This window comes from Oncorhynchus nerka, linkage group LG18, assembly GCF_034236695.1.
Source record: "Oncorhynchus nerka isolate Pitt River linkage group LG18, Oner_Uvic_2.0, whole genome shotgun sequence".
NCBI lineage: Eukaryota > Metazoa > Chordata > Actinopteri > Salmoniformes > Salmonidae > Oncorhynchus > Oncorhynchus nerka.
This window is the reverse complement of record NC_088413.1, coordinates 47,316,146-47,460,324: the sequence shown is the minus strand read 5'-3', so window position 1 is coordinate 47,460,324 and position 144,179 is coordinate 47,316,146. Positions and strand designations below refer to the sequence as shown.

At 43.4% G+C, this 144,179-nt stretch overlaps 6 protein-coding genes, 1 long non-coding RNA gene and 1 other non-coding gene across 11 annotated transcripts in view; 3 read left to right on the top strand and 5 right to left on the bottom strand.

Annotated features, from left to right (window-relative positions):
• Positions 1-12, top strand: part of LOC115145985 (uncharacterized) — a 10,982-nt gene extending 10,970 nt beyond the window's left edge. The window contains exon 2 of the long non-coding RNA XR_010459743.1: positions 1-12. This exon is cut by the window's left edge and continues 2,985 nt beyond it. This is a non-coding gene — a long non-coding RNA (uncharacterized LOC115145985).
• LOC115145983 (tyrosine-protein kinase receptor TYRO3-like) overlaps positions 1-24,746 on the bottom strand; it is a 32,653-nt gene extending 7,907 nt beyond the window's left edge. Inside the window, exons 1-14 of the mRNA XM_029687713.2 lie at positions 24,362-24,746; positions 19,277-19,460; positions 12,134-12,234; positions 10,858-11,028; positions 8,000-8,086; positions 7,676-7,791; positions 6,957-7,137; positions 3,067-3,209; positions 2,186-2,324; positions 1,920-2,046; positions 1,591-1,685; positions 1,370-1,465; positions 995-1,075; positions 39-131 (exon numbers count right to left, since the gene is read on the bottom strand). Coding sequence (XP_029543573.2) covers positions 39-131; positions 995-1,075; positions 1,370-1,465; positions 1,591-1,685; positions 1,920-2,046; positions 2,186-2,324; positions 3,067-3,209; positions 6,957-7,137; positions 7,676-7,791; positions 8,000-8,086; positions 10,858-11,028; positions 12,134-12,234; positions 19,277-19,460; positions 24,362-24,413 — 1,666 coding nt within the window. The 5' untranslated portion in view covers positions 24,414-24,746. The remainder of the gene's footprint in view (positions 1-38; positions 132-994; positions 1,076-1,369; positions 1,466-1,590; positions 1,686-1,919; positions 2,047-2,185; positions 2,325-3,066; positions 3,210-6,956; positions 7,138-7,675; positions 7,792-7,999; positions 8,087-10,857; positions 11,029-12,133; positions 12,235-19,276; positions 19,461-24,361) is intronic.
• Positions 24,747-25,006: 260 nt separating this feature from the next.
• On the bottom strand, positions 25,007-36,080 carry LOC115146601 (leucine-rich repeat-containing protein 57-like). Its single transcript, XM_029688674.2, has 6 exons — positions 35,802-36,080; positions 35,244-35,468; positions 34,936-35,071; positions 34,468-34,736; positions 28,673-28,858; positions 25,007-28,147 (listed from the first exon to the last, which is right to left on the bottom strand). Exons 2-6 carry the CDS (start codon positions 35,325-35,327, stop codon positions 28,106-28,108), a joined length of 717 nt encoding a protein of 238 aa, XP_029544534.1. The 5' UTR covers positions 35,328-35,468; positions 35,802-36,080; the 3' UTR covers positions 25,007-28,105.
• Positions 36,081-42,977: 6,897 nt separating this feature from the next.
• On the top strand, positions 42,978-49,053 carry haus2 (HAUS augmin like complex subunit 2). Of its 3 annotated transcripts, none has more exons than XM_029688671.2 (7): positions 42,978-43,084; positions 43,373-43,497; positions 46,535-46,630; positions 46,852-46,921; positions 47,087-47,219; positions 47,389-47,497; positions 47,810-49,053. In XM_029688671.2, the coding sequence occupies exons 2-7, from the start codon at positions 43,411-43,413 to the stop codon at positions 47,924-47,926; spliced, it is 612 nt and encodes a 203-aa protein (XP_029544531.1). In that variant the 5' UTR covers positions 42,978-43,084; positions 43,373-43,410; the 3' UTR covers positions 47,927-49,053. The 3 variants fall into 3 exon arrangements, with proteins under 3 accessions (XP_029544531.1, XP_029544532.1, XP_029544533.1); XM_029688672.2 differs by having other exon boundaries at positions 42,992-43,084; positions 43,389-43,497; XM_029688673.2 differs by lacking the exon at positions 43,373-43,497 and having other exon boundaries at positions 43,004-43,084.
• A 2,023-nt stretch (positions 49,054-51,076) lies between these two features.
• On the bottom strand, positions 51,077-51,148 carry trnat-ugu (transfer RNA threonine (anticodon UGU)). The gene has a single exon. It is a non-coding gene; the product is annotated as a tRNA-Thr (tRNA).
• Positions 51,149-56,296: 5,148 nt separating this feature from the next.
• Positions 56,297-64,354, bottom strand: hhipl1 (HHIP-like 1). Its single transcript, XM_029687710.2, has 11 exons — positions 63,739-64,354; positions 62,935-63,321; positions 62,426-62,685; positions 62,033-62,176; positions 61,690-61,836; positions 61,312-61,493; positions 60,771-60,897; positions 58,854-58,999; positions 58,563-58,644; positions 57,629-57,711; positions 56,297-57,268 (listed from the first exon to the last, which is right to left on the bottom strand). The coding sequence occupies exons 1-11, from the start codon at positions 64,027-64,029 to the stop codon at positions 56,649-56,651; spliced, it is 2,469 nt and encodes an 822-aa protein (XP_029543570.1). The 5' UTR covers positions 64,030-64,354; the 3' UTR covers positions 56,297-56,648.
• A 6,442-nt stretch (positions 64,355-70,796) lies between these two features.
• On the top strand, positions 70,797-132,231 carry ccdc85ca (coiled-coil domain containing 85C, a). 2 transcript variants are annotated; one of them, XM_065004152.1, is made up of 5 exons: positions 70,797-72,250; positions 110,227-110,306; positions 112,280-112,384; positions 125,282-125,473; positions 126,885-132,231. In XM_065004152.1, exons 1-5 carry the CDS (start codon positions 71,539-71,541, stop codon positions 126,972-126,974), a joined length of 1,179 nt encoding a protein of 392 aa, XP_064860224.1. In that variant the 5' UTR covers positions 70,797-71,538; the 3' UTR covers positions 126,975-132,231. The 2 variants fall into 2 exon arrangements, with proteins under 2 accessions (XP_064860224.1, XP_029543569.1); XM_029687709.2 differs by having other exon boundaries at positions 70,798-72,250; positions 112,277-112,384.
• A 5,171-nt stretch (positions 132,232-137,402) lies between these two features.
• Positions 137,403-144,179, bottom strand: part of LOC115145979 (cyclin-K) — a 6,998-nt gene continuing 221 nt past the window's right edge. Inside the window, 13 exon segments of the mRNA XM_029687708.2 lie at positions 137,403-138,932; positions 138,935-138,979; positions 138,982-139,102; positions 139,104-139,252; positions 140,401-140,472; positions 140,607-140,640; positions 140,742-140,959; positions 141,752-141,921; positions 142,161-142,218; positions 142,642-142,747; positions 143,004-143,135; positions 143,395-143,476; positions 143,734-144,179. The exon segment at positions 143,734-144,179 is cut by the window's right edge and continues 221 nt beyond it. Of these exon segments, the coding sequence (XP_029543568.2) occupies positions 138,652-138,932; positions 138,935-138,979; positions 138,982-139,102; positions 139,104-139,252; positions 140,401-140,472; positions 140,607-140,640; positions 140,742-140,959; positions 141,752-141,921; positions 142,161-142,218; positions 142,642-142,747; positions 143,004-143,135; positions 143,395-143,476; positions 143,734-143,930 (1,665 nt within the window). The 5' untranslated portion in view covers positions 143,931-144,179 and the 3' untranslated portion in view covers positions 137,403-138,651.

Sequence of the window (144,179 nt, the reverse complement as noted above, 5' to 3'; positions counted from 1 at the left end):
GTTGGCCTAAGTCATGGGTTTCTTTCTTCACTACTAACCAATGAGCTGGATGACATTAGGATGATCGAAGTCCTTCATATGAGAAGCCTCCTTCAGGCACTGTTCAATATCACATGACGAGTTGATATCCGCTGATGGGAGAAAAAACTAAGTTATCACGACTTGCAAGGACGTATTAGTTCACATCAGGGGTGAAAGTAAGCCAGTATGGAGTTCTGGCAAAATAAATAGTGGGGGCACGCCATAGGCCTACCGGTAAAACATGAGTCTTATCACAATAATAATAATAATAATTAAAAAGATGCCAAGAAGAACTGTAGGTTATTACACCATTATGTATCATTACCCGACCACATGTGAGACTGGACGTGTGGAAATATGCTCCAAAATGTGGTATGGTTGGACAATATAGTGACATTTTGCCACGGCAGAGATGAGTGGCCGAGACAGAGACGCACGCAAACAGCAGTGGATGCATCAATTCAGGTTACACAAGTTTAAGTATTTTTGACAAATCGCCAAATCGAAATCATTCATTCCACTTTCTGGTGTTTTGTAACAGCTGTCTCTATCCATTCATCAAATGGCGTTTGCACAGTGCACTGTAATGATGCTGGAATATATATATTTTTAGAGTGGACAAACGTGCGCAGGTAGCCAGGCTTATTATAGGAGCCGTTTGACGTGATTGTTTGACAATCAGATGAAAACATCATGACTGGTTGTGTTTATGCCACATTAAAACATTTTTTTAAAGATAATACATTTTAAAAGTGAAACAAAATGTTACTATTAGACCTACAGCTTACCTCTGAAATGAATAGGGATTCTGTAATTATATGATTAGGCCCAAGCGTGTGCACACAAAGGAAGTTCCAGAATGGGAAGAAATCTACTTTCACGCCTACTTTCAACTGTTTCAATGTAATATCCACCGACTGTACACATTCATATAAAAAGGCAGTGAAAATGTAGTCTATAGTCGCTCACTCACTTTTGAGCACCTTCACTGCAACTTTCTGTACAGTACTGTCCTCCATCTTTAGGAAGGCCTCACGCACTGAGCCAAACTCACCTACTCAAACACAGAAAATTGAAAATCACTGGCACATTCATCCTGGGACAATAAACACTTTGGTTACAATTCAACATATTCCAAAACATCACAACACAGACATGAGGTCTGCCTTGTTATTTAGCCATACACGGTCAATGATTATAGGCCATGCCAGACGTTAGTAAATGTTTTCCTTTGCAGTCGCCAGCATCTACCACATTTTTTTTTCTCAAAAGGTCTACTTTCAGTCAACACTTTTAAGGGTGTGAGCTAGTTTGTATAGAAACGGTACACAAGGAAGCCCTCACCAACCTTTTCCCAACATGTGTCCGAGGGTCAGTAGTCTTTCTGGGATCAGGACGTCTTGCAGTTTGGCCTTTAGATCGTTATTGATACCCAAACTGTCCACTGGTGGGAGACACCGATTTAATTCATTACTCACCACCAAGGTCCAATGACTACAAGCACAGAGTGTCAACAGAGGGCGGCACCTTTGTGGAGGCCGCAAGCCAAACACGATTGACTTTACTTACAGCTGGATTCTGGGAGCTCGGGGCAGGTCCTGTTGAATGACCTGGCTGCAGTGAAGGACACCAAGCGCTCATTCCCTGGGGGATTGAAGACAGACCTGCAATGACAAGCAGAGTCCTGCATTCACATACTGTATGGGCGCCGGCAGGCCGACTGTCTGCAGTATCTACCAGAATCAGAGGCCTGGTTTGAATACTTTGGCAGCTGTTTACAGTAGGTCAGTCAATTCATTAAAATACTGCTTTCAGCCCATGCAAATTAATTTAAACAGAAAATAATGTTTATTTGAAAGGCTTTGGCCTGGTTTAGTAAGAGAGCAATGGTAGTATACCCAAACTGTGTCTCCTTCCCTCTGCGGTGCACTAGGACTGTCAAGAGAAGCCCCACCATGGTGGCCACCAGCAGGCCCAACAGAAGACCCACCCACATATGACCTCTCTGCATCTGGGCTGCCAATGCTGTGTGGAACACACACACACATTACAAACTGGCTTTACATTACAGCACAACACCCTGTCACCTTCAAATTTGGAACATAGGTTTTAAAACAACTAGAGTGACAGGGCTTATAATGGAGAGTGAGAGGGGCTCACTGACCTGAGGCGGGCATGACCAGTACAGGCTGGCTCCAGGGCCCACAACCAGCCACTGTACACGCTGACACGTGGAAGGTGGCGTTGAAGAAACGACCTCCACCGGACAGGTGGGCCACATTCTCTTTAAAGAACAGAGCCTCCTGGAACACAACAACCAAAGTGTGTCAGTGTGTATGGTCTACATAAGACATGCTTTGAGTTGAAGAAACCTTTTTTAAAAGCTTCCACCGCAAGGGAGTGCTAGGCTTTTTACATTTTTTTACACAACACACATTATGCTTTGGAACTGCTGAATACTGAGAAGGCCCTGCAATTGGGTCTCGGACCACCTGACAGGCCGCCCCCAAGTGGTGAAGGTAAGAAACAAAATCTATATGCTGATCCTTAACACGGTGGCCCCACAAGGGTGTGTGCTCAGCCCCCTCCTGTACTCCCTGTTCACCCATGACTGCGTGGCCATGCACGCCTCCAACTCGATCATCAAGTTAGCAGACGACACAAGTAGTAGTAGGCTTGATTACCAACAACGACGAGACAGCCTACAGGTAGGAGGTGAGGGCCCTGGGAAAGTGGTGCCAAGAAAATAACCTCTCACTCAACAACAACAAAACAAAGGAGATGATCGTGGACTATCTATCTACATCGCTGGGACAGTACTGGAGAAAGTGGACATTTTTAAGTTCCTCTGCGTACATATCACTGACAAACAGAAACGGTCCACCCACACAGACAGTGTGGTGAAGAAGACAACAGCGCCTCTTCAACCTCAGGAGGCTGAAGACATTTGGCTTTTCTGGTCTGTGGTAGATTTCTCCAGCGTGTACAGGTGTATGAGACTGTCTCTCCAGTGTGTACATACACTTGTATGAGGCTGTATCCTACCTGTCCTTCTCCTCCCATGTTCCACTGGACTTTGTAGGCCATCAGTTTCCCCTGCAGCTCATCGTCCTCCAAAGTCGCCCAGTTCATGGACAGCTGCTGCTCCGTTAGGTCAAATGTCAGGTTCTGGGGGGCAGCAGAGGGCACTGGGGAAGAATAACACACAGGGATGCAGTGTCAATGAAAACCTCTACATTTAACACCTTACATTTGATCATAAAGAACATTATAAAAAAGGTAGATTTGGTATACAGTACCAGTCAAAAGTTTGGACACACCTACTCATTCAAGTTTTTTTTTTTTTTTTACATTGTAGAATAATAGTGAAGACATCAAAACTGTGAAATAACACATATGGAATCATGTAGTAAGCAAAACAAGTGTTAAACAAATCAAAATATATTTTAGATTTGAGATTCTTCAAAGTAGCCACCCTTTGCCTTCATGACAGCTTTGCACACTCTTGGCATTCTCTCAACCAGCTTCATGAGTTGTGTTAACAACCCTGTGTTAACAACCCTCCAGGCGAGCTTCAATGCCAAACAACTCTCCTTCTGTGGCCTCCAATTGCTCTTAAATACAAGTAAAACTAAATGCATGCTCTTCAACCGATCGCTGCCTGCACTTGCCCGCCTGTCCAACATCACTACTCTGGACGGTTCTGACTTAGAATATGTGGACAACTACAAATACCTAGGTGTCTGGTTAGACTGTCAACTCTCCTTCCAGACTCACATCAAACATCTCCAATCCAAAGTTAAATCTAGAATTGGCTTCCTATTTCGCAAAAAAAGCATCCTTCACTCATGCTGCCAAACATACCCTTGTAAAACTGACCATCCTACCAATCCTCGACTTCGGCGATGTCATTTACAAAATAGCCTCCAATACCCTAATCAATAAATTGGATGCAGTCTATCACAGTGCCGTCCGTTTTGTCACCAAAGCCTCATATACTACCCACCACTGCGACCTGTACGCTCTCGTTGGCTGGCCCTCGCTTCATACTCGTCACCAAACCCACTGGCTCCAGGTCATCTACAAGACCCTGCTAGGTAAAGTCCCCCCTTATCTCAGCTCGCTGATCACCATAGCAGCACCCACCTGTAGCAGGCGCTCCAGCAGGTATATCTCTCTAGTCACCCCCAAAACCAATTCTTCCTTTGGCCGCCTCTCCTTCCAGTTCTCTGCTGCCAATGACTGGAACGAACTACAAAAATCTCTGAAACTGGAAACACTTACCTCCCTCACTAGCTTTAAGCACCAGCTGTCAGAGCAGCTCACAGATTACTGCACCTGTACATAGCCCATCTATAATTTAGCCCAAACTACGACCTCTTTCCCTACTTTATTTATTTATTTTGCTCCTTTGCACCCCATTATTTCTGTCTACTTTGCACATTCTTCCACTGCAAATCAACCATTCCAGTGTTTTACTTGCTATATTGTATTTACTTTGCCACCATGGCTTTTTTTGCCTTTACCTCCCTTATCTCACCTCACTTGCTCACATTGTATATAGACTTGTTTTTCTACTGTATTATTGACCGTATGTTTGTTTTACTCCATGTGTAACTCTGTGTTGTTGTGTAACTCTGTGTCGTTGTGTGTCGAACTGCTTTGCTTTATCTTGGCCAGGTCGCAGTTGTAAATAAGAACTTGTTCTCAACTTGCCTACCTGGTTAAATAAAGGTGAAAAAAAGAAGAGGAAGTCACCTGGAATGCATTTAAATTAACAGGTGTGCCTTGTTAAAAGTTCATCTGTGAAATCTTTCCTTCTTAATGCGTTTGAGCCAATCAGTTGTGTTGTGACAAGGTATGGGTGGTATACAGAATATAGCCTATTTGGTAAAAAACCAAGTCCATATTATGGCAAGAACAGCTCAAATAAGCAAAGAGAAACAACAGTCCATCATTACTTTAAAACATGAAAGTCAGTCAATGTGTAAAATTAAGAACTTTGAAAGTTTCTTCAAGCGCATCGCAAAAACCATCAAGCGCTATGATGTAACTGGCTCTCTTGAGGACCGCCACAGGAAAGGAAGACCCCGAGTTACCTCTGCTGCAGAGTATAAGTTCATTAGTTAACTACTTCAGATTGCAGCTCAAATAAACACTTCAGTTCATGAAACAGACACATCTCAGCATTAACTGTTCAGAGGAGACCGTGAATCTGGCCTTCATGGTTGAATTGCTGCAAAGAAACCACTACTCAAGGACACCAATATGAAGAAGAGACTTACTTGGGCCAAGAAACACGAGCAATGGACAATAGACTGGTGGAAATCTGTCCTTTGGTCTGATGAGTCCAAATGTGAGATTTTTGGTCTCAACTGCTGTGTCTTTGTGAGACGCATAGTTGGTGAACAGATGATCTTGCATGTGTGGTTCCCGCCATGAAGCATGGAGGAGGTGGTGTGATGGTGCTTTGCTGGTGACATGGTCTGTGATTTATTTAGAATTTAAGGCACACTTAACCAGCATGTCTACAACAGCATTCTGCAGTGATATGCCATCCCACCTGATTTGCACTTAGTGGGACTATCATTTGTTTTTCAACAGGACAATGACCCAACACACCTCCAGGCTGTGTAAGGTGCTATTTGACCAAGAAGGAGAGTGGAGTGCTGCATCAGATGATCTGGCCTCCACAATCACCCGACCTCAACCCAAATGAGATGGTTTGGGATGAGTTGGACCGCAGAGTGAAGGAAAAACAGCCAACAAGTGCTTTGCATATGTGGGAAATCCTTCAAGACTGTTGTAAAAGCATTCCAGGTGAAGCTGGTTGAGAGAATGCCAAGAGTGTGCAAAGCTGTCATCAAGGCAAAGTGTGGCTACTTTGAAGAACCTAAAATATATTTTGATTTGTTTAACACTTTTTTGCTTACTAGATGATTCCATAGATATTATTTCATAGTTTTTATTTCTTCACTATTATTCTACAACCTGGAAAATTGTATAAATAAAGAAAAACCCTTGAATGAGTATGCGTGTCCAAACTTTTGACTGGTACTGTATGTCAATGCGGTCACTGTAAACTTGTGCTACTGCCATCAAGCAGTTCATTATTTAAAACACCATCTGCTCCAAAACTCAGGAGAGATTTGCAAGGAGAGGGAAATCACTAATCAATCAGTATCTTTGACCTAACAGCACTCACTAAAAATTGGTTGATCTCTAAGAGTGAGAGCCCATAGTCTCCCTGTAGTGGTATTCCTGACCAGCGTGTGGGGACACTGAGGCAACAGGCCTTAGTTCAGCACTGCAACACATTGATTTGTATTGAGGGCATGCACAATGGTTCATTGTACCAACAGTACTGGAATCAACTGGCCTGTGTCCAGCACTGCCAGTTTACCATCAAGGTCACCCCCAGAAACCCCAACTGCACTGCTCCCCTCATCAGACTCCCTCCCATGACCACATCCTAAACTTTGCTGCATGTATGTACCCCTTATCTCAACAACAAACCATATTTAAAACCTATCAAATTAGACTGCACCCTATATAAAAGTTAAAGGATTTAGTTCATGTTCTAGTACTTTGACAGTGTAACAACTTTGAAAAGTCAGCTGTGAGGCACAGAGGGCCAACAAACATGAAGCATTACGTTATATTCCCATTGTGATAAGGTTGCCACTTGCCATATTGTTGCATGAATCATCATGTGCTTTTGATGTCCAGCTGGTGAAGTGGTTGGTTGACCATGTGTGTATACTAAATTGCACCCTATTCCCTAAGTGGTGCACTACTTTTGACCGGGGGCCCATAAATAGTGCAATGGGGAATAGGGAATAGGGTGACATTTGGGGCGTACCCAATGACAAAAAAACAGTTGATGAACAAAAGAGCTGATATGTAATTATGTATTCTATTGGCTGGATGCCCACCTGCTTCTGGTGTCTGAAAGTCCAGCCAGCCAGAGAATAGGGAGGTCCCAACCTCATTGTCACAGCACACTCGAACACTGTAGTTGGAGTAGCAGCTCAGCCCACTGAGGATCTGTTGGAATGGTGGAACCTTTACACGCTGGTCCAGAAGTTCCACCTTCCTCCCAGAGTTCTTAGACATCTGCAAGAGGAAGGAAGGAAGGAAAACATTCCATAAGGGTGAAAGTTCAAGGACAAATGTCAGAGCGTGTGGGAAAAAAATGCATGATATGTCATCCATCTTTTGAGGTGAAATTCTCGTGTTTTCGTCAGCAAATTCTTTCATTCAAAGAACGAAAAATAATAATACTCAAGGCGCTGCCCCCCCCAAAATAAAGAATTACTTTCATTTTCTCAATCTTGACTAAGCATTGATCCAAGGCATGAATCTCAATTTTGATGGTTGTCACTCCCATCCTAAATTGCACTGACAGACGACTTTCAACAAACACATCTCTTAAAAATGTGTAAATATATTTAACTGCTGACTGAGTGTGTCAGTTTGCTGTCATATTCCATGACTGCTTTATTGAACATCCACATATAAGAATTCAGTCACAGGGTTATTTGATTAAGGAATTTAGCCAAATCCACAGCACTGGCCAGCCATCTCAGTTGTGCCGGTTTAGTTCCTTTTTATCTGTGGGACTGGAGTATTAGAATATAATACAATTCTTTACCTGGATGGTGCAGGCCGACAGGTCAGAGTGTCCAGTGAAGCCTGGGCTCCAGGCCAGCGTGACATTGTTCTCCACCATGTGGACCACCTGCACACCTTTAGGGGCTGCTGGGAGGACTGCAGTCAAAGAAAAAGACGGGGATTTAGATTTACTAACATCCAACTCTGCACAGGAGCTGGACGAGGAGCAGACAAAAAGAGCTAAGTAACAGCAGCGTACTGCGATGTGCATTGACTAGCCGGTCTTCATCAGGCAGCATATTCAATTTGAAAAGCAAATGCCTTGGTCACACATGACAGCACTGAATATTCATGAATTAGTCACCTTTAATGTGCACAGTGCCTGTTCGCGATACTGAGATACCTCTGGCATTCTTGGCTTCGCAGTAGAACTTGATGCTGTTATTCACACCTACAGGGAAAGGGAACAGAGGTGGGAGACATGTTAAGTGAGGTACGCAAACCAGAGCCCTTTAAAAAGGGGAGGGTTCAGTCGATGCCAAAAGAGTGAATTAAACCAGTCCCCTGCTACTATGCCTGACCAACAGTTTGTTTCTCCCATGTAAATGAGTCATTTTCACACTGGGAACAGTATGAAATGCATACCACAGTGGGTTACTAATATATATATATATATATAGGAATGTATCATCTGGATTTCCACAACCTCAGCGGCAACTGGTGGTGAAATTGCCACATCTCCAGACTTCCTAGAAATCTTGTGCACTGAAAAAACCTGTATTTTATTCACGCCTAACTTGGATAAGGATCTAAGGGTTTTCGAAACCACCAATTTGCACAAACCAGCTACTGAAACTACAGCACGGAAACACAAAGAGTGCACAAGGAATAACTCCTAACCTAGACCGACATTGTTAAGCCTGGTATCACTTTCCTAATCCTTCATGACAAACACAGTTACAGGAAGGCTTGTGTTGTGTGTGTGTGCGCGCGCACGCATTTTACTATCCTTGCAGGGACCAGAAGTCCTCACAAGGATAGTAAAACAAGGACAATTTGGATAAGTGGGGACATTTCACCGGTCCCCACAAGGAAAATGTTATTTTAGGCTTAGGGGTTAGGTTTAGGGTTACAAGTCGGGTAAAGGTGAGGTTAAGGGTAAGGGAAATAGAATTTTGAATGAGAATCAATTGTTAGTAAAAAACAAACGTGTGTGTGTGTACACTGTACAGTACAGTGAACAATATCAGGCAATAAGGGCCACTACCTGGTTAGTCATCCACTGACTGACAGAAAAACATGCCAGGGTCATAACAGGGAACCATCAGCTGGACTGAAACACATCTGGTTACTCTCACATTCCAAGGAAACATCAGTCTCTGGTAGCCAGATAGGAAAAAATCAGCACCTGTTAAGTGGAGTATCTGGCTACTTCATTCCTGACTCAGAGTTAGAACTCAGCAGCAAAGTCTTTGTATCCATCCCAAATGGCACCCTCTTCCCTATTTAGTGCACTACTTTTGACCAGAGCCCTGGGGCCAGTTAAATAGGACAGAGGAACTAAACCAGCTAAACATAAGCAGGAAATGAAGGAGGAGAGCCACTAAGGCGAAAGGCTTACATATCACGAGAAGGGAATGAATCAGACTTCCAATGAACAATCCACTGGCTGGTGTCTACACGTATCAAACATTTACACTTGTACGCGTTCTCAACCAATTACAGCGCATTTCCACTCTCAAGTCATAACATTTGTTCTTTCTGATAAGGGGAATCATTACAGGTTTCCCTATCTATAGCCAACAAGAAAACACGTCATACAGTGCTGTGCCCATAGACAAAAAAACACTGTGTATTTACTCGTAGACATCAGCATAGCATAGACATAACATCAGAGTGTAAACCCTCAGAGGAAAGCGCAAGAAAGCCCTTCATTAGCATTCCACCCACTGAGAATAACCTTTGGCTTCGTTCTACCATTAAAACAGTTCTATTTCCAACTCACGCACAAATCTCTAAGAGCAGCTTGAAAGCCATAAAACCATGATCCCTTGCTTGCAAAGTATGACTAATGTCTGAGTTGCTCTTACATAAGACGGATGGCGGTCCACCTTTTTGAACTAACAGCACTAACAGTCTGATCAGACATATGATTCATATGCCATTTTCTGGCTTGTTAAATCAATAGAGGATATTTCTCAATCGTCTTTCATCAGTTCCTGAAATCTGGAACAGCAGTGGAGAAGGTGGAATGTTTTATGTTCCTCGTTGTACACATCACCGACAAAACTGAAATGGTCCACGCACACAGACAGTGTTGTGAAGAAGGCGCAATAGCACCTCTTGAACCTCCGGAGGCTGAAGAAATGTGGCTTGTCACCAAAAACCCTCACTAACTTCTACAGGTGCACAATTGAGAGCATCCTGTCGGGCTGTATCACCGCCTGGTACGGCAACTTCACCGCCCACAACCACAGGTCTCTCCAGAGGGTGGTGCGGTCTGCACAATGCATCACCGGGGGCAAAATAGCTGCCCTCCAGGACACCTACAAACCCCGATGTCACAGGAAGGCAAACAAAAAAAATCAAGGACAATAACCAGCCGAGCCACTACCGGTTCACCCCGCTTCCATCCAGACGGCGAGGTCTGTACAGGTGCAAAGCTGGGAACGTGAGACTGAAAAATACAGCTTCTATCTCAAGGCCAGACTGTTAAACAGCCAATCACTAGCACAGAGAGGCTGCTGCCTACGTACAGACTTGAAATCATTGGCCACTTTAATAAATGGAACACTAGTCACTTTAATAATGGCACTTTAATGTTCCCATATCTTGCATTACTCATCTCAAATGTATATGCACTGTATCCTTCACTATCTACCCTTTACTATCTATTGTATCTAAGCTGCGCTGTCACTGCTCATCCATGTATTTTATATATTCTCATCCCATTCCTTTACTAGATTGTGTGCATTAGGTTTTGTTGTGGAATTGTTAAATATTACCTGTTAGATAGTGCTGCACTGTCGGCTCTAGAGGCACAAGCATTTCGCTGCACTCGCAATAACATCTGCTAATCATGTGTATGTGACCAATAAAATTGAGTGTCTGAGGTGAGGCATCTCAGATCTTCTCCTCCAATGTGTTTTGAGAAGAAGGCGAGGAGACAGGATGCACGGATTTGAGGAAAGACTAAAGAGAAACAGCCCGGTAGAGACTTACCGTTAACACGGAGTACAGATGGCGAGGAGGTGGCATCACCCTTCTGTACTCCCCCCAGCCACCAGAGCACCTCCACAGGGTCCGGGGGGCCCACAGCAGCACACGTCAGGTTAAAGGGCACCCTAGGGAACGTGGCTACATCTTGGGGCTCAAGTATAAAGTTGGGGACACCTGGAGATGGATGGGGAGAGAGCGAGAGCGAGGTAAATCCATTTGAATTCAATTACTTTTTGACAGCATCCCTTTTGACTTGAATGAAACCTTCCATACATATTTGCCCATTGTGGAATTGCTCAGAAAGTGACTTTTTGGACCGGAATGCCAAAACATTCAAGAGATAGAAGGTGCTTAAAAATGGTCAATTGTCAACAACCAAAAATCATTTAAAAGTGCATTTGCATATGTTGTAGGTTAGACTGACCCTAATTGACATAATCTGAGGTGTTTGGGTTGTGCCCGCCATTGGTCCAATACAGGGTTGTTGTCATGTTTTGGCTGATAAATTCTATTCCCATTTTAGTACATTTAAATGTCAACTTTCAAAATGGTACCACAAAGACGGTTGGAGGTCCGCACATCAGAGAATGTTGACTTGAATGGGAATATCTGTTGTTTTAAATTATGTCAACCCTCCATAGGAAACCCAGCAAAAACCATAGAAATATAGATCGAATACACATGACCATTTAAGTTGACAGACGGTGGGTGGACCAGCGGCCATCTTTGAGGTAGTAAAAAATTCAATGGTGTACCAGATACATTGCAGGGATAGGTCCATTCTATTAATTATATTTCTAGGACTAAAATGGTCACCCACCCTGTATTCAAGAGCTTGTTGTGTCTCAACCGATGGCGGGCACAACAAACACCTCAGATGTAAAGTAGGGTGTAAGCTACAACATCTGCAAATATGAAGGGAAAAAAAAAATCTGAATTTTTACTAATAACCGTTAAAAGGTAAAACAAAGGAAAATAGTTTCACAGCCCTGTTTGAAGCTTTTACATGATATCAAATTCAACCGTTTATGTTTTCCAGTGATGAAAACTTGGAAGTCTCATGGTATGAAAAACGGATCAACTTTGAGCACCTTTATCTCCTGAATTGTTCGGCGTTCAGGTGCAAAGAGTCACTTTCTGACCACTTCTTCCATAGGCAAAAATGTATGGAATGTTTGGTTTAAATCAAAAGGGATGTTGTCAAAAATGTATCGAATTCAAATGGATTTACCAAGACACAGGCATACAGACAGAGGGCTAAAAGTATTGATTGATTTACCCTCGACTGTTATCCAGGCGGGCTCAGAGGAGATGGTCAAGCCATGGAACTCTACCTCACACCAGTACTTCCCTGCATCCTGTTGCTGGACAGACTTCACACTGAAACCACCCGGACAGACAGACACTCAGTGATCCCCCTAGTACTTTACATGAGATGCTAAATAATGCACATTTCAAAATGATAGAGGAGGCGAGACCCATTAGGCCACATTTAGGTAAAAGCCCATCACATAATTGGGTAGGAGACAAAAAGGACAATAAAACAAAGATAATAACCCCTTGAGGATATGTTGAGAGATGGAGTAGGACCCTAACTAATTGGATCAATGAACTAGCTTGGGGCAGGAGTACACTGTGCATTTGTGTTAGGAGTCACTCAGGAAATCACTGTGAGCATTGACAGGTCATATTCACTCATAGGTTTGGTACATTACTTTCTAAACGTAATTCAGTACAGTTACCTGTCCAATTGTAATCTGATTACATTCAATTACTTTCCCCTTAAGAGGCATCCTGCAATACATGTCGTTCAATTTTTAAAAGTTTACATAGCTGGCCATATATGGATATTCAATTTTATTTATTTATTTATTTATTTTATTTATGGGTTGGTTATGTAGGCTTCTTCTAACCCATCGCTTTCTACTACATATAATACAATTAAATGATATATTTACATTAAAAACCAAGGTCTATTAGAATTCCAGTCATTCCAATAAATGTTATACCCTTTGATCTTCAAGAATAGGACTTGGAAATATGGAAGTATAGATTAGCCAAATTGCTTTATCTGAGCTTAACCCCAAAACTAAGGACTTATTAGCCTGCCCTACTCTGTTGTTGATGACCAGGTGGCGAATCGCATCTCTGCATGTCTGGCAGACATATCAGTGTGGATGACGGATCACCACCTCAAGCTGAACCTCGGCAAGACGGAGCTGCTCTTCCTCCCGGGGAAGGACTGCCCGTTCCATGATCTCGCCATCACGGTTGACAACTCCATTGTGTCCTCCTCCCAGAGCGCTAAGAACCTTGGCGTGATCCTGGACAACACCCTGTCGTTCTCAACTAACATCAAGGCGGTGGCCCGTTCCTGTAGGTTCATGCTCTACAACATCCGCAGAGTACGACCCTGCCTCACACAGGAAGCGGCGCAGGTCCTAATCCAGGCACTTGTCATCTCCCGTCTGGATTACTGCAACTCGCTGTTGGCTGGGCTCCCTGCCTGTGCCATTAAAACCCCTACAACTCATCCAGAACGCCGCAGCCCGTCTGGTGTTCAACCTTCCCAAGTTCTCTCACGTCACCCCGCTCCTCCGCTCTCTCCACTGGCTTCCAGTTGAAGCTCGCATCCGCTACAAGACCATGGTGCTTGCCTACGGAGCTGTGAGGGGAACGCACCTCAGTACCTCCAGGCTCTGATCAGGCCCTACACCCAAACAAGGGCACTGCGTTCATCCACCTCTGGCCTGCTCGCCTCCCTACCACTGAGGAAGTACAGTTCCCGCTCAGCCCAGTCAAAACTGTTCGCTGCTCTGGCCCCCCAATGGTGGAACAAACTCCCTCACGACGCCAGGACAGCGGAGTCAATCACCACCTTCCGGAGACACCTGAAACCCCACCTCTTTAAGGAATACCTAGGATAGGATAAAGTAATCCTTCTCACCCCCCCCTTAAAAGATTTAGATGCACTATTGTAAAGTGGCTGTTCCACTGGATGTCATAAGGTGAACGCACCAATTTGTAAGTCGCTCTGGATAAGAGCGTCTGCTAAATGACTTAAATGTAAATGTTGTTTATGATTTTGTTGTCATGGAGGACTGATTGGGCTTAAAAAACAAATGCTACCTGAAATGGCATGCTTTGAGCACTACTGAAAAGTGCTATTTGCATTTGCTATAGGCCTATTGTTTACCTTTTTGTTGGTGACACTATAATATCTTGATAATATGCAGATGTTTAAGGGCAAATCCACAGAGGAAACCATAACAAAACGGACACCCGCCTCTGTTTTGGTAAAAAGCTGAGGGTTGGGCCTGGAGAAATGTAACCCCTCTCAGATTAAGACACCGCTATGGATGCAAGGACTGTTTTAACCATGTTATGAGGCTATACAGTGTTTGTTTACATTTACAGTGTTTACAAACGTTGGAGTAAAACAAGCTTATATTTTGGGTTCTCATGCAGTGTGACAGTTGAACTAAGCTCATGAGGCATTTATAAGTTATATTCTTCAAGAATCAAAAATATATATAATTTATAAATCCAAAAATGAATGTTGCAACAACAGATTGCCCATTTAAGTCTATCAAAAGTGTGCGAGTGTGAGCATGTGTCCATTAGGCCTATGCATTTTAAAAATAATAATAATAATCAGCATGAATTTGTTGAGCATTAAAAAATACCCATTTTTATTCCATAGGCTGTGATCTGCACTATGCAGCTGTTGCATGAGCGCATGTCACTGACTGTCCACTGGATTAAAAAAATAATGATTGGTAGGCAGTTTAAACTTCTTGAATTCAACCATTATTGGGTTCAAATACACATTTAGATGTGTGAACAGCCATCCACAAACAACCACAATCCGTAAGGCGCAAATAGCTAAATGAGAGAGCAGCAGTGTGATTCACATCAATGAGCTATGTAGACATCATAATAAGTTAAATCCGTATCGCCTTAGACTACACCCCTGCTGTCATCCTTACCCCCAAGTGTTTATTCAAGTTGGATGATCTTTGGATGCCGACAGCAGTCGCACCATTTGAAGACATAGCTTGGCCTGTAGCCTACAAAAGCCTATTCCTGCTCTTTTCCCGCGATCCATCGAACACATTTGGTGTGTCATCAGAGTGGTCTCTGACTTGTGGTCAGACTCTCTCAGGTGGAACAAACTTAAATTTGCGCCTTTTTTCAATGCTGATTTGAATGTCATTGAGAAAACAGAAGCGTCAAATATTTTTTCCCACAAACATCCTTTCTGAATTTAAAAGTAATCATCTAGTTTTTCAAAAGTATCTTTAATTGGATTACAATATTTTTGATGGTAATGTAACGGATTACAGTTACCGTTTTTTTGTAATCTGTTACTCCCCAACCCTGCCCACTTCTGACACCAATCATCACCAAACTCACCACTCCAACCATTGAAGGACAAGTCACTAGACCATAGAAATATGATAGATATAAATGTAGAATGATTTCTATCACATCATTCTAGTTCTTTAGACTAGACACAGCATACGGTGAATGTCCCTGGTATCTAGGACATTCGTGTCTGTGTGATGAGCAGGAAACAGGGAAAATGTTTCAGACTTTAGAGAGATCCAACTGAAAGACCTTCGAGCTTCAGTGCATGAGATGAACAGAAACGGCTACCAATGGCGATGAAAGTTCACTTTACCAGCAGGTCCAGCAGTCTGCCTCCAGCTTTACGTAACTCACAGACAGATGCAGCTGACTGCATTACAATCCCCTCTTCGGGGTCTGGTTTACGGTAAGGGTAGACCCCTTGCTGTCTCCACTCCAGCCATGTTATTTACAGTTTTTTTTTCTCTTTCTGACAGGGATAAAGACTCCCCAAGCCGATTATTAAACCTCCCCCCAACACCACCCAAAACCTGCTGAAAACCTGTAAGTTCTACTCTGCCATATTTAGCAGACCTGCGTTAAAAAACGATCTGAAATAATTAGCTTGATTAAGCTTACCCATTGCAATTTGACCGAATAGAAATTCCCAGAAGTGAAAAACCCACCTATATGGCATTTCAGGCAGGCCAAAGCAAACACTAAGTATTTTGAAAGATTTAAAATAGTATTTAAACCTAGGTCTGATGTTGAGCCTCTTGGTGGTAAGAGTAGGTAACAACACAACCTCCACGCTGATCCTCAACACAGGTGCCCCTCAGGGATGCGTGCTCAGTCCCCTCCTGTAGTCCCTGTTCACTCATGACGGCACGGCCAGGCACGACTCCAACACCATCATTAAGTTTGCCGATGACACAACAGTGGTAGGCCTGATCACCGACAACGATGAGACAACCTATAGGGAGGAGGTCAGAGACCTGGCCGTGTGGTGCCAGAATAACAACCTATCCCTCAACGTAACCAAGACAAAGCAGATGATTGTGGACTACAGGAAAAAGAGGACCGAGCACGCCCCCATTCTCATCGACGGGGCTGCAGTGGAGCAGGTTGAGAGCTTCAAGTTCCTTGGCGTCCACATCACCAACAAACTAACCTGGTCCAAGCACACTAAGAGTCGTGAAGAGGGCACGGCAAAACCTATTCCCCCTCAGGAGACAGAAAAGATTTGGCATGGGTCTGAAGGGTTAAAGTTGATTTTGGGGGTCTTCTAAAGACCCCCACCATTGATTATGTTGTTATTAATTTGCTTACGTGCTATTATACTTATGCTCACTGTATAGCTGAATATTGAGGCCTCTGTCTGTGTCTAGCTCTCTGCCAAAACCCGCAGCCCCGCGTCTGTGAGAAAAGGTGAGATAAGGGACGGAGGGTGATAGCGAGAGAGAACGACAGCGTCTGTTTTTCTCTGCAACAAGGGCAGATTTGCATACTGCTGAGACAGGTTCTCAGAAACCTTGTGTTGAGAATAACTTGTTCTTTTAGCTGCACATGCAGGTTTTGACATAGGAGACATTTTGAGTGTTCCTTATTTGTTAAGTAAACAACAGAACCCAGAAAAGTGGAACCAACAGGTCCCAGGTCCTCAAAAGGTTCTACTGCTGCACCATTGAGAGCGTACTGGTTGCATCACTGCCTGGTACGGCAACTGGCCCAGTACATCACTGGGGCAAAGCTTCCTGCCATCCAGGACCTCTATACCAGGTGGTGTCAGAGGAAGGCGCAAAAAATATGTCAAAAGCTCCAGCCACCCTAGTCATAGACTGTTTCTGCTGCTGCATGGCAAAAGTTTACCAGAGCGCCAAGTCTAGGTCCAAAACACTTCTAAACAGCTTCTACCCCCAAGCCATAAGACTCCTGAACACCTAATCAAATGGCTACCCATTTGACTATTTGCATCCCCCCCCCCCCTTTAACATCACTGCTACTCTCTGTTGTTATCATCTATGCAGTCACCTTAATAACTCTACCTACATGTACATATTACCTCAATTAACCGGTGCCCCTGCACATTGACTCTGTACCGGTAGCCCCTGTATATAGCCTCCACATCGACTCTGTACCGGTAGCCCCTGTATATAGCCTCCACATTGACTCTGTACCGGTAGCCCCTGTATATAGCCTCCACATCGACTCTGTACCGGTACCCCCTGTATATAGCCTCCACATCGACTCTGTACCGGTAGCCCCTGTATATAGCCTCCACATTGACTCTGTACCGGTAGCCCCTGTATATAGCCTCCACATTGACTCTGTACCGGTAGCCCCTGTATATAGCCTCCACATTGACTCTGTACCGGTAGCCCCTGTATATAGCCTCCACATTGACTCTGTACCGGTACCCCCTGTATATAGCCTCCACATTGACTCTGTACCGGTAGCCCCTGTATATAGCCTCCACATCGACTCTGTACCGGTACCCCCTGTATATAGCCTCCACATTGACTCTGTACCGGTAGCCCCTGTATATAGCCTCCACATTGACTCTGTACCGGTAGCCCCTGTATATAGCCTCCACATTGACTCTGTACCGGTAGCCCCTGTATATAGCCTCCACATTTGACTCTGTACCGGTACCCCCTGTATATAGCCTCCACATTGACTCTGTACCGGTAGCCCCTGTATATAACCTCCACATCGACTCTGTACCGGTAGCCCCTGTATATAGCCTCCACATTGACTCTGTACCGGTAGCCCCTGTATATAGCCTCCACATTGACTCTGTACCGGTAGCCCCTGTATATAGCCTCCACATTGACTCTGTACCGGTAGCCCCTGTATATAGCCTCCACATTGACTCTGTACCGGTAGCCCTGTATATAGCCTCCACATTGACTCTGTACCGGTAGCCCCTGTATAGCCTCCACATTGACTCTGTACAGTAGCCCCTGTATATAGCCTCCACATTGACTCTGTACCGGTAGCCCCTGTATATAACCTCCACATCGACTCTGTACCGGTAGCCCCTGTATATAACCTCCACATTGACTCTGTACCCCCCTGTATATAGCCTCCACATTGACTCTGTACCCCCTGTATATAACCTCCACATTGACTCTGTACCGGTAGCCCCTGTATATAGCCTCCACATTGACTCTGTACCGGTAGCCCCTGTATATAGCCTCCACATTGACTCTGTACCGGTAGCCCCTGTATATAACCTCCACATTGACTCTGTACCGGTAGCCCCTGTATATAACCTCCACATCGACTCTGTACCGGTAGCCCCTGTATATAGCCTCCACATTGACTCTGTACCGGTAGCCCCTGTATATAGCCTCACTTGTTATTTTACTGCTGCCCCTTAATTTTTTGTTACTTTTATTTCTTATCCGTATTTTTTTTTAAATGCATTGTTGATTAGGGGCTTTGTAAGTAAGCATTTCACTGTTGTATTCGGCGCATGTGACTAATACAATTTGATTTGAGTCAGATAAAGTCTGCTCGTGTAAATTCAGTAACGTTGTCAGTCTGCCTTAAATCCAGTATTTAAGGCAGTCTGAGAACGTTATTGAATTCACACAAGAGCAAAGACTTTGAAAGATAAAAAAAGACAATGCTTTAAGCTACAATTAATGTTATTTGACCAGCTTTATGATTAAACTTAGAAGCACTTTCTCTGACTTTTCAACTAACTGGATATCTACTAGTCTCCTGTGAAGCTGATCTGGTGAGCTCAGTGCTTTGCAACACTCCAAGGAAAGGTTTGTTTCCTTGCGATAATGATGACGCTTTGCAAAAACAGCCTCCAAATGATTTCTGGTGAAATGCACTGATTACAGCAGTGTGAAATCCAATCTCTCTCTGTGCTTAGGTACTCTACTCCATCTGGTAGAACTATCTATACCCATTTGCCTAAACAATTATTAGAAATCTAAACTGAAGCATCACTCACCAATCCTTGCTCTTCCCACAAGAGCCAGAGTGACAGATAACAAGATAAAAGTTCAACATTATGTTCTCACAATAAAGTAGGAGACTGAACCAAAACGCTGACCTGTGGAAGGTCTCCCAGTGGTGTTGCTCGATGGGGATGTACATCTGGTCTGTGCTGTACAGCTTCTCCCCATCCTTCATCCACACAATCTCCGGCTCACTCAGGCCCTCGACGCAACAACCCAGGCGAGCCGTGTTGCCCTGGGTTACTGTGAGGTTGGTAGGGTTCTTGGTGAACAGGAGTCCTAGAAGTCAAAGGTCAGGACACACCAGAGTTCAATGAGTCACTGATTATTAGCCTAAGCTCATTGTGGTTGTTTCTTCTTCACTAGGGTTCCTTCACTACTTTAAAATGGCGTGGAAGAAAAGATCATGGATGGGATCTAAGGCTACGTCAGATTCCAACACACAAGCAGTAGTGAGCGTTACAGGAAAGCTAACTGGATACCCCTGAAAAAGGTAGCCGACAAAATGGTAAAGGGCAATTACATGGTAAGAATTGCCGCGGCTGTCTTTTCACTTAAAATGTATGCCAAACAAAAACCATTGATTTCAAAGTTTAAGAAACTAAACAACTGAACATGTCACAAAACCACATTCACTGGAAGAACTGTGCAGATGTAAAAGTTGTCACAGAATTTCTGTAAAATCTATTTTCTTTATGTAACCACATTTTCCAAAAACTCTTAAATATCTGCTCTGACTTACAACTCAAAGATGTCTGCAAAAATAATGGAGAGTCAGGTATGGCATGAAAGCTTGAGTTATAAAAATATATTTTGGTTATTGAACTACAGTAAGTGATGCGGATTTACACCCGGTAACCGAATTGCCGTAATATAATTTCATCATGTGTCCCTGATCTTTACTACAAAGAGATACATAATTATGGATATGAATTTCATTTTCTTCATGGTGATGTATCATAAATACGTACACAAAAAGGTAGAAATATGCAGTATCCTCTTTTGCATATTTGGGAATTATTCTATACACTGGATATTATTTTAATGAGCTCCGCCATCAAACAAGACCAAATTTGGTTGGTCCGGACCAAATCTGAACCAATCATAGGATGTTAATGTTTCACATGTACAGCACAGTAGAGTTCAGTACAGTACACTATAGTATACCGTAGTGTGCTCTACTGTGTACTGTACAACCACTCTATTCTTCTCTACTGTACAGGACTATAATCTACTTTATTTACTCTACTGAACTATATTAAAGTTTTTTGTACTGTACTGTCCAAACTTGTGAAACATAGACGTCATATTAAGAAACGCTATAGATAGAATGAAAGTAGTGTAGAGACCTACCACTACCAAAAAACTATTGGGCAACAACAAATCCAATCCCTTTTAGACAACTTCCTGGACAAAAAGTTTTACTGCAATAGCGAACATGTAAACTTGTTAGTAGAAAGTCTAAACTATATATTTGACCTTTCAGCTTCCCTATCAAATCTAAAAATGTCAAGCAGACAACCTAAGAAAATTAACAACGACAAATGGTTTGATGAAGAATGAAAAACCCTAAGAAACAAATTGAGAAACAGATCCAACCAAAAACACAGAAAACCTGGGCCTACGGCTTCACTTTGGTGAAACACTAAAACAATAAAGAAATACACTGAGAAAAAACAGTGGTGTAAAGTATTTAAGTAAAAATACTTGAAAGTACTACTTAAGTCGTATTTTGGGGTATCTGTATTATTTTGACTACTTTTACTTCACTACATTCCTAAAGAAAATAATGTACTTTTTACTCCATACATTTTCCCCTGACACCCAAAAGTACTTGTTACATTTTGAATTTTTTGTAACCTTTATTTAACTAGGCAAGTCAGTTAAAAGAACAAATTCTTATTTACAATGACGGCCTACTGGGGATTGTCTAATTCACACACTTGTCAAGAGAACAACCCTGGTCATCCCTACTGCCTCTGATCTGGCGGACTCACTAAACACATGCTTTGTTTGTAAATTATGTCTGAGTGTTGGAGAGTGCCCCTGGCTATCCACAGATAACATAATTAAATGGTCCAGTTTGCTTAATAAGGAATTTGAAATTATTTATACTTTTAATACTTAATTACAGCAATTCACTTTTGATACTTAAGTATATTTAAAACCAAATACTTTGGCTTATACTCAAGTAGTATTTTATTGGGTGACTCACTTTTACTTGAGTAATTTTCTATTAAAAGGCATCTTTACTTTTACTTAAGTATGACAACTGGCTACTTTTTCCACTGAGAAAAAATCTAAATAAATAAATCAGCTAAGTGTAATTGAAGAATCGAACCACTTCTGGGAAAATTGGCACACACTGAACAACACAAAAGCTACCCATCCAAAATGGAGATAAACCAAGACTCAAATCTTTTCAGTTCTATAACAAAAGAACAAACAACAAAAACATGTACACCACCGTTCAAAAGTTTTGGGTCACTTATAAATGTCCTGGTTTTTGAAAGAGAATCACATGTTTTGTCCATTAAAATAACACCAAATTGATCAGAAATACAGCGTAGACATTGATCATGTTTTTAATGACTATTGTAGCTGGAAACGGCTGATTTTTTATGGAATATCTACATAGGCGTACAGAGGCCCATACAGAGCAACCATCACTCCTGTGTTCCAATGGCACGTTGTGTTAGCTATCCAAGTTTAGAGGTGAAAGAAACACACACCTATTTAGACGAGGTGCTGGCTAGAAGAGTGGAACACTTAAAAAATAAAAAGGAGAGCACAACAAGTGTATCATTTTAAAAGGCTAATTGATCATTAGAAAAAGCTTTTGCACTTATGTTAGTACAGCTGAAAACTGTTGTTCTAATTAAAGAAGCAATAAAACTGTCCTTCATTAGGGCTAGTTGAGTATCTGGAGCATCAGCATTTGTGGGTTTGATTACAGGCTCAAAATGGCTAGAAACAAATACCTTGCTTCTGAAACTCGTCAGTCTTTCTTGTTCTGAGGAATGAAGGCTATTCCATGTGAGAAATTGCCAAGAAACTGAAGATCTCGTACAACGTTGTGTACTACTCCCTTCACAGAACAGCGCAAACTGGCTCTAACCAGAATAGAAAGAGGAGTGGGAGGCCCCGGTGCACAACTGAGCAAGAGGACAAGTACATTAGAGTGTCTAGTTTGAGAAACTGACGCCTCACAAGTCCTCAACTGGCAGCTTCATTAAATAGTACCCGCAAAACACCAGTCTCAACGTCAACAGTGAAGAGGCGACTCCGGGATGCTGGCCTTCTGTGTTATTTTGCCCATCTTAATCTTTTCTTTTTATTGGCCAGTCTGAGATATGGCTTTTTCTATGCAACTCTGCCTAGAAGGCCAGTATCCCGCAATCGCCTCTTCACTGTTGGTATATCTAACTTTACTTGTTACTTCTGTGAACTTTCATTATCCACCCTCCTCCTCAGTGAGAGAAATGATAAAATATCTTAGATATGTGGGTTTTTGGTAAAGGAATTACAAGACAGAGCACAATGTTTCTAAAATGTACAGAAGCCAGATATGTTATCCTAAAGTAAATACAGGCCCAAGTGTAGATAGTAGTTGGCAGCGGTCTTTTACCTCAACATTAATGTGTTTTGATGTATTTCTAATGCATTTTAAGACTTTATCTGGTAGATGTTTTCTAAACCCCTTTTCCATCTGCTTGACAAAAAAAAATAGAAGCCTTTGCTTTAAAAGTCCCCCACAAAATAAAAGTCCCCACAAGTTATTAAATTTGTGTCCACAAATGGCACACGTGCAGGACTTTTATTTTGACATGAGGTAAGCAGAGAGGAAGTTGGTCTACATCAGACCCATGTTTGGAAAGTCTGTTGAATAATATGATATTTTAGATATTTTGTCTCAAATTCCCCCCATTATAATGACCAAGCGTCCTGCCCATCTCCACAGTGAGTTGAAATGGAATTGTATTCCATTTCTGGCTTCCCACTGACTGTTTTTGTGCAACCCTATACAATTTGGAGCAATACATTTGTGTCGCTAAAAGCAGGTAAATGAAGCACTACCTTAAATTCTACAAGCAGAGTGAACGTTATCATTATATTGAATTTCCAGACCACTGATTTCACTACCATATTCATTTAAAAGTGGAGTGGGGGTGGGGAAAGACTTGGGTCAAATAGCCTAGACAGGCCTATGGAAAATACTTGGGTCAAATAGCCTAGACAGGCCTATGGAAAATACTTGGGTCAAATAGCCTAGACAGGCATATGGAAAATACTTGGGTCAAATAGCCTAGACAGGCCTATGGAAAATACTTGGGTCAAATGCATACTGTAGGCCAGGGCTCCCTAACTGGCAGCCGGCATTTGGCCCCCAGGTGGATTAATTTACCCCCCCATATTAAAACAATATATATACACACATTTTTTTTAACAATTCGGGGGGGGGGGACTGTAAAAACACCAGGAAATCAGCTCCAAGTGATTTTAATTTAAGTAATCTGTTACCAAGTATTCCCACTCATAATAGATAGACACGTGATCTTATACAAATGTAAGCAAGGTTTGAAATGATTATGTTTTAGTCAAACATATCTGTTTGGTCTTTTTGCAGTCTACAAAATATTTGTAATTATGTCGACCACCCACTCCAGAAAACAAATCGACACCGCGACTGAATCTAGTTGATGATCCCTGCTATGTAAAAAGAGTCACCTTTTAAATATTTGGAGCCAATATAATAGTCCCAAAACAGCAAAGCCGAAACAAAAAATAAACATCTCAAATACTTGAGTATTTGTCCGAATGTTTTGGACCCAGGTCTGGATGGGGAATAAGCAAATTACCTAATTTTAGGAAGAAATATGTGCCGATTCCTGGCTATGATCAGACTCTTCCCTTGTTATTGTGCCCTATTTACAAAACGTTGTTACAAGTCATACTGCAACATTTGGAGAGAGAAACCCCTACACTAGCACTCAATTGTGTGCAGAAAACCTAAGCGGTGGACTTGGTCCCTTGTTTTGGACTATCGGCCACTGAAATAACATCGATCGTTGTTGACAAACAAACGCGAAACGGAGTTCAATAAACTAATCAAAAGTATAACCTAATTTGAAATTTCTGAGAAGTAGTCGTGCAGTCAAGTGATAATTACTCAAACTTACCATGGATTGCTCTACGTTGTGCCAAGAGTATGATCCAAAGATAAATGGTCATCTTTTCAACATCTGGTTCACAGTTTGAGCCTCTTATTCACAAATCTACGAATTCCGAAGTTTTGAACAGTCGAAGCCCTGAGCTACATGTCCCTTCGGGCAGTGACTCCAAAGTAGGTTTCCGCACTAGAAAGTCACTACTTTGAGATTTATAGGGAACAATTCACCAAGACCGAAATACCAGTAAATTCCTGTCCGGGATGATAAACAAAGTATATGTTGTTTTCTTTCCCCTCATTAAGTAACCGACCACACTGCTTCAGATAAGTTGACGTGGACTCCGTTTATGGTGATTTACACGTTGTTTTTCTAGCCTCCTACTACATCAGGGGTGTATTCATTACGTCGGTTGAATTGCAACATAAATCCTTTACTCCAAACGGAAACGTATAACGAAAACGAGTTTCCATTGGACAAATTGAGTTAAGTCCCCAGTTTGCTTCCGTTTGAAAAACGTTTTGCAACAGAATTATCGTAGCGAATAAGCCTCTGGACAAAACGGTCAGTGTCCTGAGGAATGTCAATGTGCATGACCGCCGCCTAGTGAGAAATCTGTTCGTGTAACACCTATTGAACCTACAGAGACAAAGGCAATTGTAAAAGCAATTGTATTTTTATTTAATGGGAGAATTTGTAATGAGTTGCAGGGTATATTAGGTTACTGCAAGTAGTACACAAAAATAAGGTTGTGACAATCTGATGTGAAGTGGTATTTTTACTGTACACTCGCACAAAGCTAGGATGGCAACAAAATCGAATCCGATTTAAGGAAACAAACTCAATTGAAATATTAAATAGAAACATTAATAAATGCAGTAAAATGAAACATTAAAGTTAGGTAAATCTGTTAGTACAGTATATTGGCATAACTCATGGAGAGTATTCTGTTACAGTTCACTTCCTTACATACACCTGATGTTAAGTTCTATTTCTTGTTAATGACAGCTTCCTGGAGCTCCTCCTTCATAGAAAGGACCTCTGTGAGGTTGTCGTCAATCTAGTAATACAGGTTGAGCTGCAGAGGCCCTTGTCAGACGAAATAATGTGAAGAGGATCCATTAACACGTGTTTGCGGGTCAAAATGGTGGAGGTGGTCATATTTTGTGTTTATCTGATATGATCACACTTTCAAAAAACAATGACAAATTATTTAGAGTTAAATTAGAAAAATTGTGAGGATGTGTTCAACAGATAAACTGAAGATAATAAATAATACAAATCAAGTCCAAATAATATGACTAGCAATAATTGAATAATAAAATAAAAGAGTATGCTTGCTAAGAGTCAAATGGATTGGTTTACATTAAACGCTGTGCTTTTCTTAATTCTTTCCCAGCATAAAAAAAATAACACGCGGGACCAGAGCTTATGTGTGCGGCTTGCCGATGCGGAACCTTCCTCAACTGAAAATAAATTACCAGGACCCTAGCACCAGAAAACTTGGGCCGCCCATTCCAGATCCACAGAATAAGCAAGCCTCTGTGCATAAATGAGTTCTCTCATTCTGGGTCTATGTAGTTCACTGCTTTGACATTCTGTACTACAGCTTTCATTCACTTGCTGCCCACCGGCACCATCTCTTATAGGCAAAAAAGTAACACTTAGGCAATCTACCCCAGCCAACCCCCCCTAACCCGGACGACGCTGCACCAATTGCGCGCCGCCCTATTGTACTCCCGATCATGCATGTTATACAGCCCGTGTTCGAACCAGGGTCTGTAGGGACACATCTAGTACCGAGATGCCGTGCCTTAGACCGCTGCACCAGTAGAGACCATTTTAGCACAATGTACAGTCGTGGCCAAAAGTTTTGAGAATGACAAATATTAATTTTCACTAAGTCTGCTGCCTCAGTTTGTATGATGGCAATTTGCATATACTCCAGAATGTTATGAAGAGAAATCAGATGAATTGCAATTAATTGCAAAGTCCCTCTTTGCCATGCAAATAAACAGAATGTCCAAAAACATTTCTACTGCATTTCAGCCCTGCCACAAAAAAAAAACAGCTGACATCATGTCAGTGATTCTCTCGTTAACACAGGTGTGAGTGTTGACGAGGACAAGGCTGGAGATCACTCTGTCATGCTGATTGAGTTCGAATAACAGACTGGAAGCTTCAAAAGGAGGGTGGTGCTTGGAATCATTGTTCTTCCTCTGTCAACCAGTTACCTGCAAGGAAACACGTGCCATCCTCATTGCTTTGCACAAAAAGGGCTTCACAGGCAAGGATGTGGCTGCCAGTAAGATTGCACCTAAATCAAGCATTTATCGGATCATCAAGAACTTCAAGGAGAGAGGTTCAATTGTTGTGAAGGCTTCAGGGCGCCCAAGAAAGTCCAGCAAGCGCCAGGACCATCTCCTAAAGTTGATTCAGCTGCGGGATCAGGGCACCACCAGTATAGAGCTTGCTCAGGAATGGCAGCAGGCAGGTGTGAGTGCATCTGCACACACAGTGAGGGCGAAGACTTTTGGAGGATGGCCTGGTGTCAAGAAGGGCAGCAAAGAAGCCACTTCTCTCCAGGAAAAGCATCAGGGACATACTGATATTCTATAAAAAGGTACAGGGATTGGCCTGCTGAGGACTGGGGTAAAGTCATTTTCTCTGATGAATCCCCTTTCCGACTGTTTGGGGCATCCTGAAAAAAGCTTGTCCTGAGAAGACAAGGTGAGCGCTACCATCAGTCCTGTGTCATGCCAACAGTAAAGCATCCTGAAACCATTAATGTGTGGGGTTGCATCTCTGCCAAGGGAGTGGGCTCACTCACAATTTTGCCTAAGAACACAGCCATGAATAAAGAATGGTACCAACACATCCCCCGAGAGCAACTTCTCCCAACCATCCAGGAACAGTTTGGTGACGAACAATGCATTTTCCAGCATGATGGAACACCTTGCCATAAGGCAAAAGTGATAACTAAGTGGCTCGGGGAATAAAACATTGATATTTTGGGTCCATGGCCAGGAAACTCCCCAGACCTTAATCCCATTGAGAACTTGTGGTCAATCCTCAAGAGGCGGGTGGACAAACAAAAACCCACCATTTCTGACAAACTCCAAGCATTGATTATGCAAGAATGGGCTGCCATCAGTGGTAGCCCAAAAGTTAATTGACAGCATGCCAGGGCAGATTGCAGAGGTCTTGAAAAAGAAGGGTCAACACCGCAAATATTGACTCTTTGCATCAACTTCATGTAATTGTCAATAAAAGCATTTAACACTTATGAAATGCTTGTAATTATACTTCAGTATTCCATAGTAACATCTGACAAAAATATCTAAAGACACTGAGGCAGCAGACTTTGTGAAAATAAATATTTGTGTCATTCTCAAAACTTTTGGCCACGAATGTACTACAAGCATAACCTGCTTCGGTTAAATAACTAAAGACAACATTTCGGTCAGAAATTAATAGCTAAGTATTCAATATGCAATTTATGAATATCATTAAAGTGAGTGCACTGTCCATCATTCACATAGTTCTCTGTCACCATCAATGGTGTCCTGTTGTTTTCATACGCAGTCCTGTAGCATGCTCTCGATCAGTCCTTCTCTACAGTGGTCCTTCTCCGTTGTAACCTGTTGCCGCAGGAGTGCAGAAGCCATATTTACTGTAGTACACCACAACCACTTAGAGAGGGTGCTTGAGGGTAGATCACAAGCTGGACTCAGGGGGATGCTCTCTTTCTATTGTTCAGGCAAATTTCTTTTTGGTTGCAGTGAAGCGCTCCATGTACTGTGGGGTAAACAACAAATTAGATGAACAAATAAGCACATCTGAGGCTGCGACACCACGGACTAAATGAGAACTATAAGATACGCCCTTTGAGTAAGAACTGAATGGTGGTCTAATTTGAGTATGATAATAGGCAGGTGGTCCTATTTAATGTTTGGTGCTATATTTGACCACAGATTATGTCAAGTGCAGGGATTATGACTAAAAAAGGAATTAGCAGTCTGAACCACAACTTTCTTCAGTTGATCCTTCTCAACATTGAACAGGAAATCCCATTATTGTTTAGCTAGAACACCACTCTTTAGAAACAGTATTTGTTTCTACGCTGCTCACAAAAATTACGTCAACCATGGGGAGGAACGATATTTAAAACAGTTGAGTTTGAAAACACATGAGCTGTTTTGTTTACAATCGATATTAAAGACAGCATAGAGCAGTAGCTTGACTGTTCCTTGCTTTAACCTTGATCATTCATTTAGCGGCGGGCTGACTGTCAAAGAAACAAGCATCTGTTTCACGACTCACCTTCTCATACCCTTCCAGGTCACGCATATTCTTCACCTCGAACAGGTTGCCCTCCACGGAGAGCAGGGACACCTGGGAGGTGGTGAGGATGGACACAGGGATGGAGGTTAGCTCCAGACAGTTCTCCTCCAGTCTCAGCACCTTCAGCCTCTGGCAGGTGGACACCTCTGCAGACACCACTGAAATCTGGGATCATCATTTATATAAACATCACAAAAACGTGTTGGTCCCATCTTTCATGAGTTGAAATAAAAGATTGCAGAAATGTTCCATATGCACAAAAAGCTTACTTCCCTCAAATTGTGCTTACAAATTTGTTTACAAATCAAATGCCGAATACAACAGGTTTAGACCTTACAGTGGAATGTTTACTTACAAGCCCTAACCAACAGTGCAATTTAAGTTTAAAAAAAAAAGGTATTAGATAAACAATAGATAAGTAAAGAAATAAAAAATACAAGTAAAATGACAGTGAGAATAACAGTAGCGAGGCCATATACAGGTGGTACAGGTACAGAGTCAATGTGCGGGGGGCTCCGGTTAGTCAGGCTAATTGAGGTAATATGTATGTGAATGTATACTTAAAGTGACTACGCATAGATGATAAACAGAGTAGCAGCAGCGTAAAAGATGAGTTGGCGAGGGGGGCTGGACAACAAGCAAATAGTACGGGTAGCCATTTGATTATCTGTTCAGGAGTTTTATGGCTTGGGGGTAAAAGCTGTTGAGAAGCGTTTTGGTACTAGACTTGGTGCTCCGGTACCGCTTGCCATGCGGTAGCAGAGAGAACAGTCTATGACTGGGGTCTTTGACCATTTTTAGGGCCTTCCTCTGGTGTAGAGGTCCTGGATGGCAGGCAGCTTAGCCCCTGTAATGTACTGGGCCGTACGCACTATCCCCTGTAGTGCCTTGCGGTCGGAGGCCAAGCAGTTACCGTACCAGGCAGTGATGCAACTAGTCAGGATGCTCTCGATCAATGCAGCTGTAGAAACTTTTGAGCATCTGAGGACCCATGCCAAATCTTTTCAGTCTCCCGAGGGAGAAAAGGTTTTGTCGTGCCCTCTCCACGACTGTCTTGGTGTGTTTGGACAATTCTAGTTTGTTGGCGATGTGGACACCAAGGAACTTGAAGCTCTCAAACTGCTCCACTACAGCCCGGTCGATGAGAATGGGGGCGTGCTCGGTCCTCCTTTTCCTGTAGTCCACAATCATCTCCTTTGTCTTGATTGCGTTGAGAGATGTGTTGTTGTCCTGGCATCACCCGGCCAGGTCTCTGACCTCCTCCCTATAGGCTGTCTTGTCGTTGTCAGTGATCAGGCCTACCGCTGTTGTGTCGTCTGCAAACTTAATGATGGTGTTGGAGTCGTGCCTGGCCATGCAGTCGTGGGTGAACAGGCAGTACATGAGGGGACTGAGCACGCACCCCTGAAGTGCCCACTTGTTGAGGATCAGAGTGGCAGATGTGTTGTTACCTACCCTTACCACCTGGGGGCGGCCCGTCAGGAAGTCCAGGATCCAGTTGCAGAGGGAGGTATTTAGTCCCAGGATCCTTAGCTTAGTGATGAGCTTTGAGGGCACTATGGTGTTGAACGCTGAGCTGTAGTCAATGAATAGCATTCTCACATAAGTGTCCCCTTTGTCCAGGTGGGAAAGAGCAGTATGGAGTGCAATAGAGTTTGCATCATCTGTGGATCTGTTTGAGCAGTATGCATATTGGAGTGGGTCCAAGGTTTCTGGGATAATGGTGTTGATGTGAGCCATTACCAGCCTTTCAAAGCACTTCATGGCTACGGACGAGAGTGCTACGGGTCTGTAGTCATTTAGGCAGGTTACCTTAGTGCTCCGGGCACAGGGAATATGGTGGTCTGCTTGAAGCACGTTGGTATTACAGACTCAATCAGGGACATGTTGAAAATGTCAGTAAAGACACATGCCAGTTGGTCAGCACATTCCCGGAGCACACGTCCTGGTAATCCGTCTGGCCCAGCGGCCTTGTGAATGTTTACCTGTTTAAAAGTCTGACTCACGCCGGCTGATCACACAGTCATCCGGAACAGCTGATGCTCTCATGCCTCAGTGTTTCTTGCCTTGAAGCAATTTAGCTCGTCTGGTAGGCTCGTGTCACTGTGCAGCTCGCGGCTGGGCTTCCCTTTGCAGCCTGAAATAGTTTGCAGGCCCTGCCACATCTGACAAATTCCACAATGTGGAAAATAGTCAAGAATAAAGAAAAACCCCAGAATGAGTAGGTATGTCCAAACTTTTGACTGATACTGTAGATTAGGTACCTGGTTAAAATTGGTGCACTATATCTATTAGCTGCTAAAGGCACTTTATATCACTCAAAATGTCAAGCTTCTGCCTCTAACCCAATGAAACTATTTTCCACCTTCTCCCCACTCCTTAATCATCCACCACCTCTCTCTACGCGGACAACTTTGTCAACCACTTTGAAAAGTAGGTAGACGACATCCGCTCCTCATTCACTCAGCCTATTGAGTCCACCAGTCCCACTCACACAGAACCTTATACCTTGATCTGTCTCCCCTCTCTCTCCAGATGAAATCCTGCAACTTGTGAAGTCTGAGACAGTCTCCCATTCTTCATCCCTGACTACTGAATGCGTCGCCTCTGACTTAAAAAAAATCCCTCGCTTCCTCAAGAAACTAACACTCAACCCCTCTGACATCAAAGAGATAAACTCTCTCGGTATCCCTCTCAGAACGATCTTCTTAACCTTAACCAGTCAGGCTTCAAGACGGGTACATCAACCAAGACTGCTCTTCTCAGGTCACGGAGGCTCTCCACACTGCCAAAGTGAACTCTCTCTGTTTGATGGTTCACAGTGCCTTTAATACTATGAACCATCAGATCCTCATCTCCACCCTCTCAGGGCTGGGCGTCTCAGGCTCTGCACACGCTTGGATTGCTGCGCCTACCAGGTGACATGGAGAGGATCTGTGTCTGCACAACGTACTCTCACTACTGGTGTCTCCCAGGTCTTGGTTCTAGGCACTCTCCTCTTCTCTCTATACACCAAGTCAGTCGGCTCCGTCAAATCCTCACATGGTCCTTCTTATCATTGCTATGCAGATGACACTCAACTACTTTTCTCCTTCCCCCTTCTAACACCCAAGTGGTGACACGCATCTCTGCGTGCCTGGCAGATATTTTAGCTTGGATGTCAGCCCTTCCACCCCAACAAGACAGAGCTGCTGCTCTTCCCCCCCGGTGGAAGGCCTGCCCAAGACTTCTCCATCCCGGTTGACAACTCCACACTGTCACCCTCCCAGAATGCAAAGAACCTTGGCGTGACCCTGGACAACACCCTGTCATTCTCTGCAAACATCAAAGCAGTAAATCGCTTCTGCAGGTTCATGCTCTACAACGTCCGTATAGTATAACCCTACCTCACACAGGAAGTGGCGCAGGTCTTAATCCTGGTACTTGTTAATCCCCGTCTGGACTACGGCAACTCGCTGTTGGCTGGGCTCCCAGCTTGTGCCATCTAACCCCTGAAACTTATCCAGAACGCCGCAACCCACCTGGTGTTCATCCTTCCCAAGTTCTCCCCCTCCTCCGCATACTACACTGGCTTCCAGTTGAAGCTCGCATCCACTACAAGACCATGGTAATTGCCTACGGAGCAGCAAGAGGAACAGCCCCTCCCTACCTTCAGGCTATGCTCAAACCCAGAGTATTCCATTCTGCCACCTCCGATACCTTGGTCTGACAGCAGACTCACTGCCCATCTTCTGAAAACATGAAACCCTACCTCTTCAAATAGTGTCTTAAATAATCTCAAAGCACCCCTCATCTCCTTTTGTGAACTTCGCACCTGATTCCCCCCGTTACTAGCCCCCACCCCCGGTACTAGCACTGACTTTGCTGATAGCAAGTTAATTGAGGAAAAATGTACTTACTATGACTGAGATATTTGGTTGTCTTAAGATAAATACAGTAACTATAAGTCGCTCTGGATAAGAGTGTCTGCTAAATGACTAAAATGTAAATGTAGGGAATACATTTGTACATTTCGATGAAACATGGTGAAGCCCCAAAATTGCATTCCTTGGAAGCCTGTGTTTCAGACATAAGGAAGTGGATGGCGGCAAATGTTGTACTTTTAAACTCGGACAAAACAGAGATGCTAGTTCTGGGTCCCAAGAAACAAAGATCTTCTGTTGGATCTGACAATTAATCTTGATGGTTGTACAGTCATCTCAAATAAAACTATGAAAGACCTCGGCGTTACTCTGGACCCTGATCTCTATTTAGACGAACATATCAAGAATATTTCAAGGACAGCTTTTTTCCATCTTTGTAACATAGCAAAAATCTGAAACTTTCTGTCCAAAAATGATGCAGAAAAATTCATCCATGCTTTTGTCCCTTCTAGATTAGACTACTGCAATGCTCTACCTTCTGGGCTACCCAGATAAAGCACCGAATAAACTTCAGTTAGTGCTAAACACGGCTGCTAGAATCTTGACTAGAACCAAAAAATGTGATCATATTACTCCAGTGCTAGCCTCTACACTGGCTTCCTGTTAAGGCTAGGGCTGATTTCAAGGTTTTACTGCTGACCTACAAAGCATTACATGGGCTTGCTCCTACCTATCTGTCTGATTTGATCCATACCTACAAGTACGCTACAGTCACAAGATGCAGGCCTCCTTACTGTCCCTAGAATTTTTAAGCAAACAGCTGGAGGCAGGGCTTTCTCCTATAGAGATGAATTTTTATGGAATGGTCTGCCAATCCATGTGAGAGATGCAGACCCAGTCTTGACCTTTAAGTCTTTATTGAAGACTCATCTCTTCAGTAGGTCCTATGATTGAGTGTAGTCTGGCCCAGGAGTGTGAAGGTGAAGGGAAAGGCACTGGATCTGGCCCTCTCTCCACTGGGATTCCCCTCTCCACTGGGATTCTCTGTCTCTAACCCTATTCCGGGGGCTGAGTCACTGGCTTACTGGTGCTCTTCCATGCTGTCCCTAGGAGGGGTGCGTCACTTGAGTGGGTTGAGCCACTGAGGTGATCTTCCCCCCTCGGGTTCATGCCGTGGAGATCTTCGTGGGCTATACTCTGCCTTGTCTCAGGGTAGTAGGTTGGTGGTTGAAGATATCCCTCTAGTGGTGTGGAGGCTGTGCTTTGGCAAAGTGGTTGGGGTTATATGCTGCCTGTTTGGCCCGGTCCGGTGGTATTGTCGGGCAGGGCCACAGTGTCTCCCGACCCCTCCTGTCTCAGCCTCCAATATTTATGAATTTAAGTGTATATATTTATTTATTTCTCACTCACTCACTCAGAGGAGATAAACCCTAGGACCATGCCTCAGGACAACCTGGCCTGATGACTCCTTGCTGTCCCCAGATCACCTGGTCATGCTGCTGCTCCAGTTTCAACTGAATGATCGGCTATGAAAAGTCAACTGACATTTACTCCTGAGGTGCTGACCAGTTGCACCCTCTTCAACCACTGTGATTATTATTATCTGACCCGGCTGGTCATCTATGAACATTTGAACATCTTGGCCGTTTTCTGTTATAATCTCCACCCGGGAACAGCCAAAGAGGACTGGCAACCCCTCAGAGCCTGGTTCCTCTCTAGGTTCTAGACTTAAGGGAGATCTTCCTAGCCACTGTGCTTCTACATCTGCATTGCTTGCTGTTTGGGGTTTTAGGCTGGGTTTCTGTACAGAAATTTGTGACATTGGCTGATGTAAAAAGGGCTTTATAAATAAATGTGATTGATTGAATAAATATGGTGCCATTTGAGATGCACCAATAAACACCTGATTACCTGGTTCTGGTTGAGATTGATCTCAATGGCCTGCAAGGCCGCCACCTCAGCAGGCACCGCCTGGATGTGGTTCTTGGACAGGTCCAGAACGTCCAGGTGTCGTAGGGAGCCAAGGCCAGCAGGAAACTCCCGAAATTTGTTCCCTGACAGGCTGAGGGTGCGCAACGCTTTCAGCTGTCCTACAGTGATAGGGAGCTGCGTCAGGTGGTTCCCGTTCAGCAAAAGAGTCTCTAGTTTCTTCAGCTTTCCAATTTCATCTGGGAGACTTGCTGTGTACACACAAAACACACACACACACACTTAATACACAGCCTAGCTAAAGAGATTGATTGTAGCAGATGAACGCACATAAATAATCAATGCGAGTAATGGTCATTCATTATTCAGTGAAAGCAAAGTTTAGAAAATTTGTCAACAGATTCTGTCGTGTGACACGACGGTAACGTTGAGGATGCAACAACCACTTACTGAGTTTATTAAAGTTTAAAGTCAGACTCTTCATCTGAAGGAAGTTTCCTATGGCAGCAGGTAGCATTTCGATCTTGTTGGAGGACAGATCTACAGTCCGCAGGTTTCCAGTCAACCTCTGGAGCTCCTCGGGGAACTGAAATACATTAGTGGCAAAAAAATACATACTTTCAAACCATCCAAGACAAAAACCACAACTGAATGGAATTCAGCAAAATAAACAAAGCACCAGTTATAAGGCTGTTGTGGAGTGTGGACATTTTAACAGTCAGACTATAGGATGTGCTCTGTGTGTGTATGACTGTTACCTCGGGAAGACCTTTCCCTGTCAGCTGAAAGATCCCAGTCTTCTGTGAGTTCTCCAGGTGGGCTTTGATTGCATTGTTCCCCATCTTTGTTGTAGTTACCTGGTGATGCGGTCCTCCTAAGTGATGGTCTTCAACTCGACAGTAAGTCACACACTTGTAATTATCTAACCTATTATTATGATGGTGGTGCCAGATAATGTGGGTCTGCCTGTTTCAGTGTGGCCCCTGAAAGAGATCATTGATTTTGTATTCATCACGGCTGTAGGCGATTAGGCATTAGCTGACAAGCGAGGAAAATGACCATGAGGTCAGAAGTTGGTTAGCCATTGCTGCTAGCTATCTTACTAATTACTGTCCGGGAAACTTTGAGACGTTCATGCAAATTATTGACTTTAGAAGTACTCTGTCTATTAGCAAAGGGTAATAACGTTATCTGTACTTTCAAATACAATTTTCCGAAATTATGGTAAATATTTGGAGGATACTGTTAGCATAGCTAGCGAGTAAGACCAACAGGGATTTGTTTACAGTAGTTAGCTAACTGATAGCGTTACTTACCTTGCGGGCTGATTTGAAGTCCTTCTCGTGCAGTAAATTACGTATCTGCAAATGGTAACTAACATATTAGGAACTTAACTATGGGGATTGTTGGACTAGTCAAACCTAAACATTTAGCTAGTCGCCTAGGACATACTGTAGCTAATCCTGCATCTCGAACAACAAACATGTCGCTGGGAAGCCAGCAGTTTGTAGTGGTGGGTCGTTCGTGAACGGATCTTTTGGATGCATCCGTAAGAAAGCCGTTCATTCGGCTCCTTGATTTGCATACTGGTATTACTGCTTTTTGAGCTATTTCTTTTTTGCTGCAGATAAATTACACAATAATTATCTATAGAGGGTGAATCCTGACTGCATGAACAATAAATAATGGGGAGCGCGTCAATCTGGTCCACGCTGAATTATTATTTGTTTGTATTGCGTTAAAAAAATCGAATAATTTGGTCAGTAAAAAAAATATTTGAACGCGAATTTCACGATCTGACATACATTGGATATTTTCATTTCCTTCGTGGGTCTAGAACTTCTAGGTCGATGTTTAATATTGCAGAGGGTTTATTGTTTTTTTGAGGTCGGTTTGTATTTGACTATTAAAAAAATAATCAGATTTCAGTTGGATTATTTTATGAAATAATGACGTTACAATGATTTTAGGAATTCCTAAACCAGAAATAGTGAACATTCATTGCCAAAGCATTGAAAATATTCCATTGTCTCTGGCAGGTAGACATCAATAGAAAAATATGAAATAATAAAAATATCAGTTGTGTATATTACTTATATTTGATGAATTATATTTAATTCCTTAAAGTAATCATCTCTGCTCAGGCAGTAGCAGTCAGATAATCTAACATCATGTGCTCCCCATACTGTACTACCAAATACTCAGGTTATGGATGTTCCACTGCAACCTTAAAGGTCCTCAATGATGTCGCTATTGCCCTTGATTCTAAGCAATGTGGTGATGCTATTATTATTGACTTGGCCAAAGCTTTTGATACGGTAAACCATTCTATTATTGTGGGCCTGCGGAGTATTGGTGTCTCTGAAGGGGTCTTTGGCCTGGTTTGCTAACTACCCCCAAATCCAGATAGCAGATGTTCTGAAAGAGCTGCAAAACCTAGACCCGTACAAATCAGCTGGGCTTGACAATCTGGACCCTCTATTTCTGAAACTATCTGCCGCCATTGTCGCAGCCCCTATTACCAGCCTGTTCAACCTCTCTTTCATATCGTCTGAGATCCCCAAGGATTGGAAAGCTGCCGCAGTCATCCCCCTCTTCAAAGGGGGAGACACCCTGGACCCAAACTGCTATAGACCTATATCCATCCTGCCCTGCCTATCTAAGGTCTTCGAAAGCCAAGTCAACAAACAGGTCACTGACCATCTCGAATCCCACCGTACCTTCTCCGCTGTGCAATCTGGTTTCCGAGCCGGTCACGGGTGCACCTCAGCCACGCTCAAGGTACTAAACGATATCATAACCGCCATCGATAAAAGACAGTACTGTGCAGCCGTCTTCATCGACCTCGCCAAGGCTTTCGACTCTGTCAATCATCATATTCTTATCGGCAGACTCAATAGCCTCGGTTTCTCGGATGACTGCCTTGCCTGGTTCACCAATTACTTTGCAGACAGAGTTCAGTGTGTCAAATCGGAGGGCATGCTGTCCGGTCCTCTGGCAGTCTCTATGGGGGTGCCACAGGGTTCAATTCTAGGGCCGACTCTTTTCTCTGTATATATCAATGATGTTGCTCTTGCTGCGGGCGATTCCCTGATCCACCTCTACGCAGACGACACCATTCTATATACTTTCGGCCCGTCATTGGACACTGTGCTATCTAACCTCCAAACGAGCTTCAATGCCATACAGCACTCCTTCCGTGGCCTCCAACTGCTCTTAAACGCGAGTAAAACCAAATGCATGCTTTTCAACCGATCGCTGCCTGCACCCGCATGCCCGACTAGCATCACCACCCTGGATGGTTCCGACCTTGAATATGTGGACATCTATAAGTACCTAGGTGTCTGGCTAGACTGCAAACTCTCCTTCCAGACTCACATCAAACATCTCCAATCGAAAATCAAATCAAGAGTCGGCTTTCTATTCCGCAACAAAGCCTCCTTCACTCACGCCGCCAAGCTTACCCTAGTAAAACTGACTATCCTACCGATCCTCGATTTCGGCGATGTCATCTACAAAATGGCTTCCAACACTCTACTCAGCAAACTGGATGCAGTCTATCATAGTGCCATCCGTTTTGTCACCAAAGCACCTTATACCACCCACCACTGCGACTTGTATGCTCTAGTCGGCTGGCCCTCGCTACATATTCGTCGCCAGACCCACTGGCTCCAGGTCATCTACAAGTCCATGCTAGGTAAAGCTCCGCCTTATCTCAGTTCCCTGGTCACGATGGCAACACCCATCCGTAGCACACGCTCCAGCAGGTGTATCTCACTGATCATCCCTAAAGCCAACACCTCATTTGGCCGCCTTTCGTTCCAGTACTCTGCTGCCTGTGACTGGAACGAACTGCAAAAATCGCTGAAGTTGGAGACTTTTATCTCCCTCACCAACTTCAAACATCAGCTATCCGAGCAGCTAACCGATCGCTGCAGCTGTACATAGTCTATTGGTAAATAGCCCACCCATTTTCACCTACCTCATTCCCATACTGTTTTTATACTGTTTTTTTATTTTTTTTTATTTACTTTTCTGCTCTTTTGCACACCAATATCTCTACCTGTACATGACCATCTGATCATTTATCACCCCAGTGTTAATCTGCAAAATTGTATTATTCGCCTACCTCCTCATGCCTTTTGCACACATTGTATATAGACTGCCCATTTTTTTTTCTACTGTGTTATTGACTTGTTAATTGTTTACTCCATGTGTAACTCTGTGTTGTCTGTTCACACTGCTATGCTTTATCTTGGCCAGGTCGCAGTTGCAAATGAGAACTTGTTCTCAACTAGCCTACCTGGTTAAATAAAGGTGAAATAAATAAATAAATAAATAAAACCTCTCTCAAAGAGCGCAGTGTTTAAAGCAGGGATGCAAACTGGTGAGGGCCCAAAAAGGTGATACTTTTTTTTTTTTTACACTGAAACATGCAAAAAAAAATCCCTGCTATAACATTTTTTTTTTTAAATATCAGCTTTAGAATGCTAATTTCTTATGACTTAGGCTGGATCCTTTCTTGAAATGCAGGTTTTAACTAATTAAACAACAAATGATATGATCTACATGATCAATCTCTGTGTGCAAAATAAAAAGTGGTTAATGTGAACCTAACTCGCAGCTAAAAAATTTAACGAAACCAATCCAATGTTATTTGTTGCATAGACTTTACTGCAAATGACACAAGTCCAGAGAAAAACAATACACTAATATTACAGTTAGCCATGACAGCCTTTATAATAGGGGCATGAAGTAGCTTAGTGGTTAGAGCATTGGGCCAGTAACCGAAAGGTTGCTGGATTGGATCCCTGAGCTGCCATGGATCAAATCCCAGAGCTGACAAAGTAAAAATCTGTTGTTCTTCCCCTGAACAAGGCAGTTAACCCACTGTTCCCCGGTAGGCTGTCATTGTAAATAAGAATTTGTTCTTAACTGACTTAGTTAAATGAAAATATAATAGAACACTTGTGACCACACACATCTAAATATTGCACTTGGGGAAAAAACATCTGAAAGTAGAAATAGAATGAAACAGGCATTTATTTTTGCTCTATTATAGTGGGCACTATAGTAGACATCGATCAAGTGCACCAACAAACAAAAAATGTTCACTGAGTAAAAAATGTAGTAATCTTCCTCACTCACACACACACGTGTTACTCTGTGTCAAGTTCAACACAACAAAAGCAATGTCTTATTACATTGTACACTGTTCTACAATGTGTCAGCAGCAGAGCATGAGACCCGTTGTTGGCATAATTGATCTCTTTCAGGCAGAGAGTACACCTGGCATACCCCATTTCATCCACTGTATTGAAAAAGTGAGAAAGAGGAAAAGTGTGTGGTGTTCCTTTCATCTCAAATAAAATTGTATTGGTCACAAACACATGGTTATCAGATGTTATTGTGAGTGTATTGAAATTCTTGTAGTGACATCCAGTTTAAGCTAGGCCCAGTTCCAGCTAACGTTACATTTAATCCCTGAATCCACTTGTTTAACAAACAATGCCTCATTTTCAATTCTAATTCTCTCATTCTTAAAATTAACCACATACTGTAGAGGGAAAATATTAGTTCATAGATAGTAGTTAGTTCATTAGCTAGTTAACATTTCACATGGATTGCCAGGGTCCAGTAAGCAACTAAAGTTTAGAATTTGAGGAATGGCAAGGAGTCGTATACCAGTTAATACTATAGCGAATTGGTTAGGTTATTAATGTTAGCTCATCTGATGTTGTAATGTTAACTAGCTGCCTAACTTTATTAGCCAGATAATTTTCACACCATAAACTCAATTATTTGATGAGCTAAATTGGCTAATGTTGCTCAACAGTTCTCTGGCTAGCTAATGGATAATTCGATCCTGCTAGCAAGATAATTAACAATGCCAATTTCGGCGAATTCCGCCGAAAGGTGACTAGTTTGCATCCCTGAGTCAAAACATCTGCTGTCTCAACCACTGCCTGTCACCAAGGGAGTACCCCAAGGCTCAATCTAGGCCCCACACTCTTTTCAATTTACATCAACAACATAGCTCAGGCAGTAGGAAGCTCTCTCATCCATTTATATGCAGATGATGGTCTTATACTCAGCTGGCCCCTCCCTGGATTTTATGTTAAATGCTCTACAACAACGCTTTCTTAGTGTCCAACAAGCTTTCTCTACCCTTAACCTTGTTCTGAACACCTCCAAAACAAAGGTCATGTGGTTTGATAAGAAGAATGCCCCTCTCCCTACAGGTATGAATACTACCTCTGAAGGTTTAGAGCTTGAGGTAGTCACTTCATAAAAGTACTTGGGAGTATGGCTAGATGGTACACTGTCCTTCTCTCAGCACATATCAAAGCGCAGGCTAAAGTTAAATCTAGACTTGGTTTCCTCTATCGTAATCGCTACTCTTTCACCCCAGCTGCCAAACTAACCCTGATTCAGATGACCATTCTACCCATGCTAGATTACGTAGATGTCATTAATAGATTGGCAGGTAAGGGTGCTCTCGAGCGGCTAGATGTTCTTTACCATTCGGCCATCAGATTTGCCACCAATGCTCCTTATAGGACACATCACTGCACTATACTCCTCTGTAAACTGGTCATCTCTGTATACCCATTGCAAGACCCACTGGTTGATGCTTATTTATAAAAAACACTCTTATGGCCTCACAGCCCTCATCCTCCACATACAACACCCGTTCTGACAGTCACATTCTGTTAAAGGTCCCCAAAGCACACATTCATCCCTGGGTCGCTTGTCTTTTCAGTTCGCTGCAGCTAGTGACTGGAATGAGCTGCAACAAACACTCAAACTGGACAGTCTTTTCATTCAAAGACTCAATCATGGACACTCTTACTGACAGTTGTGGCTGCTTTGGGTGTCTCTACCTTCTTGCGGTTGTCTGTGCCCAATAATGTTTGTACCATGTTTTGTGCTGCTACCATGTTGTGCTGCTGCCATGTTGTGTTGTTGCCTTGCTATGTTGTCTTAGGTCTCTCTTTATGTAGTGTTGTCTTTTGTCTTGATGTGCGTTTTGTCATATATATTTTAATCCCAGACCCCATCCCCGCAGGAGGCCTTTTGGTAGGCCATCATTGTAAATAAGAATTTGTTCTCAATTGAATTGCCTGGTTAAATGATTAAATAAAACATGGAAATACTGTCTTTAGTCATCCTATTTAGCTAGCCTGCCTATTTTTTTACTAGTTCTTCAAAGTAGATAAGGTATACTTTCACGAACTATCTGTCCCTCTCGTCGTTCTGTTGTGTAGGCTAAATTCACCTCTCGTGTGTATTTTACAGAATTTAGCAGGCGTATCAGTCCAGAGATCTATGAACAATGACGAGACGATCATGTCTGACAATGGGAGTCGGTGTCCCAAAAGCGGAAGGCAGGCGACAAGCTCAGGTCCAAAATAAACCCATAGAAACGCATTGGGTTTATTTTGGACTAATTTTGGCGAGTGAAACATCTCGCTTCGCGTTGTCTAAATCTCTTTAGCCGGAAACAATGGCGCAATGGATTATAGTCATAGTGCTTAATTACTACATTTATGCGCTGAACTAGGTTGAATATTCGCTTCATGGAAACTAGAATTCCCTTCAACCCAGCGTCCCACAAAGTCCTTGACTTGATTTCTCTTTAGAGAAACGGCACGTCGGGATCACATATAAAAAAATAAATGGAATTCAAGTAATTTAACAGAAGTCGGTAAATGAGTTGTTTAATAACCAAAAAAGCGAAATATTGGTTAATAGCTCAGCACTAATTGTTAAGCATTTTGAACAAAGAGCCTTCTGGGAGCCAAATGATCCGTCTCTTTTAAACGAACTGACCCACATTTGCCGGCTCTGTGTATTGGCAGCAATGTGATGGGAAGTTCGGATCTTTTCGACTCGTTCAGTCAAAACAATTAATCTTTCGACTAATTTTGTTCATTTGTCAGTTATGCCCAAAGCACGCATGACCCCTTGTCTGCGAACGATGAACTTAAAACTCGAGAGGCATGATTCTACAAGCCTGTCGTTTACGTCTTTCGACATAGGTGGCTTATTGGAGCTGTCATTTGTGACAGACTTGTAAACGTGTTTAAATAATGCATATTTTTGATTGCTAGGCATACAGATACGATTGTCTTCATACATTTGAAACGAGTCTAGTTGAGGCCGCAACCAGACTAGATTGTTAACGACTCTTGGCGGAAAGCATTGCTTGATGATGTCCATAACATTCAATACATTAATTACATTCTCTCTTGCACCATGCCCGATCAATTAGTTAAAAACATGTATTTTTCTTTTCTATGTTCATTAGCTATTTTCCTGCGCGCATATGCCATAGTCGGGAGACCATCTCTGTAGCCACTGCCGGAGGAGCGTATCGTCTAGCAAACTCAGGTCAAACGAACGACTAAAATGAGCGAGTCACTGAGAAAAACGAATCATGACCTGAGTCAGTAAAAGGAGTCGTTCAAAAATAACGAATCGTTCGTGAACTGCACATCACTACAGTAACGTTAGAGCGGGAAGTCCGGAAGTAATTTCTTCACCAAAGGAACAACATCCGCGGGCCAAATTTGAAAAAAGTATTTGTCGAAAATTGGTAAGACAAATGGACTTACACTGTAAAATGTTGGTGTATATGGGTAGCTATACACTAAACTAGTAGTTGTGGGAATGTGGTAACATTAGGTTTTCTATCTTAACGTAGACAAACGTTGCTTTCTCAGTTAGCTAGCAGTAACGTTAGCTAGCACAACATTGCTAGCCTCTGCGAATCCGAGTGTGTAACGTTAATGGACACTAAAACTAGCCACAGCACTATATAACGTTAGCTAGCTAACTAAGATTCGCTTGTTTATATTGAGTACGAATCTTTGCTTTTTTACAGCTACATATTTTCCAAGGTTGACCCCATCGCTCTTACGAATGAATCCGTGGGACATTGCTCCATATTCAGTGACACCAGTTGCAAGTCTTTTGACCAGATGCGTCGCCTCGGGTGTTCTTTCCCAGGTGAGTGCATGCCGAGCAGGAGTGTTAACTAATTAATCGGGCATGGTGCAAGAGTGAATGCAATTAATTTATTATGGGGGCCTGCAGTTCGCAAAATACTTTGCTCTGCTTACCACCCTCACTGCAGTCAACAAATACATTCCGCAAAGAGTCGTTCACAATCTAGTCTGATTGCAGCCACAGCTAGACAGCTGGGTATAATTTGTGGAACGTTCCAACAGGAATTTGTTCCAAAAACGTCGTAAATAACAAGGTTGCCAACAAACAACCCATACAAAGTTGTATCGCGGCGGAATAAGATACCGGGTACGGAGTGTGCTATTTCAAAGTGTTTCACTCACCACGTTTATTCCGAAAAATGTCTGTCCTCACTCTGGTAGCCAATGGACAAACATGAAGAAGAAACTACGTGGCGAGTTTATGCCTATTCGGCAGCTAGTTAGCTAGGTGAATTGATCATGCTACTTTGTATGCGTTGTTTGTTGGCAACCTTGTACTTTACGTTTTTGGAACAGATTCCTGTTGGAACGTTCCACAAATTATACCCACCCCAACTAGACCTCGTTTCAAAAGTATCAAGACAATCTTATTGGTATGCCTAGCAATGTGCATTGTTTAAACGCGTTTACGAGTCTCAGTCACAAATGACAGCTCCAATAAGCCACCTTTGTTCAAATACATAAACGAGAGGCTTGTAGAATCATGCCTCGAGTTTTATGTTCATCGTTCATGGGCAGGGGGTCATGCGTGCTCTGGGCATAACTGACTCAAATGAACGAAATTAGTCGAAAGATTTGTTCTTTTCACTGAATGAGTCAAAGATCAGAGTCAGTAAAAATATCTGAACTTCCCATCATATACTACCAGGACCCAAAATGAATGCAATCAACTTTCACCTGGTGCAAAACACACCTACACCTTGGTATAACAGAGATTATAAACTGGGTGGTTCGAGCCCTGAATGCTGATTGGCTGACAGCAGTGGTATATCAGACCGTATACCATGTTTATGACACATGTATTTTTTACTGCTCTAATTACATTGGTAACCAGTTTATAATAGTGATAAGGCACATTTACATTTACATTTAAGTCATTTAGCAGACGCTCTTATCCAGAGCGACTTAGGGTTGTGGTATATGGCCAGTATACCACGGTTAAGGGTTGTGTCCAGGCACTCCGCAATGCATCTTGCCTAAGAACAGCCCTTAGCTGTGGTATATTGGCCATATACCACACCCTGTGCTTTATTGCTTAATTATAAACCTGGTGGTTCGAGACCTGAATGTTGGTTGGCTGAAAGTCGTGGTATATCACACCGTATACCATTGGTATGACAAAAAATATAAGATTTACTGGTCTAATTACATAACCAGTTTATAATAGTGATAAGGCACCTCAGCCATGGTATATTGGCCATATACCACAAACCCCCTAGGGCCTGGATCCATGCATTCTGTGTTGTCATACATAAGATCAGCCCTTAGCCGTGGTATATTGGTCATAATCCACACCTCTTGCCTTATTGCCTAAATATACCATGGATATGACACAAAATTACTTGTTTACTGTTCATATTGTGTTGGTAACCAGTTTATAATGGTGATAAGGCACCCCGGGGTTTTGCGGTATATGACCAATATACCATGGCTAAGGGCTGTATCCATGCACTCCGCGTTGCATCATACATAAGAACAGCCCTTGGCTGTGGTGTATTGGCCATATACCAAAACCTCCTTAGGCCTTATAGCTTAATTAGATAATATTTTTGGAGCAGAATTATTCGAGAATGTTGCCATCTCTAGGAGGGTTGTTTGGGTACCCTTGAAGAAGAGTGTATGCAGTGCATTTGGAAAGTATTCAGTCCTCTTCACTTTTTCCACATTTTGTTACGTTACAGCCTTATTTTTCCTCATCCACACACACTATGCCATAATGACAAAAGCGGGTTTTAGATCTTTTTTTTCACGTTTTATTACCTTATTTACATAAGTATTCAGACCCTTTGCTATGAGACTCAATAGGACTGACAGAGCTCCAGAGTTCCTCTGTGGAGACAACCATCTCTGCAGCACTCCACCAATCAAGCCTTTGTGGTAGAATTGCCAGATGGAAGCCACTCCAGTAAAAGGCCCATGACAGCCCACTTGGAGTTTACCACAAGGCACCTAAAGGGCTCTCAGACCATTTTCACAGTAAAGTCTATACTTTTTGTATTTGACGCATGTGACAAATAAGGTTTGATTTGAGGAACAAGATTCTCTGGTCTAATGAAACCAAGATTGAACTCTTTGGCCTGAATGCCAAGCCTCACATCTGGAGGAAACCAGGCACCGCTCATCACCTGGCCAATACCATCCCTAAGGTGAAGCATGGTGGTGGCAGCATCATGCTGTGGGGATGTCTTTCAGCGGCAGGGACTGAGAGACTAGTCAGGATCAAGATGAACGAAGCAAAGTACAGAGCACTCCTCAATGAAAACCTGCTCCAGAGCGCTCAGGATCTCAGACTGAGGGCTCACTTCACTTTCCAACAGGACAATGACCCAAAGCACACAGCCAAGACAATGCAGGAGTGGTATCGGGACAAGTCTTTGAATGTCCTTGAGTGGCCCAGCCAGAGCCCGGACTTGAACTCGATCAAACATCTCTGGAGAGACCTGAAAATAGCTGTGCAGTAACGCTCCCCATCCAACCTGACAGAGCTTGAGAGGCTCTGCAGAGAAGAATGGGAGAAACTCCCCAAATACAGGTGCACCAAGCTTGTAGCGTCATACCCAAGAAGACTCGAGGTGGCTGTAATCGCTTCCAAAGGTGCTTCAACAAAGTACTGAGTAAAGGGTCTGAATACGCATGTAAATATGATATTTGTAAAAATAATAATAGTAATAAAAGACGGTATGCTCTGTCGTTATAGAATAAGGCTGTAATGCAACAAAATGTGGAAAAAGTGAAGGTCTGAATACTTTCCGAATGCACTGTAGTTGCTTTTCTACCGATATCCTAGGCCATCACACTAAGAGTCTCTTTCCTTACAGGAGGATGTTGATTCTGTCCCTAGAGAACCCCACGTCTTTTCCCCACATCTCCTGGAAGCTGAACAGCTCATCACTATGGAACGGGAGCTTGACAAGGTAACGTTACAAACCGGTATTATTGTATTAATTAGTGCACATAATAGAAATACATTTAGCAAGAAAACAAGTTTATTGGACATGTTCAGGTAGTCCCTCCCCGTTCCAGTCCGTTTTCTTCCATTTGGTGCCTAGTGACTACAATCCTGGTTTGGTGCCAGACACCTGTCCTGTTTGATGCAGAGATATGCATTTACCTAACTTAGTTCTATTTGTTTTAGATCAATCTAGAAATGGAGTTGTTGAAGTTGGAAAAAGAAAGCGCAGATGTCACTCACAAATTTTATTTGAGTAAGTGGGGATGTGGTACTTTTCCTTTGTGGCGTCTTGAGATTCAAAAGGTAGGTAGTATGTAGCAACATTGTCAGATACAAACATGTTTAATGTTTGGAGGGACAGCCAGACTTTGATGTAATTGTCTGGTCATAAATTAATAATTGAATTTGTTTCTTATAGGTCAAAGGTTTACATCATTGCAGCAATTCACCTCCCATCTACAAGATGTGCTGAGAGAACAGGCAAGCCTGCGCCGAAGACTGATGAAACCACTGTGTCAGACTAACCTGCCCATAGAGGCAGATCTTCACAGGTGAGCTACCTTTTATTTTTGCATGCACTGACAACACTGTGTTTACAATATTCTTGAATTCTGTACACAGGAAGATGCCCTGATGTGTTTTGTGATGTTATATTGCTGAGTGTACCTTTTTGAATTGTATTCTCCCAGTTAACAAAGGAATGATGGTCCTGTTTTATAGATATGTGGTGGAGGTCATGAGGATGGTGGTGGAATTCATTGAGAACTTGGAGGCAAAGATAAGCACTGTTCGTTCTATTCCCACCATTGATGATTCCATGAGCAATCTGGTGAGTTCTTTCAGTCAAAACCCTATCCCCAGGCCAGATGTATTGCAAGTCCTAAACTCTGCCATGGGTTGTGTTCAGTGGAATGTATGTAGCTACGTTTTGTACAGTATCTTCCTCTTGACCCCTTTTTATCCTCTATTTTACAAGCCTACCCCTTACCCCAGAATAATAACACACTTTTCAGGTTGTTGAATTTATACTAGCTAATGGTAGTAAGTAAGCATTGTCTGAGCCAGAATGGCCCATGTTATTGTTAATACTGTACTGTGATTGTTCATGTTAATTTTATACATTGTACTCTCTCTTTCTCAGAACAATGGCATAGCTCAGCTCCTAGCCCAGGTGACAGAGGTGGAAAGACTCTCTAAACAGATTCTACAGTGGAGAAGTCAAAACAGCAGCACTTCCATCAATGACATCACTACCTGAGAGCAAGGTGCGTCCCAATTCTTCACCTTTTTCCTGAAGTGTGCACTTGCCTGTCATGGATTCAACAAGGGTGGAAACTCCCTACAGCCAATGTTTACATGAATCCACTGCTTTCAAATCCATTATTTTAAATTGTAGTGTGCAAGTAAACACTTTGGGAGAAGGGTGGAGAATCGGGACGCAACCCAAGTCAAACCTTTCAGAACGCTTCAATGGACATTTGTCAGTTATACATGACGAGGATTATGTGTTCTGAAAATGTTTTACAAATGTCTCATTCAGAGAGAATGGGTGTTGTGTTACTTTACAACATTCCCCTTAATGTGCTTTTTCATGTTAATTTTGATTCTAACTAATGGTATCTTTGTAAATAAATCTATCTTGTTAATATTTGGACTGTGCATACCCTGCGGACGATGGAGCCGAGTAGCTATGTCACAATGAGATCTCCCGATTGGCGCAGCAGTCTAAGGCACTGCATCGCATTGCTTGAGGCGTCACTACAGACCTGTGTTTGATCCCAGGCTGTGTCACAGCCGGCCGTGACTGGGAGACCCATGAGGCGGCACACAATTGGTCCAGCGTCATCTGGGTTAGGGGAGGGTTTCGCTGGTAGGGATTTCCTTGTCCCATCGCACTCTAGCGACTTCTTGTTGTGGGCCAGGCATCTGCAAGCTGACATCGGAACTTAGGGGAATTGCAGCGATTGGACAAGACTGTAACTACCAATTGGATATCACGAAATTGGGGAGAAAGAGGGGTAAAAGTACAACAACAACAAAATCACAATGCGGCTATCTCGTCTGTGGACTCTGAATTACACTTTACTCTAACTATCAAACACACACATAATTCCATTGTTGATGGGTGTTTATGAGATGAGAATAAGGACAAGATAGGGGGAATACTAGTGAGGAGCCTACTTTATTGCCAAGACTTTGGACACAACTGAAATACACAAATAGACTAAAGCAGAGTTGGAAAAAGATCCATAAATTCAGACAGATACACTTGTACAGTGCACATGAAAACATTTTTTTAACTTCCCATCTATCATAACTACAGTCTATGACTGTGAGAGCCGTAGAGTCAAGAGCCAAAAGCAATAAAGTGAATGTAACAATCTGTTTCCTTGCTGTTCACTATGTACTGTGCCTTCGGAAAGTCCTCAGACCCCTTGAGTTTTTCCTAATTTTGTTACAGCCTTATTCTAAAATGGATTAAATATATAAAAATCCTCCGCAATCTAGACACAATACCCCATAATGACAAAGTGTAAACAGGTTGTTAGACATTTTTGTAAATGTATTCAAAATAAAAAACAAAAATACCTTCTTTACATAAGTAAAACCTTTTGCTATGAGACTCAATTGAGCTCAGGCGCATCCTGTTTCCATTGATCCTCCTTGATGTTTCAACAATTTGATTGGAGTCAACCTGTGATTCATTTTATTGGTTGGACATGATTTGTAAAGGCACACACCTGTCTATATAAGGTCCCACAGTTGACCGTGCATGTCAGAGCAAAAACCAAGCCATGAAGTCAATGGAGATGTCCATAGAGTTCCGAGACAGGATTGTGTCGAGGTGCAGCATTGAAGGTCCCCAAGAACACCGTGGCCTCCATCATTCTTAAATGGAAGAAGTTTGAAACCACCAAGACTCTTCCTAGAGCTGGCCGCCCGGCCAAACCGAGCAAACGGGGGAGACAAAGAACCCGATGGTCACTCTGACAGAGCTCCAGAGTTTCTCTGTGGAGATGGACCACCATCTCTGCAGCACTCCAAAAATCAGGCCTCTATGGTAGAGTGGCCAGACAGAAGCCACTCCTCAGTAAAAGGCATATGACAGCCTGCTTGGAGTTTGCCAAAAGGCACCTAAAGGACCCTCAGACCATGAGAAACAACATTCTCTGGTCTAATGAAACCAAGATTGAACTCTTTGGCTTGAATACCAAGCATCACTTCTGGAGGACACCTGGCACCATCCCTACAATGAAGCATGGTGGTGGCAGGATCATGCTGTGGGGATGTTTTTCAGCGGCAAGGACTGGGAGACTAGTCAGCATCGAGGCAAAGATGAACGGAGCAAAGTCCAGCTAGATCGTTGATGAAATCCTGCTCAGGACCTCAGACAGGTGAAGTTTTCCCCCTCCCAACAGGACAATGCAGGAATGGCTTCGGGACAAGTCTCTGAATGTCCTTGAGTGGCCCAGCCAAAGCCCAGACTTGAACCCGATCGAACATCTCTGGAGAGACCTGAAAATAGCTGTGCAGCAATGTTCCCCATCCAACCTGTCTGAGCGTGAAAGGATCTGCAGAGAATAATAGGAGAAACTCCCCAAATACAAGTGTGCCAAGCTGTTAGCGTCGTACTCAAGAACACTCAATGAGGTAATTTCTGCCAAAGGTGCTTCACCAAAATACTGAGAAAAGGGTCTGAATATTTTTGTGAATGTGATATTTAGATATGTGATTTAATGCTTGGCATATCAATGAACCTGGTCAAAGCAGATGAGGGCTCCTTCTCATAAAGACAGGCTGATTCATATGAGCAGGGTGTCATCGACTGAAGAATTTGAAAAGTGGGACACTTGGGCTATTTTAGACTTTTCTTTAGCGTAATTTAATTCTGTACTGTAACCACAGCTTTTGCTATGGATATAGTGTAAGGATTTGTTTGTAAGCGACTTGCCTAGTTAAATAAAATATAGCATTGTTAGTTTTGTAAGTCAATCCAATTCAATCAAATGTATTTCTGAAGCCGTTTTTACATCACCATGCTGTCACAAAGTGCTGTACAGAAACCCAGCCTAAAACCCCAACAGCAAGCAATGCAGATGTAGAAGCACGGTGGTTAAGAAAAACAGTGGAGGGTGAAATTATGATTGAGCTGTGTTTATTAGCATTTTACAGTACAGTACCTACAACTTATATAAAGTGTGGTTGTTATGGTAAAAATGGAGGTTGGCGTTCACGCATGTGCTATTCTGCTGCATACCACAAGTTGTCAGCTTTGAGCTATGTAGGGGGACTGTTGCAAAATGTGGCAATTGTGAAAGATAACATGAAGTGAACAACAAATTCGCGATAAGGGTGGATGACTAGAAAACCTTTCTTGACCCTTACCTAAAAGCTATAATTTCCTTTCAGGCCCCAGCGAGGTTCGAACTCGCGACCCCTGGTTTACAAGACCAGTGCTCTACCACTGAGCTATGGAGCCGGTTGTTGAGGTAAGAATGTATTGGCATTTGATCACGTGATGTCATAGAGCCATTTCGAACTATTTTACTTCAAATTCGAAATAACCAACACTTCCTATGTCTAACTACACCGCACATATTCAGCTAGCAAGGCTATCTTGTGGAAACGAAAGCTGCGTGCCAATGTCGGACATTCTCGCTGTTCAGTCCGATTTTGCCACCACCGTCGTGTATTGGCTAGCAAACTAATTACAAAAGTTTATAAAAAAAAACTATAAATGGAATATAATATAAAATTACAATTACAATTATTTACAATGATGGCCTGGCAGAGCTCTAACTTGAGTGATGCAGAGGTCCAAGGCACTGCATGTCAATGCAAGAGGTGTCACAAGAGGCTCTGGTTCAAATCCAGGCTGTATCACATCTGGATGTGATTGTGAGTCCCATAGGGTGGTGCACCATTTCCCCCCTGTTTCTTCCAGGTTTGGTTGGGGTACGCCATCATTGAAAATAAGAATTTGTTCTTAACTGACTTGCCTAGTTAAATAAATAAAACCCAGATGACACTGGGCCAATTGTGCACTACCCTATGGGACTTCCAATCATGGCTGCTTGTGATACAGCCTGAAATTGAACCAAGGTCTGCAATGGTTCCTCTAGCACTGAGATGCCTTAGACTGCTGTGCCATTCAGGAGGTGCATCCAAAGTGTATTTCCCTGTAACATGCCATTGTTTACGAAAGTTTATGAAATAAACATGTCTTCAACCCCCATATCACACACTCACGTACTTAAATCATAGTTGTGTGTACATCAGTGGAGGAAGGGGAGGACCATCCTCAGTGAATTTAATAAAAAATACAAATAATGAAACATTAAAGTTATAATTTTTAGACAGAACTATACTAAATACACTGCTCAAAAAAATAAAGGGAACACTTAAACAACACAATGTAACTCCAAGTCAATCACACTTCTGTGAAATCAAACTGTCCACTTAGGAAGCAACACTGATTGACAATAAATTTCACATGCTGTTGTGCAAATGGAATAGACAACAGGTGAAAATTATAGGCAATTAGCAAGACACCCCCAATAAAGGAGTGGATCTGCAGGTGGTGACCACAGACCACTGGTCACTTTTGAATGCTGGCGGTGCTTTCACTCTAGTGGTAGCATGAGAAGGAGTCTACAACCCACACAAGTGGCTCAGGTAGTGCAGCTCATCCAGGATGGCACATCAATGTGAGCTGTGGCAAGAAGGTTTGCTGTGTCTGTCAGCGTAGTGTCCAGAGCACGGAGGCGCTACCAGGAGACAGGCCAGTACATCAGGAGACGTGGAGGAGGCCGTAGGAGGGCAACAACCCAGCAGCAGGACCGCTACCTCCGCCTTTGTGCGAGGAGGAGCACTGCCAGAGCCCTGCAAAATGACCTCCAGCAGGCCAAAAATGTGCATACGTATGCTCAAACGGTCAGAAACAGATTCCATGAGGGGGGTATGAGGGCCCGCCGTCCACAGGTGGGGGTTGTTCTTACAGCCCAACACCGTGCAGGACGTTTGGCATTTGCCAGAGAACACCAAGATTGGCAAATTCGCCACTGGCGCTCTGTGCTCTTCACAGATGAAAGCAGGTTCACACTGAGCACATGTGACAGAGTCTGGAGATGCCGTGGAGAACGTTCTGCTGCCTGCAACATCCTCCAGCATGACCGGTTTGGCGGTGGGTCAGTCATGGTGTGGGGTGGCATTTCTTTGAGGGGCCGCACAGCCCTCCATGTGCTCGCCAGAGGTAGCCTGACTGCCATTAGGTACTGAGATGAGATCCTCAGACCCCTTGTGAGACCATATGCTGGTGCGGTTGGCCCTGGGTTCCTCCTAATGCAAGACAATGCTAGACCTCATGTGGCTGGAGTGTGTCAGCAGTTCCTGCAAGAGGAAGGCATTGATGCTATGGACTGGCCCGCCCATTCCCCAGACCTGAATCCAATTGAGCACATCTGGGACATCATGTCTCGCTCCATCTACCAACGCCACGTTGCACCACAGACTGCTCAGGAGTTGGCGGATGCTTTAGTTCAGGTCTGGGAGGAGATCCCTCAGGAGACCATCCCCCACCTCATCAGGAGCATGCCCAGGCGGTGTAGGGAGGTCATACAGGCACGTGGAGGCCACACACACTACTGAGCCTAATTTTGACTTGTTTTAAGGACATTACATCAAAGTTGGATCAGCCTGTAGTGTGGTTTTCCACTTTAATTTTGTATGACTCCAAATCCAGACCTCCATGGGTTGATACATTTGATTTCCATTGATAATTTTTGTGTGATTTTGTTGTCAGCACATTCAACTATGTAAAGAAAAAAGTATTTAATAAGAATATTTCATTCATTCAGATCTAGGATGTGTTATTTTAGTGTTCCCCTTATGTTTTTGAGCAGTGTATATTCACGTCACCAAATAATTTATTAAAACATACTGTTTTGCAATGAAGGTCTACAGTAGCTTTGCAGCACTCTGTAGGGTAGCACCATGGTGTAGCCGGAGAACAGCTAGTTTATGTCCTCCTCTGGGTACATTGATTTCAATACAAAACCTAGGAGGCTCGTGGTTCTCACCCTCTTCCATAGACTTACACAGTAATTATGACAACTTCTGAGGGACCAACCTATCAGAGCTCTTGTCCACTGAATTAAAGGATCAGAGAATGAATCTAGTACTGAAACATAAGCTACAACTAGCTGGCACTACTGTGCATAACATGTGGTGAGTAGTTGACTCAAAGTGAGAGAAAAACAATATATTAAATTTATTTTTACAAATTAATTTCTTAAAAAATGAAGGAGAAACAAGAGAGCAAGAGAGAGCTAGATTTTTTTTAAATCTAACTTTATCTTACTTAGCTAGTGAATGCAGCTAGTTAGTTTAGCCTACTCAAACACCCGGCTCAAACAGAGGGATGCTATGTTATCTAACTAGCTATGGCTCTCCAACAGTGCAACTCTTCCTTGTCAAGGTAAGCTTTTGGCTTTATTAATTTATTTCCACCGGGGCCTGCTGGTGAAACTGCTAACTGCATGATTGTAGCGGGTTTACCAAAGTGTTAGTTATAGTAGCTATGTTGCCTAGATGTTAGCTAATATGGTGACAACAGTGTAGGCTGTGTGTAGCGCTTAGCGGTTATGATATGAAGATTTGGCTTGTAAAGTTTTTTTTGCCTGATCACAGACAGCTGATGTGTTGTGCACCGAAGTCCACAAGCAAAGGGAAAAGGTGAGAGGAGGAGAGCGCGTAGATGCGAGAAATAATTATCCAATGATCTAAGGGCTCATGCTGTTTGTATGTGGCTGCTTTGAAAGTGAACTGTGTTTGGGTGTGATCAATAGTGTATTCCTTCTGACGATTCTGTTGAAAAACATTTCTTAAACGGAAGCAAACGGAACAAAACAGGGATAAACATACCTAAATTTGTTCAATAGAAAATCCTGTTTTTAACTGTTGGACTAATGATTACATCCTAGATCAGCTAGATTTACATTTACATTTACATTTAAGTCATTTAGCAGATGCTCTTATCCAGAGCGACTTACAAATTGAGTAAGATGCAGGCAAGATTGTGAAAGGCGGTCTTGAATGTGTCAATTTCTGTCACCTTGATTACTAAGATGTCTCTCGACTTGGCACCTACGATGTAGACTTTCATTCATAAGCTAGGTTGTAGCAACCTTATCATGGGTAAGGGAACATTTGAGTATCGTGTAGTAGCCTAAACCTATCGATCCTACATTGAACTGAGTGAATGGAATATAAATGGCAGTCATTCAATATGCTGTAATAGAAATAAGGACATGCTCATAAAAACAATAATCATCCTCCTTCATCTTAAACGGCACCGACCACCACTGGTACAATCAATTTAGAGAGTGAGAGAGCCTCATATCATATTAAATTATATATATCCACTGTATACATGAATCCCAGAAAAGTTTGTTCCTGTTTCAGTCATGTCTTTGGCCACGTTCACATGGGTCAAACAAAAACACCTTCATCATTGGTTGACTATAGAGCTTCCCACAATGCAGACGATGGCTGCAGGATGAAGTTGGTGAAGAGCAACTGCAGAAACTTGATCACATGATTTATGAACGTTTATGCAGTCTACTGGTCGGCGCAAGTCTGACAATCTTTAGCCCCATAATGCAACACACTTTGAAAGGCAGTGACCAATGATGGTCACCGACTTGACAAAAGTGGGGATAAAACTTTCCTTGAAGAGATTCCCTAAAAACACACCACTTCGATACAGCTGTGACTTTTTCGTAGCAGGTTAGAAGAATTAACTTGGTAGGTTAGGAGAATTAGGTTAAGGTTAGGTAAAGTGTTAGGCTTAGCGGAAATGTTCACCTAACCTGCATCGAAGTGGTGTTTTTAGGGAGTCCCATCATTGAATGTGCTCATGGTAGTTGGCAAACCAAATATCCAGACAATAAAAAGAGAAATTAGTTTGATGGTTTCCAAAGCAAAGTGTGTGATGAAGTGTGATTTTGCCCTAGCTTTGCCAAGAGGCAGTGCTTGACTTTGGCAGGAGTTCACCAAAGCTGAGTACGAGCACCTCGAATTTTCAACTGCTTGAGTTCCTGCACCTCTTATAGAATATTATCTCAAAAGTATTGTGGAGTTCCTGCACCTAAATATAAACAGTCCATGCACCCATAATCTTTTGTGGACAGATTCATGCTTACTTACTTAACCAAGATTACTGCACCCAAAATGAGCACTGGCACCTATTTCAGTACAAGTCAAGCACTGCCAATAGGTTATGATGATGTTTTTGGACGAATGTCGTTAGGAGCATATTTTTATCCCAGTCATCTAATTAATTCAGACATATTTCCTGCCTAGTCATGACATCAGTCCTCAATGTTTCAGACACCAGAACCAAGCAGGGTGACTTGGACAAATAGGCTAGCCTGAAGTGTGGAGTCAGTCCACACCGAAGACAGAAATGGAGTGATATTCTGTTTGGATTCCAGGCTTCAAATTGGCCGTTTTTCCTTTGACTGTGACTTGTTAATCCTCTCCTGTCATTCCACCCTATTCCCTCTTCCCCTTCCTCTCTCTTTCTCACTATGCTTTTTCCATGTCAAATGAGCACATAACTTGTGAGTCTGTAATGGAGCATTTATTTCAGTATGTGATCATGAGAGAATATTAAATAACCTGGTATTCATTCTCCTTATACAGTATATTCATTCATTTACTGTTTTAGATTAATTTCCTTTAGAGAAAGCATTGTCTTACATTAGCAAAGTCTTACATTTTAATTATAAAACCTTTAAGACTTTAACACAGCAATTAAATCAGCATTACATTACCTTAATGAAAAGAGGTAGACCTATAAGTGCCAACATCGACAACAATTAGACAAAAGTTAAACAGCAATATGCCTCGTTTTTAGTTACAATCACTTAGGCCACAGTCACAAATAAATTCAATCACCTCTCAATCGACTCTCATTTCTAGGCATCAACGTAGTCTGAGTTCCCGCATATCACCCCTGCGTCCTCGTAATGGGCACAGTTATGTATTCCTATGTCTGTGTGTTGACAGTCCAGCAGGCTCTCCTCTGTGCCCTCACACTGCACATCGTCCAGAAGAATCCGGAGACTCTTCCCTTCTCCAAACTCAGAGTGCTTGGATGCCTTCAGGGCGAATCGGAATCCCAGCTGCCGACATACCACTGCCGCGTTCTTCGTATTCCACAGGTCGTCGCACACCGTACCCCATTCACCGTTGACGAAGATCTCCACCCTCCCCCGGTCGTCCCGCCCCTCCTCATCCCCCGCCAGTCTCACCGCCCCGCTCTGAGGTGCGGCTGCCGGCGCCAACACGCTCTCCGACCGGTGCTTGCCCTTCTTTCGTCGGTTTTTCCGTCGTGTGTGCCTGGGCGGTTTGGTTGTAGTTTGAGGCAGTGTGGTGGTGACGACCGCAGCCTCTTGCTCCTTTAGAATGTCCATGAGCTCCTGAAGCCAGTCCTTGTCGGACTCGCTTACTGCGGACTCAGTGGGATGGGGTCTGACGGGCTCTTCTGGCGGGGAGAGCTTTTGATGCTTTGTCGGTAGTTCAACTCCTGTTAATGCTGTGGGATAGAAGAACAGGTCAGATTTAGGATAACTACATGGACTGTCCTAATGAATAGATCGGTGAGATGAGGTTATAATTAGCATGTACGCCTATCCACAGTATAATAAAAGTGTAATATGAATCTGGCAATCTCAGAGGTCTTGTGCCTAAAATATCTCTCAAATGACAATAATCAGGGAATTGATGAAGTGAATAATCTAATCGAAGCAGCGAGATCTAGTGACAATCTAGATCGAGCAGCGAGATCTACTGACATACTGTAAGTGTTTGGTTTGAGCAAAGGGGGCTAAATATAATGAACAAAATAAAAGCAGACAGACTGAGATATATGTTGAAAGCCAGCATGCATACTCACTTTCTTTTGGCCTGAACTTGATGAGCTTGCTCTTCACTCTGACAGGCAGTGGGTCATAGTGACATTGTCTTGGCGGTGCCCGTCTAAAAAGACAAAATACCAAAAGTTCTCAGCTCAGCAGGGAAGAAAACTAAATCAGAGGGTGAGAAGTCAAAGTTTCACCCCAGTTTCATCAGCCTCTGTTGAGACTTCAACTCTCTTTTTTTGATTCGCTTTCAGCTGGTCTCCCTCCCAGAATGAGGCTGAAGGCCTATTCTTCTCTTCCCCTTTTCCAAACATTGCTGTGGTAGAGAGTAATTCATATCAGCTTCATGAGCGAGTGAGAAACAAATAACTTGACACAACAGTATAGTGCTGCAGCCATCAGAGAGCAAAAGAGAGGGTATGCAAGAAAGAGAGAGATCTTGCGGCCAAGACTGTTTAGACCTAAGTCAGTGAGAGAGAGATTTAGATAAAAGAGCATTCACACTGCTCCAACACCCTTTATTTTCTGTTCGTTCTTTCTCTTTCACCTAGAAATCTGGAGAAAGGGAGAGTGAGCCGACCCCGACAGAGGGTAAGAAAATCTCAATGATCACCAAAACAGAAATAGAATGCCGTTCATCAGCAGTTATGCTATAAGAACAAAGAACACACAGAGAAACAGAACGTACAATGTAAATCAGATTAAGAACTACAGACAGAAAGATTATGATGCGGCACATTCTTCTGACTTAAAATAGATCAGTAATCATGAACAGATGCTTAACATGTTTTACTGATTTTGTTTTGTCTTGGTCTCTTTTTAAAAGTGTGTCTATGACGGTAATGCTAGGCTTCTGCCATCTTCAAGAGAAAAGCAGAAGGCCACGACACTTTGTTTAGCCCTCACCTTACCAAACATTGTGGCAGGGTCAGGCTGTTGAAAATACAGATTGTGGCTTTAAATCCTTACCTTGAGGGATCCACCAGTTTGTAAACAACACCGGTGGGAGATGTGGCACTGGGCACTCCGGTCGACATGAAGTACAGTTCTCCTGTTCAGACAGAAATAATTTGGCAATCTAGCTGGTTTCAGTGGCGATTCTCCAATGAGCATGCTTTTTAGTCCAGGACTAAACTTAATTTTGGTTTGGGAAACTGGCCTTAAATGTGTGCAGCCTAGAGATCTGATGCTTAAAAAACCTTTTCCATTGCCTGTGTGACCATGGGCAAACAAAAATAGGTTTAATGTGACTCCTCCTACCTGCCTCGTCCTCAGCGAAGGAGATAATGTACTGGTAGTAGTTGTTTATGAGGCCAGGAAAGGCACAGGTCAAACCAATGCCCATACAGATCTCATGGTAGTTCCACTGACCCGTGTTCTTATTCTCCTGGAGGTTCATCATACGCCTATAGGAAGGAGACACTACATTAAATGTTATTTTGAATTTCTTTCATTTGCCGTATGCTTTCCTTATAGACCATATATAAAAACATAAAACACAACTTTCGAAACATAAGAAAATACACCTGCTACAGTTCATCCGGAAAGAATTCAGACCCCTTGACTTTTCCCACATTTTGTTACGTTACAGCCTTATTCTAAAATGGATTCAATAGTTTTCCCCCTTCATCAATCTACACACAATACCCCATAATGACAAAGCAAAAAACAGTTTTTTAACCATTTTTGCAAATGTATTAAAAAAAATATTCAGACTCTTAACTCAGTACTTTGTTGAAGCACCTTTGGCAGCAATTACAGCCTCGAGTCTTCTTGGATATGACGCTAACAGCTTGGCACACCTGTATTTGGGGAGTTTCTCCCATTCTTCTCTGCAGATCCTCTCAAGCTCTGTCAGGTTCTTTGGGGAGCATTGCTGCACAGCTATTTTCAGGTCTCTCCAGAGATGTTTGATTGGGTTCAAGTCCGGGCTGGCCTACTCAAGGACATTCAGAGACTTGACCTGAAGCCACTCCTCCATCGTCTTGGCTGTGTGCTTTGGGTTGTTGTCCTGTTGGAAGGTGAATCTTCGCCCTCAGTCTGAGGTCCTAATCGCTCTGGAGCAGGTTTTCATTATGGATCTCCCTGTACTTTGCTCCGTTCATCTTTGCCTCAATCCTGACTAGTCTCACAGTCCCTGCAGCTGAAAAACATCCCCACAGCATGATGCTGCCACCACCATGTTTCACAGTAGGGATGGTGCCAGGTTTCCTCCAGACGTGACGCTTAGCATTCAGGCCAAATATTTCAATCTTGTTTTCATCAGACCAGAGAATCTTCTTTCTCATGATCTGAGAGTCCTTTAGGTGCCTTTTTGCAAACTCCAAGTGGGCTGTCATATGCCTTTTACTGAGGAGTGGCTTCCGTCTGGCCACTCTACCATAAAAGCCTAATTGGTGGAGTGCTGCAGAGATGGTTGTCCTTCCGGAAGGTTCTCCCATCTCCACAGAGGGACTCTAGAGCTCTGTCAGAGTGACCATTGGGTTCTTGGTTACCTCCCTGAACAAGGCACTTCTCCCCCGTTTGCTCAGTTTAGGAAGTCTAGGAAGAGTCTTGGTGGTTCCAAACTTCTTCCATTTAAGAATGATGGAGGCCACTGTGTTCTTGGGGACCTTCAATGCTACGCACATTTTTTGGTACCCTTCCCCAGATCTGTGCCTCGACACAATCTTGTCTCAGAGCTCTACGGACAATTCCTTCGACCTCATGGCTTGGTTTTTGCTCAGACATGCACTGTCAACTGTGGGACCTTATATATACGTGTGTGCCTTTCCAAATCATGTCCAATCAATTGAATTTACTACAGGTGGACTCCAATCAAGTTGTAGAAACAGCTCAAGGATGATCAATGGAAACAGGATGCACCTGAGCTCAATTTTAAGTCTCATAGTAAAGGGTCCGAATACTTATGTAAATAATTTCAGGGTTTTAGATGTAATAACTTAGCCACATTTTCTAAAAACCTGTTTTCGCTTTGTCATTATGGGGCATTGTGTGTAAATTGCTAAGGATTTTTTAAATTTAATCTATTTTAGAATAAGGCTATACGGTAATAACATTTGAAAAAAGTCAAGGGGTCTGAATACTTTCCGAAGGAAATGTATATGGACTCAAACATCTATAAACACTTATAGGATTAGATTGAAAATGGTGAACACGTACAGTAAGGAGCCTTACCCGCTCATGAAGTCTCCAAATATGTACATGCCGTTCAGATTGGGGTATTCACACCCTCTGTACACATATCCGCCAGTCACAGACTTGCCCATCTTGTGAGGGTAGGCATAAATGGGGAGTACATCATCTGGAAGAGAACAGGAGGAAGAGATATAAGACGTATTTTTTAAATGAAGGAAATTGTGCAGAGCCTGTGGTTTTCCAGAAATCCTGGTTAAATTCACAGATTCCCTGCTTATTCCCACCTGAGCACTCCCCTTCTAAGCACATTATGACCCTGGAGAACGGCGTTCAATCCCTACATCCACCCTTCCAATCTCTTCCCACTCTGGTTCCATTACTGTCGAAGGATAAATAAAGTACAGTATTCAAGTTTTTTTTTTAAACAGGAAGATTTTTTTTTTTTTTTTAAGGAAGTCACAGAACAAAACACACTGAGACCTTCATCTCCCAGTGAACCACAGGATGCCGGCATGACCACGAGCATTGGAGTTGGTTTTGCAGCACAAACTGATCTTGGATCAGGCTACAGGATTCCCACCTAGAGAGCTGTTGGCGCACAGCTTCTTGTCATAACAGGAGAAGCCCTCTTTGGCCCTCCAGCCGTAGTTCCTTCCCTTCTCTATGATGTCGATCTCCTCAAACTTATTCTGGCCCACGTCCCCGCAGAAGATGCGGCCCTTCCCCTCCTTCGTCAGAGGGTCCCCACGGTCCACAGAACACCTCCATGGGAGAAACAAGAACAAGTCGACCAACACAACTACTTCAGTAGCTACAAATAGATTACACTTCATTTCCAAGTTATTACTCCTTTATTCAGTGCAGTAATGTAATGTCTCGCCACACTATATAAAGTGTAAGGAGGTGTAATGTTTCATGATGTAAGCATATCGTGAAAGTGTTGAAAAAAAGGGGGCACCTCCACATGTTCCGCACCCCGTAAGCGTAGACCTCAGGGCGCGCCCCGCGCTCATGCACAAACGGGTTGTCAGAAGGGATCCTGTACAGGGGACCCCTATCATTGTCATCAACATTGATACGGAGCACTTTGCCTAACAGGGCTGACCTGCAGAAGAGAGGAGTGTAAACTTGGAACATCTTTCCGCGAGTATGATTATTGTCTTTGCGGTTTACCTAAGTAACTTATTATTAGCAACCGTGTTAATGGTACAGCTGTAACTAATTGTTAAAAAGTTATATGAGTCGATGCCATAAGATGACATCATGAATGAGAGGTCCACATATTTTCCCTCTTCTCTCACTTGTTCTGAGCGTTTCCATATTTCCCAAAGGGGTCTCCGGCCATGCCCCCGTCTCCAGTGAAAATGTACAGGTATCCATCATCAGCAAACATCACCATTCCTCCGTTGTGATTGGAAGCAGGCTCATCAACCTCCAGAATGATCCTGAGAAGGTGTTTGAGACAGAGACAGATACGAGACAGAGAATTCAGTGCGGCAGCGCCCATCTCTCAGAGGTACAATAATTATGGAAAATATACTGCTTATCTAAGCACTTTGTTGGTGGCGGGAACTCATCTTATCCACCTCTAATGTGTAATATCTACCATGTGTTATGCACAACAGCAATTGGTCGAAAGTAGTGTTCTATATATAGGGAATAGGGTGCCATTTGGGAGTCATCGATAACTGTACCTCTCAGATGCGTGGTCCACCTCGTTCATGTCGCCGGAGGAGACACGGAACTCGCTGACCCTGATCCTCTCGTCGAAGCCGATCTCCACAGAGTAGTACACGTACAGCTTCCCATTGTACTTATAGTTGGGGTGAAAGGTCAGGCCGAGGAAGCCCCTCTCGTCCCCCTCCCAAGGTGACGTCAGAACAGCCTTGGTGATGTTCAGGAAGGGCTTCTCCAGCTTGGAGCGGTCAGGCAGGTACGTCCACACCAGGCCCACCTACGATATGATAAAAACTTTATTGTCCATTTACATGGAAATACATTTTGCGAGGTCAGCATACACATAAAAAAAATGCCCAAAATCTATACACTATTGGCCGGTTTCCCAAACATAGATTACGACTAGTCCCTATTCTCTATTGAAATAACTCTTTAGTCCAGGACAAAACTTAATCTGTTTCTGGGAAACCGGCACTAAAATACCACAATGCAATACAACAACTCTGGAAAGTGAGCACAAACACACCTGTTCGGCTATAAAGAAGCGGTGCGTGCCATCATTGGCGTGCACCATGGCCAGGGGGTTCCGCAGCCCGTTGGCTACTTCCTCCAGACAGAGCTGCAGGCAGCCCTCGGGGTCAGCCAGGACGTGGCCCAGGTTCTGCGTCAGCTGCTTGTTGCTGAGGAGGTGTGGGTAGCAGTAGTCTGGGTCCTCCAGCTCCAGGTGCTGGCAGAAATGGACCTGGTCCGGCTCGGCTTGGGCTAGCTGCAGGTCGTCAGAGAGCAAGGTGATGGTGGAACGGCATTTGAGCCAGAACTGAGAGCAGTAGTCAGGGCACAGGCCAGGGAGGGTTCTGATGGGGGTACTGGGGTCCTCTGCATCAAAGAGGTGAGCTGCATATGGAGAGCATTCCTGAAGGAGGGGAGAAAGAAGGAAAAGGAGGAGAGAAATGTGAGGAGTGAGGGACCAAACAAACTCTTTCATTTGTGCAGCCCCCATGTCCTGTTAGACAATCGCCTTGTTCTGTGAAGAACATACACTTTCGATTTGAGGAGATATGCTTGTTATGACAACGTGCATTTTATCATGCAGTGATTGACAAACAGCGCTACAGGACATACATTGTTAATTTGTTATTATGCATTCTATTACGCAATTATGCACTGTAATAATGCACGTCAGGTCGGACTATTTTATCTCATTGGATGAATGTGCGGGTGTATAACAAGTATATGCCTCTACAAACATGCCTGTGCTAGCCAATAATAGCTGGATGATGTAATTCTGAAAACAAAACCATGTATCGACCTTTACCCGTTCTTTGCTTACCTGGCAGAGAAGGTCCTGCACGTACCCAGCACAGTTGGCATATCCATAATTGTCGAAATTGTCCATGATCTTATAGAATTTTGCCATCAATTCCTGGTCCTTCGCTGAGTCGCAGCAGCCGAAGTTCCTGTACATTGCGCAGAACTGGAGGTCCTCTTGAGGCTTGAACGGGGGCTTGAAATCCAAGCATTGTGGGTGTAAGGACACAGGTGCTATCCAGAATCCCAACAAATATAACCCAATGAACGGCGAGTGCCTGACACGACCGAGGATATCACAAAAATACCACATTCTGCCGTTACGGGTCACCCGGTGCCATCAGAAAGTTATGCAAACCAGCGAAAAACGAGACTGCCTCCGGTTCGACTGTCCTGTGAACGCTTTATCTCGTGTGTGGTTGGTTCACTGAACTTTGCTCTGAAGCTTTAATCATCAACGTTCGACGGGTTGCAGTCCGTTTTATTTGCTATTCCACCACGCAAAGTATCTGTCTTAAAGGCTACTTTGTTGTCCTCATGCTACACCGCAAATCAACACTGACAGAGTTACATTTAAAATTAGTCCCGAATCTATATGGGTCCACACATTTCAGTGTTAAATTGACACACTGCTCAGTTTAAAGCCTTATTTGCATATTTCCCAGAGTGTCTTGCATTTCGAGTGAAGTTTTAGAGTTTTACCACCCATGACTGTATTTGTAGTGACAGAGACATTGTTGTTGCGTTCATCGGAGTTATTCTTCAAATAAAACGATTTAACACATCCACTAAATATTTCGTGAGGCATTACTTTGAGGGCCTTGGTTAACCCTTAGCCTACAATAATTACAATCATTTTAAAAATCCCCATCAAAATCCGTCTGTTTAAACAGAGATATGTGTTTTTTTGCATGGGCTGCTTCTCAATCCCCCGCATCCGCCGATATCACCTTCCCGCATCTGCGGTGAAAGGTGGCAAAACTAGACTATCTGTTGTTCCATGTAGTGAATCTGTTATTCAAAACATTTCTATTGTCTAATAGCAGTAATGCCAAATTCAATGTTTCATCCAATATTTTTTTAAACATTTTTTGATACCTTTAAGGTGTCTTCAAATTCAAACAAATAAATTATCCTTGGTTTTCCCATTTTAAAACAATTCCATATGTTAGTTTAGAATGGCCCTCCCCCAGTTTAGATAAGGCTTAGATTTAGACTAATGGTTTACAGGCAAATCAGGCCTGTAAAGTAACACTATGCTGGCTTGAAAATTATATCTAATTCCTGTCAGAATCCAGACAGAATGGGGCTATTTTTATTAATCTGCATTCAGAATCACTGCCAGATTGGGAAGACTAGTACATGAGACTACCTAAACCATCTTAATGAACTTGAACAACCATTTCAGTAACGGGTGTAAAAGTCCAAGTAACAGATTGGATTTGTTTTAAAAAATGTATGCTATTTATATTTGAGTAGAATGAGATGAATTAATCAATCATTGTATATGCAAAACATAGATATTGAACTAAACAATTCAAAAACTCTACCTGCAATAGAGCATGTTGGGAAACATGGTAATGGTGGACGTGGTTTTGGTTTAACACTGGTTGTATTAACACCAACACAGGTTATTTTACACCAATGACTGTTCATTTAACACAATCAACACTAGTCATGTTACACTGAAAATCAACACTTGGTGATATATCCATATGAAGGGAAAGGGGGATACCTAGTCAGTTGTACAATTGAATGAATTCAACTGAAATGTGTCTTTGAACTGCCTTTAATCGACGTCCACCTCATTGGCACCCGGGGAACAGTGGGTTAACTGTCTTGCTCAGGGGCAGAACGACCGATTTTTACCTTGTCAGCTCGGGGATTTGATCCAGCAACATTTACATTTACATTTAAGTCATTTAGCAGACGCTCTTATCCAGAGCGACTTACAAATTGGTGCTTTCACCTTTCGGTTATCCACTAGTTCCAATATGTCCATCACAAATGTCATGGATATATTGGAACTAGTGGATATATGGAGGCTTAAATATCCTGACTTAGTGAGATATATATGGTGGAGGCTCAATCTTATGGCATTTTCACTTGCACCAAAAATGTAAGAATTGTTGATAGGGGACAGAATGCGGTGGGCTCATCAAATAATTTGCATATTACTCTTACAGAATGTCCATGTGGGCAAGGATATTGGGAATTTAATCAAAGCCTATTGGATGATAACTTGTTTGTAACTAGGACAGAAGAATTTATAATTGACATTTTCCGACATAACATAGGCACAGCAGATCCCCTTATTGTATTGGACACTTTTAAATATGCCTTTAGAGGCCATGCAATTCAGTACTCATCTCTAAAACAAAAGCAATTTTGGTCAAAAGAGTCTATATTAACAAAGGAAATGGAAAGACTAATAGTACAGATAGATAGCAATACAAACTGTGCCAAAGAGGAAAAACAAAAAGAAATCGAGGAACTTATTCAAGAAAGATCAAGAGTAATATATTATAAAAAATTAAGCGAACTGGATGGAAAATGAGGGAAAATGCACCAAATTATTTTTTAATCTTCGACATAGAAATGCTACCAAAAATAATAATTTACTAAAACTTGATACAAATGATGGAGTCCCCCATGATTCACCAAACTATAATTTAAAAAAGAGAGTGCAAAGTACTTTAAGCATATGTTTTCATCTTAGTCTCCTCCATCTCCACTAACAGTTGATAATTATAGGTATTTTTTCTATTATTAATGTAAAATTAACAGCTGTACAGAAAGACTCATGTGAAGGCCAATTACAGAGGAGGAACTTCTTCATGCAAATAAAGCCTTTAAGTCTGGGAAAACTCCAGGGTTGGATGGCGTACCAGTGGAGGTACAATAGGCAGGTGTGTGCCTTTCCAAATCATGTTCAATCAATTCAATTTACCACAGGTGGACTCCAATCAAGTTGCAAAAATGTCTAAAAACCTGTTTTAGCTTTGTCATTATGGGGTATTGTGTGTAGTTTGAGGAGGAAAAAAATTAATGTAATCCATTTTAGAACAAGGCTGTAACGTAACAAAGTGGGAAAAAAACAAGGGTCTGAATACTTTCCAAATGCGCTGTAAACCAAACCTTTTTTGATATACTCAGAGGACCGTTATTAGCATGTTTTAACCACTCCTACAAAATCGTTGATTATCAGATACTCAACAAGAAGGTCTGATTTAATTATTACTGAAACAGGATCCAAGTGGTAAATACAAAGATCTTGTCCATTAAAACATTTTGAGACCCTTACACTTCAGTGTAGTGATGCCACAATTCAAATTTTAAAAAATACATAGCGCATAGAATTAAAAAGGTATTGTCGGATATTATTCATCCTAATCAGACTTTTTACATGGACAATACATTGGAGATAATATCAACTGGAAACAATAGAACACTATGAAACATTTGGGAAACCAGTTCTGGTATTCATAACTGACTTTATATTTCAATTTTGGAGAATCTCTTATAAAATGAGTTAAAGTTACAGGTATGTATATATTTACAATAAAATATATGAGGGATTGGAAATTATGCAGACAATTACATTGATGGAAGCTACAATCTATCAGCAGTATTAAAGCTGATCTACCCATTTCTCCCTGTCTGGAGAAATGCCATGGCTTCTTTTGCTATTTTATCTGTTCTGTAGTTATGCTTGACCACAGACGTAACTAAGTCATTTTTGCACCACTATTCGTATCCCCTACAGTACCAGTAAAAAGTTTGGACACACCTACTCATTCAAGGGTTTTCTTTATTTGTACTATTTTCTACATTGTAGAATATTAGTGAAGACATCAAAACAATGAAGTAACAAATATGGAATCATGTAGCAACCAAAAAAAGTGTTAAGCAAGATGAGATTCTTCAAAGTAGCCACCCTTCACGTTGATGACAGATTTGCACACTCTTGGCAACATAGAAAATAGTTTAAAAAATAAAGAAAAACCCTGGAATGAGTAGGTGTGTCCAAACTTTTGACTGGCACTGTATATGCCTTAAGACCCACACAAAACATACAATAATAGGAGAGGAAGTCATGGTATCAGTCCTGTCTGAAACATTAGTTCAGTGTTTTTAGACAAGCATCATGACATTGGAAAGAGGCCTAATGCAATAAGAAGCAAAGAAACACAAGGGAAGTTGACACATTAAGTGAGGGACTTCCATTGGTGTCTGCTTGTCTCTCGAGGAGGAGCTAAATATGACTTAATAAAGGCTGTTGTCATTTCCCCTAGCTATTATTATTATTATTTGTCAGTCAATTAAATACACTCTTATTCATTAGTTTTTTAAATAGAAATTAGGTAATGTGTTATTATGTTCCACATGAACGGAAATAATATAAAATTAAAATAAAAGTCTTCGTTCTTTGACCGAACAAATTTTTTTTCTATATTTAATTTGTTTTTGGTCTAGATATTCTTAGGAATGTCTTTGTTTCTGCATTGCATGACGGGGGTTTTGAAGCAATATATCCTATAGTGGCATGATGGAATTGAAACATTTCTACAATTGCCTTGTTGCTACTGTGTTGCAGTTTTTGGTGTATTGTTTGTTGCCTTTGCCACTAGATGGCAATCTGTTCACACAATATTCTTGAAATATTGTTTTGTCTCATAATGTCCCATCACGTCCCAATCCCAATCATAATCTTGATTATCAGATTTTAATCTTTAGAATCAATCCGTGCCCCCCCCCCAGTCAACTCTTGTGCTAATTTAGATCAGGGTGAATGAGGAAGAAGATATTGATCATAGGCCTATATGCATAATAACTATGCATCAAACTCCCAGGCAAATAATGAGAGGACTCCACCAAGCAGTTTCAAAAACAATACGGATAAGAATAAGAGATAAAAGTAAAAAGTAATTCAAGAGCAGCAGTGAAATAACAATAGCGAGACTATAAACAGGGGGGTACCGATACAGAGTCAATGTGCGGGGTCACCGGTTAGTTCAGGTAGTATGTACATGTAGGTAGAGTTATTAAAGTGACTATGCATAGATGACAACAGAGCGTAGCAGTGGTGTAAGATCCAGGAAAGGATGGGCAATAGGCGTATTGTGGCCTGATATTTGGTTAATGCATTCCAAATAGGTTTATTGTTTACGACCAAATCACTTTATTTTCTGAATCTTCAAATGGAGCATCTGCCAGCTGACCCTTTAAAAAGACTCAAAAGTGGGACCAAAGCACAACCCACTGGGCACAGACACCAATTCAACATCTATTTCACGTTGGTTCAAAGTAATTGAAATGACATGGAAACAACGTTCATTCAACCAATGCGTGCCCAGTTGGAAGGCTCTACTTTTATCTACCTGCTCCAACTAGGCTATGTTTCTACTTGCTGAGTAAACTCAACTCCGTATACAGTACATCTCAATGGAGTTGATTTGCTATGAGTTTTAGCGGAGTGTACCTCCGACATCGAGTCGATATCAGTTGTTACTTGTAGAAATGTCCATTCTTTAATGCGTACCTTGCACATATGTTTGTCCTCTGTAACTGTGTTGTTTTCTTTAGGTGCCGCAATCCGCAGTTTTTTTGTAAAATGTGCTTTTTACTTGACCTCCGCCAAGGGAGCAGTTGTTTGTTCATGGATAAAGAGCAGATTGCATGGCAGATTTCTTCATTTTGGCAAGGGATGCATAGAATTATGTTTTTTTAAATAAAAACCTGATGAATTCCAACTCCCACTGACAACTGTATAAAAATCAGGACAAGTGTAGCACATGGGGATGTGTGAAGCTTACTCCTCAGCCTGAAGTGTCCCCACCTGCACCAGCGAATAGCTAGAAGTCGCTAGCTTGGACATGCCAGTAGCTTACAATTCAACCGAGAGTGTTGGAAGTGAAATGTTACAATTGACCCCATAGGCAGGGTTAAATCTAACAGGCTGAAGGGTTAAATGCAACATTGTCATCAATGGTAAAAATGAAGGGCAATTGAAAAATGTTATGATTTGAAACTGATATTTGGATGAAAATAAACAAAACTGACAAAAAGTTGACCAAATGTATATATTTTACATTAGCATTCAAAGGTATGAATTTGACTTTTTCTACAGTATAATCTTAAATTGTACTGGGAAACTTGATGTAAAAAAGTGAAATGTTATGTTATATCATTCATTTGAGTGTAATTGGAGTCTTGTGAGAAAATACAACAATAATTATTGTCATCAACTGATAAAATTATATGTGATGAGATATATGGCGAATTTCCGCAGATCAATCATTTGAAAAAGAGAGGCAGCCAGAATATTCACTTTAGGCCAAAACATATATATATTTTAAGTAAATAAAACAAAACATATGCTTCAAACTGTATGAGTAGATTGCTTGACAGAAATGGTAGCAGAAGGTGAATGTGGAACTTTTGTTGCACACATATATAGATGATGCTGCTTACCATGTTGTGCAAATATACTGTTGGTGTGATCAAGGCATTATGCCTTGATCACAATGATAGTGTCATTGTGCAAAATAGTACTCAGCGTCATCTAGATGTGTGCAAGAAAAATTCAACATTCACCTTCTGCTACCATTTCTGTCAAGCCGTCTATGCATACAGTTTGTCACATACATTTGATAAATCTAACACTTTGAACACACCGACAGCAAAATTGCATTTTGGGACACCAGAATTACATTAATCTCCAATTAAATGCTGCGTTTGCCTTGCAGCATTGCGTTGCAGAGGCAGTTGCAGTGCTTTCAGTGAGGTGCATGAATAGGATTTATCGAACATATGAGTCAAACTGTATGAGTAGAAGCTTGACAGAAATGGTAGCAGAACGTGAATGTTGAACTTTTGTTGCACACATATCCAGATGGTGCTGCGTACTATTTTGCGCATGACGCTGTCGGTGTGTTTGATTGGTAAGCGTAATGTGTTCACCACACAGAACGCACTGCAACTGCCTCTGCAACGCAATGCTGTAAGGAAAACGCAGCGTTCCATTGGAAATGAATGTCCTTCTGGTGTACCAAAATTAAATCACTCTCGGTGTGATCGAGGCGTTCAGCTCGAAGCTGCCACAGGATGAGGAGAGGAGAGGAGAGGGCGAGTTTAATCCATCAGATTCCAACCTAACTGCCATGATGGAGGACAACATTTAACGAGAATGCTATAATGCATCCATATAGTGCACTTTCGGCTTACTTGAAAATTAGGAATTTATATACGAGCTCGTCCGCGGGATTTTCTTAATTGGAACATTTTTGGAACTTTCTTTTGAATATTGCCTGGCTGAAAGCAAACCCGTGCTGTGGACACACGCGACCTCTGACATCACGGATTTACGCAGCGCTTGTTGACGATCTGCGAGGCTGTGGGAGATCCTTCCCAGTCTGTGGTTGGTGAATCCGGTGTCCAAGAAGACCGCCTCTCTCCGCGTCTGTCCAGTGCGTTAAAGCGAGTAAGGCGTCTCAGAGAGGAGGTACCGGGATGAAAACGAAAAACGGCTTTTTTGCGATTTTGCTGAATTTTACAAGGGGATTACGGTTCTGTTGCCTGCCTGCTTGCCTGCCAATTTGGGTCACCTGCTTAGCTCCAAGGCGCTTTTATTAGGCTCCACATTCCTGCCCAGTGTTGAATTAATCTTTACCCTTCATGTCGCATTGGAATAATTTCATCTATCATGGATTTGATTTTCTTTTACAAAGTCACCGTTGAGGCTCGGTTAGACATCCTATAGATCCGGACACTGTAAGCTACCATCGAACTCACCCATATAGCGCAACATCAGGAGGGGAACATGGCCAAAAATGCCCCAGGCGGACCGTTGCGGGATGACTTAAGCAAGCTCTCCGGAGAGGAGCTCTCCAGGCTCGGCAAAGACGAGCTGATCAGGAGGCTACGGAAAACGGATAACGAGAAAATGTACTTAATGGTGGAGCACGGGAACATGATGAAAGATGTGAACCGGAGACTACAGGTCCATCTCCATGAGATCCGCAGCCTCAAAGAGATCAACCAGAAGCTTCAGGATGATAACCACGAACTCCGGGAGCTCTGCTGTTTCCTGGACGACGACCGACAGAAGGGCAAGAAGCTGTCACGGGAGTGGCAACGCTTCGGCCGCTACACCTCCGGATCGATGTGGAAGGATGTCGGGGTGTACCATCAGAAGCTGAAGGATCTGGAAGCCAACCAGGACTCTGTGATGCGGGAGAACCTGGAACTGAAAGAGATAATTCTGATGCTGGATGAGGAGAGGAACGGAGCCGGGTCACGGAGCTCCATAGATTCCCAGTCCAGCCTGACCAACCTGAACGGGGGCACGGGAACCGTTAGGGACGTCGGGGACGGGAGCAGTACCTCCAGCACCGGCAGCGCCGGTAGTCCTGACCACCACCACAACCACGTACACAAGCCAAACGAGGGAAAAATAGCATCCCTGCGGAGGTCTATGGACGACCTATCGCTGGCGTCACACATCCACCTGCGCATTCCTAATGGACTGAATGGTGAGTCCATAGAATAATGACTGTACATATAGAATCCTATGAATTCTAGGATATCTGTGGGTGATTCTATCTACAGAGTGCCACAATATCCCCAATGTTCCCCTTAATATTGATGATGATGAGGATCTTCATTTTACAGGCTACATCTTTAGTTTGTTATAGGCCTAACATGCATAAATGGTTGAGATGATATATTTGTTGAATGTATAGCCTGCATATGAAACATGAGTCATTAGGAATCTACCCTAGCTGGGTGTGTGAGTAGAGAAAGTGAATGAGAGTTTAATATGCCTATAGCCTAGAACACAAGTTACTTGGAGGTGTGAATTGAAGCCCTATCCAAAAACGATACACTAGGGCTACTTTTGACCAGAGCCTTGTAGTGCACTATATAGGGATTTGGGAATATAATTGTACCACCCCACTTGTCATACTGATGCCCTTCCCTCACACCTGTCTGACATCAGTGTTCCAGTGACATGATAATAGCAGTCCTTTCAGAAAGGAGTCAGGCCAGGGACACGCCCAGGCCATGTTTGACCTTCTGGCCTGTGAGTCAAAAACCTGAAAAGTCTTTAAAACAATGTTCCTCCCCGCCTTTGATTGCGCTCAGCATTTCGATCTAATCTCGTCAGGCACTTACAACCACATTTTTCCCTGTGTCCTCTATCACAAGACACTCATGTGCAGTGCAACCTAATGTAAAATGTGTAAGATGCTTATTTGTCTGTTCATTGTCAGCTAGTATACTATACTTAAACATCTCCTTGAAAAGTTAACTAGGCCTGCCTGTCATGCCCTGTTACATAGTAATAACACTGGTCTGACCGGGTCCAGAGGAATTTCACAGTGCTGTTAGTGATGAGTGGTAGATAAGGGATGTAAAAGTATGTGGATGTGGGTAATTCCGGTGAATTTCCTCATCCTCACACCTTTCCACACATCCTGTCCACGAAGGTACTTCAAGGAAAATGCTTGACAAGATTTGATGGAAGGCAGTCATGATTAGTAGAGAGAGGAAATAAAATGGGTATTAATTGAGGTTCCTATATAATTTTACTCACTAGAAGAAGTTAAAGATGAATTCCAGGATCTTAAGCACTTACAAATTCATTACATATTGTATTCTTTGGAATTCATAACATATCCGAATTGCACAAAAAAAAAAATATATATATATATATATATATATATATATATATATATATATATATAAAAAATGCAGGACTTAACATATCACAATCACGTAGTACACAATTTTCGAGGACCCGTTTTGGCTTGTAAGCACTACTTTCAAAACTACTGGCTGAAATGATATAAAAGCTCTGGAGCATGACTTTAATAGTTGCAGCTAGTATTCACAAGAGTGTTTGAGAGTGTGTTGAACGTGATGGATGTTGATGGATGTTGGTGATGGTGGTTCAGGTTCAGGAACCTCTGCAGAGTTGGTTTAGAGGTGTCAGTACATTATTGACTGACAAGACTGAAAGTAGACTGAGAATAGACGGATACTTCAGTCATCATGTTTACATTGAGGAAGCGAAGAAACACACACACACACACACACACACACACACACACACACACACACACACACACACACACACACCCCTCGCTGCACGGCTCGAGGGGATGTTTGCTCTCCGGTTTGTAGGGAAACCATTAAACACATGGTCACGGTGTGAAATGCCAGCACAGCAGTTCTCCTGTACTGTGGGTTACCAGATACACACACACTGCTGTCTCTGTTTTTCAGTCTGGAGCCACTAGGGTAGCCTAGTGGTTAGAGTGTTGGACTAGTAACCGGAAGGTTGCGAGTTCAAACCCCCGAGCTGACAAGGTAAAAATCTGTCCTTCTGCCCCTGAACCGGCAGTTAACCCACTGTTCCTAGGCTGTCATTGAAAATAAGAATTTGTTCTTAACTGACTTGCCTGGTTAAATAAAGGTAAAATAATTTTTTTTTAAAACACACTGGAGAGGCGATAAGCAGAAGACACAAACTTTGAACACGCGTGCTAGCTAAGTAGTGAGTGGGTACCAGGAAACATACAATAAAACACTGATGCCTGCAATATATCATACATATTTGAAGAAGGTAGTTTCATAATGAAACGGGTAGTTACACTGAAGCTACACTTCATAGTTGATTGTTTTTGTCAATTGACTTTTGTGGTTAAGGGGTCACGTGATGGTGTTACTGAGAGGAGTCACAGATGGTGTCACAAACGAATCCATCAGGGACACAGCCATGGTGTTTGGTTCCTCGAGACTAAGATGGCCACCGTCATGTTGACAGTGTTGATGGTGACAGTGTTGACGGTAAACGGCCCTTGTCCTGGACAGATGGCGTCTCTAATTACCTCAACTCTGTGCTGCATGGCAGACCTAATGAGGATTATTTAACTGAGTTTGTGTCCCAAACGGCGCCCTATTCCCTTTATAGTGCACTACTTTTAACCAGGATCCATAAGGCTCTGATCAAATGTAATGCACTATATGGAGAATAAGGTGCCACTTGGGACGCACTCTAACTAACGCCCTCCTCACAGCGAGCAGCAGGGCAAGGGCGACATGGTGCTAAGTCGCCTCAGTAAGTCACCTTGTTCAAATCAATACAGAACCCACTGACTGAGCTCTGCAAACTGTCCATCTGCTGACATTTTAAGTATGACCCAGGCCAGGCCTCATAGCAGTCAAACTGTGTTCAACTTTTAGACAAGGCCTGTTTAACTTTTAGACAAGGCCTGTTTAACTTCATAGACATCTAGCTCTTTGTTGAAGAGTTGAAATGACCCAGTCTACTAATGGATCCTTCCTATCAACCAGATAAAGTCTTTATCTTATCTTAGATATGCACTTAACACTATCCCCTCACCTTCCACTCCCTCGTCCTAAACTACCTCTATCCTATCTGTCCAATAGTCCTACTCCCGAGTCCCTCAAACCCCCCTTTTCAGCAGATGATAAACTCATATGCTACAGTGAGGACAGTTGGCTGGACAATGCATCACATCAATACAGCTACAGTACAGACGATACTGAAGCAGTGTGCCCTTATGTGTGGCTCTTTTGTCCATATGATTAGCCTTAACCGATGTGTCGCATCCCAAATAGCACCCTATTCCCTACACAGTGCACTACTTTTGCCCAGAGCTCAAGTTGTCCAAAACGGCAACCTGTTCCCATCGAGAATAGGGTGCCATTTGGGACGCATCCAATGTGTGAAATGGCTGGTGGTCGCCGTGACAAAGCAATTGTTAGTGTGGGCATACAGCCCTGTATGGGGCCTTTGCTATTGAATACTTTGATGGACAAACTGTATTGATCATAGTGCCACTGTTGCGTGAATAATAATGTGGCCTGGTGTTGGCACAAGCTGCTCAGCTCCTGGCTGGCTGGTGAATTCTGATTGGTTCATTGTCACAGTGTCACAGAGCCAAAACCTATTTGGTATGGTTCAGCACTGGCTTGTCCTACCTGTCAAAAATGTATAGACATTAATTAACATTTAATGTTCAACTAAGCTATTTACCTAGTTATTATTGCGTTATTACATGGTTAGGTGTTAATGAACCATATCATAACTTGTAATAACCTAATTGTTTTCTCTTTCTCTGCTGGTCAAGAGTCAGCCAGTGCTTCTCACTCATATGCTGTTGACCTTCTATCCCGACCAAGGCTGATGCCTCACCTCCAGCATTCTCTCTCTGTGATGCAGAGGTCCTTGTGGGATTGCCTGAGTTATAGCCTGTTTATTGGTTCCCTGTGATCTCTGGCCCATTAAATCAGCCGCTGAGGCTGAGGGGAAGGAGGTGCTACTGTGTCGCTGTCAGTTTTACCCGCTGCTTTTATTTACTAGCCGGACCATGTGGGAGGGCTGTTTCAGTTGCAGTTTTAGCCTCTCGTGTGTGTGTGTGTGTGTGTGTGTGTGTGTGTGCGTGCGTGGGGATATATGTAAGATGAGAGAGCCCACTTGTTGAGAATAGTCCTGACTATAAATTCCCCAGATTAATTCCACCGCTGCATCAGAGGAAAAGGCCCGGGAAACGGACGCTTTCTCACAGCTGTGTGTGTCATCTTAAAGTGGCAGCCGGTCCTTCTAGTTGTGTATGTGTCTGTGATATACTGTACATCCCACTTATCTGGCACGCTGTTTGTGTTTGTGTGTGTGCCTATGTGTGAGTTCATCATATAGGTGTGGCAGGCAGCCTAGTGGTTAGAGCTTTGGGCCAATAACCGAAAGGTTGCTAGTTTGAATCCCTGAGCTGGCAAGGTACAAGTCTGTCGTTCTGCTGCTGAAAAAGGCAGTTAACCCACTGTTCCTAGGCTGTCATTGTAAATAAGAATTTGTTCTTAACTGACTTAACTAGTGAAATAAAGGTCTCTGGGCAGATGCCGAAAACAGTGAAGCTGATCGGTCGAGGGAGGAGTACGTCTTTTTGTATATGACAAGGAAATATTCTTATGTTTATTGTCAAATATGTTGCACCTTTAATTCATGCACCTTTTCTCAGAAAAAAAGTATATTTCTAAACTGTCTGCTCAGGCAAATTTGCAAACTGAATAAACTTGGAACCAATCAGAACTCCTGTAGATACCCCTTGTGATGAAGGCAGCCAATGGCCTGCTTCTAAGATGTAAAAATAGCCTCTGATCTGCTGTCAGTGTGTTAAGATGAAATAATGCTTTCTCCCAAAGACTGAAATAAGATTATATATACAAAATATGTGGACACCCTTTCAAATTAGTGGCTTCGGCTATTTCAGCCACACCCATTGTTGACAGGTGTATAAAATCGAGCACACAACCATGCAATCTCCAAAGACAAAAATTGGTAGTAGAATGACCTTACTGAAGAGCTCAGTGAATTTCAATGTGGCACCGTCATAGGATGCCACCTTTCCAACAAGTCAGTTTGTCAAATTTCTACACTGCTAGAGCTGCCCCAGTCAACTGTAAGTGCTGTTATTATGAAGTGAAAATGTCTAGGAGCAACAACGGCTCAGCTGCGCAGTGGTAGGCCATACAAGCTCAGAGAACGGGACCTCCGAGTGCTAAAGTGGGTACCGCATAAAAATGAGCTGTCCTCGGTTGCAACACTCCCTACAAAGTTCCAAATGGCCGCTGGAAACAATGTCAGCACAATAACTGTTAGTCGGGAGCTTCATGAAATGGTTTCCATGGCCGAGCAGCCGCACACACTCCTAAGAACACCATGCGCAATGCCAAGTGTTGGCGGGAGTGGTGTAAAGCTCACCGCCATTGGACTCTGGAGCAGTGGAAATGCGTTCTCTGGAGTGATGAATCACGCTTCACCATCTGGCAGTCCAACGGACAAATCTGGTTTTGGCGGATGCCAGGAGAACGCTATCTGCCCCAATGCATAGTGCGAACTGTAAAGTTTGGTGGAGGAGGAATAATGGTCTGGGGCTGTTTTTCATGTTTTGGGCTAGGCCCCTTTGTTCCAGTGAAGGGAAATATTAACGCTACAGCATACAATGACATTCTAGACGATTCTGTGCTTCCAAGGACTTTTCCTGTTTCAGCATGACAATGCCCCCGTGCACAAAGTGAGGTCATTACAGAAATAGTTTGTTGAGATCGGCGTGGAAGAACTAGACTGGCCTACACAGAGCCCTGACCACAACCCCTTCGAACACCTTTGGGATGATTGAAACGCCGACTGCAAGCCAGGCCTAATCGCCTAACATTTTATTTATTTATTTGATTTCACCTTTATTTAACCAGGTAGGCAAGTTGAGAACAAGTTCTCATTTACAATTGCGACCTGGCCAAGATAAAGCAAAGCAGTTCGACAGATACAACGACACAGAGTTACACATGGAGTAAAACAAACATACAGTCAATAATACAGTATAAACAAGTCTATATACAATGTGAGTAAATGAGGTGAGAAGGGTGGTAAAGGCAAAAAAGGCCATGGTGGCAAAGTAAATACAATATAGCAAGTAAAACACTGGAATGGTAGTTTTGCAATGGAAGAATGTGCAAAGTAGAAATAAAAATAATGGGGTGCAAAGGAGCAAAATAAATAAATAAATGAAATACAGTTGGGAAAGAGGTAGTTGTTTGGGCTAAATTATAGGTGGGCTATGTACAGGTGCAGTAATCTGTGAGCTGCTCTGACAGTTGGTGCTTAAAGCTAGTGAGGGAGGTAAGTGTTTCCAGTTTCAGAGATTTTTGTAGTTCGTTCCAGTCATTGGCAGCAGAGAACTGGAAGGAGAGGCGGCCAAAGAAAGAATTGGTTTTGGACTAGAGAGATATACCTGCTGGAGCGTGTGCTACAGGTGGGAGATGCTATGGTGACCAGCGAGCTGAGATAAGGGGGGACTTTACCTAGCAGGGTCTTGTAGATGACATGGAGCCAGTGGGTTTGGCGACGAGTATGAAGCGAGGGCCAGCCAACGAGAGCGTACAGGTCGCAATGGTGGGTAGTATATGGGGCTTTGGTGACAAAAAGGATTGCACTGTGATAGACTGCATCCAATTTGTTGAGTAGGGTATTGGAGGCTATTTTGTAAATGACATCGCCAAAGTCGAGGATTGGTAGGATGGTCAGTTTTACAAGGGTATGTTTGGCAGCATGAGTGAAGGATGCTTTGTTGCGAAATAGGAAGCCAATTCTAGATTTAACTTTGGATTGGAGATGTTTGATATGGGTCTGGAAGGAGAATTTACAGTCTAACCAGACACCTAAGTATTTGTAGTTGTCCACGTATTCTAAGTCAGAGCCGTCCAGAGTAGTGATGTTGGACAGGCGGGTAGGTGCAGGTAGCGATCGGTTGAAGAGCATGCATTTAGTTTTACTTGTATTTAAGAGCAATTGGAGGCCACGGAAGGAGAGTTGTATGGCATTGAAGCTTGCCTGGAGGGTTGTTAACACAGTGTCCAAAGAAGGGCCATCAGTGCCAGACCTCACTAATGCTCTTGTGAATGGAAGCAAGTCCCCGCAGCAATGTTCCAACATCTAGTGGAAAGCCTTCCCAGAAGAGTGGAGGCTGTTATAGCAGCAAAGGGGGGGGGGGTCCAACTCCATTTTAATGTGTTACATTTTGCTGTTTACAGTTGACTAGCCTAGCCAGCCAGCTAATACTGTAAATGTCATTGTGCCTGCTCATGAAGTTAGTGTTTCATGAGCCATCGCTCTGTCAGTGAATTAAATTTTGAATCATGTTTTGGCATGATTGTCTCATTACAAGTAGCTAGCTGCAGGCTTAAAGAAACATTTGATCATATCATTTGCATAGAACACCCCAAAAAAGCATGTCGATAAAAAGCTGTGTGTCATGTATGCTAGAACGGAGGTATAAAAGCGACAAGAGACATATGCATATTAGCCAATACCAGATGAGATCTCAAATAGCAGCTTCTCAATATCATGGTGGGCATGTATAATGTTGGATGCATTGGAATATAAAGGTATGGAGAATGATAAAGAGCCTGTACGGTTATAGAACAAGCAGTTGGTAAATTAATGTTTGGGTTTCAAATACTAAATATTCAGTGAGTTTGAGTATGCATATTTAGATGGTTTAAATGATTCATTTTCATAAAATTGAACTATGGTCCTGTGTCTATACAGATCCACACTGCTCAGTGTTAAATGAACACGCCGCTTAGTGTAAAGCCTTATTTTTGTGTTTCCCAGAGTGCTTTGCCTTTCTGGTGAATTGTAGAGGTACCACCCTTGACTGTAGTTGTTAGTGACAGATATATGGTTGCAGTCTTTTTTTTGTCCTTTGGCCTTCCCCAAGTGAGATACTAAACAAATTGCTTTCATTCAAATGTAATTATTCAACACAATACAATGATTTAATAGGGCCTTATTTTGAGATCCTAGGTTTACCTGCAAGTCACATTATGCTGTCTTAAAACGTGTTGTGTCCTTCGTATTGGGATCGAGACAGAGTTGGCTAGCCAACATTTAAAATGTTTATTCACTCACAATTTGTATTCAGAATGACTGCCTGACAGGGACATTTAAAATAGGAGTTTACCAAAACCATCTAAATTGGAACAACCATTTCAGTGGTAGTAAGTCCAAGTAACAAATTTAATTAGTTGAGAAGAATCCGTTTTTATATGTGAGTAGCATAAGATGAATTAATCAATCAATGTACATGTAAAAACAGAGATATTAAACAAACAAGAAAAGCAAATCAACCTGAAATAGATTATGCAGGGAAATAGTGATGGGCGTGGTTTAGGTTTAACACTGGTTACTAACACCAGCACTGGGGTTCTTTTGCACCAATCCATGTTCATTTAACACTTACAGAGTTAATTTAACACCCAAATCAACACTAGAAATGTCACACTGAAAAATCAACACTAGCTAACACTGGCATGTTTTCCATAATGTACGTTTCGAACAAAGAACACCGTCACAAATAGTGTTTCACCATTTAATGTGTATGGAAACAGATAGCAAAGGTGTCTCAGGCAGTATTTGAAGTATCTAAATCTAGTGTAACCTACCAATCAATGTATTTCAAGTGCCGTGGAGGGCACAAGCTTACAATGTTACAGTCCAGAAAGGAGAGCTTTACCATCGATGCCAAAAGCCCGGGCCTCCGATGGAGACGATACAACTATCATCAACGAATGCTTCAGTATTCTGTCTAGGAGCATTTGTGTGCCCAGGCCCCGTAGGCGTATCGAAAGGATCCCACCCTGGTCACCAATGTAGCTGACCGATGTAGAGAGAAAACAAATGCCTTAGCAGAACGCAATCTAAAGCTTGTGTGGTCCAGAGATGAGAACTCCACCATGTATGGCCAACGCCTGGGCTCCTGATGGGGACAATGTAATTATCACCACTGCATGTTACAAGAGTCAATTCATCTGTTTGCCACCTGTTAAACTGATTCTACATTGAATTTAGTCTTCAACATAGTTGGAGTTCTTCAACTCTAAAATGCATGAGACTGTCAGATAAAACCCACAAAGAAAACAGGCAAAATGCGGTCTTAATGTCTGAATAGTGACGGCAGGGCTAGTTCAAACTGCAGTAGGATGGTTCTCCTCACAGGTGAATGAATCAGCCCATGCTTGGTGAATAGCACTTGGTTGATCTCTGGGAGCAGGACACAGGAGAGCCGACTAGATCATGTGAGACAAAAGTGAAAGCACAATAATGGAGTTTGTGAGCTGGATTATGTGGCATTTCGTCAGCATGAATGAAATGAGTGGGTCCTACTGTAACGGGTGTCGTCGTCTGAAGAGGAGGAATCGGACCAAAGCGCGGCGTGGTAAGTGTTCATGACTTTTTATTTAAACTGAACACTATAACAAAATAACAAAGAGAATAAACGAAACCGAAACAGTCCTGTCAGGTGCAGAAAACACTAAACAGAAAATAACTACCCACAAAACATAGGAGGGAAAACGCTACCCAGGTATGGTTCCCAATCAGAGGCAACGATAGTCAGCCGTCCCTGATTGAAAACCATACCCGGCCAAAACAAAGAAATACAAAACATAGAAAAAGGAACATAGAATGCCCACTCAAATCACACCCTGACCAAACCAAAATAGACACATAAAAAGCTCTCTAAGGTCAGGGCGTGACACCTACCTTGATGACTATATTAGCTATACACTACCTGTCCTATAGATTTTTGTAGTTTTAAATTATGACTTTGAATAAACTGCTATCTAAAAACGCTCCTTGTCCTGGAAAGACATGCTAGCTAACGATAAAGCTATCTGCTCCTGCTAGCTAGTAACACATCAACTTGTTGTAACTAGCTAGCTAACTAGAAGCTAGCTACACTACTAAGGTTGCTGCGTTCTAAGTTGGGAGTCGTTTTACAGCTTGCATTGATGGTATCACGTTAATATAACTAAATAGTTAGATGACAAAAAAAATAATAATACTTGACCTAATAGCAGATTGTCAGACGGAGATCTCTCTCTCTCTCGAGCTGTCTCCAGCTATCTACTACCTTAGATACGGATAACGTGATTGGCAGACGGAGATCTCTCTCTCTCGAGCTGTCTCCAGCTATCTACTACCTTAGATACGAATAACGTGATTGGCAGACGGAGATCTCTCTCTCTCTCGAGCTGTCTCCAGCTATCTACTACCTTAGATACGGATAACGTGATTGGCAGACGGAGATCTCTCTCTTTCTCTCGAGCTGTCTCCAGCTATCTACTACCTTAGATACGGATAACGTGATTGGCAGACGGAGATCTCTCTCTTTCTCTCGAGCTGTCTCCAGCTATCTACTACCTTAGATACGGATAACGTGATTGGCAGACGTGATCAGCAGAGATAGTACACAAGTTGTGTTTTCCTGTCCAGCTAGCGGATATAAAAGTATGTTTTCTGCAAAAAAAATTGCAAGAATTTACATTTCCAACAAACAGAAATGTGTTCAGAATGAATAAATATACACAATATGTAAAAACCAGCTCCTCCCTTGACAGAGATCGATCATTTCGAGAACTAAAGCAGATAGCTTGCTACGGCCCACCACCTATTATTTACAATCTACTGTACACGCCCAAGGTGCTAGTCAATCAGCAAGGACACCGTTTCTATGTTTATTTAAGTGTATCACTGGACTAAAAGCTTACTGTAGTTCTCATGTGAGACTGAACAAGGTTCTTTCTGAAAAGGGTTCTTTCTCCCACCATCTTGCTCTTTTTTGTTGCCTCAACAGTGTAGGAATTTCACTTCATCCACTTTTTTTGTTGTTCTATTGATGCTATACGGTATATACACACTTATTTTAGGTTCTTTACAAGTTGTTTTAATAATTTCATAATTATAATCAGGAATAATAAACTTAAGAAGAATGCCCATCAGGAAGGGGTGCGGTCCAACTAATGGATAACTGAATAACTGTGTACTTCACACTGCTTTGAGGTGATTAGACAGTCTAAATCGTTTGCGGTGCAAAGCTGTGCACTCTGTGGTACGGCTCTGTGTGTGTTTGGTTTTACCCTGTCTCGGGCCTTGGCTCACTCCCTGGATGATGACAGTGTTTGATCAGGTAGTGTAGAGCCGGGATCGGGGGCTGTGTGTGGCGCTGTGTGTGTAGTTCTGTGGATGGGGCTGTGGAGGTCTTTGTTCAGCCGTCTCTGTTGTGTTCAGCTCCTGTGTCCTGCTTCCCAGCTGCCCTCCTCCTCCTCCACCACCACCCCACCACCCCCAAACTTTGATCAATGGGTCTTTCTTTCACTCGCTCACTCACTTATTTACTGTCATTTATTCTCTCTCTCCTCTCGCTCTTCCCCTGTTGCGCTTCTTCTCACTCCCTGTCAGGCTCTCACTCCCGCTCTCTCACCCCCTCTCTTTCTCTTTTACTTTTCCTCACTCCTCCTGTTGCACTTGTTCTCACTCTCCGTCCAAACCCTGAACCCCTTTCTCTGCCTGTTGCACTCAGTGCCCCTCCCCTTCTCCCCCCACCCTTACTTTGGTTCCCACAGCCTGGACGCTGCTGAATTGTAGAGAGATCGAGAGGGAGGGAGAGAGGCAGAGATAGAGAGGCAGAGATAGAGAGGCAGAGATAGAGAGGCAGAGATAGAGAGGCAGAGATAGAGAGGCAGAGAGAGAGAGAGAGAGAGAGCGGCAGAGAGAGAGAGAACAAAAGGCCTGACTGAGAGGGGCTTGGATGTATCTCAGGCCTGAGTGGTGACTGTCTCTCTCTGGCTGGCTGGGATGGAGAAGGAGAGGGTTTAATCCATGGCACCTCAAATCCTTTCTCGTACATAATGTGTTTGACCAAGGCCTGGGTTGAACTATCAACACTGTAAATACTGTAGTCCTAGTGTATGTTTTCTTGTGAAACATGGCACTGTTAATCCTGTCAATCCTTTAGAATAAACCATTTTTGGATTTCTATGAAACATATGTGGATGGATGTCTATTTATGGGCCTCATCTACAGTAGAAGTATTTATCCTAAATCAGATTTTGTTGTCCAGCCAAATGATAATCATCATGATGTTGAATTGTGATCCTCTATAAGAACATGGTGAACATGGTCACGCTGATTAACATGGCAGACTCAAAATAGTGTGTGTGTGTGTGTGTGTGTGCAGGTGCGTGTGCGCAGAACTTACACACAGTATGTGTGGATTGATCTAACACATATTTATTTCTGTACATGTCATTACTGGTTTTGAACAGAATTATAGATTTTTTGAACTTGAGGGTGTTTTTCTCAGGACTCACTTAGCCCACCTTAGCACTTAGCACCGTAAATAACTCGAAAACCCACAGCGATTAGGCTTAGTGGGAAAGTCAATACACATCCTGACCCAGCAATAAAATTAAAAGCTTTTCAAATCTGTCACACTATCCACCCAGCCAGCCTAGTGTAAAAAATGCTATAACAGCAGCGGCCCTCTTTGATGTGTGTGTGTGTGTGTGTGTGTGTTTGTGTTTATGTGCACACTGCAGGCCCAAGGTGTGTCTGTTATTGTTTTACGACAGTCCAATTTCTTGTAAGTCATTGTGGAATGAATCCTCAGTTACAGGCATTGTCACGTTCTGACCTTAGTTATTTTGTTGTGTCTTTGTTTTAGTATGGTCAGTGCGTGAGTTGGGTGGGTTTGTCTATGTTCCGTTTTCTATGTTGTGTTTTTGCGTTTGGCCTGGTATGGTTCTCAATCAGAGGCAGGTGTCGTTAGTTGTCTCTGATTGAGAATCATACTTAGGTAGCCTTTTTCCACTTGTGTTTCGTGGGTGTTTATTTTCTGTGTCTGTGTGTTCCACACAGAACTGTTTCGGTTAGTTATGTCACGTGTCGTTTATTGTTTTGTTTCAGTGTTCGCTTGTTTTAATAAAAAGCATGAACACGTACCACGCTGCGCATTGTTCCTCCGATCCTTACTACTCCTCCTCGTCAGAGGCATGAACATTTCAAACAGGAGAATATTCCAGAAAAAAGGTGGCTAGGAATGAGAACATTCAGACCTCCCAGCCAGCCAACCTAGGGATGGATAGTGCTCAATCTGCCATCCCATTTCGGGTCGTATTGGAGTTTGGGTCCTATTTCAACTTTCAGATGATGTTTCAGCCCCCACTTCCCATGGCTAGAGAGAGGGACAGAAAGAGAGTCGAGTTGCCCTGTGCCGAGTTGCCCCGCCCGGTCAGCCCTGTGTATGGGATCTCCTGGATTCCCCAGCAGCGGTAGAGAGAGAGGTCCAGATCTCCAGCCCGCCGACCACTTCATCCCTGTTTACGAGGGGTTAGGGCACACTTAGAGGGGTTAGAAAGAGCATCTCCAGACAAGCTCTTTTCTCACATGCCATTAAAACAGATGACTATTATAGAGGCTGAGGATCTGGTAACTGTTAGCTTGGCTTAGCTCCTCAGCCTTTTGACTGGTGCAGGAGTTGGGGTCTTCGGACTGAATCTTTATTTAAGAACCATGAACATAACTGACATTTTCATTCAAATCTCCTTTTGACATCAATGTATTATTTCCACACAAAAGGTATGAGCACAGATCTCAAATGAGTATGAAGCCTTTAGAGTGTTTGTTGGTCATGCATTCCTGGTTGTTGGGATCCTTTAAGATCCCATGAGATCTAGAGGAGTCATTTCCAGCGTCCCAAACGGCACCCCATTCCCTATATAGTGCTCCGGCTCTGGTCAAAAGTACTGCGCTATATAGGGAATAGGGTGTAATTTGGGATGCCCACATTGAATCCCTTGTCCCTCTTTCAGGAAGCCATATATCTCGTGTGACCATGTAATCCCCACGCCTCAGTGAAAGAATGGCCTACTGGGATAATTTATGCCCCAATACTCACCAGGTCATCCGTACCCAGGTCACAGCTATGTCTGTCTGTGTTGTATAATACACCATGTCACTACCTGTTTAGTCATGCGTTTTTGGGTCAGTAACATGAAACTGCGACGGAGATCAAAGCTAATCCGGCTGCCAAACATCTATGGGACGTTCTGGAACCAACGGAACAAACCAAAAGCAGATGTTGTTTTCCCAGAATTCTGATTCCGGAATAAATTAATCAGAACTGCTGAGGTTGTGAGCTGGTTTCCCTGAATGTAGCAATGTGGGTACACAGCTCTATATCTACAGGTACAGTATGTGTGTCCTGGGTGTCCATAATTGCTGCTATGTGCACGCGAAGAAGATGATGGAGAGAAACATGATCTTTCTTTCATTGTAACACACCGTAGACCAGCAGACCCTCACAAGCTCTAGTTGAAGAGACACACAGTGAAGAGCAGGAGTCAACCAACCTTGTTTTATTGTGCGCATAAAACTGAGTCCGAGGTTCTCAGAGTTCCAGCTGACTCCCTGCTGTTCAGACCTCGCCGTATAAAGAACACAAGAATCTATCTGTCTATCACGTATACTCCCTCTCCGGCCTCTAGGTCATCAGGCGGCTGATTATCCCGCACACCTGTCACCATCGTTTCGCGCACCAGCGCCTCATGACACTCACCTAGGCTCCATCACCTCCTTGATTATCTTCCCAATATGTGTCACTCCCCTTGGTTCTTTCCTCAGGTGTTATTGACTCTGCTTTCACGTCGGTGCATTTTGTTTCGTGGTTATTGTTTATTTGATATATTAAAACACTCACTCCCTGAACTTGCTCCCCGACTCTCAAGCGCACTCGTTACACTGTCTGTTTTCACTCCCTCCACACACATACAGAGTGGGCCATCCCAAATGTCACTTTCTTCCCTATATAGTGCACTGCTTTTGACCAGAGCCATATGGGCCCTGGTCAAAAATAGTGCACTATAAAGGGACTAGGGCGCCTTTTGGGTTGCAGAAACAGCCTGGCTGGTCTGGTGTTGACTGCTACAACAGTCTGTAATTAACCTGTCCATTCCCAGCTCAGACAGCCACTAACAATAGACTGGAGACTGCAACCCTGTGAACACTTGTAGAGGGAGAAATACACATCTCAGATAGTTATAGAGTTTTCTTGGAGAGTTTTGTAAACAATTGAAAGACACAATGTCCAGAACATTTTCTGGGACAGAGGACCTAGATGGGGAGTTTGTCTCCACATGTCCATTTGTCAACATATATTTACTATATAAAACTATCTGAATAAAAGTTGCATTTGGTTTATTTTCAGTTTGGTAATTGAAGTGTGATAAGCCTGTTATTTGGCTGTCCGGTCCAAATACAGTTTGTTATTCCACAGACAAAGCGGGGTAATTTGTTTACATTGAGGACGGCTGTGTGTTTGTTGACGGAGGAGCTTGGGTTTCCTGTCCCGGTGAATGGATGGATGAATGGATGGATGAAATGGATCAGTTTCAGTTCTACTCCCCTGAGATTCTACTTCTTGTTTATGTGAACGAACTGCCTCTTGGCCCTGTGCATGTATGCATGTGTTATTGTTACTGCTAGCATGGTTAGTGCTCGGTCTGCTTCGAATGATTTATAGCCCAGGGAGAGAAGCGAAAGCGCTTGTCTCTGTTGTTGTGATAATGACACTGCATAAGGAAGACCTTTGTGGGTATGTATGAGCCAATGTAAGACAGGTTAAGAATGTTTACCCTCTGAAGGGTGAGTAACCTCTTTGATTTAAACCATGCAGATTGAGGAAACAAGGTGCATATTGACTGATTGATTGTAGAGGGCCACTCTATGGTTTTCCCTTGGCCAGTAATTGGACACACACACACACACACACACACACACACACACACACACACACACACACACACACACACACTGGTCTCAGCCCACAGTGTCTGCATGTGGAAGGTCTGGGTTGGACAGATGGACATGGAGTGAGAGCCAAGGGGAGGCTGGAGGCTTGGGTTGCAGATTACTGGGGTGTTTTTTACTTTAGTTGGCGTCTTGTGGACCCAGACCAGACACTGAGACTTGGGCAGGCTCAGTGAGACAGTGATAGATCATCAGGATCTGGATTCATAAAGTGTCTCAGAATAGGATTGTTGATCAAGGATCAGAGAAAAGCGACTTGGCTGGGATAATTTCCTTCAATGTGAGACTTACCGAGATGTGCAAATGGCAGAAAGGATCAGGAACCCCCCTATCTCTATTTCCTCAAACTCCTCCTACTGTCTCTCCCTCTCCACGATCCATGATTCGATGCAGTAACGCTAAGGGCTTGTCAGGGTTATGGTCATCACTTACAGTCTTATTGACAGAACAGGACCTGATCAGCTTGTAATGTAGCTAGTTGGTCGGAACCACTTCCCTCTCTATCTTATCTATCTAGAGACAAGGAGAGAAAGGTCCTAGCTGTGTGTGTGTGTGTGTGTGTGTGTGTGTGTGTGTGTGTGTGTGTGTGTGTGTGTGTGTGTGTGTGTGTGTGTGTGTGTCTGTCGGCATGTGTGCGCGTGCGTTTGTGTGTGTGCATCGCCGGAGACCATTCCAGAGGAACTCTTCCTTTACTGAGCTAAACAACATTTGGTTTTGAAGTACTTTTATAATAGATTCATATCAGAGCCTTGCCAGAAGTCACAATCATTTATTTTATGACTTCAATATTGTTTTAATATCGCTTCATGCATTTTCCCAGAGCTGTCAAACTCAGGAAACTGAATCTCTTCTCATTTCCGTCTGTCTCACAGTGGAAGTGGAGGGGGGCAATATAAATATATTGAAATTGATTTTTATCATTTTGAAACCCATTAAATCCAAACACGACTCTTGAGATGGAAACTATATGACTATCACAATTGCTTTTCATATCACAATTCTCAGGAGCGTTCTATACTTTCAGGATGGCTCATTTATAGCAATGTTTTCCTAATGGTAGGCTGGACAATTTCAACTTTATCGGAAGACCTTTCTGGTGTATGGCAGGAAACATTGCTTTCTTGATTGTGAGAGCCACAAGAATACTTAGCAGAATAATAACACAAGAAAGTTGGTGAAACAGACACGGGCTTTGTGCTATTCTGATCCTAGATCTGTGTGTGTTCAAAAAAGCTGCCGTGTCAGGATCCACCACATTCCTCCGCAGACCAGAGAGGAAGTTGGATCTCACTGGGTCTCACCGTGTGAAAGGGACACACCCAGGAAACCCTACACAAACATTGTGACAACATGGGCTCTTCTCAACAGCGCTCATTAGTGTCACACTACAACAGGAAGCCGTGGGTATTCTCAAATCCCCAAGCATTCCGTTACATGAGCACACACCTGTAGAGTTTGAGGCAGCTAGGAAATAGTTCACTTTGTTAGAGCAGCCACAGCACTGTAGAGGGCCTACAGGAAATATGAACTCAGCGTTAAGTAAAGAAATATATGGATGTTATGGAACTTTCCACTCTCTAGCAGTAGAATGTGGGCTGCTCAGATTGAATTAATTAGCCAGCTAGTCATATGGAGGCATAGAATTTCACAGGGGACATTTTGTTTTCGTCATCTTTCCCTATCCTTCTTTCTCTACCTCTTTTCCACATTCAAAATCTCTCTCTCTCTCTCTCTCTCTCTCTCTCTCTCTCTCTCTCTCTCTCTCTCTCTCTCTCTCTCTTCTCGCTCTCTCATGGGGAGAGTGACCTCATTGGAGGGAAAAGGGGGTCAAAGGGGAGCGGGAGGCTGGGATTGGCTGGTCTCGCATGGCCAGGAGGTGGTAGTCGTGGGAACGCCATAGCAACCAACGATTATCTGCCGGTTGATTGATCCCAGAGGACCGGTAGAACAAAAGAGGGAGAGAGTAGGTAAGAGAGTAGGTGAGAGTAAGGGCTAGGGTGAATGAACGAGAGGTATGTGTGTATGTTTGAGTTTGTAAGTATGAATGGTTTAGACCGTACTATAGAGGGTGTTGCTGGCTTTTAACCCCAAGAGGGTGTGGCTGATTCAGAGTGGCCTTTCCACAAGACACTGCAGCCAGACAGGATGGCAGGGCCTGTTATGTAAGCATGTGGATGGATGAGCAACCTCACCAGGGTCAATGAGTTGAATAACCTCACCATGCAGTCACCAGGGCCAAATCCTCCATTTAGATGTGACAGACTGTCTGTTACGGGATTATTTATAGATTTGTTTTAGGTCATTCTGATTCACATCAGTTGCCAAGCATTCCACTAGTGGCTAATGGAAGACAGTGATGTGTTTTTGAGAGAGTGAGAAAGAGAGATAACCAATTCATCCATGAATCAGGTAGGGCAGGGGAAGAAATACGGGGCTAGAGTTTGCTAGAGTCAACCCCAGTTTTGCTAGGGTCAACCCCAGTTTTGCTAGGGTCAACCCCAGTTTTGCTAGGGTCAACCCCAGATTTGCTAGCATCAACCCACATTTTGCTAGAATCAACCCCAGTTTTGCTAGGGTCAACCCCAGTTTTGCTAGGGTCAACCCCAGTTTTGCTAGGGTCAACCCCAGATTTGCTAGCATCAACCCACATTTTGCTAGAATCAACCCCAGTTTTGCTAGAGTCAACCCCAGTTTTGCTAGGGTCAACCCCAGTTTTGCTAGAGTCAACCCCAGTTTTGTTAGGGTCAACCCCAGTTTTGCTAGAGTCAACCCACGTTTTGCGAGGGCTAGGGTCAACCTCCCCATTTTGCTAGGGTCAACCTCAGTTTTGCTAGGGTCAACCCCAGTTTTGCTAGGGTCAACCCCAGTTTTGCTAGGGTCAATCCCCAGTTCTGCTAGGGTCAACCCCAGTTTTGCTAGGGTCAACCCCAGTTTTGCTAGGGTCAACCCCCGTTCTGCTAGGGTCAACCCCAGTTTTGTTAGGGTCAACCCCAGTTTTGCTAGGGTCAACCCCAGTTTTGCTAGGGTCAATCCCCATTTTGCTAGGGTCAACCCCAGTTTTGCTAGGGTCAACCCCAGTTCTGCTAGAGTCAACCCACGTTTTGCGAGGGGCAATCCCCATTTTGCTAGGGTCAACCTCAGTTTTGCTAGGGTCAACCCCAGTTTTGCTAGGGTCAACCCCAGTTTTGCTAGGGTCAATCCCCATTTTGCTAGGGTCAACCCCAGTTTTGCTAGGGTCAATCCCCATTTTGTTAGGGTCAACCCCAGTTTTGCTAGGGTCAACCCCAGTTTTGCTAGGGTCAACCCCAGATTTGCTAGCATCAACCCACATTTTGCTAGAATCAACCCCAGTTTTGCTAGAGTCAACCCCAGTTTTGCTAGGGTCAACCCCAGTTTTGCTAGAGTCAACCCCAGTTTTGTTAGGGTCAACCCCAGTTTTGCTAGAGTCAACCCACGTTTTGCGAGGGGCAATCCCCATTTTGCTAGGGTCAACCTCAGTTTTGCTAGGGTCAACCCCAGTTTTGCTAGGGTCAACCCCAGTTTTGCTAGGGTCAATCCCCATTTTGCTAGGGTCAACCCCAGTTTTGCTAGGGTCAACCCCAGTTCTGCTAGGGTCAACCCCAGTTTTGCTAGGGTCAACCCCAGTTTTGCTAGGGTCAACCCCCGTTCTGCTAGGGTCAACCCCAGTTTTGTTAGGGTCAACCCCAGTTTTGCTAGGGTCAACCCCAGTTTTGCTAGGGTCAATCCCCATTTTGCTAGGGTCAACCCCAGTTTTGCTAGGGTCAACCCCAGTTCTGCTAGGGTCAACCCCAGTTTTGCTAGGGTCAACCCCAGTTTTGCTAGGGTCAACCCCCGTTCTGCTAGGGTCAACCCCAGTTTTGTTAGGATTATTCCATGTGTTTGGTGTGAAATATGAAGGAAGTCAAAAGCAATAAAAAACAGATTGGCTTCTCCTGAGCCTGCAGTTGGCCTCTTGGTTTAATCTGACCAATCTCTTAATCCCACCGGATCTGTCTCATCCTCTCTTTCTCTATCACTCCCTCCCCTTTTCTCGCTGTCTCACCTGAAGAGCAGCCATTTTACATTTGAGTCATTCAGCAGACACTCTTATCCAGAGAGATTTACAGGAGCATTTAGAGTTAAGTGCCTTGCTCGAGGGCACATCCACAGAATTTTCACCTAGTCGGCTCGGGGATTCAAACCAGCAACTTTTCGGTAACTTGCCCAATGCTCTTAACTTCAAGGCTACCTGCCGCTGTCACACCCTCCCAGAAAGGTGTGTGTGGTATCCGAATAGAAATGCTAGTATTCGGTCTAGAGATTCTGTGTTCTGTTAGCTAATCATCATTGTTTGGCTTCTGTGATTGAGAAGCCTGTTAGATCATTCCAGACAGAGCGACGGGGGGGGGGGGGGGGGTTAAGCTGTACCCCTGTCACTGTCTGAACCGGGTTGGAGGGGGTAGAGGGGTGTGTGTGTGTGTGTGTGAGTCTTGCTTGGGTCTGCCCGGGCCATCTGTCCGACACTATTGTTTTGCGGACAAAGGGGTTGGGGGCTCTTCAAAGCCCCACCATGGTGAATGGGTGAATGAAGCATCACATCACCCCACTATATCACTACAGGACCCTAAGCATGGGCTGGCTAACGCCGAGACTGACACACGCAGAGTGGAGAAACCAGCACAAACTTTCTTTCTAGCTGACACACTCACACAGTCTTTATTTCCCACCTCTCCCTCCCCTCCCCTCCTGCCTCTTAACTCCACTATCACAGGAGGTACAGAGTGAGAGGCTAACCTCACAGGCTATCCTCTCCTGCCTGGAGGCGCCTAGATAAGACAGGGTTACTAGGTAAGGTTAGGCCACACACACACACACACACACACACACACACACACACACACACACACACACACACACACACACACACACACACACACACACACACACACACACACACACACACACACACACACACACACACACACACACACAGGGTTAGGCTGCAGGGTTAGGCAGGACTAGGGGACAAAGGTCTCTCTTTGAATGATTAGCCCAGGCCTCTCATCTAATGCTTCAGGTTTATGACACCAGCGTATCTATCTGAATATAAGTTTACCTCTCTTTACCTGTCTCAAAATGATTGAACTATCCAATCCAATTAAAAAATATCAACGTTTACTCAGTATATTGTTGTTTGTGCATTGTATTTATAATGTGATATGTTATAAACTCTGTCTTTCAAAGATAATTCGTAAAGATTCAAATAACTTTACAGATCTTCATTGTAAAGGGTTTAAACATTGTTTCCCATGCTTGTTCAATGAACCATAAACAATTAATGAACATGCACCTGTGGAACGGTCATTAAGACAGTAACAGCTTACAGACGGTAGGCAATTAAGGTCACAGGTATGAACATTTTGGACACTAAAGAGGCCTTTCTACTGACTCTGAAAAACACCAAAAGAAAGCTGCCCAGGGTCCTTGCTCATCTGCATGAACGTGTCTTAGGCATGCTGCAAGGAGGCACGAGGACTGCAGATGTGGCCTGGGCAATAAAGATCATCAAGGACAACAACCACCCGAGCCACTGCCTGTTCACCCCGTTATCCAGAAGGCGAGGTCAGTACAGGTGCATCAAAGCAGGGACCGAGAGACTGAAAAACAGCTTCTATCTCAAGGCCATCAGACTGTTAAACAGCTACCACTAACATTGAGTGGCTGCTGCCAACACACTGACTCAACTCCAGCCACTTTAATAATGGGAATTGATGGAAATTGATGTAAAATATATCACTAGCCACGTTAAACAATGCTACTTAATATAATGTTTACATACCCTACATTATTCATGGCCCGAGTTACACCAGGAACGCACAATCCCTCCATCAGTGCTCAGACTGTCTGCAATAGGCTGAGAGAGGCTGGACTGAGGGCTTGTAGGCCTGTTGTAAGGCAGGTCCTCACCAGACATCACCTGCAACAACGTTACCTATGGGAACAAACCCACCGTCGCTGGACCAGACAGGACTGGCAAAAAGTGCTCTTCCCTAAAAAGTCGTGGTTTGGTCTCACCAGGGGTGATGGTCGGATTCATGTTTATTGTCGAAGGAATGAGCGTTACACCGAGGCCTGTACTCTGGAGCGGGATCGATTTGGAGGTGGAGGGTCCCTCATGGTCTGGGGCGGTGTGTCACAGCATCATCGGACTGAGCTTGTTGTCATTGCAGGCAATCACAACGCTGTGCGTTACAGGGAAGACATCCTCCTCCCTCATGTGGTACCCTTCCTGCAGGCTCATCCTGACATGACCCTCCAGCATCACAATGCCACCAGCCATACTGATCGTTTTGTGCGTGATTTCCTGCAAGACAGGACTGTCAGTGTTCTGCCATGGCCAGTGAAGAGCCCGGATCTCAATCCCTGGGACCTGTTGAATCGGAGGGTGAGGACTAGGGCCATTCCCCACAGAAATGTCCGGGAACTTGCAGGGTCCTCGGTGGAAGAGTGGGGTAACATCTCACAGCAAGGTCTGGCAAATCTGGTGCAGTCCATGAGGAGGAGATGCACTGCAGTACTCCAGATACTGACTGTTACTTTTGATTTTGACCCCCCCTTTGTTCAGGGACACATTATTCAATTTCTGTTAGTCACATGTCTGTGGAACTTGTTCAGTTTATGTCTCAGTTGTTGAATCTTGTTGTGTTCATACAAATATTTACACATATTTACACAAAATAAACGCAGTTTTTTGCTGAGTTTATGTGAAGCTGCAGCCCAGTTTTGCTTTTGATTGGCACTGTTCCAGATAACAACTCGGAAAGTATCTCTGGAATGTGAGGTAGATGTGGAGTTTGAGCAATTACCACACCACTCGCAATGTACTCACGCCATGTCACTCGTTGCCCGTCGCCCTCTCTACGGTGTGTGTGTGGGTCAGCATCTTTCACATTAAACTTAGGACCAATGCTGCTATCTTATCCCATGTTCCCAAGGCACACACTCTCTCTGTTTTGGAGAGGACACAGCCCTCCTTGAGGGGGAGTCTGGGTACTTGTACCTGTTACTGTGATTAACAATACCTGGAGAAAGCGGACAGACTTATTCTAGTACGACAGTAAAAACAGGCTTGGAATTACAAAGATACTCAGGGAACCCCCATAAGCCTTTGCAATATGTTTATGTTGATGTTAACCCATTATTTCAGAACCCCCCACAATTACCAAAGGTGGAATATGCACTGTTCGTTGAAAATGAGATGTTCCTGTAACAGGGATACAGTGACTTGGAAAAGAGCTCATGAGCATCAATATATACTTTCTGATAGAAATGGGTCATTCTCCTTCTCTCTTGTTCTTTGTGTCTTCCTCTCATCCCCCTCTACTTTTCTCTTTATCGTCTTCGTCTAATTTGCATCGGAGGATGTCCGTAGTATCTTCCCCCGTCTCTGCCCAGTTGTGAAACCAACGTCTACTGTCACCCATTCTGGTATTAGTCTAATGATTACCCTTGTTTGAAAATGACATTTATCCCAGTGGAAGTGAACTTTCATCCTGATTTCCGAACGGCTCATTTTAGGATTTAGAGCTACTTTCATCCTAAACAGTTTTGACTGTTATTTAGATATCAACTGAAACCATACAAGCCACAAAAATGGGAGGTACATTTCGAGGGGTTTCAATGTAATATTCCATGTGGAAGATCATTGAGTCCGTGTTGGTAATGATGCTTAGTTTTAGCTCTAGGCAGTAGGGATCTGGTTACACACACACACACACACACACACACACACACACACACACACACACACACACACACACACTCAATGGAACGAAGCAGAAGAAGCCAATATAGCCAAAGAGCACCCAGGCCCTGAAGTCAAACAGAGGTTTGTTGCTTGGATACCTTCTTGTCAATGCCTTGATATTCCGTCTCCTCTCCATGTTGTTTCTCCGACGATCTTTCTTTTTATTCCACTGTTTATTTTTCCACGTTTAAGTCAAGTCCTGACTGGCTGACTGAGTTCTGTTTGTTTTCCTGTGTTTGAATGGAGCGACAGGAAGATGAAGGAAGAAGGCCTTGGGGCAATACTTTACTCCACGCTGGGTGTTTATGTACCAAGGTATTTGGAAAAGTAGAGTTAGATTATAGACCCTGGCACTCAGTCATTTTAATTTAATTACACCTCCAAACGTGAACTTATAAACAAGCCACCAGGAATGTAATGAAATCTAACCAGGGAGTGAAACACTATTTCCCCTGTCTGTTCATTACATACAGAAAGGCTAGCCATCTCAAAGCCTTTCATTTGATCAACTCCCTTTATCTCCTGCTTTCCTTACTATGGGGTGAGTGGTACATCATATCTAAGTGTTTGCTTTAGCTAGGTGTGTTTATGATGCTGTTATGACAGAGTTAGTACACAACGTGTTTGGTGCCGGTCAGCATTCATCTCTGTTGTTGTCTTTGTGGGCTACCGAGTGGTGCAGCGGTCTGAGGCACTGCATCTCAGGGCTAGAGGCGTCACTACAGACCCTGGTTCGATTCCAGGCCGTATCACAACCGGCCATGATTGGGAGTCCCATAGGGCGGCGCACAATTGGCCCAGTGTCGTCGGGGTTAGGGTTTGGCGGGGGTAGGCTGTCATTGTAAATAAGAATTTGTTCTTAACTGACTTGCCTAGTTCAATTCAAGGTTAAATAACAAAAAAATGGTGTCAGTGTGGACAAGTACCTGCAGGGTGCTACAGTTGACACACTCAAGACTGCTTTGATTCTCAATGAGTGACCTGGTAAAATAAATAAAAAGTAACATCTTTAGATGGGGAAACATTGTGCTACATTTCAGCCTTGTTGTAGTAATAGAGAGCTAGCCTGGTCCCAGATCTGTTTGTGCTGTTTCGTCAACTCTGGTCATTGTCATAGGAGTTGGCAAAAACAGCACACAAGGATCAGGGGCCAGGCTAGTAGAGAGTTGTAAATGCAGTTTTATAATGGTGAAACAGCATATGCCCCTGTCTACCAGCGAATCCAATGCTTTGCTCTGTAAGAACCTTACAGCTTTCAGTCAGATTCTGTATGTGTAAAAAACTGTGGGATAAAATGGCCGTTTCCCATCTAAAGCCAGTTAGCCTTAAGCTTGAACTGGGACCAAGGCCATGCTAACACTCATAGGGTGGATCCCAAATGGGACCCTATTCCCTGTGCACTACTTTTTTACCAGAGCCGAATGGGTCCTATATAGGGAATAGGATGCCATTTGGGACGCATACACTCACATTATCCCATAGACACTGATCTAAGGCCAGTTTTGTGTAGTATTGCCTCAAGTCAGGATTTGGGGAGGTTAAACTGATCCTAGATCTGTGCCTTAGCCTAAAAGCAACCGGAGGCCCCAGTTAGTTCCTCTTCTGGGGATACAGGACTTTGAAGCAACAGGCCAAGATTCTGACATATGCATTGGCTTTCACGTACCCAGTCCATAGTTCTATCAGATCTGCCATGTGGAGTGAACCCTAGCAGAAAGGACGGAATGAAGCACAGTCGTAGTTTAGCTATCCAAGGTCCCTCTCTATAGGGAGGCCTAACCTTAGCGTGTGCCTAACGACTCCCTGTAACCTTCACGCCAATAACGCTAATGAGCCTAGCGCCACGGCCGTTAGATATCTCATGTGGCTCTTTGGCACTTAGCAGTTAGCAAAGAGCACTGTAGAGCTTCACTACAGGGACCTTCACTGTGAGAGGTCAGGTTAATAGCGAGCTACACATCAGTGGTGTAGTGGGATTTTTACGCAGGTATAGACTGTATACCTACTTGTTTTTCAGTGGGCATGGCGTATATTCACTTCTTAATCCCCACTGATGCGTATCAACTAATAAGGCTGATGGAACAGACCAGAATGTTTAGCTTAAAATGGTGATAACGTATTATTTCTTCACATATTAGGCACAGCAATGTACACACGGCCGTAGGCCTGCGCCTGAACGTTCCAAAACACTGTTTTAAAATGTACATTAGCACATGCGAGTGGTTTCATGGGCAAAGATGGAAATCTTTGGTTGCTAACATGGTTGCTAACATAACTAGGACAATGCCTTTGGTTGCTAGGCAATGAAAGAAAGTTGAAAGAAAACGAGAACTCATATGAGGAAGTCTTCATTAAGAATGATTGCCTCCATGTTTTTAAGGTGGGATTTTGGCTATAGACTACTTTGAAGCCATGCCTCATAATATGAAGTAAAACATCCAGGTGTCAAACCATTAAGGAACAGGGAAAATACAGTGATGCTGCTCATGATAGGGCTTTTTGGTAGTTGATAAAGCTTTCCCAAAACCTACTCTATGAATGTTAACGAGCCACAAAGTAGCCTATGCCTACCTCTCAGAATGGCATCATGAGTATTTGCGTCAATTCAGTGGCCGTTTCGTTTGCAAACTCCATCTCATGTGTAACAGAAACGCTGCTAACCAAACAGTGCTAGGTGCCTGCACACTTTAATTAAAGGGTAACTACACTCAAAAATGGAATAATCTTAGATTTTCCCCAGACCTCGAAAGTGGCCTCTTGATGTGTTTCAAGCATTGTTATGGACTTAGAACATACCATTTTGTTGTTTTTCTGTGACTTTGAGAGCAAAAACCTGGAAAAATTGGGACAAATCTGAAACCTGGGAATTTCTGAATCAGTTGACAGCCTCATTTATCTGTTTCAATAGAGTACCACGGTGTGAGTCATAATACCCATAAAACCTAGAGGTCAAACAGGGAAATGGTTCCAATCATTTTCCCACCCTTCATTCTTCTGATAGGGGATTTTAGAAACACTTAAAATAAGGGCTGTGTTTCGTGTAGGCTTACCCTGGCGTAACGTTTTGATAACCATGTAAATCTCTCTAGGACAAGGTAACTTTTATCAATATATTCACCTGTCTTTACCCCCCAAAAATGAAATACTAATTGGCTGCTAATGTGGCTATCATAAAGAACTACCAAATGCCATGTTGATCTGGACGAGACTGCCTCATCGAAGAAAAGGTAAGAATCTCTGGAGCAACTATCTAATGTTAGCTAAATGTAGTAATGAATAAATAGTTCTACATTTCTTTAAATGGACAATTATGTGAACTGTCTTGTGCAAGTTTTAAATTGACCTACCTGTTAGCAAAGGTATCAGCTAGAGATGACGTGCAGGAGCTTGCAGGGATGAGCATTTTTTAATCTGAGGGTAAATAGAGACGAATATATTGTTAAAGTCATCTTGTCCGAGGTAAATTTACATGGTTATCACGCCAGGGTAAGCCTACACGAAACACAGTCCTTATTTTAAGTGTTTCTAAAATCCCCCATGGGAAAAATGTATGGTGGAAAAATTATTGGAACTATTTCCCCGTTTGACCGCTAGGTTTTATGGGTATTATGACAACTCCACTGTGGGACTCTATAGTAGAACTTCTATTAGCCTACTTGCACAATACAGCTTGGGTTGTCCTGACTGTGAAAAACCAATATGGGATTTTTTTTAGGTCAGTCAGAGTGCATGTCACTGTTTCTCATAGAATTCTTCACACAGGGTAAAATTAGATTATACCCACTTCTCCAGGCACCACGACACCACTGTACACACCGAGGGGAACGCAGAATGGGATCACATTCAAATCACCATGTATCCAACGTGTACTATGTACTGTACATATGCACAGGGGACAACCAGGAAGAGGTTTTATTCACACGGCTCTTTTATTCACAGTACAGCAGGATGCCTGTGCGGATATGGTGCAATGTGCAAGAAACCACATCCCTTTAATCCGCACAGGCATCCTACTGTACTGTATGCCTATGTTTGAATCAGTGGAGGCTGGTGGGAGGAGCTATAGGAGGACAGGCTCATTGTAATGGCTGGACCTTTTAACACATATGGAAACCACATGTTTGACTCCGTTCCGTTAATTCCAATCCAGCCATTACAACGAGCCTGTCCTCCTATAGCTCCTCCCACCAGCCTCCACTGGTTTGAATACTGCATACAAAGTGTGCATGTAGCCTAAACACTGATGGAATTGTGTGCTTTTGAAAACAACTTATTCAATGCTAGATGAGTCCTCCCTCATTTAAGAGCTTTAATAAAGACACATACCGATCAGGGATAGGCCTATTTTGTGGTGATGTATTCGGATATTGTTGGATTAGTGGGTTACTGAAGCCTGCTAAATAACACAGGGGATTTACACCTGACCTGTTATGGGCAGGTATGTACACAATAACGCAGAGAGAAAGAGAAAGAGAACGGGAGAAAGAGAGAGACTTGGGTAGCATAAAGGTGTGTAACATGAACCAGGCACTGATCTCTTTATTATATTGTTATATAGGGGGAGAGAGGAGTGAAGCGGGCCACTACTGCTGAACCTTGGGAATGAGCTTGCTTGACCAGACACCGCAGACAGGCAGAAAGACAATATGTTGTAGCCAAGTGGGTTGTCAGGGCATCGCTCAATGTTTTATTTTCCCTTACTGTACCCTACTGTACCTTACTGTACCCTACTGTACCTTACTGTACCTTACTGTACCCTACTGTACCCTACTGTACCTTACTGTACCCTACTGTACCCTACTGAATCTCCCTGATTCTTTTGACACTTTTGACCAGAATCTATTGTGGTTGTGTGTGAGTGTGTGTATTAACTGTATGTCTGTGATGCCAACTATGCCCTTGATCGGAGCACATCAGCGCCATGGCCTGGTTTATACAATACCCTCTGCTCCTCTCCACAGTGTGTGGGTTTATAACACACACACACACAGACACACACACACACACACACACACACACACACACACACACACACACACACACACACACACACACACAATAGAGAGATGGTTGATAGTGGCACTGACCTGACCAGTGAGGTTAGTTTTAGATTTGAACTAGCTAAATGTACTCCCACGTTCAAATTCTTTTAACACCGATCAAACACTGTTCTAAAAGATCTTACTACCTCTCTGATAATAAGATTATATTCCTGAAGCGAGTGACCTGAACAGTTACCGTTATGACTTGAGCGATCCGGTGATGTCATTAAATTGTGATGTAGGTAAGCAAACATCCTGTAGCTGGAGTTGTATGGTTGGAATTTGCATGTTCCCTGAAGCAGCATCTTCAGATAACATCAAGGTTACATCTAGGTACACACACACACACACACACACACACACACACACACACACACACACACACACACACACACACACACACACACACACACACACACACACACAGGAGCACTTGTCACACAGGAGCACTTGTCTCTCATGGAAATCTATTCAAATAGCAGATTAGAAGTTGTTGTCCGGGTCTAGTGGTGCATTATGAAAAACAGGGAGAGAAGGGGTGATAGATTATGGTGTCAGGTTGTTGGATGTCTTCCACCTTCCACGTGGTGTTGGTGGGTGTGTAATTGTGTGTGTCTTTGAGTGAAGAGGGTATGAGAGTAGAGACAAGGAGAGAAAGGTCCTAGCTCTGTGTGTGCGTGTGTGTGTGTGTGTGTGTGTGTGTGTGTGTGTGTGTGTGTGTGTGTGTGTGTGTGTGTGTGTGTGTGTGTGTGTGTGTGTGTGTGTGTGTGTGTGTGCGCGCGTGTGTGTTTGTGTGCGCGTGTGCGCGTGCGCGTGTGCGTGCGTGCGTGTGTGTGCGTGCTCTAACTCAGTACTGTGCCTCATTACTTGGCTCTCTGCAGCTCAAACAGAGATTGATAGTGACAGCAGCGCCTCTGTGAATGGACAGATGCACAAGGGCACGTCTCTCCCTATCTCCTTCCTTCTAACTCTCTCCATCTTTCTATCCCTCGCTCCCTCTTTCCTTTACCACTCCTCCTCCTTCCCTGTGGTTCTCAGTGCGGTCGAGCAGTGTAGAGAGGAAGTGTTTGTTGACACTTCTGTCCCCAAGGGGCCTGTCATGTAAGCAGACTCTCCATCACCTCAACCACCTCCATCCACAGCTTGTGTGACTAACGTTGTATAGACTAACCAAACAACATGGGAATTCTCCCCCACACAATCTACCAACCTTTTCCCCTTTCTCTACCTCTCTCCATTCTCTCCTCTCTACTCTTCTCCATCCATCCCTAAAACCCTGATTCCCTCTTTTTCTTTCTTTCTTTCTTTCTTTCTTTCTTTCTTTCTTTCTTTCTTTCTTTCTTTCTTTCTTTCTTTCTTTCTTTCTTTCTTTCTTTCTGTGCTTGTGCTCCTCTCTCTTGTCCAGAGGCGATCGGCAGCACATACAGTATTCTCCTCTTTGCATTCTGTATACACTGTCTTCTCCTATAAAATGTCCCTCCTGAGTGTATTCAGACTGCACCTTTGCACCTCTGTCTCCAGCTTCTACCTTGTCTAGGTCTGGGGCAGCGCAGATGGTACGGCCCATCCATAAGAGTTAGCAGGAAGTGGACAGCTGCTGACGGACTGTAATTGTAGGATGCCCTCCTCTCCTCTCCTCTCCTCTCCTCTCCTCTCCTCTCCTCTCCTCTCCTCTCCTCTCCTCTCCTCTCCTCTCCTCTCCTCTCCTCTCCTCTCCTCTCCTCTCCTCTCCTCTCCTCTCCTCTCCCTCTCCTGTCTTCTCTACTTTGTCCTTCGGTCAGCACTGTCTGTGTCTGCATGTGTGTTAGAGAGTTGGTGTGTGTCTGTGTGTGTCTGTGTGTGTGTTAGAGAGTCGGTGTGTGTATATCAAATCAAATCAAATTTTATTTGTCACATACACATGGTTAGCAGATGTTAATGCGAGTGTAGCGAAATGCTTGTGCTTCTAGTTCCGACAATGCAGTAATAACCAACAAGTAATCTAACTAACAATTCCAAAACTACTGTCTTATACACACAAGTGTAAGGGGATAAAGAATATGTACATAAAGATATATGAATGAGTGATGGTACAGAGCGGCATAGGCAAGATACAGTAGATGGTATCGAGTACAGTATATACATATGAGATGAGTATGTAAACAAAGCGGCATAGTTAAAGTGGCTAGTGATACATGTATTACATAAAGATGCAGTAGATGATATAGAGTACAGTATATACGTATACATATGAGATGAATAATGTAGGGTATGTAAACATTATATTAGGTAGCATTGTTTAAAGTGGCTAGTGATATATTTGACATCATTTCCCATCAATTCCCATTATTAAAGTGGCTGGAGTTGAGTCAGTGTGTTGGCAGCAGCCACTCAATGTTAGTGGTGGCTGTTTAACAGTCTGATGGCCTTGAGATAGAAGCTGTTTTTCAGTCTCTCGGTCCCAGCTTTGATGCACCTGTACTGACCTCGCCTTCTGGATTATAGCGGGGTGAACAGGCAGTGGCTCGGGTGGTTGTTGTCCTTGATGATCTTTATGGCCTTCCTGTAACATCGGGTGGTGTAGGTGTCCTGGAGGGCAGGTAGTTTGCCCCCGGTGATGTGTTGTGCAGACCTCACTACCCTCTGGAGAGCCTTACGGTTGTGGGCGGAGCAGTTGCCGTACCAGGCGGTGATACAGCCCGCCAGGATGCTCTCGATTGTGCATCTGTAGAAGTTTGTGAGTGCTTTTGGTGACAAGCCGAATTTCTTCAGCCTCCTGAGGTTGAAGAGGCGCTGCTGCGCCTTCTTCACGATGCTGTCTGTGTGGGTGGACCAATTCAGTTTGTCTGTGATGTGTATGCCGAGGAACTTAAAACTTGCTACCCTCTCCACTACTGTTCCATCGATGTGGATAGGGGGGTGTTCCCTGCGTGTATGTGTATCGTATAATCAGAATTGTCTTTGTCTGTATCCCGAGGCAGGCTTTGTCCTCCAGAGTAGAAGCTGCTCAGTCATTCATTTGACTCACAGGCCCTGGTACGGCACACAGTTACTGTTTAAGAAGTTGTTCTATAATGCTGCTTATGTAACTGGGTGTGGCTGTGTGTTTGACCTTATCAGCCCTGCAAGGTTCACATGTAGTTTTATGTCTCTCTGTTATGGCTGTCATTCCAGGTCAGGTCCCACCACTCTCTGTAATGAGCCCACAGGGAATGTGTGAGTGTGTGAGTGTGTGTGTGTGTAGGTGTGTGTGGTGTGAGGGCCAAATGAGCTATGGTGATAGAACTGTGGAAGGGTAAATCCTCAGGACATATACTGTATCTATCTATCTGGGTCTTTAGGGTTCAACTTTCAGATCCTTACAGAAATGGAACGGCTCGCTTAGCCTCGCAAGCAATGCAGGCGTCTGTCTGTCTGTCTGTCTGTCTGTCTGTCTGTCTGTCTGTCTCTGTCTGTCTGTCTGTCTGTCTGTCTGTCTGTCTGTCTCGCTCTGTCCCCCTCTCAAACCTAGATGTATTTACATGATGCAGACAGCTCTATGCTACTGATATATTGTCGTTTGTTACAGTTCCATTTCACACTCCGTAATTCGGTGTAATTCAGTAGGCTTTGTCTGCAGCTTTGGTCAGCAAAGTTTTTCTGTTACTGTATCCCTGCTATCCAGCCTGGTTTGCTGAGTCAACACTCCTGGCTTTTTCATTATGCCCTGGTTGTATTTGTGGGTGTAGCGTTTAATAACTATTTCAATCTACTTTGAGCATATTTGTCCAACGTAGAGAGCTATTTACCGAGCATACAGAATCTGCCTGTATGTCATCGTCAGTTGTCTTCTTTTCAACTCTGTTTCATCTCTCCTGTGTATGGCTTGTGTGAGGCTGCAACTCAGTCATCAGAACCGTATGGGCCTCTTAGAGTCAGACCAGATCAGGTTACTATAGAGACCCTGGCCAGGTCATGTTACTATAGCGACCCTGTGAACAGACGGAGAGTGGAGCAGAGGGGTGCGGAACAATACTGCACTGTTTGCCTGCCCCACTGGCCCCTGTGTGTGTCCGTGTGTCCGTGTGTGTGTCCATGTGTGTGCTTTCCCTTCTCCCACTAGCCTCTCTAACTCCACCTACTAGGTAATTGAAATCATTCCTTGGTCTGCCTCGCAGCTACCTTGCAGCTGTGTGTGTGTGTGTGTGTGTGTGTGTGTGTGTGTGTGTGTGTGTGTGTGTGTGTGAGAGAGAGAGAGAGAGAGAGAAAGAGAGAGAGAGAGTGCGTTTCCAGGGTCAGGCCCCTGATCTCCCTCCCCCTCACTGTAATTGAAATCATTCCTTAGTGAGTCCCAATCAGGGAGCTCAAAGCCTTCTTTATTGTGCTGCTCTAAGGGGAGCGCTCTGAAGATAGAGTAGGGGTGTACAGTAACCCTATGTTATAGTCTCATTAATTGTGTGTGTGTATGTGCGTATGCGTGCATGCGGTTGTGTGTGTGTCCAGAGGTAGAGTAGGACTGTGTTTTTACTAGTGTTTTTATAATGGAAGGAGTAGTGGGGGAGGCGAGGCGAGCTAATTTGATTGTAATTGATTCCATAACTGGAGGTCTGCCTGTAAGGTTTAGTCACTGGTTACCCCCCCGGCCTCCTATTCATTAACTATACACTCATGAAGCATTCTTTCCGTCTCAACTAGTCTGTGGAGACTTATTATGTGTGTCTGCACGTGCCATCGTGAAATCAAGAGAATAGTAAGATTGCAGGTTTATCCTGGGTCAGTTGGCAACGGTGTGTTTTTTCTGTCAACGTCCTCATGCTTTTTTTCTGCACTGTCCATGCTCCTTCTAAACCTCTGTATGAGTGTGTGTGTGTGTGTGTGTGTGTGTGTGTGTGTGTGTGTGTGTGTGTGTGTGTGTGTGTGTGTGTGTGTGTGTGTGTGTGTGTGTGGTATACTCACTCAGTAAAGATATTCCCTGGGTAATCCTCTTCACGTCCCATCTCTCCCATGAAAATGAATTTCTGCTATTCTCTCCTTCTCTCCTGCTGTAATCCCTAGTCTGGTAATGGCTGAGGTATTTATGTATAGCTGAGAGGATACAGCTCTGTCACAGGTTATACAATACAACCGTGTGGGAGAATAAGAGTAATGGGATTAAAGATGCCAGCGGGGGAGAATATGACCGTCCATTGTGAGGATGCATCATGGCTACATTGTATGAGTCTCGCTGATTGTCTATGCAATACTATGACGTGTGATCGACGCCTGGCGCTTCTATCACAATTAGAACCAGAACGATTCGAATGGCCTTGGTTCTAGATTGGAACGGAACTCAGGAATCTATTCTTCTGGACAAAAGTAGTGCACTACGTAGGGAATACGGGCGCCGTTTGGGATGCACATTTCAGGACTACCATCTAGGCCTTAGGCCCTTTTGCCGGACAGCCTGTCTGCCTGTCTGGTGGAGTAATCGGCTTGGGAGCCGGCTGCAGGGGACAGGACAGGACAGGTCAGCTGACCACTGTGGGTAGATTAGAGCGGTCACAAGGAAGCCAAAGAGGCTTACTGTAGCCACAGGAGCCTTGCCTGCCGCTCCCTCTCTTTCTCTCTCTCTCTGTTTCTCTCTGTGATTCTTTCTCTCTCTCTGTTTCTCTCGGTGATTCTTTCTCTCTCTCTCTCTCTCTCTCTCTCTCTAACCTCTGTCTCACGTTCTCTTTGTTTCCTTCCCAGTGTTTCTCTCTCATTCTCTCACTGCCTGTGCCTGTCTCCCCAGTTTTCCCCTTTCACTCTCTGTGTTTCTCCTTGTCTGCCTTTTCATCTAACTGTCTGTCTCTCAGCTATTTATCTGCCTCTCTCTACCTCCCTTACCTCTCTGCCTCTCTCTCCCTCGCTCTTCCTCCTTCCCTGCCCCTCTCTCCCATACGCTCTCCCCATCCTGTGGTTTTTACTATGAAAACACCATTGCGTCATTCACTGGCGGATGAGTCAAGTTAATCACTACTGTATCTGTCTGTCTGTGCCTTACAGCTGAGACAGAGACAAACAGCCAGTCTCATGGCCAGTAATGACTGAGCTCTGTCATTGGTTTTATGTATCATATACTGACACCTGGTGGTGGAGGAGTATTGCCTACACACAATACCATATAATGTCAAAGTGGAACTTCTTAGAAATTAACTGGACAAAAATATAAACGCAACATGTAAAGTGCTGGTCCCATGTTTCATGAGCTGAAATAAAAGATCCCATACATTTACCATACGCACAAAAAGCTTATTTCCCTCAAATTTTGTGCATATGCATTTGTTTACATCCCTGTTAGTGAGCATTTCTCCTTTGCCAAGATAATCCATCCACCTGACAGCTGTGGCATATTAAGAAGCTGATTAAACAGCATGATCATTACACAGGTGCACCTTGTGCTGAGTACAAAAAATGTGCAGCGTACAATTGGCATGCTGACTGCAGGAATGTCCAGCAGAGAATGTAATGTTCATTTCTCTACCATAAGCCGCCTCCAACATCGTTTTAGAGAATTTGGCAGTACGTCCAACCGTCCTCACAAACGCAGACCACGTATAACCACACCAGCCCAGGACCTCCACACCTGGCTTCTTCACCTGCAGGATGGTCTGAGACCAGACACCCGGATAGCTGACGAAACTGAGGAGTATTTCTGTCTGTAATAAATCAATTTTGTGGGGAAATCCAGTGGGTGGGCCTCGCTCCCAAGTGGGTGTTCCCTCCCAGGCCCATCCATGGCTGCACCCCTGACCAGTCATGTGAAATCCATAGATTAGGGCCTAATTCATTGATTTATATTGACTGATTTTCTTATATGATCTGTAACTCAGTAAAATCATTGAAATTGTTGCATGTTGCATTTATATTTTTGTTCAGTATAATGAACAATTTAAGTTGAGTCAATAAGTATTCAACCCCTTTGTTATGGCAAGCCTAAATAAGTTCAGAATAAAAAATGTGCTTAACAAGTCACATAAGTTGCATGGACTCACTCTGTGTGCAATAATAGTGTTTAACATGATTTTTGAATGACTACCTCGTCTCTGTACCCCACACATACAATTATTTGTAAGGTCCCTCAGTCGAGCAGTGAATTTTAAACACAGATTCAACCACAAAGACCAGGGAGGTTTTCCAATGCCTCACAAAGAAGGGCACCTATTGGCAGATGGGTAAAAATAGACATTGAATATCCCTTTGAGCGTGGTGAAGTTATTAATTACACTGGATGCTGTACCAATACGCCCAGTCACTACAAAGATACAGGTGTCCTTCTTAACTCAGTTGCTGGAGAGGAAAGAAACCGCTCAGGGATTTCACCATGACATCAATGGTTTAATGGCTCTAATAGAACAAAACTGAGGATGGATCAACAACATTTTTGTTAATCAACAATACTAACCTAATTGAGTGAAAAGAAGGAAGCCTGTACAGAATAAAACATATTCCAAAACATGCATCCTGTTTGCAACAAGGCACTAAAGTAATACAGCAAAAAATGTGGCAAAGCATTAACTTTTTGTCCTGAATACATAGTGTTTTGGACAAATCCAAAGCAACACATTACTGGGTACCACTCTTCATATTTTCAGGCATATTGATGGCTGCATCATGTTGTGGGTATGCTTGTAATCGTTAAGGACGGGGGAGTTTCAGGATAAAAAAGAAACGGAATGGAGCTAAGCACAGATAAAATCCTAGAGGAAAACCTGGTTCAGTCTGCTTTCCACCAGACACTTAGAGATGAATTCACCTTTCAGCAGGACAATCACCTAAAACACAAGGTCAAATCTACACTGGAGTTGCTTACCAAGAAGACGGTTAATGTTGGCCTGGTTACAGTTTTGACTTAAATCTACTTGAAAAGCTATGACAAGACCTGAAAATCGTTGACTTGCAATAATCAACAACAAACTTGACAGAGCTTGAAGAATTTTGAAAATAATAATGGACAAATGTTGCACAATCCAGGTGTGGAAAACTTTTAGAGCTGTAATCACTACTAACGGTGCTTCAACTAATGATTGACTCAGGGGTGTGAATACTTATGTAAATGAGATATTTCGGAATACTTTCTGAAGGCACTGGGGTGCCATTTATGGACGCAACCCCTATCCAGCAAAACGCTTAAAATGGGTTGTTGCGATTTACTAGTCATAAACTCAGTGGTTAGAGGGTAGAGGAGATCAACTCTAGCTCGTGTCACAGCCCTCACATCTGTACGTCTACCAGCTACACCATTAGACACCTTGGCATTGGTTCCACTGTCTAGCCCTCCATATATCTGTCTGTCTCTCTCTCTCTCTCTCTCTCTCTCTCTCTCTCTCTCTCTCTCTCTCTCTCTCTCTCTCTGTCTGTTATCCATCATTCTTCCCCCCTCTTTCCCCCTGTCTCATTCCTTCAGAGGGAGTTATGGAGGAACAGAGAAGAGAAGGATAGAGTAGAGAATGATCCCTTCTCGCTAAGTTTCAGTCATCAGTCATCACTATGGTCAACACCCACCCGTCCACACACCCACGCACCCGTCCACCCGTCCACTCACACACACACATACACCCACCCGTCCACCCACCCACACACACACACACACACACACACACACACACACACACACACACACACACACACACACACACACACACCCCCCTATGCTGCCCCCCCCCCTCTTATTAGGGAAACTACTGAGATGGATGACAGAGCAGTGTGTGTGTGTGTGTGTGTGTGTGTGTGTGTGTGTGTGTGTGTGTGTGAGCGTGACATGTAGGGGGCCTAACAACTGCTGCGATTGCAGATTGTCTCCATTTAAATCATGAAAACCACAAAGTTTTCGTGCCATCAAAATAATCCCAGTGCTTTAGCTGATGGATTGGATTGAAATCTCTGTAAAGGAGCTGTGCAGTCCAGTATTGATTGTTGGGAATCGGCGGTTTACAGGAAATGAAAGAGCCATTTTAGGATTACTGGAGTTTTATGCACACCATAATCCCCATGGGAGAGTCAACAATAGAGCACCGGACTAGTGTAGGGTTAAGGCTGAGTGGACTGCTGAGCATCACACAAACATGCCAATCAGAGGGACCCAGAGCCCACCAGACAACACATTAAACACAGGCCAATGGATATTTACAAGAAACTGGAGTGAAACTGTGGGCCCGCATGTGTTTTGGTCTAATAAACGATGTATGGGTTGGTGAGAGAAGTAGGAATGTGTCAAGGTTTCATACATGTGGTTCAGATTTGACACTGGGTATGTGCCAAATGGCACCCTATTCCCTATATATATATATATATATATATATATATATATATATATATATATATATACACCGTATATGGAGCCTGTTCAAAAGTAGTGCACTAACAGTATATTGGGAAGAGGGTGCTCTTTGGGACACTGACTGACATTCTTGTACATGATGTTTTCTCTTCCTCTTTTTCTCCCAGATCCATCTTCAAACTACATGAGACAACTGGAGACCAAGGTCAGCATCCTAGAGGATGACAACAAGCAGCTGCTATCACAGGTAAAACACTGCTGCTGTTCTATTACCATGGGGAAAACGATCACCCCTCCGTTGATATTCTTCTCTCTCTTCGCCCTCTGTCTCTCTCTTACTTTCTCCCCCTCTCACTTTCTCAAACCCAAGCTCTCTCGTGGGAGAGACAGAGGAAGCAGCAGAGACACGGGTGTATTTTTCAACGTATAAATAGAGAACGTGAGAGATGAAAGAGAGCGAATAGCGAAAGCTAAATATTGCAGAGTAATCGAGTACACAGGGGAGATGGGGAGGAGAGAGAGAGCTTCTACCTGCTGGGATGAGAGGGTTAATTGAATAATTCAGTATCACAGGGAAAGTGGTCTTCAATAATGGATTGGGTTAAAACAATGGGAGGGCAGGAGAAATCACACACGGACTGAATGTTTCATGGCTTCTCATTGTCATTCTGTCTGCCGTCTGATTTCACACGAAAGGAATCGGTGAAGAGCAACAACACACACACACAGACAAACCGATTCTCAGTATCTCTACCCTCTACTGGGAGATCCTAGAACACACACACACACACACACACACACACACACACACACACACACACACACACACATGAATGGACACCTACACACTAGAGTAGAAGGGAGTGCAGAGTTAGTGCAGAGTTTTACTAACATTGTAACAATCAGAGAGAGCATCATTATGGCATCAGCTAGAAGTGTAGGCTGTGTCCCAAAATGCCACCCAATTGGCCCTGGCCAATAGTGCACTTACTGTAATAGGGAATAGGGGTGTCATTTGGGATTCAGTTATGAGTGTCCTGTTGATGTAGACATATCCCCATATATACAGCTCTGTGATTACAACAGCCTTCACTATGGGGACGGTACTGTAATCCCACTGAGCCAATCCCAAATGAGCTGTAAGCACACGACACCAATCAGAACAGAGCGAGAGCGAGAGACTGAGCGAGAAGGTCCATGTCGTGACACAAACACACTCCAGAAAAGGGGATTACACAGGGTATTTGTGCTGCTCCAACGGCCCCAAAGACGACGCGCTTACCGCTCTGTGTGTTGGGGCTGACAACATGTTGATCTCTCATTCTGCACTCCACACAAAGAGAACATAGAACACTGAAAAAGAACACAAAATCCATCCCTCAGGGTAGCAGGTAGCACAGACCAGTCAGGGAGTCTAACCATAAGGAGTGTGTGTGTGTGTGTGTGTGTGTGTGTGTGTGTGTGTGTGTGTGTGTGTGTGTGTGTGTGTGTGTGTGTGTGCGTGTGTTTTTTTTTTTCGAGCTGAACTGAAGGGTTGCTGTTAGCGTCAGATAAATGCAAAATAACACTGAACAGATACCGATGTCTGAATCAAATGAAACATTCTATGCCTGGTTTGCTTTCCTTACGTGGCCCAGAGGGTAAAACAGACCGTGTGGAATCTAGATCAACCAAACTTTATTTTAAGTGCATCTAAAATCCCAACACATTTCAAATGAAAACAATACAATGAAAGAAGTCAACGCAAACCAGAAGCAATGAAAGTGTAAAAGGAAAACTAAGGATGTCTTCAAAGAGTAAAATCACTGGTTAAAAGACACACCGTTTAGAGTGAGCTCATCATAATGACCTCACACACGTACATAGAAAGAGGCCATACCGCTCCAAAGCCTGCTATACAGTTTTATCTCCAATGGAATTTATTTGATAATATTTATCCACTAAAAAGAAGGAATTGCAATTTACTGTATGCCAGACAGGAGGATTCAAAAAACATGCTGGCCAAGTGTCACTGATCACTGATATACAGGGTATAAATGAACTGAACTGGCTGAACAACTGCTGTTACAAGGTTGTGCTTCTATCTCTCGGCCAGAGGAGATCGGCAGCACATATTCTGTTCTTTGCCTTCTGTGTGCACTTTTCCTCTAAATGTGCTCTCTCTCTCTCTCTCTCTCTCTCTCTCTCTCTCTCTCTCTCTCTCTCTCTGTATCTCAGCAGGCTAACAGTGGTGATCTGAACAGTCTGAGGAAGGGTCTGTCTCTCTACCACTCTGAGTCTCAGCTCTCCTCTCTCACACAGTACCAGCAGGACGCCGTGCAGAATGTACGTATAGTTTTCTAAACCACTCCTGGTGTGTGTGTGTGTGTATATGTGCAGGGATCTAGAGTGCGACCAATTTGGTCGCATATGCAACAAAATATTCTGCTGGCGACCTGCAGTTTTAGTTTGGGATCACCTGTGCAGCTAGAAAAATATGTAATGGAGTCCTCTCTCTCCCTCCACGACTGCTTGCTTCCAGTTCCTGGGCCACACACACCAAGTCCCGCCCGCTGTCACTCAAGCAGGCAGCACACAGTTCCTCCACGCTGTTTATTCTCTCAGCATGCACTCAACACATACATGGGATGTATACATACAAAGTATGTGGACACCTGCTTATCGAACTTCTAATTCCAAAATCATGGGCATTCATATGGAATTGGTCCCCCCTTTGCCGCCACGACAGCCTCCACTCTTCTGGGAAGGCTTTCCGCTAGATGTTGGAACATTGCTGCAGGGACTTGCTTCCATTCAGCCTCAAGAGCATTAGTGAGGTCAGGTACTGATGTTGGGCGATTAGGACTGGTTCGCAGTCAGCGTTCCAATTCATCCCAAAGGTTTTCGATGGGGCTGATGTCAGGGCTCTGTGCAGGCCAGTCAAGTTCTTCCACACCGATCTCAAAAAACCATTTCTATATGGACCTCGCTTTGTGCATGGGGGCATTGTCATGCTGAAACAGGAAAGGGCCTTACCCAAACTGTTGCCACAAAGTTGTAAGCACAGAATTGTCTAGAATGTCATTGTATGCTGTAGCTTTAAGATTTCCCTTCACTGGAACTAAGGGGCCTAGCCCGAACCATGAAAAACAGCCTCAGACCATTATTCATCCTCCACCAAACTTTACAGTTGGCACTATGCATTGGGGCAGGTAGTGTTCTCCTGGCATCCGCCAAACCCAGTTTTGTCCATCGGACTGCCAGATGGTGAAGCGTGATTCATCACACCAGAGAACACGCTTCCACTGCTCCAGAGTCCAATGGCGGCAAGCTTTATATCACTCCAGCCGACGCTTGGCATGGCGCATGGTAATCTTAGGCCGCCCCATGGGTCTCTCGGTCGCGGCCTGCTGTGACAGAGCCTGGACAAGAACCAGGATCTCACATCTAGCACTGTGATGCAGTGCCTTAGAACACTGCGCCAGCCCTGGAGATGTGCTCGATTTTATACACCTGTCAGCAATGGGTGTGGCTGAAATAGCCGAATCCATTAATTTCAAGGGGTGTCCACATACTTTTGTTTATATAGTGTATCTTCTTCCTAAACAAGAACGACGCTGCTTTCCACATTGCTTCTAAATATGAATCCAGTTATTTTTCTTTATCATACTATTTGTTTGTGTATCTTGATCTCTGCAAAATGTTAGTTAGTCTAAGGAAGCTGGCATGTTTCAAACATTATGCTAATGCTATTCGCTAACTAGCTAAATGCTGGTGGTGTCAATCAGCACGTTGTTTGTGCAACTTACTACAATTTGTGCCTAAATGTAACATCTGTTCAAACGTCACGAGGGTCCCCTGGGAAACACTTATCAACACTTTTGTTCCTACCCTGTCATAAGTCCTACCTACAAACAACACCAACCATAGAATTAGAATAATCAATCCAACAGTTCACCAAAGTGTTTTTATCTGTTTTGGAAGACAAATCGCAATATTTGGTTGAAAAATCACAATTCTATTTTTTGCCAATACTGTGCAGCCCTACTAACTTTATCTATATATGCAAACACTTGGGTGGTTGAGGGGCATCTCTCAGAGCTGTGGGGGGGGATCTTGGATGGTTGGTAGCCTGGCGGTTGGGTGCTTGGGCCGGTGATTGATGAGTCGCTGGTTCGGGTCCCCGTTTTGACTTGGTGGGAGATCTGTCGACGTGCACTTGAGCGGATTGCTTGACCCTGGTTGCTCCTGTGGGTCGCTCTGGATGGGAGTCTGTTAGATGACTGAATGTAAGGTAAATGTTGAGTGGGTTCACTGCAGGTAAATAAAAAATAACAATTAAAAAAACACACAAAGGAAAGGAAAAGTGATTTATTTTTCACGAGATGTGCTTCAAAAGTAATTAGGATTCATATAGGCCCGTTGTAGGATGTCCAGGGCTGGCTCAAGGCATAAGAGGTGTCCAGGGCTGGCTCAAGGCGTAAGAGATGTCCAGGGCTGGCTCAAGGCGTAAGAGATGTCCAGGGCTAATTAGGATTCATATAGGCCCGTTATCTGAATCAATGACAAAATATTTCTGGTGCTCTTAGATTTTATGTGGCGCTCCTAACTTTTGTAAGTTTGGAGCACCAGTGCTACCAATGAACATTTTTTCTCTCCAGAAATGAGCTGGTCTGTGGCTTACCTCAGTACCACTTCACAGACCTGCTTTCACACACTTCACTTCCAAACCCTCTCCAGCTCCTCCACATTTAAAGGTTTATCATCACACTTTGCAGTATCGAATGTCAGCCTCCAGTAATATGCACCTTCACTCCAGCCCCGCCTCTTCCATATTCCACCCTGAGTCTAAGAGTTAAGAGACAATAACCTCAGGTCTTTCATATAAACACAAACTCAGACTTTACCCAATAACCCTGAGTACTAAAGTAGACATTACAACAACAATACCTCATGTTAACCCTACCTTCCAACCCCCTCACACTGTTTACCTGTCTTTGATTCTCTAACCCAGCCTTGAGCTGGAGACTGAATCTGGAGTCTTCTCTCTCTCTCTCTCTCTCTCTCTCTCTCTCTCTCTTTTATACCCCCCTAGTTTTCACCACCCCTCTCTGTCTCAAATCCAGTCTTTCTTCCATTCCACTCAAGCTCTCTCTTTTTCCTTATTGCCACCTACATATCTCTTGTCTCCATCTCTCTCTCTCTCTCTCTCTCTCTCTCTCTCTCTCTTCTACAGCCTTGAGACTTCACCTGTCTCTCTATTGGTTCTGTGTTTAACCAGATGACATCACCCCCCCCCACCTGGCCCTGCTCTTGACAGTGGAGAGAAGCATTTCAGGTTTAAAGCTATTTTTAAGCAGTTGTAGACATTTTGCCACAGGGCGTAGGGAAAATGTCTCAATGTTATTTTAAAAAATCATGAAATTCTGCTCATTTTTCCATGGGGAAGATATGTATATTTTTTTGCAGTTTTAAAGCTAACTTACTGTAATTCTACCCATTTTGCCATGGGGTGAAGATAATTGCTGATGCACAACCAAATTTCAACTTTGCACCTTGTCTATTCTATTATTCTAACTCTCAACAGGAAGTTGGGACCCCACATTTTTTTTAAATAAAACCTAGCAGCCTGGATATCTAAGCGACGGCTTATGTCGCTTTATACCTGAAGCCAGCCCTGGACATCTCTTATGCCTGAAGCCAGCCCTGGACATCTCTTATGACTTGAGCCAGCCCTGGACATCTCTTATGCCTTGAGCCAGCCCTGGACATCTCTTATGCCTTGAGCCAGCCCTGGACATCTCTTATGCCTTGAGCCAGCCCTGGACACCTCTTATGCCTTGAGCCAGCCCTGGACATCCCTATGAGACCAGAAGCCAGCCCTGGACATTTCTTATGCCTTGAGCCAGCCCTGGACATCTCTTTTGGATCCCTGAAGCCCTGGACATCCCCTTTGCCTTGAGCCCTGGACACCTCTTATGCCTTGAGCCAGGCATCCCTAGGAGACCAGAAGGGGAGGGACTCCCTCTGTAGGATCCTGAAGTTCATCCCCCTTTCCAGCTCTCACCTTGGCATGGAGAGGAGAAGAGGGTAGGGAGAGGAGAAGAGGGTAGGGAGAGGAGAAGAGGGTAGGGAGAGGAGAAGAGGGTAGGGAGAGGAGAAGAGGGTAGGGAGAGGAGAACAGGGGGAGGGAGAGGAGAACAGGGGGAGGGAGAGGAGAAGAGGGTAGGGAGAGGAGAAGAGGGTAGGGAGAGTGCATATGAGATTGGGAAGGAGAGGAGAGATGTGAGGAAGGATGGAAAAGAGACTAAAGGAGAGAGGTGGGGAGAGAGATTATAGAGAGAGAATAAGGAGAGAGATGAGAAGAAAAAGAAGAGTCTTGTTTAGCTAATCAGTATTCTGATTGGTCGTGATAAAAGACATCTAGAGTCGTCATGGTAACCACTAACCACTCAGGTACTCTTCATCCACAGGAAGGAGAAAACAATTAAGAGTGTGTGAGCTACAGCCTGTGTGTGTGTGTTTGTGTGTGTGTGTTGTGTGTGTGTGTGTGTGTGTGTGTGTGTGTGTGTGTGTGTGTGTGTGTGTGTGTGTGTGTGTGTGTGTGTGTGTGTGTGTGTTCTGGAGTGAGAGACATACATACTCTAGACCCCTATCCTGATTAGCATGACTTTGAACTCTCACTTCAAACACACAGGTGATGCCTTGAATAATGCAACATCTCTCTCTCTCTCTCTCTGTCTCTCTCTCTCTCTCTCTCTCTCTCTCTCTCTCTCTCTCTCTCTCTCTCTCTCTCTCTCTCAACCAGGTAAGTTGACGGAAAACACATTTTAATTTACAGCAACGACTTGGAGAATAGTTACAGGGTGGAGGAGAGGGGATGACTGAGCCAATTGGAAGCTGGGGATGATTAGGTGGCCATGATGGAATGATGGCCTGATTGGAAATGTTGCCAGAACACTGGTGTTACAGTTTTTCTCAATTGCTAAAACACAATTTCTGAAACCTTGCTCCATTTCCTGAAAACATTAAACACAAAACCTCATCTTCAAGCACTATTTACATAACCTCTGACTCCTCTTGCAAAATGAAACATTCGCCTCAAAACAGTTTTACCTGTGTTCAAAATCAAACACTGCTCTCAAATCATAAACAAAGTGATCCAAATTATATACACTCTCAAGCAGTCAGTAAACAATACACCAAAAAATAGAAAACACATTGTTCAAAACATACAATTCTCAGGGAGAAGTACATTTTTAATCTAAAGAAATATTCATATTTTTCCGTCATTGTCTTTTGATGAACGAAAACATGTTCTATCATAGTAGCTCAAAATTGATCAGAAATTACTACTCTGCTTTGCTCTTTGCAATTTAATGTTTTGTTCTTCCTCCTCTTTGTACCCCTATTTTTACAGTACTGTACCCTGCACCTCACAAACTTGTCCTTTGTCTCTGTGATACTGTAATTCTTGTTCTTTGTTGATATGAACCTGCAACCAGTCAAAATCTATTGAGCAGTCAGTACTGTTAGAGTTTTTCTCAGTCGCTTTGGTGCATTTTTCACATCATCCCTAACATGTGCAAAATAATAAGTGCATTTCTCAGAACAATTTGTACAAACTGCAATATACAATATATATGTTTCTAAAGCTAGTCAGTCACTAAAAATCCTTAGTACATCTCTCAAAAGTAAATATTCATGCCAATGATCATGTCAGTGTCATCAGAATGATAAGTCTTTGAGTCATTGTTCACGAACAAAATGTTTAGGCATGTTGTCAATGTAACTGTGTACTTTGACAGTATTACCTGATGTAAACTTAGGCTACAATTTGGATGACAGTTACTGTATTGAAAATGCACAAGGCTGCACTTCTATGGCATATATCAATTTCAACAGTACTATTTACATATTACTGTACATGGGTTATTGATTGAAAGAGACTGGACAACCCAAGGGGCACAAAGGAAAAAAAATAAAATTAGAAAGAAACACAGGAAACCACCCCTAAGGCACAACTTTGCCCGCAACACTGTTGTGCTGTCTCTACACATCCAGACGTTCCTGTCTGTCGGCCCACATATTCTCATCCACATCACACCAGATATTTTCCCTTCCAATGCAACGTGGAAAGAATCTTTTGGAATGCCTTATCCATCCTCTACAGGCGTCTACTGTGATGTCCTCACATGCTGCATCCATTGCAGCCAGCAGGGTCATCTGTGTGTGTGGATGACGACCGTACACCTTCCACCTCCATGCTGAAAATAACTCCTCAATTGGGTTAAGGAATGGTGAATAAGGTGGGAGGAATTCTATGAGCATCCTCAGGTGGGTCACAAACCATTGCCTTATGATGTTTGATCGATGGAAACTCACATTATCACAAATGACCACATACTTTGGCAAATCCTCTCTAAACAGACCCCTCTCGTCATCAGGGATGAGAGCCCTGTAGAGAGTCTCTAAAAAGTTGAGTAGATGCTGGGTGTTGTATGGCCCTATAAGGGGAATATGGGTTAGGACACCATCCACCGAAATAGCAGCACACATGGTAATATTTCCTCCCCGTTGGCCTGGCAAATCCACAGTAGCTCTGTGACCGATGATATTCCGACCCCGCCTTCTGCATTTGGTCAGGTTGAAGCCAGCCTCATCCACGTATACAAAGTTGTGAGAGGGTTCACTTGATTCCAACTCCATTATACGCTATATCCCAGAACAAATCAAATCAAATCAAATCAAATGTATTTATATAGCCCTTCGTACATCAGCTGATATCTCAAAGTGCTGTACAGAAACCCAGCCTAAAACCCCAAACAGCAAACAATGCAGGTGTAAAAGCACGGTGGCTAGGAAAAACTCCCTAGAAAGGCCAAAACCTAGGAAGAAACCTAGAGAGGAACCAGGCTATGTGGGGTGGCCAGTCCTCTTCTGGCTGTGCCGGGTAGAGATTATAACAGAACATGACCAAGATGTTCAAATGTTCATAAATGACCAGCATGGTCGAATAATAATAAGGCAGAACAGTTGAAACTGGAGCAGCAGCACAGTCAGGTGGACTGGGGACAGCAAGGAGTCATCATGTCAGGTAGTCCTGGGGCACGGTCCTAGGGCTCGGGTCCTCCGAGAGAGAGAGAAAGAAAGAGAGAATTAGAGAGAGCATATGTGGGGTGGCCAGTCCTCTTCTGGCTGTGCCGGGTGGAGATTATAACAGAACGTGGCCAAGATGTTCAAATGTTCATAAATGACCAGCATGGTTGAATAATAGTAGAACACACAGTTGAATTTGTTTTGGTAAGGAAGAGTGACATAAAATATACATATATTGAATGTTCCTTCCACAGCAATGGAAATGTGTGCAGTTTATGCTTACTGTACTATGTATCACTATAAAACGTTGCTGTAAAGTAGTTACATAGATATATGTTTTACCTGTACATTCTGGTACCGTAGCTCCTTAACTCTGTCCTCATTCCTTTGGAATGGTACATGGTACAGCTGTTTCATACTCATCTGGTTTCTATGCAGCACCCTGTCGATGGTTGAGATGCTAAACGTATGGATGTTTTCAAAGACATCGTTGTCTTCTATGATGGTCCTTTGTATTTCCCTGAGTCTCATGGCATTGTTTGCTAGGACCATGGTGCAAATAGCCTCCTCCTGTTGATGTGTGAAAAGGCGTCCTCTGCCACCGGTTTGAGGTAATCTTGCAGTCCTATGTGGGGAAAAATGCAGTGATGCATCGCACACTTTCACATAGACAAAAACTATGCGAACACACATTTTACTGTAAAACATACAGGTGGGTGCATGTAAGGTGCAGTATGTATCTGTATAGAGTATATTTCTGTATGCTGTGAAATACAAGTGGACTACTGTAATATGAAGCATTGTAGGAAGTATACAGTATACTGCTTATATACAGAAACAGTGCACTGTACATTGGTGGACATACCTGTTCTCTCTTCAAAACGTTTGAACTATTGAGGACACGGTTGATCTCCCAATATTCGACTGCACCCTTCGACCTGCCTCAGCCATTGTAAGGCCATGATTGACAACATGGTCTACAATAGTGGCCCTTATGTCATCAGATATGCGCCTATGTCCTCTTCAACCTCTTCCTGTGTTTTGCCTTCCACACATCCTTGCTCCTCTTCTTCCTCCTCCTCTTGGCTGTTGTTCATTTCCTGGTCCATCCATTTTTTGAAAATTGCAACTCTGTGTTGTGGTCTGTCTATATATGCTTGCCAATTGATTCTTCATGAGATGCACCTTTATGCAATTTAGACTAATACTTTACATTCCTTCATGAGTGAGGGTCAATTTCACCTGCACGATTCATCAATTCACGTTTTTGTACAAAAGGTCTAATAGAAATGTGTAAAACTATGCTTGACAGTTTATGACAAATAGTTCAACAATTTGGCATGTAATGGCTTATGCAAGGAACTAATGCCTAGATGTTTTGAGGGGTAAGACTATTCAACAGAGAACCATCGACTATATTTTGATCAACATGACATGAGCAATTGATAATGTAGAAAAAAGCTGACACTTGTACATTATCAATTGCAATTTGTTCAAATGAATAAGAAATTGCTTTAATGATGTGCACAAGTGACTAGATGATTTGTAATTTGTACAAGTAGTATCAAGAATTGCACTTTTGATCTAAGAAATGCACCAAAGCGACTGAGAAAAACTGTAATAAATGGAAAGCACAATGTTCAGGGCCATACAATTTGTCCATTGTACAGTATACAGCCTACAATGCACTGTACTACAGTATCCATTCTCAGACTTTCTCCTTCCCACCTTCAACAACCTGTTTGCTCTCTGAACTGGCTTATATTGGTTGTGTCGCATCATTTGAAACAGGTTAAATCAATTTTGAGTGGTTGTGTTCAATCAATGACATATGTTCTCTATTTTGTATTTGATTGTTGCCACTTGTGTTTACCAGTATGGATGACATGTGCATTAGAGTGCAGAATGTGTTTTGAGAATGAGAATGTGTTTAGAGTTTTGCTGAAAAGTCTAAGTGAGATCTGCAAATTGTGTTTCACCATGTGAAATGGTTTAAGGTATTGACAACAGACTGCATAATTAGCTAAATGAGTCCAGGCAACAGAACTTTATTCAGCCATTAGGGTTTAGTGTTTTAGCAATTGAGAAAAACTGCAACATCTCTGCAGTGTGGTATGCTGGTGGCTCTCTCTCTCTCTCTCATGTCACACACCCAATGACATGGCCTGATATACACTTTTTATGGTGGGTGGATGTTTGTTATTGTTGTGATCCCCATCAGCTGCTAACAAGGCAGCAGCTACTCTTCCTGGAGTCCAAATACATTAAGGCACATGCATCACACAAAAAATGAAAAATAAAACAGTACATCATATACCATTGCACCAATACATATATCTACAATACAAAATGCATAATAGCATCATACGGTGATGTTACAATGTGCGTGTATGTAGAGGGCGTGTGCTAGCGTGTGTGTGCGTATGCGTGAGTGTGTGCCTGGATGTGTGTGTCTCTTCACAGTCCGCGTTGTACCATAACGTGTAGTTTATCATTTAAAAAAAAATCTGATTTAACTGCTGGCATGAGATACTTGATGTGGAATAGAGTTCCATGTCGTCATGGCTCTGTGTTGTACTGACCATTTCCCAGAGTCTGTTCCGGACTTGAGGACTGTGAAGAGACCCCTGGTGGCATGTCTTGTGGGTTATGCATGGGTGTCTGAGCTGTGTGCTAGTCGTTTGAACAGACAGCTCAGTGCTTTCAGCATGTCAATACCTCTCACAAAGACAAGCAGTGATGCAGTCAATCTCTCCTCTACTTTGATCCAGGAGAGAGTGACATGCATCTTATTGATGTTAGCTCTCCATGTACATTTAAGGGCCAGCCGTGCTGTTCTGTTCTGGGCCAACTGTAATTTGCCTATGTCCCTCTTTGTGGCACTTGACCATATGACTGGGTAGTAGTCCAGGTGCGATAAAACTAGGGCCTGTAGGACTTGTTTTGTTGATAGCGATGTGAAGAAAGCAGAACAGCTTTTTATTACAAACAGACCTCTCCCCATTTTAGCTACCGTTGTGTCAATATGTTTTGACCATGACTGTTTATAATCCAGGGTTACACCAAGCAGTTTAGTCTCTTCAACTTGTTCAATTTCCACAATATTCATTACAAGATTTAGTTGAGGTGTAGGGTTTAGTGAATAGTTTGTCCCAAATACAATGCTTTTAGTTCTTGAAATATTTAGGCCTAGCTTATTACTTGCCACCCATTCTAAAACTGACTTCAGCTCTTTGTTAAGTGTTGCAGTGATTTCACTTGCTGTGGGTAGCTGACGTGTATAATGTGGAGTCATCAGTTTACATAGACAAACAGACTTTACTCAATGCCAATGGCAGGTCATTAGTAAAAAATTGAAAAAAGTAAGGGGCCTAGACAACTATCCTGGGGAATGCCTGACTCTACTTGGAGTATCTTGGAGAGACTTCCATTAAAGAACACTCTCTGTGTTCTGTTAGACAGGTCACTCTCAATCCACAATATGGCAGGGGATGTAAAGACATAACACATACGTTTTTCCAGCAGCAGATTATGATCAATAATGTCAAAAGCTGCACTGAAGTCTAACAAAACAGCTCCCGTAATCTTCTTATTATACATTTCTGTCAGCCAATCATCAGTCATTTCTGTAAGTGTGATACATGGTGAGTGCCCTTTCCTATACTGTAAGCATGCTAAAAGTCAGTTGTTAATTTGTTTACTGTAAAATATCTTTGATTCTTGTAAAACACCAAAAAATCTAAAGTTTACTAAGGGTTGGTAACAGGCTGTTTGGTGGGCTGTTTGAGCCAGTAAAGGGTGCTTTGTTATTCTTGGGTAGTGGAATGACTTTTGCTTCCCTCCAGGCCTGAGGGATCACACTTTCCTGTAGGCTTAGATTGAAGAGATGGCTAATAGGAGTGGCAATATAGTCTGCTATCATCCTCAGTCATTTTACATCCATGTTGTCAGACCCAGGTGCCTTGTCATTGTAATTTCTTCACCTCTTCCACACTCCCTTTACAGAATTCAAATTACAATGCGTATCTTTCATAATTTGGTCAGTTATAAATGGACGTGCAGGTTCAGTTTGTTGTTGGCATGTCATGCACATTTTGCCAATGAAAGAATCATTAAAGTAGTTGGCAATATAAGTGGGGTTTGTGATGAATGAGCCATCTGATGCAATGAAGGATGGAGCTGAGTTGACCTTTTTGCCCAACATTACATTTAAGATGCTCGAAATATTTGTACTATTATTCTTTATATTATTCTTTATATTTGCTTATTGTTTGACATAACTTGTGTGTCACTTCAATACCTGTTGCCAGGGGCTACCTATGATTGGTAGAGAGAGAGCCCACATCATAACATTTTTTTATTGATCAATGAGATGACGTTGAGTCATCGTGAAAAAAACGTATTTTGATTTGAAAAAAGTAATCAACATTTTTTTTCACCCAACTTTAAAACCCGAAATCCAATGACATGGTGACATTTTAAAATTGATTTCACCAAATGTAAATCAAAACCAGACGTTGAAATTGTAGAGGGGTCGCCCCCACCCCCTACATCCCCCTACATCCGTCACAAGAAAAATTTGCCCAACGATCGGGATCCCACCTCTGTAGCACTGACTGAGGCAATGTCCCGACTTTCTCACATAACAAGAGAGCAATCAATCAAATGTCAAAGTCACGACTTTCTCACATAACAACAGAGCAATCAATCAAATGTCAAAGTCAATCAAAGTTGTTTCTGACGCAGAAGCAGTGATTCTCTATCTTGTAAAAATTGTTGGTTGAAAGTATGTGTCCTTTAGAGCCTCTCTTTATGTTTTCTTTCAAACTTTCTTATCATCTTTGCTCAGGCTACGACCTGAATGGCACTCTATTCCCTTCATCAGTGTTTCCCAACCCTGGTGGGCCTCCAGTACCCCGAACAGTAAACATTTGTATTGTAACCTTGGACAAGCACACCTGAATCAACTTGTCAACTAATCATCAAGCCCTCAATGCGCTGAATGAGGTGTGTTTGTTCAGGGCTACAACAAAAATGTGTTCTGTTGGGGTTACTGGAGGACCAGGGTTGGGAAACACTACCCTACATGGTGCCCTACTTTTGACCAGAGTCATATGGGCCCTGGTCCAAAGTAGTGCACTATACAGGGAATAGGGTGCCATTTGGGACGCACATAAGTATGGTGTGTCTGTGTCAGTGTTCTCTGAGTATTGATACTGGGTATTGATACCAACTCTGTAATGTTAGACTGGAAGCCCGATCAGGTTCACTTCCCTCCTCTTCCATAATGCCTCTACAGCAGGTGCCTACACCATTGACTATGGGCCTGTTGTTATTGCACTCTCAGCTTTATGTGTGTGTGTCACTCACACTCCGGTCACACTCTTCTTCTTCCTCTTCATGCTCTCTCTTCTCTCTCTCTCTCTCTCTCTTCTCTCCCCTCCCCCCCTCTCTCTCTCTCCCTATATCCCTTTATCCCCCTCTCTTTCTCTCTCTCTCCCCTATATCCCTTTATCCCCCTCTCTCTTCTCTCTCTCTCTCCCCCCCTCTCTCTCTCCCTATATCCCTTTAACCCCCCTCTCTCTCCCTATATCCCTTTATCCCCCCTCTCTCTCTCTCTCTCTATATATATATATATATATATATATATCCCTATATCCCTTTATCCCCCTCTCTCTCTGCTCAGGGGCACCGGTGTTGGAATGCTGGTTGGGATGGTTGAGGATCTAACGCTAGAGTGGTGCTCAGAAGGCTGTGACTGAGCAAAGCTGGGATAGAACCAGAGATAGGGATAACTAAGTGCTTGGACAGTAAGAGCTGGGAATGAATAGGATAGAGCTGGGATAGACTGGGCCCCTGCTCCTCTCTCTCAACGACCTCTTTTTGCATTAGCTGTGACCCAGAGATGGAGAGGCACAGGGGAGTAGAGAGTTTGACCAGGGTCAGGGAAGACCATGGGAGATGAGAGTTGTAATTAGCTGATTAAACCAGGGATTTACCCTCCTTTAGGGGTCTGGGTCGCAAAACTATAGTACCCCAGAGAGAGAGAAGGGAGGTGGGGGGATTCATTTAGATTGCTCACATCTCTGAAAATAAAGTACATGTGTGTGACCACTCTGACCATCTCTCCCTTCCTCTCTCCAGGGCTCCGGTAGGACCCCTAGTGGTGAGCCATCCCCCCCAGCAGACTACCTCCCTGTGGGCCAGAAGCCCGAGGCTGTGGTCCATGCCATGAAGGTGCTCGAGGTCCATGAGAATCTAGAGAAGAAAATCCCTGAAGACTACGACAAGGACCTCAGTGAGAAGGAGAAGGCCATCGTCAGGGAGATGTGTAACGTAAGGAACTCTCTCCTCCCTCCCACACGACCTTTCTCACCCCCCCTCTTATACTCTTTCTCTCTCTCCCTCACTCGTTTCCTTTCTTCTCTCTTCCTCTCTCCCTCTCCTATCCCAAAAAGCTAATAATGAGAGCTAGATGAAGATACGAGGGGCCTGTCGAGTTGCAGCTTTCTCTCTCTCTCTCTCTCTCTCTCTCTCTCTCTCTCTCTCCTCCACATTTCTGTTTGTTTGCCTGTCAGAATCACAAGCATGCCATCGCTGTGACGGAGGGTAGTGTTTAAATTATTACACAATTACCCTCCCTCCCTCCTCCCTCCCTCTCACCTCTCCTCCCCCTCTCACCCCCTGGCTTCCCCCTGCTTTAATTGGAGGCTCCCATAAAGGAGCCGTAGTATTAACGACGCACTTGTCTGCACCATTAAAATAACTTCACTGGGAGAAACAATGGAAGCTCCTGTTGAGGCCTTTTAAGCTTCCGAGCTCTATTCTCCGTGCTATATACACCTTCCAGGCCTAGGATAGGACAGGATAGGGCAGGACAGGGCAGGATAGGATCGGAAGGCTAGGAGGATTGGACTATGGAATAGAAGCTACAGGCCCCTCCCCATTCTCTCATCTCAACATCACATCCTCCTTCCACCCCCACAGGTGTAGGCTCAAAATGGCCTCCTATTTCCTTTATAGGGCACTACTTTTGACTAGAGCCGATAGGGTTAGTGTAGTATAAAAGGAATAGGGTATAATTTGGGCCACAACCATACAGCCTGAGACAGTGGAGTGGGGTCATCTGGGACTCGTGTGATGACACTTTTCTTGCAGGGACGACCCCAGGCCCTTCTTGTCTTTCAGCACTAAGCGATGCCTGTTGGTTTCTCCGGACAGAGCTCTGTACATGGAAGAGACACAGAGAACACGGAGGCACAATGCAACCATTTATAGTGGAGTATCCCATCAAGCATAAAGAGATAAATACACCAACATCCTGGTGAGGTCTATGTTACATAGTCCATCTCGGAGCTGGGAGTCATGTGTTTTACAACTGTTGTCTTGTCCCTACGGTTGCATTGTGCGCTCAGATTATGTGGAACATACATTTTTGTAGACCGTTATTGGATGGCTGGATTGATGGATTCCAGTCTCTGTGACCTCCCTTTGTAGACCCCAACAACGCACTGGTCATAATAAAATGTTCTACAATAAAAAGCTTTGTGTAACAGTGTTTTCAAACCTTATTAGTGTAATTAGTACTAAATGTCCCTTCCACCTGGCTTTTCTAGAGACCCTCACTCATCTTAAAGGGCTGAATATACTGTAGCTAGTATATCCATTGTATGACAGTGTTGTGTAACAGTGTTTTGTGTCCCCCCCCCCCCCCCCCCCCATTTCCTGTCCTGTGTTGTGTTCTCAGGTGGTGTGGCGTAAACTGGGTGACGCTGCGGGCTCCAAGCCTTCAATCCGTCAGCATCTCTCTGGGAACCAGTTCAAAGGGCCTTTGTAGTCCCTAGGACGACATTAACCAGCACTCAAACGAGACAAACGGACAGACAAATAAATAAACAACAACAACAACAATGGATCCTCAGCACTGACTGGACAAAGGGACACATCTCAATTGACCCTCTCCTACTCTCTCAGCACTGTGACCGTGGTGATCCAGACAAACCCTAACCTAAACCCAGCCCACTGCCTCTGTATCTGTGATATCCATCTTTGGCCTCCCTTAACCTCATGCCCTGGTGGATATTGGAATGGTGACCTGACCTGGGTAGTGGCTACAGGCAATTTCAGATTAGGGCAAAACAGCCCGGGGCGACGAATGGTTCGAAACAGCGGGTGGCCGTCCTATCGCCTCCACAGCACAACAGAGCACCTGCCTTCATTTTCTGTCCAATGCCTGACTATTCTACATTTTGAATCGCCACCGTCAGTTGACAGTTATGGTGTGTTTTTGAAGAAGAGGAAGATGAAGGGAGGATAGGGGCACGAGGCATGCATTACCAACTAAACTCTCCCTTACAACCTCACAACCAGTCACTACAGTACTGAGCTACTATACCTGTGACCTGTTCTACAGTACTACACCTGACAGTCCCAACCATCACGACAGTACTGAGCTACTATACCTGTGACCTGTTCTACAGTACTACACCTGAAAGTCCCAACCAGTCACTACAGTACTGAGCTACTATAACTGTGACCTGTTCTACAGTACTACACCTGACAGTCCCAACCAGTCACTACAGTACTGAGCTACTATACCTGTGACCTGTTCTACAGTACTACACCTGACAGTCCCAACCAGTCACTACAGTACTGAGCTACTATACCTGTGACCTGTTCTACAGTACTACACCTGACAGTCCCAACCAGTCACGACAGTACTGAGCTACTATACCTGTGACCTGTTCTACAGTACTACACCTGACAGTCCCAACCATCACGACAGTACTGAGCTACTATACCTGTGACCTGTTCTACAGTACTACACCTGACAGTCCCAACCAGTCACTACAGTACTGAGCTACTATAACTGTGACCTGTTCTACAGTACTACACCTGACAGTCCCAACCAGTCACTACAGTACTGAGCTACTATACCTGTGACCTGTTCTACAGTACTACACCTGACAGTCCCAACCAGTCACTACAGTACTGAGCTAGAGCACTACACCGTCTCCACCCAACGTCTCTTTTTGTGTTTGTGTAAATGTTCACCTACCAAGTGTTCAGGACTGACAACCACTCTAGGACGGACTATTCTACTGCAGGCCCTGTTCTGTTCTTGACTTTGCTTCCATGACTTCTCCACAGGCAACTGACTGACAACTCACTGACAACCTACTTTTAACATGAGGAAAAATCCTGGAATTGTTCTGATGTCATTTCCTTCGGTGTATAGTCACAAGCCATAGGTTTACATGACTTGAAACCTAGCTGCTGCAGCCTACTGTTTGATAGTGTCGTCCCCTTTTGCCTGAGCAGGAAGTATGTGTTCAAGTGTAGACAGAATTGATTTCAAAGTGTTCAACTAAATTCTAGCACCAAATCAGTTATGTGTAACAAAATGTAGCCCTGTTTAAAAAAAAGTTATCATTTAAGACCGTGTTTGTTTGCGCCTCAAATGGCACCCTATTCCATTACATGTTGTAACTAAGTACAGAAAGTGGAACACTGAGTTCAGTTTCATACCCTGTGTTTCAAACGTTTCCTCCCAGGCAGAAAGCTTATAGCCTGGGTAGGGTCTGTTTATGCTCTCCTGCCAACTTCTAGAATTGTCAAGCCAAAAATGTTACATTTTAGTCATGTAGCAGGCGCTCTTATCCAGAGCAACTTACAGTAGTGAGTTCATACGTTTTCTCATAATAGTCCCCCGTGGGACTCAAACTAACAACCCTGTTGTTGCAAGCACCATGCTCCACCACTTGAGCCATACAGGACTTGACAATGTCTGCAATGGAGTTGGCAAAAGGACAAACAGCTCTCGGACCAGGCTTGAAAGCTTAGCCTGTCAGACTATTAACTGAAACCTTAAGTCGAGGAAGAGGTTTTGGTTCATGCATAATATAGGGTCGCTTCTGATGATTGATCATGGATTAGAACGTCAGGATCTTGCTAGATGGAAGTGGACTTTGAATTCACAATCTGAATTTCTAATGTATGACAATCGTTGAAACGGTTTTGAATAACAACTGTTATTTTGACCAGTCCTAACTCTTCCTCAATGAGCTCTTATAGGAACCATACCTTATGAAGTCTCATTGGAGACTATGTATACTACATGAGGTCTCTTAGCTGGGTCCGATGTATACTTCATAAGGTGTCTTAGCTGGCTCCTGTACATTATGATGTGTCAGGCCCGATGTGTGCACAATGAAGTCTCCTAGAGTCCCTATGTCTGCTTTATAAAGTCTCATAGCTGTCATCTCTATAGTAGGACTTCAGTGTACAATCCACTGATACGCGCCGATTATGTTGACATCGATGAAGGCAGCCCCCCGCACCTCTCTGATTCAGAGATGTTGGGTTAAAAGCGGAAGACACATTTCAGTTGAATGCATTCAGTTGCACAACTGACAAGGTATCCCCATTTCCCTTTCTCCCTCCCCTTTCCCCCTCCCCTTTCCCTTTCTCCCTCCCCTTTCCCTTTCTCCCTCCCCTTTCCCCCACTGCGTAGCTAAATGAAGCTTCATAGCTGTGTTCTATACTCCGTGGCACCTCCTAGCTGATTGCTGTGTATTTGAGTCTTCTCAGTATTGTATGGTGAGGGCTAATAGATAAGCTACATAACATTGCCATGAGACTGACATAACAGATGACATAACAGATGTCATTAAGAGTTATAGCAACAGAACAGACAGATGTCATTAGGAGTAATAACATACACTACATGAGCAAAAGTATGTGGACACCTGCTCGTCGAACATCTCATTCCACAATCATGGTCTTTAATATGGAGTTGGTCTCCCCTTTGCTTCTATAACAGCCTCCACTCTTCTGGGAAGGCTTTCCACTAGATATTGGAACATTACTGCGGGGACTTGCTTCCATTCAACCACAAGAGCACTAGCTAGTGAGGTTGGGCACTGATGTTGGGCGATTGGGCCTGGCTCGTAGTCGGCGTTCCAATTCATCCCAAAGATGTTCGATGGGGTTGATGGCAGGGCTCTGTGCAGACCAGTCAAGTTCTTCCACACCGATCTCGACAAACCATTTCTGTATGGAATTTGCTTTTGCATGGGGGCATTGTCATTGCTGTAACAGGAAAGGGCCTTCCCCAAACTGTTGCCACAAAGTTGCAAGCACAGAATCAGATTCGTCTGTCGGACTGCATTATGGTGAAGTGTGATTCATCACTCCAGAGAACGCGCTTCCACTGCTCCAGAGTCCAATGGCGGCGAGCTTTAAACCACTCCAGCTGATGCTTGGCATTGCACATGTTGATCTTAGGCTTGTGTGCAGCTGCTCGGCCATGGAAACCTATTTCATGAAGCTCCCGACGAGTTCTTGTGCTGAAGTTGCTTCCAGAGGGAGTTTGGAGTGTTGCAACCGAGGACAGACAATTGTTTAGCGCTACGCGCTTCAGCACTCAGCGGTCCCGTTCTGTGAGCGTGTGTGGCCTACCACTTTGCGGCTGAGCCGTTGTTGCTCCTAGACATTTCCACTTCACAATGACAGTACTTACAGTTGACCGGGGCAGCATTAGCAGCTCTAGCAGTTTGATGAACTGACTTGTTGGAAAGTTGGCATCCTATGATGGTGCCATGTTGCAAGTCACTGAGCTCTTCAGTAAGGCTATTCTACTGCTAATATTTGACTGTGGAGATTACATGGCTTTGTGCGCAGTTGTATACACCTGTCATCAACTGGTGTGTGGCTGAAATAGACGAATCCACTAATTTGAAGGGATGTCCACATACTCTTGTATATATAGTGTGTGACTATGTATATGATATCTTACCTATAGGGGTTCAGGAGTTGTATGTAAAAACGAATGAGGTCTGATAGCTGAGCTGAGTTGTATGCATATGTAAGGCCAGTGAATAATGTATATGAGTACTCATAAGAGTCTTATATACTGTATGAGTTCTCTTGGCTAGTCTGAGGTCTGAATAGGCAGTTATAAACTGTTAAAAGACACTTGCTGCATTCTCTCGGATATGTGTTCTAAAATCTGAACTAAAGGTTTGCTGTCAGATTGGTAAATTAATCTGAATTGAGTTTGACACATTGTCAATCTATATAGGGGTATAATAAATGTATACCCTTTTTTTGTGTTATACAGAAGGCTGTGTATAAATGTACGTTTACACATCCCCATGAATTCTGGGTAAAAAGCATTCTAATTGGAGAGAATATACTGTATTGATAGCAAAATATATTTTGGGCAAAGCCAGCCTGTCACCTTATTCCCCATTTAGTGCTCTACATTTGACCAGAGCCCAATTTACCTTGGTCAAAAGTAGTGCACTTAATAGGGAATAGGTTACCATTTGGGATGTATCCGCTGTGTTTCAGTGTTGTTGAGGAGTCTGGATTGCAGCAGGTGACTTTGAACAGTGACAGACTGACTGTGTGTTTGACCGGTCTCGTAACGTACAGTATAAGTGCTGTGTGAACAAAATGAGCAGGAATCAACAAGGAAAAGCTTCATATATAATATATGAGGTATATTCCTGATATATGAAGATAATTCTGTTTGAATCGAGGACCTCGATAAAAGCATACACTGTTCTGTACAGTGTTGTCTTTAATCGTCCGGCATTGATGACTAAGGAGTTTCCTGACGGAAAACTGTATGAATAAGTGTCCATACACACTCAAAGTCTTCACAAATTAAACTTTTGCAAAAGTGACCTTGTTCTTAAACAGATAAGTCTACACGCAACGACTGACTTTTATATTTGTTCATTTGAAAGCACAAAGTTATGATTAAAAGTTTGACTATTTTCCTATTGTTACATTCAAACACATTGCTTCTTTATTATCTCTATGTTGAAACGGTGATAATTCTATGTCCTTTTTTTTCAGCCTCTTTTTCTGTGATACATAGTTTAAGGTATCCTAGGATATACAGTGCTATGTACATACATAAGTAGTACTCCTGTAGCATACAATGAACTAGCATGCCTTTATATGTTTTTCACAAGCTGTATGTAGCTGAAATTGGACTGTTATTTTAGCAAAATTAAAATGTGACAACTGAGGTAAGCCGCTTTCAAATTTTTTAATAAAATTGAAGTATACTTTCTTTTTAACCCCTGGTGTGTTTGTCAGTTGTGAATGTCGATGAAAGTGTAACTTAGTGATTCCTGTATATACAGTCCGAGTCAAAAGTTTGGACACCTATTCATTCAAGGGTTTTTCTTTATTTTTGACTATTTTCTACATTGTAGAATAATAGTGAAGAAATCAAAACTATGAAATAACACACATGGATTCATGTAGTAACCAAACAAGTGTTAAACAAATCAAAATATATTTTATATTTGAGATTCTTCAAAGTAGCCACACTTTGCCTTGATGAAACTCTTGACATTCTCTCAACCAGCTTCATGAATGGAATGCATTTTTAAAAGTTAATTTGTGGAATTTCTTTCCTTCTTAATGCGTTTGAGCCAATCAGTTGTGTTGTGACAAGGTAGGGGTGGTATACAGAAGATAGCCCTATTTGGTAAAAAACCACATCCATATTATGGCAAGAACAGCTCAAATAAGCAAAGAGAAACAACAATCTATCATTACTTTAAGACATGAAGGTCAGTCAATCTGGAAAATGTCAGTGCAGTCGCAAAAACTATCAAGCACCACGATGAAACTGGCTCTCATAAGGACCGTCACAGGAATGGAAGACCCAGTGTTACCTCTGTTGCAGAGGATAAGTTCATTAGAGTTACCAGCCTCAGAAATTGCAACCCAAGTAAATGCTTCACAGAGTTCAAGTAACAGACACATGTCAACATCAACTGTTCAGAGGAGACTGTGAATCAGGCCTTCATGGTCGAATTGCTGAAAAAAAAACACTACTAAAGGACACCAATAAAAATAAGAGACTTGCTTGGGCCAAGAAACACGAGCAATGGACATTAGACCAGTGGAAATCTGTCCTTTGGTCTGATTTCCAACCGCTGTGTCTTTGTGAGACTCAGAGTAGCTGAACGGATGATCTCCGAATGTGTGGTTCCCACCGTGAAGCATGGAGGAGGAGGTGTGATGGTGTGGGGGTACTTTTCTGGTGACATTGTTGCTGATTTAATGAGAATATTCAAGGCACGCTTAACCAGCATGGCTACTACAGCATTCTGCAGCGATATGCCATCCCATCTGGTTTGCGCTTAGTGGGACTATCCTTTGCAAGCCCCCAAGACTATCCTTTGCAAGCCGTAGTCTGGCTTTTTTTATGGCGGTTTTGGAGCAGTGGCGTCTTCCTTGCTGAGCGGCCTTTCAGGTTATGTTGATACAGGATTTATTTTACTGTGGATATAGATACTTTTGTACCTGTTTCCTCCAGCATTTTCACAAGGTCCTTTGCTGTTCTGGGATTGATTTGCACTTTTCGCACCACAGTATGCTCATCTCTAGGAGACAGAACGCGTCTCCTTCCTGAGCGGTATGACAGCTGCGTGGTCCCATGGTGTTTATACTTGGGTACTATTGTTTGTACAGATGAACGTGGTACCTTCAGGCATTTGGAAATTGCTCCCAAGGATGAACCAGACTTGTGGAGGTCTACAAAAACAATTCTGAGGTCCTGGCTGATTTTTTTTGATTTTCCCATGATGTCAAGCAAAGAGGCACTGAGTTTGAAAGTAGGCCTTGAAATGCATCCACAGGTAAACCTCCAATTAACTCAAATGATGTCAATTAGCCTATCAGAAGCTTCTAAAGCCATGACATAATTTTCTGGAATTTTCCAAGCTGTTTAAAGGCACAGTCAACTTAGTGTATGTAAACTTCTGACCTACTGGAATTATGATACAGTCAATTGTAAGTGAAATAATCTGTCAGTAAACAATTGTTGGAAAAATTATTTCTGTCATGCACAAAGTGGATGTCCTAACCGACTTGCCAAAACTATAGTTTGTTAACAAGAAATTTGTGGAGTGGTTGAAAAACGAGTTTTAATGACTCCAACCTAAGTGTATGTAAACTTCCGACTTCAACTGTACACACACACACACACACACACACACACACACACACACACACACACACACACACAAAAAGAGAAGATGAAAAGATGGCTAACAAGCAACCTTCAAATTTAAGGAAGGGAGGAAGGATGCCTTTACTAAAGTGTTCCTTTAGTACTGGTAGTGTATGTCTATATGCATACACATATATTCACAAAACAGAGACGGGGCGATCGTTTTGTTATTGTTTCATCGGTGGATTTGCCCTTTAAACAGCTGCATATCATCAAGGTATCAAAGTGGCACCAACACAAAGGTAAACAATAGGCCTATAGCAAATGCAACATATTGCAGTCATTTTTCACATGTAAATAGCACTTTTCAGTAGCGCTCAAAGCATACCATTCCATGAGCGCAGCATTTATTTTTCAACTCGAATCAATGAGCCCAATCAGTCCTCCATTGACAACAAAATCTTAATCAACAGAGTAGGGTAGGCTAATAAGTTCTTAGTTTTGGGGTTATGCTCAGGTAAAACAATTTGGCTAATCTATACTACCATATTTCTAAGTCCTATTCTTGAAGATCAAGGGGTATAACATTTATTGGAATGACTGGAATTCTGATAGACTTTGTTTTTAAATGTAAAGATATAATTTAATCGTACTATTATATGTGGTAGCATGTGATGGGTTAGAAGAAGGCTACATAACCAACCCATAAAGTAAAATTCTACATCAATATATGGCCAATTATGTCAACTTTAACATTGATTTATCCTGCAGTAGATGTCACTCAATTACACACATTTTTGTCTTCTTCTAATTCATCTTAAGGGGAAAGTAATCTAAAAGTAACTGAATGCAATCAGATAACGTTACTGATTTTGGGTAATCCAAAAGTTACTTTACTGATTACAATTTTGGACAGGTAACTAGTAAGTAACGGATTACATTTAGAAAGTAACCTACCCAACATAAACTTAGCAAAAAAAAGAAATGTCCTCTCACTGTCAACTGTGATTATTTTCAGCAAACTTAACATGTGTAAATATTTGTATGAACATAACAAGTTTCAACAACTGAGACATAAACTGAACAAGTTCCACAGACATGTGACTAACAGAAATGGAATAATGTGTCCCTGAACAAACGGGGGGTCAAAATCAAAGTATCAGTTAGTATCTCGTGTGGCCACCAGCTGCATTAAGTACTGCAGTGCATCCCCTCCTCATGGACTGCAACAGATTTGCCAGACCGTGCTGTGAGATGTTACCCCACTCTTCCACCAAGGCACCTGCAAGTTCTCTGACATTTCTGTGGGGAATGGCTCACACTCACCCTCCGATCCAACAGGTCCCAGGGATTGAGATCCGGGCTCTTCACTGGCCATGGCAAACACTGACAGTCTTGTCTTGCAGGAAATCACACACAGAACGAGCAGTATGGCTGGTTGCATTGTCATGCTGGAGGGTCATGTCAGGATGAGCCTGCAGGAAGGGTATCACATGAGGGAGGAGGATGTCTTCCCTGTAACGCACAGCGTTGTGATGGCCTACTATGACGACAAGCTCAGTCCGATGATGCCTTGACACACCGCCCCAGACCATGACGGACCCTCCACCTCCAAATCAATCCCGCTCCAGAGTACAGGCCAAACCGCAACTCGTCAGTGAAGAGCACTTTTTGCCAGTCCTGTCTGGTCCAGCGACGGTGGGTTTGTTCCCATAGGTAATGTTGTTGCAGGTGATGTCTGGTGAGGACCTGCCTTACAACAGGCCTACAAGCTCTCAGTCCAGCCTTTCTCAGCCTATTGTGGACAGTCTGAGCACTGATGGAGGGATTGTGCGTTCCTGGTGTAACTCGGGCAGTTGTTGTTGCCATCCTGTACCTGTCCCACAGGTGTGATGTTCCGATCCTGTACAGGTGTTGTTACACGTGGTCTGCCACTGCGAGGACGATCAGCTGTCCGTCCTGTCTCCCTGTAGCGCTCTCCTAGGCATCTCACAGTGCTGACAGTGCAATTTATTGCCCAGGCCACATCTGCACTCCTCGTGCCTCCTTGCAGCATGCCTAAGGCACATTCACGCAGACGAGCAGGGACCCTGGGCATCTTTCTTTTTGTGTTTTTCAGAGTCAGTGGAAAGGCCTCTTTAGTGTCCAAAATGTTCATAACTGTGACCTTAATTGCCTACCGTCTGTAAGCTGTTAGTGTCTTAATGACCGTTCCACAGGTGCATGTTCATTAATTGTTTATGTTTCATTGAACAAGCATGGGAAACAGTGTTAAAACCCTTTATAATGAAGATCTGTGAAGTTATTTGGATTTTTACGAATTATCTTTGAAAGACAGGGTCCTGAAAAAGGGACATTTCTTTTTTTGCTGAGTTTATTTAGATATGTTTAACACTTTTTTGGTTACTACCTGATTCCATATGTTATTTCATAGAGTTGGTGTCTTAACTATTATTCTACAATTTATAATATAGTTAAAATAAAGAAAAACCCTTGAATGAGTTGGTGTGTCCAAACTTTTGACTGGTACTGTATATACACATACTTCCACATAAATAGCAGTGAGTACCCAATTGTCATACTTCAGTAAACGTAAAGATACCTTAATAGAAAATGACTCAATTAAAAGTGAAAGTCACCCAGTAAAGTATAACTTGAGTAAAAGTCTAAAATGATTTGGTTTTAAATATACTTAAGTATCAAATGTAAATGCAATTGCTAAAATATACTTAACTATCAAAAATCAAAGTATGATCATTTCAAATTCCTTATATTAAGCAAATCAGAGAGGTTAGTTTTTTTATTTTATTTTTACAGATATCCAAGGGCACTCTCTAACACTCAGACATAATTTACAAACAAAGCGTGTTTAGTGAGTCCGCCAGATCAGAGGGTGTAGGGATGACCAGGGATGTTGATAAGTGTGTGAATTGGCCATTTTTTGTTTGCTAAGCATTCAAAATGTAATGAGTACTTTTGGGTGTCAGGGAAAATGTATGGAGTAAAAAGTACATTCTTTTCTTTAGGAATGTAGTTTAGTAAAATAGTAATGTACAGATACCCCCCACAACAACTTAAGTAGTACACTGATAAATAGAAGAGATGGCTAACAAGCAACCTTGATCAAATTTAAGGGTGGATGGATGCCTTTACTAAAGTGTTCATTCTGGGCCTCAATTTAAGTGGCTTGACAAGGATGCCCCCAACTGGCTAATCCATCTAACAACAAGAAGCATGGGTGAAAGACTATAGGAATCATGTACACAACAGGGTACAATAGGATTATTTTTGTATATTTTTATTGTCACACATTGAAAAAATAAATGAACAACTTTAGAAAAAAACTAATGTTTAATGCCAAGTAACTTTGCTTAGAGTAACGTTTCACATATTACAAACAAACTAAGTAACAATGGAAGTTCACAAGGTATAATGAAAAGACAACTTCAACATTTACAAAAGTAATTTTAAACCATTAATTCATGGCAGTGCTGCACTCTTAGAAAAAAGGTTTTCAAAAGGATTCCATGGCTGTCCCCATTGCAGAACCCTTTTGGTTCCAGGTAGAACTCTCTGTGAAAAGGGTTCTACATGGAACCCAAAAGTGTTCTACCTGGAGCCAAAAATGGTTCTTCAATGGGGACAGCCAAATAATCATTTTAGGTTTTAGATCACACCTTTTTTCCCCTAAGAATGTGCAAGCATTAAACATACTTTTCTTCAACAACAAAACATAAAACGTCCAAACACCAATAAAAAGGTGTGTTTATTTAAAGTGTGTGAGTTTCTTGTGTGTGTTTGTCCTGTGTGTGCATCATGCAAGTGTGTCTTTATGTTCCAGTCCATGCACAATGCTACAATGGTAGACTATTCATTGACATTAGAATATAATACTGGTTTAGTAGTGTGTTTCAAACAGAAAGGAATGCATGTGGAAGATACTGTACATCCAAGCCATGGAATGGTTAGAGTGGAGCTGCCATTTTCCTTTTTGGTCCGACCATTCTTTCCTACATTTGTACAGCAAGCTAACCTAAAAGTTCATATAAAAAAAATGACAAACATGTTACTAAAAAGGCTAATATAAAAACAGCCATAGTACAACAAACACACCACATTATGTATTTCACGTTAACTAACTTGTGCAATGGAAGTTAATGGTTGGTTCTTGATGAGGTGTGGCTGTGCTGTTTGGCTTGTTGGAGATGTAGGGTTGCAAAATTCTGGTAACGTTCCCCAAATTCCCAGGGTTTCCAGAAATCTAGGTTGGAGTCCAGATTTCCTGGTTATTCCTTACGATTCCAGGAATGTTCCAACCAGGATTTCTGGATGACCTGAGAACAGTACTTAAATTTTGCAACCGTAAGATGACAGCTTCAGAAAACTACAGGGAGGACATGAGGCCGGTCTCCCCAACTGGCCTTGCGTTAACTGTGTTCCCCATCACTAAAGCTGTCTGTCAGTAACACTGGAGACTCCTGTCTGCTGTAATAGGACTAGTGTTGGTTTGGCACATCCAGTCTCACCCCCATCACCTCATCCACGCCCCCTGACTCATGCCACCGATGGGGGGCATGCCAGGGGGCAGCGGAGGGGGTACCTGGCCCTGTCCTCCAGGGGGTGGGGGATAGTTGCTGGGAGGGATGCCCATCACAGGCGGGTATTCCCCGTGTCCGGGGGGCATGCAATGAGGGGGGGGGGGAGGGTAGCTGTGGTTGTACCCCGGCGGGGGGTAGGCGGGGGAAGGTGGAGGGAGGTTGGGTGGAGGGTAGGAGGCGGAAAGTGGAGGACCAGGCGGCGGGGCATTAGGGGGTAGACGTGGCTGTGGTAGGCCAGGGGAGGGCCATAGGATGGGGGATGGTGCTGTAGGACGGCCCCTCTGTCTTCATCATCGACTGGAGGCTCTGGAAACCCTCTCCTGACATGTAGGAGCTGGAGGTGGGGATGCCCATGATGTAGCTGGACGGGGGCGGTGGAGGGGGGGTGGGTGGGGAGCGGGGGAGGCTGGTGGAGGGAGGCTGAGTGGGGGGGAGGTGGAGGTCCTTTAGGGGGCTCCGCTGGGCCTCCTGCCCCAGTTGGGTCTGTCTCTCCTGGGAGAGGGGCGGAGGGGTGGGAGGCTGGAGGCTTGCGGTCTACAGGGAGAAGAGAATTAGAGAACCCTTAGAGAAACAACTGAATCAAACCACTTAAGCGCTAACAAAGGCGCCATTTAACCGCTAACAAACACCCCCTTCCTAGACGGGTCACGTAAACAAAGCTGTCTAGCGAACGGTGCTGTTTCGAAAGCAGAGTAGTTTAACAGCTGATAAGGTCATTATCAGATTAGGTAGAGAGGTCAGACAAGGCATACAGTAGAGTAGCAGAAGGATGGGGTTATATCCTGTCCACCATGGCCATATACCACCATTGGCCATATACCACACCCCCTAGAGCCTTATTGCTTAAGTATCCCCTAACTATCTAAACGCTTGTGATATCGAATCTAATAAGTGCTCATCATACAGTACTTTTGCATCATCTAACCTGTCGCCGAGGGTCTAAACCTGGCCTAGACGCCTCTCGTTCTAAACCTGGCCTAGACGCCTCTCGTTCTCTCAGCCAATCAGAGGAGAAGTCAGAGCAGACCAGTTCATACCAGCAGCTAACCACTTCTTCCTCCCCAGCTCAGCTAGCTCCTTCGGGGGCTGAGGGGACAGACTGGAGGGGACCAGGGGCTTCTCAGAGGCTGTGTCCCAATTGGCCCTATTCCCTATCTACTGTAGTGGACTACTTTTGACCAGGGCCCGTAGGGCTCTGGTCAAAAGTAGTGCACTATGTAGGAAATGGGGTGCCATTTGGGACGCATCCAGAGGGCTTCTCAACCACTTAGCAGGAATGCCATGTGTCAATAATCTATTCAGCAACATGAGACGTTACAGTAGGGAGTGGAGTGGACAGATCTCTGGAGCATTTTCACCAAATCAATTCTTACACGGTGCAATAAGTATTACCCATACGAGAATAGCAGAAGGAAAAACAATAAGGCTAATGGACATGGGCCTGTCTTCATAAAACTTCAGGATAGGATTTATTTCCTTGAGTTTTCTTTTACATTTCGATCTACGGATATTCCCTCTGGAAACCAACAGGTGCGAAAGTTGTTGCACTGGTGTAGAGGCTTAGTGAATCTGGCTACTAGACGCCTCTCGTTCTCTCAGCCAATCAGAGGAGAAGTCAGAGCAGACCAGTTCAAGACGACTAGCGTGGTCGTCTTGTGAGCGGACCAGGGTAGGGGACTCACCTGAGGGGGGTTGTGATGTGGGTAGAGGGGGCATGGGAGGCTCCAGCCTGGGGATCTTAGAGCCCACTGGCTCTGGAGAAGAGAGAGATGGAGAGACCGCAATAAGTCATACTCTAACATACCTACTGTTATGAATCCTTTTAAAATGAATATTGGCAGCCATACGCTTTGAATACATTAATCAACTGTCTCAGAGTTGTGCTCACCAGGTGCCTGGCTTTCTTCTTTAGGAGACGATACCTAAACAACGACATCAACAAGGGAAATGGGTGTCAAAAACAAAAACAGCTCAATTTAGTGCCTGCCCTCACAAGAACCTTCAAACTGGGTGTCAGACTCACGTGGGCTCGTTTGAGCTGGCGAGGAGGGCTGGTCTGGGGCGAGACCTTCTTGCTGAGTGGTGGCGCGACAGGGGGGCTGGGGAGCGGGGGCTGGGAGAGGGCCTGCAGCTGCTGAGGGGTAGGGGTTGGGACGGGGATAGGCGGGGTCTTATCGCTGGGGGTCTGGGGCATCTGCTGCTTGCCCTGGGAGTACAGGTCTAGGATCTGGTGGCAGATGTCTATGGAGCAGAGCAGGAAGTCATTAATGGGAAGTGCATTTCATAAGTATGGATGTAAATGATAAGAGTACCACAGTATGGTTATCAAAACATCACGCCAGCGTAAGCCAACACAAAACACAGCCCTTATTTTAAGTGTTTCTAAAATCCATTATGGGGAAAAATGTATGGTGGAATGTGATTGGCTACGAAAAGCCAACTGACATTTACTCCTGAGGTGCTGACCTGTTGCACCCTCGACAACCACTGTGATTATTATTATTTGACCCTGCTGGTCATCTATGAACATTTGAACATCTTGGCCATGTTCTGTTATAATCTCCACCCGGCACAGCCAGAAGAGGACTGGCCACCCCTCAGAGCCTGGTTCCTCTCTAGGTTTCTTCCTAGGTTTGGGCCTTTCTAGGGAGTTTTTCCTAGCCACAGTGTTTCTACACCTGCATTGCTTGCTGTTTGGGGTTTTAGGCTGGGTTTCTGTACAGCACTTTGAGATATCAGCTGATGTAAGAAAGGCTTTATAAATCAATTTGATTTGGAAAAATGATTGGAACCATTTCCCTGTTTGACCGCTAAGTTATGGGTATTATATCTCCTCCACTGTGGGGCTCTATAACACTGCAATAAGCAAACAGACCACAAAATTAAGTGTTAATCAAAGTGGTATGAAAGAGAACCTTGAAAGAGGCATACTTTTGTCTTTAAAGTCTAAAAACAGCCTTACACAAATGACTAAACCAGAGAAGTGCTCGAGAGAGAGCGATAGATAGAGAAGGAGAGAACAGCCAGTACCACCTTCCAGCAGCTCCACTGGGACATCCTGGACAAACTGTTCCCACCATCGCCGTGAAGACTGCTTGGACGTCCACTCCTGGATGTCAAACTTACACAGCCGGCCGGCCAGGTACATGACTGCTACAGCTATGATCTCTGGTTCCCACTGTAGGGACAGCATGGTGCACAAGCTGGGGGGAGGAGAGGAGAGATGCATGTGTACATCAATTACAGGGCACATATTAATAAAGACTCTCAGAGTAGGAGTTCTGATTAAGGATCAGTTTTGCCTTTTAAATCATAATCAATAAGAAGGGGGACCTGATCCTAGAGCAGCACTGGTTGCATTATAATACACACATGGATATCGCTGTTCTTCCATGGTTCTGCCAATTGAAGCATTCCATGTTCGGGTTGTGTAACTGCTCACCTGTCATTCACAAAGGTCCAGGCCATCTGAACTAGCTTCTGGACTTTGTTCTTATCACCTGAAACAGATCGGAAATACTTCAGATCTGTGAACAGAAAGAGGTGGATGAGTTTAGGGGTCGTTTTCATTCAGACAGGGTAATAATAGACTAGATCAGATTAGGATTATATCATTGTAGATTAATTGTAGTGCCTGATTCACATCATTGGGCCGACCCCCTTCACATTGTCTTTTGCAGCACACTTACAGCTACCATAGTGAACAGGTAACCAGGCCAGCCCATCATAGATCATAGCATAAATCAGGGTTGCCAAATGTTGGAAACTTTCCCAAAACGCCCAGAATTCCCGGTTGGAGGATTCCCGGATTTCCTCCTAATTCCCATCTTGGAATATTCCAACCAGGATTTCTTGAAAAGATGAGAATCTTAGGAAAGCTAGTGGAATTTTGCAACACTAATCAAGCATATGCATCCGTGTACCTTTGAGCTGCTTGGCATAGCGGAGCAGGAACTGGTATGGGTGCTCCACCTGCAGGTCGAATTTAATGGTCTGCAGCAGGATCCTCTCCAGCACCATCACCTCCTCCTGTACAGGAACAGAGTCATGGACAATATTGTGACCATGAAGTGTTTTGGATACAGACCCTGTCCTTCCCAGGGAGGGAAATATAATTCACTACCTGGTCAGGGGTCACAAAACCTTACACTAGCAACTTAAAATGAATAGATTTAATGCAATGTACGGGGTTCCCTCAATATTATAGTACCAACATAGATGCAGGCATTACCGTCTTGTAATCCAGGCAATTGTCAAAGTTTACACACTTTAGTGAGGCACTCACCTTTGGGTCATCTCCAAACTGGGCGAACTGTATGTCATTCAGCAGGCTGCGAGCCGTCTTGATAATGTCTTTACATTTCTTTGGGGTCTCTTCCACTTTACCGGCCAGGAATAGACAGCAACCCCCAGTCACCTGTAGAGACATAGCATTCGTCAACTGGGTATATACAGCCGAGGGAAGGAGATATAACACAGCCACAGATGAACAGGGGAAGCCCTTTTCAACCGGTGACAACGACTTCCATTGGAAAAGGCTCATCTAAACCACCTTTAACATAGCTAAGTCTGGTCAAAAGCTAAATCAGTCAAATCAACCCGACTTATCCATATTACAGGGATCTAAACTTGAGTTAGTCAAAAGCAAGTGTTGTAGATGCAGTGTGAATACTTACATATCTGGGGAACTGCTTGAAGGAATGAAACATGTAGAAGCGATGGAAGTATATGATCCCTGTAGCCAACGTGTCATAGTGTCTGATCACAGGGTTAAGGAACTGAAGAGTTACTGTAACCGTGACGTGGATAATAAAATGCTGCATTGATCAATCTGAATATAATCTGGCACTTGTGAAATAACAAACAAACAATGCATTATTCTAACAGAACCATGACGCTGCACCAGTTTACTCTCCTGGCTGCCAACACAACCAACCCATCAAAAGAGACACCAGATCATGCATATTTGCACACACTCGGTGTGTGTTCGTTGCTAATCAATGAAGGAAGGATACAGTCCCAGGCGCGTGCCCACGTCGAAGATGAATCGAGCCCCCTCTCTTCGGTACCGGGCCTCGGTGGCCGGGTCCAGGCCCTCGGACTGGGAGGGTGTGTGAGCCAGGTCCTTCTTGTCCCAGTACCAACATGGCTTGATGTGATCCAGACTTGCAGCTGGATTTCCAGGGATCGAATTCTCCCTGTATTCTTTCATTAACTATACTAGCTAAATTGTAGAAGCCTCGCTAGCTAACTAGCCCCTGCACACTGTACCCTGTTGTCAGCTTCCTAAGACAATAATTAGCGATGAAAGGGATGTAGCACAGCGATGCTATCTCTTTTTCACTTGAATAACCTCGCTAGTTACAGCTAGCTGCAGAAATCGCACAATTATTTCATCCATTCAATTAAAATAGCTACACTCGTATTGACGTGTACCGCGCCATATCTAATTAATCAAAAT

Coding starts and splice junctions, on each gene's coding strand:
- LOC115146601 (XM_029688674.2), bottom strand. CDS start 35,327: ATGGGGAACAATGCAATCAAAGCCCACCTGGAGAACTCACAGAAGACT. Junction 34,737..34,935: donor TTTAAACTTTAATAAACTCA/GTAAGTGGTTGT, acceptor GTGTGTACACAG/CAAGTCTCCCAGATGAAATT. Junction 28,859..34,467: donor TCAATCTCAACCAGAACCAG/GTAATCAGGTGT, acceptor TGATGATCCCAG/ATTTCAGTGGTGTCTGCAGA.
- hhipl1 (XM_029687710.2), bottom strand. CDS start 64,029: ATGTGGTATTTTTGTGATATCCTCGGTCGTGTCAGGCACTCGCCGTTC. Junction 60,898..61,311: donor GTGCGCCAACAGCTCTCTAG/GTGGGAATCCTG, acceptor GTTCTCTTCCAG/ATGATGTACTCCCCATTTAT. Junction 57,269..57,628: donor CAAGTTCAGGCCAAAAGAAA/GTGAGTATGCAT, acceptor TCTATCCCACAG/CATTAACAGGAGTTGAACTA.
- haus2 (XM_029688671.2), top strand. CDS start 43,411: ATGAATCCGTGGGACATTGCTCCATATTCAGTGACACCAGTTGCAAGT. Junction 46,631..46,851: donor TGGAACGGGAGCTTGACAAG/GTAACGTTACAA, acceptor TATTTGTTTTAG/ATCAATCTAGAAATGGAGTT. Junction 47,220..47,388: donor ATAGAGGCAGATCTTCACAG/GTGAGCTACCTT, acceptor CCTGTTTTATAG/ATATGTGGTGGAGGTCATGA.
- ccdc85ca (XM_029687709.2), top strand. CDS start 71,539: ATGGCCAAAAATGCCCCAGGCGGACCGTTGCGGGATGACTTAAGCAAG. Junction 112,385..125,281: donor AGCAGGACGCCGTGCAGAAT/GTACGTATAGTT, acceptor TCCTCTCTCCAG/GGCTCCGGTAGGACCCCTAG. Junction 125,474..126,884: donor TCGTCAGGGAGATGTGTAAC/GTAAGGAACTCT, acceptor TTGTGTTCTCAG/GTGGTGTGGCGTAAACTGGG.